The sequence below is a fragment of the Arthroderma uncinatum genome, assembly GCF_011692745.1.
Source record: "Arthroderma uncinatum strain CBS 119779 chromosome Unknown scaffold3, whole genome shotgun sequence".
Classification (NCBI taxonomy): Eukaryota; Fungi; Ascomycota; class Eurotiomycetes; order Onygenales; family Arthrodermataceae; genus Arthroderma; species Arthroderma uncinatum.
Genome location: NW_022983865.1, coordinates 1,768,412 through 1,872,793, shown reverse-complemented (window position 1 = coordinate 1,872,793; position 104,382 = coordinate 1,768,412). Strand labels below are relative to the sequence as shown.

Genomic DNA, 104,382 nt, shown 5'->3' with positions numbered 1-104,382 from the left:
TTAGACCGACCAGTTTTGGGCAGTCCACCAGGACATGCACGACCGTCTCCTTTGCACCGCATTCACATTTGTCGTCTTCACGGAACCGATATGCTTTGGCGTGTGAGGCCAGCCACGAGTGGCCGGTCCGGAGCTGCGTTAGTAGGTAGGCCCTGTTTCGCGGTAGGGTGCCGTACAGGTGCCTGGTGTGGTTCGCCGGCAGCGAGGCGTCGATGCGTTTGAGATGCCCCCCTTTGCTTGACGACTTCCATTCGCTGTCCCATTCGGCCAGGACTCTGTCTTGAATAAATGCTTTCTCTCGCGAGAGCAGATTCTTAAACGGGTGTGATGGTTGTGTTCCGACTGCTTCTTTCGCTAGACGGTCTGCTGTATCATTCCCGAGGTTGTCGCAGTGGCTGGGGATCCATTGAAGGCGGATGCTGACACCGTGCGCCTTTAGATCTTGGGCCGACTTGGTGATGGCTCGTACGATTTGTTGTCCAGACCCGTTACGTTGGTTCGCCAGTGTTTGCAGGGCGGACTTGCTGTCGCTAAGGATGGTTACCGTTTTTTGGTTCCGAGATTGTTCCTCTCGTCTTTCTTCGGGGTCGATTAGCTCGATGGCCTGGTGTATCCCGATGAGCTCGGCCGCATGGATCGACCAGTGAGTGGCTGACCCGACGCAGACCTTGCGCGATACCTCGACATTTCCCTGCCGATCCAGGATCACCGCTGCCGCTCCGATCTTGTCTTTCTGTGCCGATGCGTCGGAGTATATTAGCTCGGCTGCCTCTGTCCTGAGGCGATCGGCTTCCTCCATTGCCTTAACCTGGTCTGATTCAATAGTTATCGTTTCAAATATCGGTGGATCCCACGGCGCTGGCGGGTTTGGGTCAATTGTTTCGAGTAATTCCAGTCGCTCCAGGTCCATGGTCTTCATCGTTTCGGCCATGGGGAGCCGAGGGCCCGTGCCCACGTGGCGGCTTCGTCTTCGGCTTCGCGCTAGCACATCTTGAACAGGGTGATTGCTTGGAAGCGTGTAGAGGCGCGCGACGACGTTCTGAGCCCGTTGCTTGAGCCGCAGCCGCGTCGGTAATACATGCGCCTCGACCTCCAGGGTCTTCGTCGCTACTGTCCTGAACGCTGAGAGGGCCCGGATCAGCGCCGCTCTCTGTACCGTTTCGAGCATTCTCAGGTGCGTCTTGTCCTTCAGTGGATTGTGCCACACTGTCGATGCGTAGTCCATGGCAGGAGCCACGCAGGCTTGATACAGCTGCCTCGTCTGGGCCGGCCGGAGGTGCCTCAAGCCTCCCAGCGCGACGTTCACCTTGGTGGCTCGTTTGACCGCCTGTTGCACGTGTTGCTTCCAACGCAGCTCCCTGTCGAACACCACTCCCAGGAGTTTGGCTGTGGGGGACGGTTGGATGGTGGACCCGTTCATCACGAGCTGTCCCTTTTCGTGTTCACTCTTCTTCCGCGTGATGTGGATCAGTTCGGTCTTCTCTACCGCGAAGCAGGACCCGGTGCGTCTGGCCCACTCTTCGATCCGTGGGATGTCTTCGTCTTGGATCTTCTTGATATTCTCCTCTGCTGACCGTCCGGCCCGCCACCAGAAGTAATCGTCGATGTACGCCGACGCGCCTCCGTGGTAGTCGACCGGTTGGTCCACCAGTTCCGAGTTGAAGAATGTAAAGAGAATCGGGGAGAGCGGGGACCCTTGGGCCAGGCCCGCGTTTTCCAGCGGCGCCACCGTCTTTCCGTGTCGTTGATCAGGGCCTCCATGCCCGCTCTCGATCTGTAGATGTTCAGTTGCAGCAAGCGAAGGTTTGGTTCTGTCATTGCATGTGGGGTGGTCCAGCAGGGTTCTGGCAGTTTTTGTCTCCTGTTGGGTGGTCTCCGTCACAGTCCAAGCACCTCGCTCTTACTCCTGGAGGGCAGTTTCGTTGTTCATGTTCCCTTGCGTAGTGTCCACACCTTGCCTTTTCTTTGCATGACCACGCCAGATGGCCGAAACCCTGACATCGGTGGCACCTCTTCCTCTTGACCTGATAGGGCTCGACGCTGCCGGTGTATCGTTGTCCAACGATGAGGCCGTTGTTGACCATCCACTCCGCTGCCTCCGGCGAGTCGAACCAGATCCCCAGCGAGCCGTGGGTGCCTGGCAGTTTGTCTCTCCGCCGGAGCCATGCGATCTCCGTGATCCGATGACCTTTGGCGGTCAAATCGTTGTCTTCCGCGATCTTGGCGATACTCTCCTTCTCCTCCTCCGGCAGTCTGAAGGCATCTGTCGGCGTTCTGTGCACCACGACCCCGAATCTAGGCTTGACGAGTTTGGTATCGTTGCCTAGCTCATCGAGCCAGTCGGAGTTGGACCGCGCTGCATCCGCGGACCGTTGGTCTTTGAATCTGATCACATATCCCGTTTTCGTTGTTCCGATGCCTGCAACCTGCGCGTCTTTGGTAGCGTCGGCGCTGAGGAGCGCGGATCTGATGTGCGTGTTTGCGCTGTCCGTGGGGAGATACCTTCCGAAGCTGTTGATGTCATCACCTCCGTCTTCCGGTGCACGACGCGTGCTGATCCGGACGCAGTTTGGTTCTTTTCTGGCCTGGGTGCTCCTGGGTTGCTGGACAACGCGACTGGGTTCCGGGTTGCCCGCACTCGCTGCGACTTCTGCCCATGTTCTCGCTGGTGGATTCGACGATAGAGCCTCGATTTGTGCCCTAAGGGCATGAATTTCTTCTTGAAGGCTCGAATTTTGGTTCTTCAACGCCTCTTGCTCAACCTTGAGCTCTAGAATGCCCGCTTTGGTGGCTTCGATGACGTTGGTCTGGTGGCCTATTATATTTTTCAGGTCGTCGATGAGCCGTCTGATCTCCTGGTTTGTGACCCTCCCGCTGCCGTCTCCGGCAACCACGGGTTCGGGGTTTGAGTTCGGTGCGTTCGTAGCATAAGAGTTATTCCTCCGGCGTTTCTCTCGCCTCGCAGGCTGGCTGGATTGGGTTATTGGTTGAAAGTTTTCGAATGAAAAGATTGAGGTTGTTGTTCCTTGCGTGTTTGGTGGTTCACGATCTCCCGTCGGTTCCGCCATCGGGCCGACGTTAGCTCCCGCTCGGCACACAACACCAACTTCCCAACACCAGTTTCCTCGTCAAAAATAGAGTATTTTCCACGCAAAACCAGCAACAATCGATCGATTATGAAAAGTCCTTCCGTTTAATACAGCTGCGCTCGAAATCGGCTTCCATGTTCAGAACGTACAAATTGCTTCTCAAACCCTAAGTGCCAAGACGGTTGTTGTGGAGCTTAACCAGATGGGTTAAGTGTAATTTGGCCTTGAACGATATAGTACGGAACCAAACCGTTATTAACCACTGTTGTATTAGGATCGTATCAACTTAATACAGGCCACGTTGCCCTTTGCATCAGTACAGCCAGAATTTGCTGCTAGATGACATTGTACTGCACGACAGACCAACCCGCAGAGATATGGCACGGAATCGTCAGCCATGGAAGCGTGAATTCATTTGCCATATGATTCTTAGTAAATCATTAACTACATCACAGAATGGCCAGTGCGGCTAGATGTAGCGAGCGTACTATCACACATATCCGAAGAAACCTACGGTTGTTTGGCAGCGCCAGTCCGCCTCTAATTCGTGCTGGCCGGCCAAGGAGCATTACGCCTCCGATGCTTGATGCGCTTTGTGATTATCTTACCGAGAAACCCGGCCTTGATGTTGATGAGATAGTCGTCTTTCTTCAGGACACATTTGATATGCTAACATCAACAGCCAGCGTCAAACGGGCGCTTTATCGCGCGAGCTGGACCAAAAAGAAAGCTCAGCAAAGGGCAAAAGAGCAGAACCCCGAGCTAAGAGATTTCTATCTGTATAAACTGTCCGAGTTAGTTCATATCATCTGGTCTACGTTGATGAATCTAGATGTGATAAACGGATAGGGTTTAGGGGAGTGGTTGTGTGGCTGGGCGAATTAAACACAAGAAGGTAGCTGTAACTCTTCTTTTAAGCGCTCTACAGTTATTTTTAGCACTTAGCACTCGGCATGGAGGGAGTTCGGCTGGGATCATTGACTGTCCTTTGTGGTACGTAATACAGCCCCATTGCATTATTGCCACGTTGACAACACTCTCTACCTGGCCTCTTCCATTCGACAATAATCCACCCGACGCACAAGTCGTTTGGCCCCCAACCCATGTACCCTATCTAACCAGTGTAAAACCTTTGTGTTTGGTGTCCATTAGAGTTAGCTCAATCGGTTGGAAGAACCGAAGCGCCCACTGTTTGTGTCTGTGCGCCGACTTGCAAGTAAGATGATTGGATGTGGAGCCACCGCCAGCCAATAACTACAAGAAAAGAAAGGCGCGATCGATCCACCAGACCTTATATAACACACTGATGGAACCCCGCTCAAACCTGCTTGCCAAAACCTAGCGTCACCAGCACTATGGCTTTTTTTTGGAGGAAACAGAGAGAGCGTAAAATTGTGAGAATTAAAGCTGCCTTTACCTTCCTAGCCCAACAACATGTCTGACGTTTGGCACAGAGCAACGAGCCGTACCACGGCCTAAAAGTGCTAGTTCCTAGACCAGAGAGTTCAGGCCCAGAGCCCGTGGTAGAGTAAGACATTATATCTTCACTCTATATCAAGTGGCTACTAAGATATGCTATGCTAGTGTCGTCTTTGTCCATGGGTTGAACGGTGACTGTATCAAGACATGGAAGCATGCAGATGCCGAAGTACCTTGGATTATGGACAAGCGCTTCTTGGGAGACCTCTACGATCGGGCTCGCATCATGACCTTTGGCTATAACGCCAACGTACTTGAAAATGTCACCACAAGTCGGGTCCTTGATCATGCGAATGACCTACTAGAAGCAATCTATGCTCGCCGTGTCAGATGCGAGGGGAGGCCGATAGTTTTTGTCGCACATAGCTTAGGCGGCCTCGTGGTGAAACAGGTACTAAGTTTAACTCTAGCTAAACTCTCACCAAACTCTCAGTGTTCAAGTGTGTTAACTGTTCTAGGCCATGATCCTATGCCATGACGACGATCGCTATGCAGATATTAATACCGCAGCAGGCGGTTTGATATTCATGGGAACACCTCACGAGGGCTCTAGTCAGGCCTCGCTGCTAGGAACGATCCAGAATATTGCATCGTTTGCCACGATGGGACAGAACAAGACGGCCTTGACACAGGAGCTTCAAACCTATTCAGCCACGACAATGAGTATCAACAAGTCCTTTATGCGAAATGCATCACGATCCCGGGAAATTGTGTGTTTTCACGAGACTTTACCTACCAGACTTCCACAGGGAGAGCGGATGGTGAGTATAATATATCCATCCACTACCTTATTATTAACAAGAGACTAATTTGATAAATAGATCGTGGAGCCAGGATCGGCAGTAATTAACGGCAACAACGCCAGAAACATCGGCATGGCATGTAACCACCAGGAACTATGCAAGTTCAAATCTTCCGAAGAAGGTCGCTTCGAGTCGATCTTCTGGCCCCAGTTTGAGATGGTGGTGGAGAATGCAACTCAGTATCAAAGTAAGCAGATCTCAGAGCAGGACAGGGAGACAGAGGAGAGGCTGCGGGCCTTGCCTCATCCTAGCAAATCTTTGTGTAACTAACCGAGGCTTGTCTACCTGTTTTGCTTTGTTCTCCATTCTGCACTGCCAATTAAATTAATTCAATTCAATGAGCATAGGTGTTACCTGACTCATTTCCTTCGATATGCCGTAATCCGCTAACAACCGTGCGCTCATGTAGGCAAGATTTTGACAAAAAAGCTACGAGAGCTGCTTCCATATGCTGATCAAGCTCAATACGACTCGCGCGACCACGAAAATGAGGATCTCTGCCTTTTAGGCACCAGGACCGAACTTTGTTCTCAAGTTTCGGAGTGGGCCGAGTCACCAGGCAGCAAGAATATATTCTGGTTGAATGGGATCGCGGGAACAGGGAAATCCACCATCGCCCGGACAGTTGCAACGTCGTTCAAAGACAAGGGGCAGCTTGGTGCCACGTTCTTTTTTAAGAGAGGCAGAGCTGATTGCGGTAACGCGAAATACTTGATATCAACCATCACACGACAGGTGGTAGCCAAACATCAACGGCTGGCCCGCGATGTTTTGAACGCAATCGACGATGACCCGGATATTTTATCGAAATTTCTGAGCGTACAATTCGACAAGCTTCTTCTTCAGCCTCTGCGCAAGTTGGATTCGTCAATTCGACCTACAACAATTGTGATAGTAATTGACGCATTAGATGAATGTGATGGCGAGAGAGATATCCAAACAGTGCTTCAACTATTGTTTAAACTGGACGGATTTCGATCTCTGCGTTTTCGAGTTTTTTTGACCAGCAGACCTGAACTTCCAATTCTTTCCGGCTTTGGGCAAAAAGATGTCATAAATCACCATCAAGATTTAATTCTTCATGAGATCCCCAAACCAGTGATAGAGGAGGATATATCCCTGTTTCTGAAGCACAAACTTTCGCAAATTAGAAAGAATCGATCATTGCCCGATGACTGGCCTGGAGACACCAATTTTAGAACCCTAGTTACGATGTCGGTTCCATTATTTATCTTCGCTGCCACTGTGTGCCGAACATTCGAGAATGAAAATTTTGACCCGGAAGAAAGTATCACCGAAATACTTCAGTACCAAGATGAAGAATCTAAGCTAGACACAACATATCGTCCGGTCCTAGATCGACTTAACAAATATGATGGGAAAAGAAAAGAATCCTTGGCTAAAAGTTTCCGGGAAGTAGTTGGTGTTATTATTATTCTTGAGAGTCCACTTTCAATCACTTCACTCTCAGAGCTTACCGGCATTTCTAAGGGGTCAATTAACACTAGACTTAAATCTTTACAGTCAGTTCTGAGTGTACCGGAAAATGAGACGAAACCAGTGAGGCTCTTTCATCTATCATTTCGAGATTTTCTCCTTAGCACAGAGCCTCCATTCCGGATTGATGAGACGCAGGTACACCGAACACTCACTATACAATGCATAAACGTCATGCAACGCAATTTAAGGAAGAATATTTGCAACTTACCCGATGATGGTGCGCAACGCAGAGATATCGTCATACACACCAATAATCACCTGCCACCAGAATTGCGATACGCTTGTCGCTATTGGACAAGACATCTAATGCAAAGTCAGAACCCAGTAACCGAGATGGTTCGAGCTTTTGCATTTCTTAAAGTGCATTTACTTCACTGGATAGAAACGATGAGCATTCTCGGTATTATGTCTGAAGTTGTGGGGGCGATTACGGAATTACAGTCGGTTATACAGGTGAGTGCTATTAAAATCTCTATATGTATAAATACTAATAAATCTAGGATGGTGACTCTGAAATATCAGAATTCCTCCATGACGCGAGAAGATTTGTCCTAAAGAATAGACATATATCTGATATTGCGCCTCTTCAGCTCTACTGTTCAGGCCTCGTGTTTGCTCCAAGGAGATCGATAATCAAAGAAAGCTTTAAGAAAGAGGCATCTAGCTGGATACATCGATCACTCAAACGTGAGGAGTCCTGGGGCGCGGAACTACAGACGCTGGAGGGTCACACAGAATGGGTTATGTCTGTGGCCTTCTCGCGGGACGGCCGGGTGCTGGCGTCGGGCTCATATGACAACACGGTCAGGCTCTGGGATCCCGCCACGGGCGCGCAACTGCAGACGCTGGAGGGCCACTCAGGCGGGGTTAACTCTGTGGCCTTCTCGCGGGACGGCCGGGTCCTGGCGTCGGGCTCCTGCGACAACACGGTCAGGCTCTGGGATCCCGCCACGGGCGCGCAACTGCAGACGCTGGAGGGCCACTCAGGCTGGGTTAGCTCTGTGGCCTTCTCGCGGGACGGCCGGGTGCTGGCGTCGGGCTCATATGACAAGACGGTCAGGCTCTGGGATCCCGCCACGGGCGCGCAACTGCAGACCTTCACCGTTAATGGCTACGTTCATGAACTAAGCTTTTCAAACAATAGTCACTACCTAACAACAAATCTAGGTTCCCTTGATATTCAACCCTGGTATTGCAATGGTTCGTCTCAATTGCCAGAAACTAACATTCCACTACCTACACTGGAAAGTCAGTGGGTGGCTATCCAGGGTAGAAAGATGTTGTGGCTCCCTGTAACGTATCGGCCTACCTGCTCGTCAGTCGAGGCTGGTGGTACCCTTGCGTTGGGCCATGCGTCTGGGGGGGTTTCTTTTATTCGTCGCAGTTAGATTATATATCTCATTGCATATCTTCTATATTCTAATCTCTTTTCAAAAGAAGGGTCTGGGAGGGCTGAGAAATTTATAAACCGATGATTTGCCACTAGATCTTTCTATCAGCTTCTCTCAGGTGGCAATGTAGCTGTCGCCACGGTACACCACCTAACCGCGTCTATTTAGCGCGATAATCACTTCGGAAAATGGTAACACCCGTGGCAAAATCTGTGACTGGCTGTATATCGTCCATCGAATCTTCCGGCAACCTCCGTAAAGGATATACATGTAATTGATTAGAAACAATACGTTTACCTGTTCGATACTGTACCATTTGCTTCTAGAAACAAGCCAAGGTATAAAAACTAGCCATATCTGGTTAGACTATTTACATTAGGGTCTGGAAACCAAACTCGTTACATGTTGATATGGAAGCCAATTTCGAGCCCAGCTGTATCACATCAACTGTAGCATAAGGGCAACTGTAGCATTCGGGAGAGAGACAAGAAGAGGAACTCATTGTTGCTGGTTTTGCGTGGAAAATACTCTATTTTGACGAAGAAACTGGTGTTGGGAAGTTGGTGTTGTGTGCCGAGCGGGAGCTAACGTCGGCCCGATGGCGGAACCGACGGGAGATCGTGAACCACCAAACACGCAGGGAACAACAGCCTCAATCTTTTCATTCGAAAACTTTCAACCAATAACCCAATCCAGCCAGCCTGCGAGGCGAGAGAAACGCCGGAGGAATAACTCTTATGCTACGAACGCACCGAACTCAAACCCCGAACCCGTGGTTGCCGGAGACGGCAGCGGGAGGGTCACAAACCAGGAGATCAGACGGCTCATCGACGACCTGAAAAATATAATAGGCCACCAGACCAACGTCATCGAAGCCACCAAAGCGGGCATTCTAGAGCTCAAGGTTGAGCAAGAGGCGTTGAAGAACCAAAATTCGAGCCTTCAAGAAGAAATCCATGCCCTTAGGGCACAAATCGAGGCCCTATCCTCGAATCCACCAGCTAGAACCTGGGCAGAAGTCGCAGCGAGTGCGGGCAACCCGGAACCCAGTCGCGCTGTCCAGCAACCCAGGAGCACCCAGGCCAGAAAAGAACCAAACTGCGTCCGAATCAGCACGCGTCGTGCACCGGAAGACGGAGGTGATGACATCAACAGCTTCGGAAGGTATCTCCCCACGGACAGCGCAAACACGCACATCAGATCCGCGCTCCTCAGCGCCGACGCTACCAAAGACGCGCAGGTTGCAGGCATCGGAACAACGAAAACGGGATATGTGATCAGATTCAAAGACCAACGGTCCGCGGATGCAGCGCGGTCCAACTCCGACTGGCTCGATGAGCTAGGCAACGATACCAAACTCGTCAAGCCTAGATTCGGGGTCGTGGTGCACAGAACGCCGACAGATGCCTTCAGACTGCCGGAGGAGGAGAAGGAGAGTATCGCCAAGATCGCGGAAGACAACGATTTGACCGCCAAAGGTCATCGGATCACGGAGATCGCATGGCTCCGGCGGAGAGACAAACTGCCAGGCACCCACGGCTCGCTGGGGATCTGGTTCGACTCGCCGGAGGCAGCGGAGTGGATGGTCAACAACGGCCTCATCGTTGGACAACGATACACCGGCAGCGTCGAGCCCTATCAGGTCAAGAGGAAGAGGTGCCACCGATGTCAGGGTTTCGGCCATCTGGCGTGGTCATGCAAAGAAAAGGCAAGGTGTGGACACTACGCAAGGGAACATGAACAACGAAACTGCCCTCCAGGAGTAAGAGCGAGGTGCTTGGACTGTGACGGAGACCACCCAACAGGAGACAAAAACTGCCAGAACCCTGCTGGACCACCCCACATGCAATGACAGAACCAAACCTTCGCTTGCTGCAACTGAACATCTACAGATCGAGAGCGGGCATGGAGGCCCTGATCAACGACACGGAAAGACGGTGGCGCCGCTGGAAAACGCGGGCCTGGCCCAAGGGTCCCCGCTCTCCCCGATTCTCTTTACATTCTTCAACTCGGAACTGGTGGACCAACCGGTCGACTACCACGGAGGCGCGTCGGCGTACATCGACGATTACTTCTGGTGGCGGGCCGGACGGTCAGCAGAGGAGAATATCAAGAAGATCCAAGACGAAGACATCCCACGGATCGAAGAGTGGGCCAGACGCACCGGGTCCTGCTTCGCGGTAGAGAAGACCGAACTGATCCACATCACGCGGAAGAAGAGTGAACACGAAAAGGGACAGCTCGTGATGAACGGGTCCACCATCCAACCGTCCCCCACAGCCAAACTCCTGGGAGTGGTGTTCGACAGGGAGCTGCGTTGGAAGCAACACGTGCAACAGGCGGTCAAACGAGCCACCAAGGTGAACGTCGCGCTGGGAGGCTTGAGGCACCTCCGGCCGGCCCAGACGAGGCAGCTGTATCAAGCCTGCGTGGCTCCTGCCATGGACTACGCATCGACAGTGTGGCACAATCCACTGAAGGACAAGACGCACCTGAGAATGCTCGAAACGGTACAGAGAGCGGCGCTGATCCGGGCCCTCTCAGCGTTCAGGACAGTAGCGACGAAGACCCTGGAGGTCGAGGCGCATGTATTACCGACGCGGCTGCGGCTCAAGCAACGGGCTCAGAACGTCGTCGCGCGCCTCTACACGCTTCCAAGCAATCACCCTGTTCAAGATGTGCTAGCGCGAAGCCGAAGACGAAGCCGCCACGTGGGCACGGGCCCTCGGCTCCCCATGGCCGAAACGATGAAGACCATGGACCTGGAGCGACTGGAATTACTCGAAACAATTGACCCAAACCCGCCAGCGCCGTGGGATCCACCGATATTTGAAACGATAACTATTGAATCAGACCAGGTTAAGGCAATGGAGGAAGCCGATCGCCTCAGGACAGAGGCAGCCGAGCTAATATACTCCGACGCATCGGCACAGAAAGACAAGATCGGAGCGGCAGCGGTGATCCTGGATCGGCAGGGAAATGTCGAGGTATCGCGCAAGGTCTGCGTCGGGTCAGCCACTCACTGGTCGATCCATGCGGCCGAGCTCATCGGGATACACCAGGCCATCGAGCTAATCGACCCCGAAGAAAGACGAGAGGAACAATCTCGGAACCAAAAAACGGTAACCATCCTTAGCGACAGCAAGTCCGCCCTGCAAACACTGGCGAACCAACGTAACGGGTCTGGACAACAAATCGTACGAGCCATCACCAAGTCGGCCCAAGATCTAAAGGCGCACGGTGTCAGCATCCGCCTTCAATGGATCCCCAGCCACTGCGACAACCTCGGGAATGATACAGCAGACCGTCTAGCGAAAGAAGCAGTCGGAACACAACCATCACACCCGTTTAAGAATCTGCTCTCGCGAGAGAAAGCATTTATTCAAGACAGAGTCCTGGCCGAATGGGACAGCGAATGGAAGTCGTCAAGCAAAGGGGGGCATCTCAAACGCATCGACGCCTCGCTGCCGGCGAACCACACCAGGCACCTGTACGGCACCCTACCGCGAAACAGGGCCTACCTACTAACGCAGCTCCGGACCGGCCACTCGTGGCTGGCCTCACACGCCAAAGCATATCGGTTCCGTGAAGACGACAAATGTGAATGCGGTGCAAAGGAGACGGTCGTGCATGTCCTGGTGGACTGCCCAAAACTGGTCGGTCTAAGGCGGAAACTACGTCAAGAGATAGGAACTAGCTTTAATAATACATCACTCATGCTGGGAGGAAGGGAAGGACACGGACGGAAGAAGGTAAGTGGCTCTGCCCAGCGCAGCACTGTCAACGCAGTGCTGGACTTTGCAGAAGCATCCCAGAGGTTCCAAAGCCGCGTCCAACAGCAAGGATAACGTCATAGGCCGTGACGAGGCTCCAAATTCGTCTGCATGTAATTGGCCAATGTAGATTAGACAAGGATAGGTACAGTAGTTGTAGCCTGCATATCCCCCAGGGGAGAGGTCAGGGTAAATGAGACACACACACACACACACACAGCTGTAGCAGTGGGAGCTCAACTGTAGTACTCATACGGGGTAAAAGACGGGCACCCATTAATCACCATTCTGTCCAAGACGGGCGATGAAAAGAAGGAGCCTGTGGGTACAATAAGGCGAGAGATCGAGATGAGAATGGGAACCCCTCGCGACCCAAACCCGTTCGCGATACTGAGCACACCTACTCCGAGTCGAATCGAGCCACCAGCATCCCAGCAACCGAAGCTATCTTCACGACGACACAACATCAAACCACTCTTCCGCATCTCAACCACGTACTCCACAATTCAGTCCAGAGAGCTCTCATTTCAGGAACAGCCATGCATGAGCAACACACCCCAGCAACTAGCGCAGTCTGGATTCTACTACGAGCCCCGTTGGGGACGCAGCCCGACCGCCTGTTGCTTCGCCTGCGAATCCGAGATAAAATTGGACACGGCACAGCCATACACTACGAACGAGTTACTGGGATCACACCAAGATGACTGCTTATGGATAGTCGTACTCCGTGACATGCAATACCTGACGAACAACGCAGCCACGCAGACAGCGATACCGACATTGGCAGAGCTCACACCAGCACCCGCACCAGCACCCGCACCAGCACTCGCACCAGCACCGAACCCAGCTTCCCCTCCCACCACAGAATCGGCGGCGGAACCGGCAGCGGAACCGGCAGCAGAGCCCCGTCCAACCATCCCAACAGAGGAACCCAATCCCAGACCGAAGACCTACGCGCAAGCAGCCTCAGCTTCAGGCCCGACCCCCTTGAAGCAACCAAAGCGAGAAACCTACACGCGAGCACCCAAGGGAAACGCCCTTCCAGCATCCACACGCTTTATCCTCGAGATGGAGACACCAGTGGACGGAAAATTCAACCCAGCAGCCATACGGGATGGCCTCAATCAGCACCTACCCTATCCAGAGGTCATTGGTGTTGCACGATCGAAGCAAGGGAACCTGATAGTGACCTGTCGGAGCACAGTGGAGGCAGTTCTTAAATGCCAGCATCTTTGAATACCAGAGCTGCCACCAGTCAAAAAGGTCCGGGATGAGGATAGATGGGCCCGGCGAGTCCTATATCTCAAGCAGGCAATGGATGCCAGCGTGCTGGAGCAGGAAATCAGGAACTACAACTCGGCCAGGCTTGCAGCTTCTCCCTGCTTTGCAGGAACGTCCACAGTCATCTTGTTCTTTTCAGAGGACAGGGAAGCTCCAAGAGAGCTTTACCTACTGGGCACCCGCTATGGCCTAGCTAAGTACAAACCCAAGCCCAAGTCACGCCAACGCACAACCAGAAGCAGCTCTGAGGAGAGCCTACCGGTGAATGTTAGAAGGTAGGGACAGACGGGAACCCTAGAAGTTATGCAGCTCTGGATTTTGCAGAGGGATCTTTAAGACTCCAAAGCCGGGTGGCAAGAAGGCCACAAAGACAAGATCAAAGCCAAGGCATATCATAGGCTCTTAAGGCGAGGCACAAATTTCGCCCGCATGTAATTGGTAATTTAATCTAGTCATAGAGGTTTAGATAGTCGTGGTAGCCTGCATATCCCCCAGGGGAGAGGTCAGGGTAAATGAAACACACACACACACACACACACACACACACAGGCTGTATCCATGAGGTGTCGGAGGCGGCGTATTTGGAGTTTGGGATGTGTGGACTTGTGAGGAGTTTGGAGGATGCCGGAGAGCGGTTTAGGGACTGGGAAGAGGTGCAGAGGATGAGGGCGAGAGTTCCCTTTACGGAGCCGGCGCCGTTCTAGTAAATGGCAGGACTTTGTGATGGAGTTCATTTTTTTGACGATTGCTGATACGACTTCTCTGAGACTCATGGAATTACGTCGGATCGACATAATCTCATCACGACGGGAGGGGCCCCTGGTTGGGAGTGTGCCCGCCGGACGATAGGGAGGGGATCGTTGGGGGTGTCCTACTCTTAGGGGGGCGTTTGCCCTACAAGCGCATTCGCGCTAAGCCATGGGGCACTGGGAGGAGTAGATGCATTAAGGGGTTCCCTATGCTTAGGGGGTTTCGCGCTACTACAGGCGGTTGGTGTTACCGTTTTAGGGGGTTTGATAACCTCTACCGGCGCGCAACTCCCTACATTAAGCGCATATTTAACGCTCCAGATGATTGCAAAGCGATGGAATGGCTTCAAGCCAACGAGGCAATCGGAAGACATGCTGAAAAAGGCAGAAGCCATATGCCGTTACGATTCTCGGCGGCCCATGTACGATGTTGCAACGTACTGCCTGCACAGTCACCCCAGGCATGTCTTCCGACTCCACAGTCAGGAACATCTACCCCGGCCCTGAATCCATCTTCTCGTTTTGAAATACCAGGTCTTCGGGATGTTGCGGTGCATAGATACAGTGACTGGCAGCAGTCGAAAGTCGGTGATGAACTGCTCAAAGCTGAGTTTAGGAAAGCTCGCGATATAGTATTGGCGGATGGCCTAGACCTCGAACAGGTCCATGAGGATCAGACCCCAACTTTTTGATTGAGAGCGGTGTGAAAAAGGGGGTTTCTCGGCGTTTCGTGCGGGACATTGAAGACTGGGTTGAATAATATAAAGAAACTGTAACGGAGGAGTACTCTATCGGGGCTTCACGGTATTTATTTTCTTGATTTCTTGTATTGTATGAGGGAGACTTTCCGATTGGGTGCTCATTCTTAGACTCGACATATTACGGCAGGCCCGAATGTCAGTTTGGTTCCAACTCTTCGATAATCAAGCCTGCATGTCTGAAATGGCCTTTTGCACTACGTTCTCTCCCACCCACAATACTGTACTAGCACACCATTCGAGATATGTATCAAAGCCTTGCCCTGGGTTGTCTTCGTAAGCTTTCCACTTCGTTTGATGAACGCTTTTAGCTCTGCAAAGAATTCCTCGATAGGATTCAGATCAGGTGAGTAGGGGGGAGATAAACTAGCTTGACGCCCGCATCAAAACACATTTGCTCAATTCGTTCAGTATGATGGAATGAAGCATTATCCATCACAATTACTGACCTTGGCTCCGGCCACTTTCCGCAGAATGGAAGGAGCTGCTCAATAAATTCTTCAAAGACAGTCCCATCCGTAGAGCCCTGGAAGATTCGTGATAACACTACGCCATCCTGCGAATATGCGGGCAGGATCTGGTATCGTTGCTCTCGCTGAAAGCGCGCAATCTGAACGGGAGCCACACCGAAAGGAGACCATCCTTTCCGTCTGAAGCCGATCCGCTTGTCGCAGCCAGATTCATCCACATACACGAGGTGAAAGGAGCGAAAAGCCGACCGATTTTGCAGATATATGTCTCTTAAGTCCTGGCTCTGTTCCTTCGCTACACGACGTGCGGTTTTCCTTGACCATCCAATTCTAGCCAAAGCCCTGCTAATGCAGGATGTGCTTATAAGGGCCTCAAACTCGTCCCAGAGGAACACAGCCATTTCATCCAAATACTGGTCAGGCCTTTCAAGATGTTCTCGCAGAGCGTCCAGCATAGCCGGCTGATGGATCGAGGACGTCCACCCCCGTTAGGCGGAGTTCTGGTCTGGCCAAAGTGACGGAGGTTAGAGCGAATGTTTTGAACTGAACGGATGCTGCAGCCAGCAACAGCGCCGATTTGGCGGTTAGTGAGTGAGTTGCTGAGAATCATATCACGAATGAGGTCATGCTGGGAAGCCGCGAGGTTTGGTGGCATGGAGGGCATTGATCAATAGGGTCCTGTGGTTGATGGTACATACACAATATGGGGCTGCCTTTCGGATTCAACATATGGGTGCGAGATTACTGTACAGCACCTGGTCATCACTCAGTAACAAGAAGGATTGTTACGACATAGCTCAGGTACCACGCCAAGATTACTTTAAACTTTCTAGGTAAGGCTAGACCTTAGGATGCATATGACGGAATAAACAATTCACAAGCGGCAACTTAAGGGTGAATCCGATATTGCAAGCTACCGTAACTTGAAGCCGTAGCTTGGAGTTGTCAGATTGTCAGACCCGACAGTCTGGTCAGTCACCCCGGCCTTGGCACCCTTGAGGAACACACCTTAAAGGGCCGGTCATCTCTAGCCTTGGGCGTCTGGGGAAAGAACTCCGGAGTTAGTTTTGGGTGAAGGCGCGACGTAGACTAGCGAATCTCCAGTTGTCGGGGTAAGAGGATAACAACAACGCACCGAGGTTTAGTTACATACACTGTAGTTAAACTGTGGCGTCGCTGATTGTGTTACCCTTCGGGGCACGGATATGTCAACCTCATCGGCTAACGTATTCCACCAGTCAACGATCATCACCACTTAATGAACACACCCCAAAAACTCTGCATCCACCAAAACAACCACCTTCCAACAGCCACAAAATGGTCAATGAGGCAGCAATTGCTGCTGCGATTGAAGATTTAAAATCGCAAAAGACTCCTAATTACTCACAAACCGCTAAAAAGTTCAAAATTAACCGAATAACGCTGGCGCGGCGGTATCAAGGTGCTGCAGTCTCAAGAGCTGAAGCAACATCTATCCATCGCAAAAAGTTGACAAATGCACAAGAAGAAGTGCTCCTACAGCATATAAATCGATTATCAGAGAGAGGCCTATCACCTACGCCCCAGGTACTGCGAAATCTCGTATACGAGCTCACTAAACAGGCTGTTGGCATCAACTGGGTGGCTCGGTTCTGTAGCCGGCACAAGGATCGCATTAAGAGTCTCTATCTCCGCACCATTGATCAATCCAGGCATGTTGCTGATAATTCCAAGCATTTTGAACACTTTTATGAGCTTGCAAGTACTTGTTTATTAGTAGTTAGCTATTAAATATTGATATTAACCTCTTCTTTAGCTTAGGGAAGCAATAAATAAGTATAATATTACTCCAGATAATATTTACAACTTTGATGAGAAAGGCTTCCTTATTGGCCTAGGACATGCTGTTAAACGGGTGGTTCCTGTTCATGCGCTTAAAAATAGAAGGATAACAGCTGTACAAGATGGAAGTCGCGAGTTTATCTCTCTACTCGCTGCTGTCTCTGCAGATGGAGAATGGATTCCTCCTACACTTATTTATAAGGGAGAAGGTGATCTACAAGACACCTGGGTGGACGAATTTGACCCTCAGAGAGAAATAGCATATTTTGCAGCATCTCCGAATGGCTGGAGCAATGATAACTTTGGCAAGGAATGGCTTCAAATATTCGATAAGCATACAAAGGCAAAGGCTGGCCGGGGAAGAAGGCTTCTTATTCTAGATGGCCACTCATCTCATATCAATATGGGATTCATCGAATATGCAGATAAAAACCGTATCTTGCTAGTTATCTTACCTCCACATTCAACACACCGTCTGCAGCCATTGGATGTTGGGATATTTGGGCCATTAGCCAGTGCATATTCCCAGGAAGTTGATAATCTCTTACGCAGCGGATATGGGTATCTATCAATGTCAAAGCGAGACTTTTGGAGACTCTTCTACGCTGCATGGAAAAGAGCTCTTACACCAGCAAATATTATACGCTGCATGGAAAAGAGCTCTTACACCAGCAAATATTAAGTCTGGATTTGCAAGTACAGGGATATATCCTATTATGCCTCAACGTCAAATGAAATACTTCGATAAGAGACCTCTGACACCTCCGAATATCGATATCGAGCCTCCTACCCCTATTACTGTACGGGGTCTCCGCCGCGCGGTTAAGAAAGTGCAGCTCCGGCAGTCATTAACCAGCCTTCATATATCAAAGATCATCCGCGCCAGTGAGAGGCTGGTCTTCGATAAAGAGATCTTACTACATGAAAACAAGTCTCTTACAGCTGCACTTATACAAGAGAAGAAGAAAAGGAAGCGAGGCAAGGGCTTAGGCCTATTTGAAAAGGATAAAGCAGGCCAAGCGCAGATATTCTCTCCATCTAAGGTTGAAGCAGCAAGGCAGCGAGCTATCGAGGTAGAGACTAAAAAACAAGATAAGATAGCTCAGGCAGAGGAAATAAAGCTTCAGCGATCGATTTACCGCGATAATAAGACTCAAGAGGCTGCAGAGAAGAAGGCTCAAAGGCTTGCAGATCAACAGCAACGTAAGGAGGCTCTTAAGAAGGCCCGCGAGGAGACTGCAGCACGGCGCGCAGAGGCAGCGATTGAACGGAAGCGTAAAGCTGGTGGATTGGAAGCTGAGCGAATGGCTAAGAAGGCCAAAAAGGCTCAAAACAACGTCTCAAGCCCTATCTCACCTTCCCGATTAGGAAAGAAGAAGACTTCACCTTCTAAGGTTGCTCCTATCGATCCTATTGCTCTAATACCCAATTTCCTATCCCAACCGCGGGGAACCCGTTCCGGGCGAGTTATCAAGCCCAACACTCGTTTCTTTTCTTAATCTATCTAATTTGTATGTAAACTAGAACCCTACTATCGTTATTTAATAGTCAATTTTATTTGTTATTTACGTTGTGTTGAGATATCTCGATATTTACACGCATGTTTGGACGTAAGGAGCGTTTGGAGGTGGTGATCGTTGACTGGTGGTGATCGTTGACTGGTGAGATACGTTAGTCTTCTCAAGAATCCTTTGTGAGGGGCGTCGCCTCTTAATCACGCATGGCCCTCGTGATGTTTCTACCAACAAACTTGTTGAACGGAGATTCGGTGTAATACTGCCTGATCGTACGAAACACGTTAGTCAACTACGCCGTTTCATTAAATATCAGTGTCAGCTCTCCATCATCGAACAAATGCTACGCCCGGCGTTTTAACGCCTGTTTCAGCTGTAGCTGGCATCTCCGCGATGGCAAGATACATGGCCGTATGAGGAACATAAATAGGAGCTCAATATCGTGTATTTAGATGATCAGTGCTTGATAGATTGAAATCTCATAGATTGCTCCAGACCCACCTGACCAATCAAATCAATCAAATATCTCGTATCTCAGACTTATCTATGTATAAGAATACTACGAACTATGAGACTCGCCAAAAGCCTCAGTTAGAACCCTCGCCTGCCATGCGTCCTCCAGGTCCATCCACCGTTGTGCCAGGAAACGGTCAACGTCTCCGTCCGTCCTGCTGCTCGCCCATCCGTCTCTTGTCTGTATAACCACATGCGCGAGGGCGTTCCTCTGCTGCAGATGCCAGGACATGGCCGGATCCAGCTCCGTGATGGCCCTCTCGATGAGCAGAGCCCGGGCTGCGAGAGTCTGCGCCTCTGCTTCGCTGGCTGCCTGCTCGGCCTCGCTCGTAGAAAAGGTAGCCCGGATACGGCATACGCTGATGGTAGTGTATATAAAGAGGGCGCGGAGCCTCACTCTATCCGGTGACTCGGCTGAGACGGGGAGGTCGACGAGAGACGCAAGATGGGGAGCTCGCTGTTGGAAGCGGCTGTGGCTGTCGTGCAGAGCTGTGTGGACTCTGTTCGCTCGCTCGAGTATGTCCAGACTGCGTGTCTTGTACTGGGGGCAGGTCGGATCTTTGAACAGGGCGGTTATATCCTTTAGAATCCCAGGAACAAAGGCGCAGGCTCTGCCAAAGAACTCCCACCAGAAGCCAGAATGCGTGTCAGAGTCTACTTCACCGGCATGGTCGAAGAAACGCTGCCAGTCCGGGGATGCGAAGATCGAGCTCTGCTTTCTATACTGCTCGTCCACCAGCTGGAGAAGTCAGTCGCTGCAGGTAGATATAGGAACAGGGTACGGACAACTGATGGAGCATGGATCTTGAGAATCATACGCTCAAACTCGGACCTGTGGTTGTCTGGTCCCCTGAGGGCAACCAGCTTGATGCCTCCCCTGGTATGCTGTATCCAGCGATTCTCGTCGGCAGGTCCAAGTAAGAAAAAGCCGACGACCTCCTCGATCTGATAGCAGAATACGACCTGAAACTCTTGCTACCAGTAGGCACGAAGACAAGACAAGAACAAGGGGAACCAAGCACCATCGATCTGGTATTCAGCACGACTCTCCTGGCAGATAGCCTGATATGCTGTTCACTCTCTGGGATGGAGCTGGACCACGACTCCGATCACCTGCCGGTGACCACTCTAATCGGTGTACACACAAGAGTTAAAGGAGACAAAGAGCGAAAGGCATGGCACAGGCTACGGGAAAAAGAATTCATGGAGGAGGTCCAGACAAATCTTCAAGGAACCCACACCCCACGAGACATCCTAGAAATTGAGGACCTGGTACGCAAGGTTATACGGGTGATAGACGAAGCAATCCAAAACCACTGCCCAAAGTCGAGGGCGGGCCCAAGGTCTGTACCGGGATGGACCCCTGAAATCAAAGAAGCTCAAATGAACGCTCGGAGGCTTAGGAGAGAATATCAGAGGCTCCGCACGGATGAAGCGTGGGAAGATTATAGGCAGGCACGCAACCACAAAGGTAGACTGATCAAGAAGCTTCTGAGAAACAACCACCGTGCGAAAGTCCAGGAGGCAACCTCCTCGACTCAGGGTCTCTGGAAACTGGCCAAATGGGCGAGGAACAGGGAACACAGGCAAGCGTATACCCCGCCGATTAGGGAAGGGGAAGGACCACTGGAAGAAGGATTACACCAGAAATTTGATCTTTTTAAAAAGGCTTTCTTCCCGCCAGCAAGGGCTGCGGAGACAACGGATATAGTGGGATTCGTGTACCCAACACCGGTGGATTGGCCACCGATAGCAGCCGTCGAGATTAGGAGAGCCATCGAAGCAGTATCCCCAAACAAGGCGCCGGGACCAGATGGAATTCCCAACCACATCATCAAGAGATTGGCAAACATACTGACACCAATTCTGACGGCCTTGACAAATGCCTGCCTGGATCTGGGCTACTGCCCCAAACACTTTAAGCAATCAGAAACAGTTGTTCTGAAGAAGCCGGGGAAAGAAGATTATACCCAAGTAAAATCTTACAGGCCAGTCGCTTTGTTGAACACATTAGGGAAGATTATTGAAAAAGTCGTGGCAAACAGGATCTCGGACGCGGTAGAAAGATACTCACTTCTTCCAGAAACACATCTGGGTGGGAGGAAAGGCGTGTCAACCGAACATGCGTTACACTGGCTGCTAGAAAAGATCCATGCAGCATGGCGCAGCGGACCAAACCAGAAGGTGGTATCAATTCTTTCCCTAGACGGTTCAGGAGCATTCGACAACGTCTCACATCCACGGCTGCTTCACAACCTTAGGAAACGCCGAATCGAACCAAAGCTAGTAAACTGGATAGCAAGCTTCCTTGAGGGACGCCAAACGAGAATCCGACTACAAGAAGGAACGTCTGAGATGATGGACACACAATCAGGGATCCCCCAGGGATCCCCCCTCTCGCCGATACTCTACCTTTTCTTCAACGCCGATCTGATGGAAGAATGCCACGACCCAGAAACCAGGACTACAGCGATAGGCTGGATTGATGACGTGAACATACTCACATCTAGTGAGTCAGCAACCGAAAACTGTCTCAATCTCGAGAGGATACACCAGAAGTGTAGAAGATGGGAGCAAACACACGCGTCGAAGTTCAATCCATCCAAGTACAGCCTCATACACCTGGCGTGCGGGAAAAGAAGAACAGACTGGGAGAGCTCTCTACAGCTAGGGACTACCTTGATAAAACCGGCCACAAAGACCAAGGTGCTAGGCCTCATTCTGGATAGGAGACTGAACTGGAACGACCACATCGAACACGTCAAGATACGAGCCACGAAATCCCTCGGCGCTTTGAACAGTCTCGCGGGCTCCACATGGGGCACCGGGTATAAAGGGCTGAGACAGATATACACAGCCGTGATCCTACCGCAGATAAGCTATGCAGCGTCGGTATGGTACACTCCCGCGGGGACAGAGGAAAGGTACCGAAATAAGATAATCGCAACACTGGAATCGATCCAGATGAAGGCGGCCAAGGCTATCACGGGAGCATTCAAGACCGTCTCAGGGCCTGCACTTAACGTCGAAGCCTACCTCTTGCCAATAAGACAATACCTCGACCAGAAAACGGCGAATACATACTTGCGGCTCAGGACAACGCAACAGTTTCAGATCATGGGACAGATCGAGCAACAGGAAGTATGGACCGAACATAGAAGGGAATGGCACCTACTGCACACATGGTGGGCCCCACTGAGAAAACACGAACACCGATGTAAGGCCTTGCTAGGGGAGGCGGCGGTGAGCAAGATCGAACTCAGGAAACCACATCTAGTACCGCCGTGGCAAACGACAATCCAAATCAGCATCGCGGACAGCAAAGAGGAAGCCATCCAAAGACACGACAACTACCTCGACTCCGGTGCCCTGGCCATATACACGGATGGAAGCGTGATAAACGGTAAGGTAGGAGCCTCAGCGGTGACAATAACCCCTGGAGATATACGTCAAACATATCTGGGAGAGGATACCAAAGCAACTATATTTATGGCAGAACTTCAAGGTATACGGATGGCATTAGATCTAGTGCTAGAGACAAACAGAACGGCCGTCATATTCACGGATAGCCAAGCGGCCATCAAGACAGTAGGAAAGCTAAGATCCATGGGGCAGCAACTCCTCACAGAGATCCTCCGGACGTGGGAACAAATCAAGAAGAACGGTCAGGATGTCGAGATTGCCTGGATACCCTCGCACGAGGGAGTCGACGGGAACGAGCTCGCGGACCAAAAAGCCAAGGAGGCCACAGGCTGGAGGCTGGTGCGAAATAGACGAGGCAGAACAACTCAGGTGGACACCGACAACACAGCCAGGAGACTGACGGACCTCAAGGTACCACTGACATGCCTAAAAAAAAGAATCCGCTCCCATGTGCACGCAAGGTGGGAGAAGGAATGGCGAGAGGAGTCCAGAGGACGCGATCTCTACAAGCTGGCGGAAACACCGTTCAGAGGGATCGTAAGCCTGCACGCGAAACTCTCCCGGCCCCTATCCTCCATCTTAACCCAGATGCGGACGGGAAAGATAGGGCTGCGAGACTACCTACTCAATATCAGAGTGCCCCAAGTGGAAGACGACGTCTGCCAGTGCCTGAAAGGGAGGGAGTCGACATCACATCTCCTGAGAGCATGCCCAATTTTCAGGGACCTGAGGAGGGACATATTGTGGCAAGGCGAGTGGACGACCGACCTGAAGAAAATTCTCTCACACAAGAACTATGCGCCAAAGGCAGCAAGACTCATGCTGCATACAAAGTTTCTTGGACAATTTCGAAGCGTAGAAACGGAGACTTAGCGGAGCAATGAGACCCATAAGCGTATCATGGCACCACCTGACGCTGTAGCAGAAATGCGTAGTATCCAAGACCACACCAGCGAAATACATTACAGGATAAGTTTTTCTTTCTTTATGCACATTCCCTATAAATTTCATTTGTTCAAATTGTCTGTACCTTTACCACTGTTTAGTTATTTTCTTCATGTATTTTAGTGCAAGTGACCGAAGCTGGAGGCCACGTGACAGGGCACATGCATAGCTGCTGACAAAGCGGCTGGGACGGCCGATGAATCATCAATCAATCAATCAATCAACAACCCAATTTCCAGCCTTGTTCCACGAGCTCGTCGCTAGCAACTTGCCAACGCCAACACCCTTCCTGCTGCACTTGGAGTGGATTAACTGAATCCACTTTAACAACACCCGACCTAAAGAACTAGGAATGCAACAAGAAACGTGCAGCAGACATGGCGGGGAACCGAACCCTCTTGATCGAGAAGGGCTTTGCCTTTTATCTCTGGATGGTGGTGGGGTGCGAGGACTATCCTCGCTTTACATCTTGAAAGCTATCATGGATTGGCTAAATGATGGGAAAAATGACAAAGATCGAAGGAAACCATGTGAAATTTTTGATCTTATCGGCGGAACCAGCACCGGCGGGTAAGATAGTCTATTTCTAGAGTAAGAACATAGCTGATTTGATATCATAGACTTATCGCTATTATGCTTGGGCGGCTCGAGATGGATATAGATGAATGTATTGAGGCATATAGCAATCTTGCAGAGACCGTATTTAGTGAAAGGCTTCACCGACTTCCAACAGATCTCATAGGCCATACTCAAGCGCGATTCGATTCAGCCAAACTTGAGGATGCCATTAAGGCAGTGATTTCCAGAAAAGCTATTTCTGAGACAGCATTACTCAATGACGGGACAAAGCGAGGGTGCCATGTGTAAGTACCTAATCAATACTCTGAGCGACGGCCTCCTAACTAGCCTAGCTTTGTATGTGCGGCCGATCGCTTCACAAAAAAGATCGTACGACTTCGGAGCTATAAACTTCTCGGTCAGCCGAGCATCCCTGCGACGATATTGCAAGCCGCACTTGCGACCTCTGCGGCAACGACATTTTTCAATCCAGTTTCTATCGATGACCGTACCTTCGCTGATGGCGCTTTCGGAGCGAACAATCCGGTCAACGAAGTAGAAGGAGAAGCCTCGAACATCTGGTGCCCTGACACCGCAAATCTTCAACCCCTAGTGAAATGTTTTATCTCGATTGGAACTGGAAATCCCGGTATAAAGCCATTTGAGGAGAGTCTCCTGGGGTTCCTAAGCAAGACCCTTACACAGATCGCTACCGAGACAGAAAACACCGAAGCAGAGTTTATAGATCGGTGGCGAGGCCATTACGATAAAAAGCGCTATTTCCGCTTCAATGTGGAGCAAGGTCTACAGGACATTGGTATGGACGAGTACAACAGGAAGGGGGCGATCAAATCGGCCACGGAAGGGTATCTCACGCACAGGGATCGAATATCCCGGATAAGGGACTGCATTCAAAATTTGGGATTGAAAGAGAGTGTGTATATCGAGAATTTTTCCTAGGCCAGACATGGAGCTCTAGCTGATCTTTTTATACAGAGATGGGGGGGGATGATATCAAATATATAATGGCCGTAAGAGCAGAAAAATAATTTTGTTCGAAGTTATAATAACCCAACTTAGGAATATGAGGAGAGGTTGGTAATAGAACGTCGCATCGGTATGTCTACGTGTGGCTCTACAGAATTACTAAGTTAACTATAACTACTAATGATGAGGTAGTTTTAAACCCACAAGTTCACGACCCAAAAATTGATCTGGCTAAATTACGGATCGCAAAAGGGGCAGCATTTGATTCCTACGAGAGCCAGCATATTGAATGTCTCCCAGGAACTCGAATTGAACTTCTTCGCGAGGTTAAGGAGTGGGCGGAATCAGCACAGGCAAAATGTATATTCTGGCTAAATGGCATGGCAGGAACTGGAAAGTCGACAATTTCCCAAACAGTCGCACGCCGTCTCAAAGAGAGAAACCTACTCGGGGCGAGTTTCTTCTTTAAAAGGGGCGAAGAGGACCGAGATAACGCAAAGAGACTATTCCCAACGCTTATTGAGCAACTAGTGAAGGGTCTACCCCAGCTGATCCCCGGTATCCGGAAAGCGATCGAGGATGACTCCAATATTTCGGAAAAGGTGCTTAGGGAACAGTTTGAGAAGCTTCTTCTACGGCCACTACTTGGGACACAACAGGCCCCGACTGCAACCTTGGTTATTGTAATCGACGCGTTGGATGAATGCAAGCAGGAAGATGTACAAGCTATTCTCCAACTCTTGCCACAAGTCCAAAAGTCAAAGTCAATACAACTACGGTTTCTATTAACAAGCAGACCCGACCTGTTAATCAGACTAGGTTTCAAGGAAATCGACGGTGATTACCAGAATCTAATCCTCCACAAGATCCCCATGCCAGTGATCGAGCACGACATAGAATTATATTTTAAGGATAAGTTCTCGAAACTCAGACAGGAGCGCTCATTTCCAGCAGACTGGCCTGGAGATGAGACTATCCAGATTCTAGTTGAGAGGGCAGTGCCGTTATTCATTTCTGCCACCACCCTATGTCGATTTATCAGTGATACCCGATGGAACCCCAAAAACCGTCTTAGAGCAGTGCTTACGGATCAGACTACTTATGTGTCGAAAATGGATAGCACATATATGTCGGTGTTGAATCAGCTTCTCACCGGTCAAGATGAATGGGAATCGCAGCAGCTGGTTCAAATATTCAAAGAAATAGTCGGTGTTATCATCATTCTTGCTACCCCGCTCTCAGTTAAAGCCCTCACTCAGCTTCTGGACATGGAAATAGACGATGTCAATAGTTTATTGGACTTGCTCCACTCTGTTCTTAGTATACCTGATAATTTTGACAACTCCGATACACCAGTCAGGCCGTTGCATCTATCGTTTAGGGATTTCCTTCTAGATCCGAAGAAAAAGGATAGGAGTCGATTCTGGATTGATGAGAAGGAGGTACACCGAACGCTCACCATACAATGTCTGAACATTATGCAACACAGTTTGAGGAAGAACATTTGCAATTTACCGTATGATGGTGCGCAACGCAGAGATATCGTCATACACACCAATGACCACCTGCCACCAGAATTGCAATACGCTTGTCGCTATTGGACAAGACACCTAATACAAAGTCAGAACCCAGCAACCGAGATGGTTCGAGCTTTTGCATTTCTCAAAGTGCATTTTCTCCATTGGGTAGAAACGATGAGTATCCTCGGTATCGTGTCTGAAGTCGTGGCGGCAATCAGGGAATTACAGTCAGTTATACTGGTGAGTGCCAGTAAAGTCTTTCTATATATGAATACTAAAGAATATAGGATGGTGGCCCTGAGATATCAGACTTTCTTCATGACGCGAGAAGATTTATCCTAAAGAATAGACAGATAGCTGATATTGCGCCTCTTCAGCTCTATTGTTCAGGCCTCGTATTTGCTCCAAGGAGATCAATAATCAAAGAGATCTTTAGGGAAGAGGCACCTAGCTGGATATATCGATCACTCAAAGGTGAGGAATCCTGGGGCGCGGAACTGCAGACGCTGGAGGGACACTCAGACTTGGTTCAGTCTGTGGCCTTCTCGCCGGACGGCCGGGTCCTGGCGTCGAGCTCTGCTGACAACACGGTCAGGCTCTGGAATCCCACCACGGGCGCGCAACTGCAGACGCTGGAGGGCCACTCACACTGGGTTCAGTCTGTGGCCTTCTCGCCGGACGGCCGGGTCCTGGCGTCGGGCTCTGCTGACAAGACGGTCAGGCTCTGGGATCCCACCACGGGCGCGCAACTGCAGACGCTGGAGGGCCACTCAGACTCGGTTCAGTCTGTGGCCTTCTCGCCGGACGGCCGGGTCCTGGCGTCGGGCTCTACTGACAAGACGGTCAGGCTCTGGGATCCCACCACGGGCGCGCAACTGCAGACGCTGGAGGGCCACTCACACTCGGTTAACTCTGTGGCCTTCTCGCCGGACGGCCGGGTCCTGGCGTCGGGCTCTACTGACACGACGGTCAGGCTCTGGGATCCCACCACGGGCGCGCAACTGCAGACGCTGGAGGGCCACTCATACTCGGTTAACTCTGTGGCCTTCTCGCCGGACGGCCGGGTCCTGGCGTCGGGCTCTGATGACAACACGGTCAGGCTCTGGGATCCCACCACGGGCGCGCAACTGCAGGCCCTGGAGGGCCACTCAGACTCGGTTAACTCTGTGGCCTTCTCGCCGGACGGCCGGGTCCTGGCGTCGGGCTCTGATGACAACACGGTCAGGCTCTGGGATCCCACCACGGGCGCGCAACTGCAGGCCCTGGAGGGCCACTCATACTCGGTTCACTCTGTGGCCTTCTCGCCGGACGGCCGGGTCCTGGCGTCGGGCTCTTATGACGAGACGGTCAGGCTCTGGGATCCCACCACGGGCGCGCAACTGCAGACGCTGGAGGGCCACTCACACTCGGTTAACTCTGTGGCCTTCTCGCCGGACGGCCGGGTCCTGGCGTCGGGCTCTACTGACAACACGGTCAGGCTCTGGAATCCCACCACGGGCGCGCAACTGCAGGCCCTGGAGGGCCACTCATACGCGGTTAACTCTGTGGCCTTCTCGCCGGACGGCCGGGTCCTGGCGTCGGGCTCTGATGACGACACGGTCAGGCTCTGGGATCCCACCACGGGCGCGCAACTGCAGACGCTGGAGGGCCACTCACACTCGGTTAACTCTGTGGTCTTCTCGCCGGACGGCCGGGTCCTGGCGTCGGGCTCTGATGACAACACGGTCAGGCTCTGGGATCCCGCCACGGGCGCGCAACTGCAGGCCCTGGAGGGCCACTCAGACTCGGTTAACTCTGTGGCCTTCTCGCCGGACGGCCGGGTCCTGGCGTCGGGCTCTTATGACAACACGGTCAGGCTCTGGGATCCCACCACGGGCGCGCAACTGCAGGCCCTGGAGGGCCACTCAGACTCGGTTCACTCTGTGGCCTTCTCGCCGGACGGCCGGGTCCTGGCGTCGGGCTCTTATGACGAGACGGTCAGGCTCTGGGATCCCACCACGGGCGCGCAACTGCAGACCTTCACTGTTAAAGGCGACGTTTATAAACTAAACTTTTCAAACAATAATCCCTGCCTGATAACAAATCTAGGTTCCCTTGATATTCAACCCTGGTATTGCAATGGTTTTTCTAAATCGCCGGAAACTAACATTCAATCACTTACATTGGAAAGTCAGTGGGTAGGCCTCCAGGGTAGAAAGATGTTATGGCTCCCTGTAGAGTATCGGCCTACCTGCTCGACAGTTGAGGCTGGTGGTACCCTTGCGCTAGGCCATGCATCTGGGAGGGTTTCTTTTTACCACATTTCGTCACAGTTGAATTATACTATCCCATTACCTCCTATATTCTAATCTCTTTTCAAAAGAAGGGTTGGGGAGGGCTGGGAAATTTATAAGTTAGTGATTTGTCACTAGATCTTTCTATCAGCTTCTATTCTCAGGTAGCAATATAGCTGGTTGCCATAGTACATCACCTGACCGCTTCTTATTTAGCGTGAAAATCGCTTCGGAAAATACAGCTGATACTTGCGGGAAAGTACTAATTACTACATCAGCCACCTCCCGTCGTGAATTACTATATCTCCCCGATGTATAAAAATTCCTACATACTCCAACCAGGGTAATATACGGCCAGCCATACTTAGTTTAATCGTCTTCGATGATACCCTGACAACATTCCTCATGCGGCATATTTCTACCCACGTGTATGGCCCATTCGCGGATGTCACGAATAAAACGCCGGGCGGTTCCCCTTTTCACCCCTTGTTGAATGAAGAAATCGGGGTCCTGATCCTCCAAAACCAGCTCAAGGTCAAGGTGATGTGCCAGAGTCACTTCACTTGCTTTCCTGAAATCAGCTTTGTATGTTTTGTCAGTCACCTTCGATTCCAGCCATTTACAGTAATCCCGCACAGCCGCATCTCGGGGCCCCGGTATTACCAGGCGCTCGTTGGAAGCTGAAAGTTTGAGTGTCGCAGAAACCACGGACGCATTCGAGGTCTGGGCTGGTAAAACGTTGATGCTGATTGGAGGGTAGGGCAATCCCGTCTCAGGTAAGCTATTGGCTTTTGTTGACGTCTTCCCGGCCCGGTGTTGACATTCCAAGTACAGGTCTCGACGGATGTCAGTGGGGACGTCATCATGACCCTCAAGGACACCGCCACCTTCAACATGCTCAACAAGTCGTGTCAGATAAGAGGACCTTAGTTTATAATGCCGTTTGTCGCTGGGGTCCTCCCAGCACCAAGAAGACTAACATGAGCGCGCCTCACATCGCATACGCTCATAGACAAACCTCTAGTCCGATGACCGTTCGGTGCTATGCTCTTCAGCGTCAATTTGTGCGTCTCGTTCAGCTAGCATTCCTCTCGACGCTAACACCCGGCCTCTTTTGTCGACCCGTCTTGTCGTAGCCATATCGTCACTGTCATCACGCTCGTAGTTAAAAAAAAATGACAACTCTGAGTTTCTTGCCCATGCGGAGCAGATTGCTCCATCTACGCAGCTGCCTTTCCACCGGTGTCCAGTCAATGTTAGTAGAGTTATAGTGCTTTTCAAGGTTATTCTGAGAACGATCGTTTACAGAGACCACAATGGCCGTGCCGTCCGATCGAACCCGCTGATTACGTCTTTTAACGTGTAACGAAGTTTCCAGCTTTGGCTTCAGAATTTCTGTCCAGTAATCACTGGGTGTAACAATCAAGTCCTGCTCGGTATCTCTGCACACGGTTTTACGGTTGAGTACGATTTTCCACGCGATTGTGTAGCAAATATATATTGGTGGTTTCTCTTCGTATTCGCCTTCCTCGTCCCATAAAGCCAACGGGAGAAAGCCGAGCTGACCCGGTTCCTGCACGGTACGGTGCGGGGAGGGGCTGAGGGAAAGAAGGGTTGAAGGCGTTCCAAAATGGCCCGGAGTGGGGGCATAATCCAAGCCTTCATCCCATGGAACAAACGCTTGGGCCTCAGAGGTAGTTTCAACGACAAAGTCGCTGCTAGTCATTTTCTCCGAAGGATGTGGCACCGACGAACCTAGCATGAACGTTAACATATTAGCCTGCAGCCCACAGAATCTAACATCTATCGAACCAAAACCGCAAGATGGGGTGGAGTTTGTTTGGGCAGACAAGTACCGTGGCACCTCTCTATCTATTATTTCTGGATACGATAGGCTCATGAGAGTGTTTTGCGCCTACGAACTTCAGTGAGAAACTGGAACTTGTTAGCAGGTTGATAGATGATGTTTTACATATTTGCATCGAATCTTCCAGCAACCTCCGTAAAGGAGATACATATACTTGAATGGATACAATACAATTTACTGTCCAATATTGTACAATTTACTTCAAGAAACAAGCCAAGGTATAAGAACTAGCCATATGTGGTTAGACTCTTTACATTAGGGTCTGGGAATTAAACTCGTTATATGTTGATATGGAAGGCGATTTCGAGCGCAGCTGTACCAAACAATCGAGTCGGAAGCTACTGTAAGAATCGATTGTTGCTGGTTTTGCGTGGAAAATACTCTATTTTGACGAGGAAACTGGTGTTGGGAAGTTGGTGTTGTGTGCCGAGCGGGAGCTAACGTCGGCCCGATGGCGGAACCGACGGGAGATCGTGAACCACCAAACACGCAGGGAACAACAACCTCAATCTTTTCATTCGAAAACTTTCAACCAATAACCCAATCCAGCCAGCCTGCGAGACGAGAGAAACGCCGGAGGAATAACTCTTATGTTACGAACGCACCAAACTCAAACCCCGAACCCGTGGCCGCCGGAGACGGCAGCGGGAGGGTCACAAACCAGGAGATCAGACGGCTCATCGACGACCTGAAAAACATAATAGGCTACCAGACCAACGTTATCGAATCCACCAAAGCGGGCCTTCTAGAGCTCAAGGTTGAGCAGGAGGCGTTGAAGAGCCAAAACTCGAGCCTTCAAGAAGAAATCCATGCCCTTAGGGCACAAATCGAGGCCCTATCGTCGAATCCACCAGCGAGAACATGGGCAGAAGTCGCAGCGAGCGCAGGCAACCCGGGACCCAACAACGCTGTCCAGCAACCCAGGAGCACCCAGGCCAGAAAAGAACCAAACTGCGTCCGGATCAGCACGCGTCGTGCACCGGAAGACGGAATTGATGACATCAACAGCTTCGGAAGGTATCTTCCCACGGACAGCGCAAACACACACATCAGATCCGCGCTCCTCAGCGCCGACGCCACCAAAGACGCACAGGTTGCAGGCATCGGAACAACGAAGACGGGATATGTGATCAGATTCAAGGACCAACAGTCCGCGGATGCAGCGCGGTCCAACTCCGACTGGCTCGATGAGCTGGGCAACGATACCAAACTCGTCAAGCCGAGATTCGGAGTTGTGGTGCACAGAACGCCGACAGATGCCTTCAGACTGCCGGAGGAGGAGAAGGAGAGTATCGCCAAGATCGCGGAAGACAACGATTTGACCGCCAAAGGCTATCGGATCACAGAGATCGCATGGCTCCGGCGGAGGGACAAAGTGCCAGGCACCCATGGCTCGCTGGGGATCTGGTTCGACTCGCCGGAGGCAGCGGAGTGGATGGTCAACAACGGCCTCATCGTTGGACAACGATACATCGGCAGCGTCGAGCCCTATTAGGTCAGGAGGAAGAGGTGCCACCGATGTCAGGGTTTCGGCCATCTGGCGTGGTCATGCAAAGAAAAGGCAAGGTGTGGACACTGCGCAAGGGAACATGAACAACGAAACTGCCCTCCAGGAGTAAGCCATCCAAGTGATACGAAACCCCAAACACTCCTGGGGTCAGCATATCCTCGTCGAAGCGATACGGGAGCTCGACAGACTCCGAGACCTCGGGACGGACCTGCAGCTCCGATGGATCCCAGCACATGTCGGAGTGCTAGGCAACGAAGAAGCAGATCGATTGGCAAAGGAGGCCGCGAGTGTCGCCCTAAACCTAGGAATAGACACCGGACAGCCTCCAGAGTCAGACCATCTGCGGATCCTGATGGCAACCACGAAATCCACCATCTGTCAAACGATGAAGCGCGAGTGGGAGGAAGCTTGGGAAAAGACCAGGTGCGACAGAGAACTATTCAAAATCGGAGCCCGGCCAGGAAAAGCGACACTCGATACTCACAGAGGAACACACAGAGCGATCAGTTCGGCGATCACACAGATGCGCACAGGAAAGATCGGCCTGCGTGCCTACCTCCACGCCATCAACAAAGCCGACACCGATGAGTGCCAGTGTGGCTACGGACCGCAGACCGCGCGACACATCCTCCTGGAATGTCGAAACTGGGCGGAGGAAAGACAGCGGATGTGGGCAGGCAAGCTTCCATGCGTGGACATCAAGCGCATTCTCTGTAGCTCGTCAATGGCGGTACAAGCAGCAAAGAGTTGAATCCCGTATCACGTGATATACACTCTACTACAGTGGCTGCCTATTAGGCAGCCACCTGTCTAAAAAGTATAAATAGTTGTATCTTCTCCCGATAGTTAGTAAAAAATATCATCACACTTGTATATCAGTTCAGGGTTCCAACTCAAAGATGATCTTGAGGACGGGACTCCTGGGACAGTTCCAGGCAGTCCCGCCCACAGTACTCCAATACAATTAGCGTTAATGAGTGAATATCAGTAGACAGAAGGAGAGGAGGGCCAGGAGAGGCCTAACAAGTGCAGAGATACGGAACAGATAGGGAGGCTATCGGTAAAGGAATTTCTCAGACCAAGTGACCCCGTACATGAATGACCTTCCTACGGGGAATAATTCCTGTGGGAAAGCTTGATTTCTGGCATGAGAACCTGTATCTATAGCTACAAGCTGCATAGCTGCCATTATGTTGAATCCCATGTCACGCGATATATACTCCAATAAGAAGTGGCTGCCTATTAGGCTGCCACTCTTCTAGAAAGGATATTGATGAGTCACTGTAAGTATAAATAGCCGTATCTACTCCCATAGTAAATAAGACTATCACACTTGTATATCAGTTCAGGGTTCCAACTCATTAGGGCGGCTGGGACAGTCTATGAATAAATAAATAAATAAGATAAATAAATAAGTAAAGCAACCGCAGGCGAATGACCAGGGGGCTCTGGAGACCACCGGGGAAGCGACCACAGGTCGAGTGAACAAATTCTGAGGGCATTGGCAAGGGAGCTGGGAGAAGGTATACAAATACTTACTAATACCTTTCTTTCAATTCAAGGCCAAAAGCACCCGAAGGGACGGTCCTGAAGGGGCGGATCTGGAGGGGCGGATCTGGAGGGGCAGGCACCACTCCCCATGTTATAGATGATGGACTACTACAGGTTCATCATCGTAATCGGAGCAAGAGTGTGTATGGGTTGGCTGATGGCGGACGAAAGCTACCAACAATAAGTGGGTGCAGTTTGTTGGTAGAAACATCAGTGGAGCAACGCGCGACCAACAAGAGGCGGCGTTTAGCATGTAACTCTGGCCCTCATTCCTCTCATTTTCTGTCCCTCGTCCTCTAGTCCACTGGCGGCCGCCGAGCGCTTCGCCGATTTTCTATTTCTTACAGGTGTAATTAGCCTGGAGCGGTGGAAGTCAATTATTAAGGCCCGCCCTAACTCTTCATTCCACAGTATGTTATTAGGCCGTAAGTCCAGATGATCTACCCCCATGGCGCGGATCTGCTTCTTCGACCGCTCAACCTCATCGCATATTTCTCGAGACCGCTCCATTCTACTGGTGTCCTCTCCACCCCATCCCATGAGCAGCATGTGCTGGATGGATCCCGCGCCATGGAGGTGGTATATCATCTTCAGGTCGATGTACCCGAGGAACACAGGAACCGCGGAGCCCTGGACCCCCTGAAGGACGCGATAGACCTCCGCTTCACGTCGCACCTCATCCCAGCGGAGGCGCGTCGTACCCTTCCCGACTACCGTGTAGCCATACTGGCGACAGGTGATTCTGAACGGCGCCCCATACGAGCCACAGGTGCCAAACGGCGTGCAGTCCCGGTCCAGGTCCTCATCCAGCTGTTGCTTGATCAGGCCCACCAGCCGCTCCGCATCGACAGGGTGCTTGTCGCCGCCATCCGTTGATCTATGCTTCTCCACATTTGGGCATCCTCTATCCAGGTTATCTCCCCGCCGAAGGCCTAGTAAGCATCTTTGCGTGCAAAATGCCGTGGTGTGCTTATAGCCTCCCTGGCTCCCTCTACCTTCCCTCTGGCGCCACAGCCGTTGGCCGGGTGGCGACGCTGTTAGCTCGCTCAAGTTTCGTTTCCGCCCGGGAGCCGCCTGCTGGGAGTCGGAGTCGGAGTCCGTGGGCTCTGAACGGTGTGCGGTTGTGCTTCGAGGCGCGCAGCCAGCCTGGGATCGAGTGACGGGCCGGTGGTCGTCCGCGGTCGGAGAGCTCGGGGGAGGAGAGGATGGCACATGCTCCGAGCCGGGAGGGGTTTTTTGGAGCTCCTCCTCTGGTATGCGCGCCCTCTCGTAGTCAAGACTTGTTTCCCATATATGTAGCTGTTGCCTTGCATCGTTTCTCCAGCATTGACCCCGGGGTGGCGAGCAGCAGCTCATCAGGCAGAGACAGAGTACCCGAGTAATAGCGGTCTTTGGTTGCAAGATCCGTGCGTCTCCCGGATCAACGTCCATGTTGGGTTCGCAGAGGTGGTAGTAAAGCGTGCTTGGATCATCGCGCTGCACGCAAAGCAGAACATAGGCCAATCCATTCGTAACGTATGAAAACTCGAGTCCTTCATTGATCATCACATGGTATTCCTGAACCAGAGTAGATGCTGTGATCTGTTCCGCGTTATATTTTAACTTTGCATTTTCCTCCGTTGGAATCGTGTCCCGCTGGACCACCTCCTCCCAGAGGTTCATCTCCCGGAGACCGACACGGAGATGCTCTACTGCTAGCTTGTGAGGCGGTTTGTACTCGACGGTGGTGAGTAGTGTATTCATGCCATTGTCTACACGATGGATACAGAACTGATCTGGTATAGAGCGTCGCGTGTTTTGTCGGTTTGACGCGCTTGTATCGTTATCCTCATCGACAGTATTCGCGTGATTTTCGAACGTGACTCCCTCTCCGAGAGCAAAGTCGTTTCGAGCCTCCGGGTTCTTGCACAGCTCTGTAATCACATCCTGGACGTGTTGTTCAACCGCGAGCCGCTCATAAAACTCCACATCCTTCTCACTGCCTAATGGCCGACATCTGCGTGCAATGCCCCTGAGTTCGATTAGGGGAGGAAAGAGCTTGTCGGTTGGCTGGAAATAGTCGCAGACACGGCGATAGAATTCATCCTGAATCCCGGAACAGGCTAGCCAGGGGCGGAGGTAGGTCGGGCACAACTTGCCAGTTGGCTTTCCGATTGACCCTCTTGTGGAGAGAGCGCTCTCTTGGACCTTTGTGGGCAGAGAGAGCAGGTTATGGCAGGCTCGGATGAACTCCTCAAACGATGTAGGCTGGTTGCGCTCTTCCGCCCTTGTTGCTCTCTCGTCTGCCTGTCGCTGCTGCTCTTCCGCCTGTCGCTGCTGCTCTTCCGCCTTTAGTCGTTGCTCTTTTTCCTGTGTTGCTCGCTCATCCGCCTGTCGTCGTTGCTCCTCCGCTTGTAGAAAGAGAGCCTTATAATCTAGCGCATTATCGGACGCCATCGATCTCGCACATCAATGGGCTTTCACTTACGCTGTATGACGCTGGAGCAATGAGGGTGCTGGCACAATAAAGGCGCTGACTCAACACCCAGTTGCGTGTAGTCACGTGTTGCCGTTGCCATTGCCTCCTTGGAAATTTCCAGCGAGGGGTTGGCTGAGATCTATTGGCTAAAAGCCACAACCCCACGAGCAGGTAAAACGCCAACGGAGTCACCGATTTCTAGCTAACGAACTGTTCTGATCGCCCGCAGGTGAGCTGATAAGTTTCGTAGGAGTTCGGTCTGACATCAGACCGGTATAATGTCCGGACGTGGCTAATGTGAACAAAGGAGCGGCTAAAAATAAAGTTTAGCCTGCCAAAGAAATATGAAACTTTAAGTTCAAGTTAATTCTAGATCGTGGCACCTATTTAATATAGGAAACATCGCCCGCTAGCCTCTCCAGGACCAAGCAAGTCGCCCATTCACCCATGCAACTGACGTAGGCAGGGAATGACTTCCTGGCGTTCCTGCTCTCTGGCTTCCCGCGAAGCAGCGTATTCCAGGCCAGCGAGCTACCGATTACTACCCCGCAATTGAAATTTGAAATCCGAGTGTCTCTGGGCCTTAGGGTAACACTATCTGAACTGTAGCAAAGCCGTACACTGCACAGCTCTCCTTAGGGCGGCTGGGGCGGTTTATATGAATAAATAACTAATGCTAGGACCAGCTAGGGCCTATCCACCACCCATCTTATTCAGTTACCTGTCTTCTTTGCTCACATTATTTAGTTACCTACCTTAATTTGATGCCTACCTTATTCGGTCGCCCACCTTATTCAGTCCCACCTTAGCCGGATGCGATACCCAGGATAAGGAGTAGAAAGATGCCTGCGGCGGCAATAGCAAAGGTTACTGTATAGGCCATGAAATCACAAGTGGGGAAGAATGAAAAAGGAATATTTTGGGTATGTACAAAATCGAAATGAGTGTGCAGGTTTTATAGTGCGTCCAACTAGCCCAGGAAAGGAGGTTGGACGATATTGCCTGGTCCCAGCATGGTTCCCAGTACAGGCTTGACAGGCGTGCATTGCCTCGTGGGCGAGCTATAAGGACCAAGAGGCCTGGGGCGCCGTGGCAGATCTGGACGAGAGGGGAGCGTCGTGCTAGAGGGTTATGGGGTAAAGAGGAACGAGATGACCATCGTTTGCGATACAGAGATTGCAAAGTCGTGTGATTGTCTTTCCAATAATCGGAAGATGGCCATTATCTGGTTGTCCGTCCCCTAGTTCTTCAAACTTGCATTCGAGGAGGATACTGAGAATCCCGCCTATGGTGTGTTAGTCTGTTTTCAAGACAGCAGGGGAAGCTAGGCGTCGGTGGTACTTACATATTCCGTGGCATCTGGTGATTTCAAGATCAGAAGTTAGTCTAAACTGGACATATGTGGCTTCAATGGAGGATGTATTGGCGGTAGAATGGAAGACTTACGCTCCAACATAGTATTTACCACGGCACGGCCACATGAGCGGCAGTGCCTCGTTCTCTCCATACTCTTCCACGTATTCCTCCGCGCCAACTTTACCCGCCTCTATCATGCAGTCAACGAGATAAGGTACGCTTTCAAACACCAGCTCGTAGGATGCAGCTGATTCCTTGTTGAGACGAAATTGGCGAAAGGCAAGTATAGCGCGAAGAAGACCAGCACGTCCACTCAGCGCATCGTCATATCCAAGTCCGTAACTCTCGTCGCATGCGTGGTCAAACGCCTCACAGACACATGTAACGTCTCGTGTATGGACTCTGCAAACGCCGGTCCGAGAAGACATGTTTGCAGCGGCAGCAAAGGTACGAGCGAATGCAGCACCAAGGTGAACTGATCCGGTGGGCGAAACCATTCCATGCTGCGGATGTATTTCCACTAGATGCGGACTCAGACGCTCTTTGGCGAGGTCATGGGCGCTGGCGATTAAAGCATCCGTCTCTGCCTTGCTACCACCGAGACATCTGGCTTGAATCGCAATGCGAGTAGCCATGACCACATTTCCTATCATTTGAAGGTCCGCTGGTTAGCCAATTGTTTCCTTTAATCGCCCAAGATCAACGGAGACGGGTGTGAGCGTACCATTGGAGCCATTGTACAAAGAGCCAAACGCCTTGGTATCGTTTATATCTGGCGTCGGGCTGTTTGCCTTGATCATTGCGAAGCCTCGGACTATGGCCTCTCTGAGCTCACCGAGTGTGTTCTGGAGGGACGTCTTGTCGATGGGGACCAAATAGAGGTCGTTCTTGAAGTATTGGGGCATTATCGCTCTTCACAGGTGAACCCCTTGCAGTGAACCCTGGACTTCACTCTAGAGTACACAGCTCATGTTGGAGAGTGTGATTGTCTGTCGAGCGTCATCCAGAGCTTCCGTGGCAAGGCTGGTGATGTCATCCCGTTGACCAGACCGACTCGCCGGTTCGAGGTAGAGAGGTAGAGAGTGAAGACTTTTAGCCAGACAGATGAGTAACTAGTCTCCTCTCACTGTCCAGATCGCATCTTTCGTCTTCTAGCATGATAGCCCTGGTATAAGAAGGAGTTCGCAGACATCGCCACTTGTGAGAACGTATAATATATAGGCTCTATATATAGTGAGGGCTCGCTATTATAACAGCTCGCTATAAGTCCCCATAAATTAATAGATCTTTCTCCAGAAAGCTATAAAAAAGATCCTAGTTATCGCCCAAGTTATAAAACCTGCTTGGTCACTCAACCTATTTTCTCCCCACTAAAAGAGGCCCAACGGTTTAGTTATATATCCGGGGAAAGAAGTACCAGTATCACATATAGGATCACCATCCGCCCTTTGCTGATGTCTGCTGCCAACTTGTCTGCTCTGCAAACACATCGTTGAAGACACCATGATTGGAACATCTTGCGCCGAGTATGTCTTTATTCGAGCATGCATTCTATTCCTCCACAACATCACACCCATATGTATCTTGTTACTTGCTGGACGGTTTTTACTTCAGCCAGCCTATCCTCTCTACATACCCTTTCCTATCGAAGCCTGGCTTGCTGCAGAAGTGGCATTTTTTGTGGTTGTCATTATACCACTCCAGTATGCCTCCCGCAATTCTGCCATCTCCCATGGATCTCTATCCGCGGAAAGCAGAGAGCAGCTGTTTCAGCTTTGCCATGAAAATGTGCCCGACCTGGAGAAGTACTTCAGTCAGTGGCTTATGCTCCCTGAGGCCGAACAAGTCAAGCGTGACGACGTGAAATCTTTCCTTATATGGGCTTTCTTCGGCCCTGAACACCTGCCCGAGCAGTACCAGCGGAATGAGGATGAAATTGAGACCTATACACGGGAAATCGAGAAGCTCATGGGACGGGAACTGCCACCAGGCCAGATGAGCGTGAAAGGACTGGGACAGCTCCTACATGAGTTTAGTGGCTCACATCGTAGCCTACTATGGTACACTGTCAGCTCTTTCTTCCTCCCTCTCCCTCTCCCTCTCCCTCTCGCTGTATAGAGCCCTGCCGGACTAACATTTCGGTTCTCTCAGTGTGTCTTCGTGGTGGACACCATAACGCATTATAGAATGTTATATCACGGATTCCACTTCCATTCCACCTCCCTTTTGCAGTTCTTTACTGTCTTTCCATTTCGTCCGCTCACATTGTTCACGGCGTACCAATCACCTGCAAAAAACCTCACGTACTGGCACCGCCGGCATACATCCAAAACACGGCTACCTGTACTCTTTATACACGGCATCGGCATCGGGCTTTACCCCTACACAAATTTCCTCCGAGAGCTTAATGTGGAACTGGAGATGGGAGCTGCCAATGATGATGATGAGGTTGGAATCATCGCACTTGAGATTATGCCTATAAGCTCCCGGATAACTCACCCAGCCCTGGAGAAGGATGTGATGGTTAGTGAGATTATGGATATCTTGCGGTATCATGGATGGAGTAAGGTTGTGCTTGTGTCTCATTCCTATGGTTCCGCAATTGCCACTCACCTCCTGAAGTCTGCTTTGTCTGCCTCGCTCGTTGGACCTAACGTCTTTATTGATCCAATCTCATTCCTCCTCCATCTGCCTGACGTGGCATACAACTTCATCGCCCGCCGGCCAGCACAGGCTAATGAATACCAGCTATGGTATTTTGGGAGTAAAGATATAGGAGTTGCGCATACATTGTCAAGGAGGTTTTCCTGGATTGACAACATCATCTGGAAGGAGGATATTGGGATAAAAGGTGAAAAAGATCAACAGGATGGTCGAAATGTTACGGTCGTTTTAGGTGGTAAGGACATCATTGTGAATACTGAAACAGTGGGACAGTACTTGATGGGTTCATGGTCATCAGACGCCTGGACAGATACTGGCAAAGAAGCAGCAAAAGAATGGAAAAACAGGCCCTGGGTTGGACACGGGCTTGATCTGCTATGGTATGAGCACTTGGATCATGCTCAGGTTTTTGATAAGGAGAAGACTAGACGCCCTATCGTTAGAGCGATCTCTATATACTCTAAGACAGGTTGATCAGTATTTCCTGTCTTAAGATGTCTCTTCACTCGCATATTCCTGTATACACTTGACTGCCTCCTTTTAGAGCTTCATCCCTGGTGGAATGGCTGCTCTTATTATGACTAGCCTTAGCTCAACGTAACTTCTATAATATTGGCTTATCAACGCGTTCATTTATTGTTATTTCGCCGCAAAATATGCCTAATTCCTATCAGGACATCGAATTAAGAATCCAGCAGGCAATCGCATATATCAAGTTGTGGAAATCCATAATATGAACGCTTTATCGCACGAGTTCAACGTTCCGTACGCCAGGTTGCGCGGTCGCAAATCTCGATCTGAACGACTAACCAACAAATATGAAGCTCTCTCCAGTACAGGAATTAGCTGCCTGTAACTATATTGATACTCTTGATGAGCTTGGAGTCCCCCCAAAGCGCTGTATGATATCTTCCTGAGCGAATTCAGTCCTCGAGATGCCTCATACCGATCTAAATACCCCTCCCCCAAAGATTGGCCACCACTGGCTCAAACGGTTCCTAAAACGGCATCCTGAGTTCCATAGTCGAAGGCAGAGGACGATAGACATGGCGCGGAAGCAATCGCATGACCTAGAACTTTTGATGGAGTGGTATAAGAAGTTTAGAGACAGGTTGATAAATATGCCATTCAAGCAACAGACATATACAACTTTTATGAGACTGGGTTCCCTATCGTGGTAGGAAGAGACTAGCGGGTTATTACCAGAGACTCCAGGCCTCCCACACCCGTTCCTAATAATAGGTTAGAGTGAGTCAGATGGAAACCGATAGAAGATGGTGTCAGCAGAAACGTACTCATTCATCTGTTCCTACATTGCTCTGTGATGTAATGTCTTGCTCCATATCTGGGCTCCAATCGTCCAGAATCTTCCGGAGCTCATTGAAACGGACCGGTTTTGTTAAAAAAAGGTTCATTCCGCTGGAGAACGCCTCCTGTCGAATGTCGGCGGACGCCAGTCCGGTCAAAGCAATAATTGTTGCAGGTTTCTGCCCTCTCGCACGCTCTAATTTTCTAATGCCTCGCGTAGAGTCCATTCCGTTCATGACTGGCATCGAGATGTCTATTTTTTTTCCCGTTAGGATGGCAACATCGCTGAATATGCTAGTTTGCTTACCCATGAACACAATGTCATAGAAGTACTGCGCATTTTGAAAGGCCTCCAGCGCTAACTGGCCATTCACCGCGGTGTCATACTCGTAGCCGTTCTTCCTTGTAAAGGTTTCGAGAAGCTTTGCCGGAATCAGTCATGGCATACAATTAGAAATGATTTTGATTTTATTCTCATGATTTAGACATACCTTCATATTGATTTCGTTATCCTCAACTAAGAGGAGCACGGGGTTTCGTCTCCTAGCTTTGATAACATCGGTGGTAGGTGACAAAGGCTCGCTTTCTACAGAAGGCTCTCTACGAGAAACATTAGCATTGATTGGAGTATACCCGTCTTGTAAATGGTGCTCCCCCAGATTCTTCGATAAACGCGAGGAAACCCCGAGCCCTGAAGAAGCTAGACTTTGATCGGGAGCAGGTCTAGAGGGAAATAATTGAGATCCATGATCAACGGATGAGTGTGGCGTGTTGCTTAAACAAAATGCGAAAGCTTTTGCAAGCTTATGAGGGTCACATCTACCCATAATGGATTGTTAGCTTTGTCGACTAAAGTTACATTCCGGTCTTGAAATGAAGACCTGACTGATGGGCTTGCGGTAACTTACGGCTTAGATATAAAGTAGACAAGTCGCTTGTCATCATGTTGGGAGCCCTGAGCGTACGCGTGATACACGGATGCATTGGAACATAGTACAATAACTGGAGCTCCAAAATCCGTACAATATGGCTCGGGTTTTCTACATTGTAAATTAGTAGAAAATAAGAGTCTCGAGGGAAGGAGAATTCTGACTCATTTGCAATGTAAATATCTGGTGGCGAGGCCTGCCATGATTGCGGCGCCGTAACTTTCATATTGAACCACATAGTGCACATGTCCTCGAGTGACGCTTTGAGGGATGATGCCCCCGGCTTGATGTTAGGCATGCTAGATGTTTCTGAAACATCTGACAAGACATTAAACCCAATAAGGCCTCAAATCAATCCGGTGGTCTTTTTGTTTGCCAATACAGCGGGGTCTTCATCTCTAGGGCCTAGAGGGAGATGCCGAGGATTATTTGGCGCTTGGTTCAAGGTGAGAGTCACCTTGACTTCGGTCCCAATGCCCAACTCACTCGTAATGTCGATTGTACCCCCGAGCGAGCGCACAATTTGCAGCACTATGCTGAGTCCAAGCCCAGTTCCTGAATTCAGGGGGTTCTCCTGCGTGAAGGGCGTAAATATATGACTGTGCATAAACTCTTGAGATATTCCCCTGCCAGAATCGCTGACTATGATCGTAATGATGGACACTAGAGGTTGAGGGTGAGGGTGAGATGGTGATGTTGGCTTGATGTCTTCAGATCGAAGGGATATCTTGACCCACCCTGCATCTGTGTATTTCAATGCATTACCGAAGAGGTTCATCACAACTCTTCTCAAAGCTCCGGATTGTGTGTTGAAAGCCCAATTCGATCGCCAGTCAATGTCCAAAATAGTTTCAAGCTGCTTTTTCTCGAATGCGGGCGGACCGGGTACCGCAGTGTTGTCGCTGCTCCCAGTTCTCCTTAAGCCTTCAGAAGGAAAACCGCTCACTTCGTCGTCTACTAGGAGCGAGGAATTGCCTTGAAATACATGGCCTGCATGCACAGAATAGATGACATCCTCGGTAATCATGCTAAGATCGATGTCGACGCTTAACCCTATCCTTTTTGAAGGGGGGTTTTTGCTAGATGACCCTTCATCAGTTTGCTTATTCGTTTTGGGCCTAGTGAAATTATTGATCTTTGCAAAGTCTAGCACGTGTTGGATTGTGTCCAGAAGAGTCCTTCCACATCTTTCGATGGTGTCAATCATGCTGTTCTGGAACAAATCTACCGTTGTATTCTGTAGAAACTCTACAGAGGCAAGGATGCCATGAAGGGGGGAGCGGAGTTCATGGCTGATGGACGAGATAAAGTCCGACTTGGCTCGATCTGAAGCCATTGTGTCTAGTTGAGCAACATCCGCCATGATGCTGTTTCCAAAAGCAGCGAGATAGCTTAAGTCTTCAGGATGTGTGAGTGTCCGTGTTGATCGAGTAGTCCAGACAAAACTTGCCGCGAACCATCGTCCTCGATGAGAATCCCATAACGGAAATAACACGACACTGAGAGCACCAGGAAGCATCTGAAGAAGAGCTTTCGCTTCCGCCTGTTTGGTGGATTTTCTGGATTTTCGGCTTCGTGGTTGCGAAACCTGGTCGTTCTTCCTGGGGTCTCCCTCGTCGAGGTTGAATACATGTCCATGGGGGTACTTGTGAAGAAGCTTCTGGAGAAATGCTTCGGCGACTGGATTATATCCTTCAGAAGCCTCATCCCCCCGCAAGCTGGATTTTCCTCCTATCGAAAATCCTAGTACCCCACAGGTCTTTTGTTGGTAGTCATCGTCGTCATCGTCCCCATCATGCAATGTTTTCTTTGGTCGTTGACTGCCATTCCTATCGGCAAGGCTTCCTTCCAATGACTCTGAATTACCAGCATTTTCCGCGCTTGATGCATTATACTCTTGGTTTTGCCCTCCCATGAGTTCTGATGGACCATGTGTCGTATGCGACTCGTCTATGTCTCCTCCAAACACACCGATACTAGCATCTAGAAAGATTGTCCCATCAACCTCGATGCAATCCCGGATAATGTTACTGGCACGCGAGAACATCTCTTTGATGTTTTTAGAAAGCTGAGCTTCCTGCCAATCTACCTTCAGTGTCCTCGGGCTTTGTTTTAAGTTGCCTGGATGCTGGTCCTCTCCTCTGTTTGGTGTAGGGAACACGTTATGTGCACCGTCAAGCGTCGCGGAGGTATTTGGCATGAGCGGTTGAACTGAAGGTAATCCCTTGCTTCCTGGCCTTGAGTCTGTGGATACTCACCACCCCCTCTCTGCTTTGACAAGACTGGTCGCGATCCAACTGTGGCATCAGCTTGGCCTTTGGAAGGAGCTTCTACCGCAGGTTTGGGATGAGACGAGCATAAAGAGCTGTCTAGGGATCCGAACTGATCTGCGACTTTAGGTTCCATCATGACTTCAGGCTCTATGGCTCCCTGGGCAGATATCCGCTCTTTGGGTGCTGACGCTGGTTCCAAATCCGGGTTCAGTTCGCCCTTCTTATTGTGCTGCGCTTCTTCATCTTTTAAACTGTCTTTTGAATCCTCCTGTTGACCTGCCTCGGTAGTTCCTATGTCGAGCCACCATTCGCGCAGAGTGGCCCTCCCCTCCAAGAAATCCCCAAGGCCTTTGACCATTTTCTCGCTACGTCTGTGTGCCTCCCTAACCCCAGCCATCTCCAGATACGCCATGATGGTAATCGCCAAGTCATCCAAGATACCTATTCCATATCGCTCAGCCCCTCTCTTGGCTTATCATCCATAACGGACAGAGTTCCAATGTTGAAACGTGATTTAGTACTGATCGAAATCGCAGCATAGAATCGCAAGGATGGGCGGTTCCTAACGAATGGTAGATCCTTAGAATGTCCATCTTGGGCGAGATCATTGATAATCAGGGGTGACCTCGATGGCTTGGGATAAACCTTGTGCTCTATGGGCGGTGATGGCGGTAATATCTCCAGAGTCTTCTCGCAAAGCCCTAGCGACCTAGGCAGCGTCGTACATCCAATCAACAGTTCGTCCTGATCGTTGTGCACCGAGTCAGACTGGAGAGATAATGTCTGAGTAGCCTCGGCTAGAATATATTCATTTGTTCGATCAATGACAGATATTAGCGCGCGCTTTGTGTTTAAGCGTAGAGTAGCAAGCTGAGCGAAGGCCGTTAGTGCTGTATCGTTCGAGGATCTGGGAAGATGGCCCGGCGTGAAGGGCTGCAAAAGTGAAGAAGGTTGGTAGTATCTGATCTGGACTGTTAGCAAACCGACTCTATTTAGCCGGCTGTGGTGAGAAGAAAAGACATGAAGGCGTACTGGTAAAGATCTCTCTCTCTCGCCGTCTCAAATGGCACTTCTCGACTCTTATGGCTAGGCATCGCTGCGCATGGAGAAATAGCTCCCGTTGAATATCAGCGATCGGAAGCTAGGCACATTCTCACACACACACTGTACCCTTCGAAGCACGGATATGTCAACCTCATCGGCTACGTAGACAAAACAATGCCCTCGACCAGATGGTTGCGATACTTTAGTTATCCTGTCCGTGCGCGATGCGCCTCTCCAAACTTCTGCTATGGCTTTAGGAGCGTTATGTGTTATCGGCCGGAGGATTCAAGTTTGGAGGTGCGCGTATATAAACTGGACATTCCCGCTGGCTAGACATGGCCTTTTATCTTCAGCATTAATCGTGTGCAGCCGGATATGCAAGATCTAAACCAGGAACGTGTCGCCAAGCCATGGACTGAGCGCAAGAGCCTTACCCAAAAGCGCTATCGGCGAAAGGGAACAATGATAGACATGCTAGAAGACTATCACCGTGCGTGTCGAGCAGACGTTCATCTGGTAATTCAAGAAGGCGGCAAGACTTATATCGCGCAGTTTATAAATGGAAACCTCGTCGAAAGCCCCTTCCTAGACGTTGAGCTGGTACGTTCGGGAGAATTCATGCATAGGTACGGGTCTAACGGATTAACAGAAGAAATGCTATCCGCCTCCTGTATGGATAACGTCTGAGAACTACAAACCACGACGGAGAAGGCCTAGGCAGAAGAGGCAGCCGGGAAAGCAAGCAGACAACAAGGGGAGTATCGGGTAGATAGAAATATCAATATTACACACATATGGCATACCTTAAGATCTTGCTAGCATATTCGGGGACCAAGGGGCACGGCAAAGATGTATTTGTGTGGAAACCATTGAATCGCAGCATGACGGCTCCTTCATCGCGAATACCCGCGAGTGTTTCTAGTCGAACCTACCCGGTTGAAATTCAAGCTCTGACAGCCTCACTTTCTCATCCAAGTAGCCGTGGACGATGGTTCTAAGCCTATCGCGTAAACTGTCGGAAACCGAAGCTATATACCATTTAGCACGATATCAACATAAACTGCGGATAGAGCCCCTACCCATGACTAGCGTGTCGCCACGCTCGTCTTCAAAGTTAGGAAGTCGTTGGATGTGCTGGCCAGATACCTCCTTCTGGACGATTGCCGGTAAATCCGCCGGGCCCGTGTATACAATGATACGCTCATGACTCCCAAACGGCAGCTTCTCCGACAACATCTTTTCGGTCTCCAGGTAGATGGAAATGGAAAGAATCTAGCACACAAGTCAGCGCTGCCAACACGTTGGACGAAGCTCGCATACATAACTGTTATTCGAGACGTCCTCCTCTAGCAGCTGTCCGAGCCACTCATGCATCACCATCGCAGTGTCTAATAGTTATGTGTTAGGAGCAAGGCACAAGTGGCGAGGGGAGCTCTCCCTACACGAAGTGCGAAGCTGCCATACGAAATGTACCCGGCAGGCCCGACAGGTTCTGGCATTAAAGCCGTGGATCAGCCGTTTGATATACGGGATCATGGCTGCTATGCCGGGACCGCTTGCCACCATCAGCACCGTCGTGTAGCGCTCCACCGACTCGCTGACGCCGTGCGGCCCGCTGACATACGCCGGAAGCGTGAACGACGAACCGGGTTCTGTGTCGGTCAGGCGAAGCAGATCCGCCGTCAGCCCGCGACGAGGCTGTATGACGAGCTCCACGGCATCTTGCTTCCCCTTCGACCAGGATACCACCGTGAAGGGGTGGCTCTGCGCCCAAGACCACCAGCTTACAGCAAAAATCCGCAGGGCGACGTACAAGTATAGCATGTATAATCGATCAGATGGCCAATCTGGCGGCAAATGACTCCAGATTGCATAGACACATAGACACGCGGTCGCCTGGTGCGCGCGAAGAGAGGCCTCATAGGCGAACTTGCGAAAGGCCGGGATAAAGAGCAGCGGCAAACCCCCAAGGGATATAGCACCCTGCCGAGCCGTTAGATTCACAGATAGACACAGGAGACATACGCAAACCCACTATGACCGCCCAAAGATTTGCGGGAATGCCCAGCGGAAAGTCCGCCCGGTCTGTCAGAGAGCAAGCGTGGACGACCGAGAGAGCGGCCACGGCCCACCCCGCCGCGCGGTGGAACCCCCGACGCGTCCGCAGCGTAATTCCAAGGAGATCCGGATAGAAGGCCGGGTGCATACCGGTGAAGAGAAACACCATGTTCACCACCGACAGCGTTCCGGCCCGCTGGCTAACGCTCGGGGCAGAGGGACTCGGCACGCCGAGAAGGACGGCGTTTGCCGCTACATAGAGAAGATGCAGAAGGAATTCGCACCGCGTCCAGGGTCCGATAGCGTGGTGACGACCAAGGAAGTACGGGTATGTAAGGCACTTAGCAAATTTCACGGAAACCGTTTCCCTCCGAGCAAGGCACGACGCAATCTTCACCAGGGCGAAGAGCAGGAAAATGCCGCTGGCGGCGATAGCAAATATAAGCGTGTGATCCATCCGATTAAAAGAGTGATTGGCCGAACGCGAATAACGAGCGTTGAACGCGAGTATTGCTGCAATGGACTGTTGATACACCGTTGATACGCCCTACAATCGGCCACGCGGGACATTGGGGCGTGGGCGGTGTCCGGGATCGGCTTTTAAAGGCTTCGACCATTCGCAAGGCGATCCCAAAGTGGAGCCCACCCCCCCAGATTCCGGTCGACAAAGGGCCACGGATTATGTACAGCTGCTTGCCGTAAGCCGTAAGGTAAACGTCTAAACCGGAACGATGCGCATCGCCGGAGAAGGGGCTCGTGAATTGATGCCTTGTCAGCCAAGGGGTGAGTCTTGTCTGTACGACGTGGAAAGGGTATAAATCAGCGCTGCCTCCTGGCCTCCCTCCCATCAGGTCTTCTCCCCCTAGGTTCCCTCTACCAATTCTCGCGATGTCCACCGTCAGACCATCCAACTCGCCTCGCTCTATACCACATATCGGGCCTCCGCTTGCCGCCAGCCCGTCTCCAGAACCGGCAAAAGAATGTCCCCGCGTACCTTCCTTTGCAGCGTCGGGCTCGAGGAGTGCAGAGTCTCCTATAGGACAAGCCGACGACATGGATGCTTTCTCACGTAAGAGTCATCAGAGTCGTCTTTTAGACGGCATTTCCTTCCCTAGTAACCAGCCTTTCTTTACCCAAATACTCATCGCATGCTAACGTGGCCTTGACCTTCGTTGAAGTCGATTACTCTGATGCTGAAAGCGAGACTTCCACCGTCGTACAATCACCTCCACGTGAGTACATTGAAAGGATCGCCGATGGTTTCTCGCTCCATCCAAGGAGAATAAACGAAGGTAGCCAAGGCATGTCGGTCTCCTCAGGTATCTATTTTGAGCTCATCAACATATCTAATCCTAGTTCTAGGCCCGCCCGCACAAGGCAGAGGAAAGACGAACGTTGCACAGATCTCAAGGAACGGCGCTTTGGGGCTAAATGAGAGGCCGAGGCCCCTAGAGACTATCCCGGAGCAGAGCTACGGGGAGGTAGAAACGAGGCGGAGTCGGGTTTTAAAGTGGGCGGCTTTAAGTACAGCTGCTACCACCAGCAACATAGATGCGGACAAGACAGGGTCACGCTCCGTCTCTAGAGAGAGGATTGAGTGCGGATGCGGCATAATCGAGGGTATATCCAACAGCACTGGTCACCCCAGCCACGGCACGGATGAGGTAAAACGCCATCACACCAGAGCCTCAAAACGCCGGCGGGTGAATAAATACACGCATATAGAGGTGTAAACCACTTATCCTTCTTCACGATCACTACCCTGAGGACGACTCCTGGTATTTGCTTTGGCGTGTACTCCTATCAGCCCAGGCGTCGTACAGCCACGTAGTAAACTATCCCCAAGCTGTACGGAGTTATGCTCTTAGCATCCCCAAGCTCGGGCAGCCACCCTTTGATATGCACAGTGATGTTTGCCATGATGGATGCGGCTAGTCCACGGTTTTAGCAGTAATAGGTAACCGTCGGTTGGGCGAAGGGAGCTGTGGGGAGCTGTAGTCGAGATTGCCTTTGATCTAAACACAGCCAAGCCTTGGCGAAGAAGTGAAAGTGAACGTTTGTACTCCGTAGGAAAATAAGGTTATCCAAACGAAACGGCGGGGATATATGCGAGCGTGGTGACGCTATAACCGGGAGCGGCGGTGATACGTACGGTGCAGTCACGGTGCCTACTACGTAGGAAGCCGCTATTCCTAGGGGAAACAGGCACGCCCATTCGAAGTATATATTCACCTTCCGGAGCCATCCTGGCAATACAGCTCTCCGTTCTACAAACGGAAACTAGCAAGCTATGGGGAAATCCAACACAAAGCCCAAGAGCCGCACGGCGCCCCAATCGAGCGAGTCACCGCTTCACCCCGAGTTCAAGCTCGGTAGCTGGGTCTACATCATTCCCCCGCGTCGGGGCCGCGGAGCATCGAACCGGCAGGCCGGTCCGTACAAGATCGTCGAAAGAGCGGGAAACGACTTTGGGCTTGAGATGTGGACCGAGCCGCGCGGTAAACGGTCTGGTGTACACCCCGTCCGTGTATTCAACGCTAGCCGCCTGCGAAAAGCGCGAAATGGCACCTTCATGGGCCAGATCGTCGACGAGCCAGCTCCGGTGATCATCGATGGAAAAGAGGAATGGGAGGTCGAAAGGATCCTCGACTCGAGGGTCGACAAGCGCACCAGTCGGCTCATGTACCAGGCAGAGTGGACGGGGTATGACGCTGACCCGGAATGGTACCCCGCGGGCTGCTTCAGGCACGCCACCCAGAAACTACTAGATTTCCACAGCAAGTTTCCAGCAAAACCAGGCCCGCCTAGAAATCTGGGCGGCTGGGTGGCGCGTAACAGTCTCGAGCAGGATATCGTCAGCAGCGACGGGGACGACTTCCCGCGGGAGGGACGATTGGCGCGGCCAGCACGCTCACGCCGAAGCGGGGGAAAGTTGCGGTCTTAGATAGCGCTCAATTGTCCTTGCCAGCCCACCAACATGTAACTAGAAAGTCAGCTCTGGCCGACAGGCCATCTCCCAAAATGTATGTACAGTAACTGCGTTGACGACGGAGCATGTCCACGCCAGCAGGGACCGATCAAAACGTCTTCTCGTCACACACGTGTACGGTACCGGCGGCCGGGATCGTCCTGTAACTCGAGACTTTGGAATCCAATGGGCAGGTGAAACTGCCGACAGAGAAGGTGCGAACGCAACTCGCCCTCCATACTTGCAGGAAGCTTCGGGGCAAGTCTATTTAAGCCGTCCGTCTGGCCTCGTTGTAGTTACGGTAGGTAGTCAATCGATATCCCGCGCCAAAATGAGAATCTCACGTAGAAGCGGAAACCCCTTAGGCGGTATCCCGGGAGACAGCCGAGGTAAGCCTCTTTCGCAGCCGCCGTACCTTGTAGTCCTGTGGTGTCTGACGGCGAACAGAGAACCCGATCATCCTTGACGACGACGGCTTTTACGCCTCGGCGGGACGGTCAGACCAGCGCAGCTCGCCGGCCTCTGGAGATGGTAGCGAGTACAGGTGCATATGCCAAATCTGTTATGAGATTCAGGAAATGGTCTTCTTCTGCGGTCACGGGCTGTGTATGATCTGTCTCGCCAAGTATGTGAAAGAGAGTGCAATATTTATAACACGGCTTTGTCGCTTTACCACCAGCTGCCCAGTTTGCCGAGTCGAGGTGTCGGGGAGAGATTGGGAGCATTTGCCTGGCGATCCGCGTGGCTTCGTGCCGGTGGACGCAGGAGCCGAAGGGAGTGACTATAGGATAGAAGGCGTTCGTCTGTACGGGTGACATGCGTACATGTATCGTATTAATTCGCACGTCTACGGCTGGAGCCAATATAATAGGCGGTGGAAACGTCGTTTAGGGAGATAAGATTCTTCAGCGTTGCGATGGCATACACAGCTATCATGGACGGGTTCTGGTGCACGGCTGTAAACTAGCAAACATACGCGTGCGGCATGGCCCACGGCTGAAACAACCGCTAGCTTCGGCAAAAACACCTCGCACTCGGTTTATTCCAACCCATCGTCAGGAGGCCGGTTTCGGTTTATCTGTTGCCGTCCATTCTCTCGAAACAGAAGTAACTATAACAGGAGGCGCGTCTCTACGCGAGACTAGGGGCTCGTATGAGCTCCACCAAGGCTTCAATATAAATTCCGACCTAGACACTGAGTTAGAGCCAGGGCCTCTCTTGACTCTGCGACTTTTACTATCCTCGAACCGCGTTTCCGCGAATATGCCTACTCGATGCCGGGACCTCAAGAACAAGCGCGCAAGGTTCAAGCGGAGGAAGGACAAACTGTTCGCCCGCGGGAACGAGCTGCACCTTATCCACCGCGTAGAGGTATATATCTTGGTCTTGGCAGACGGAAAATGCGCGGAGTATGCCAGTTCCAGCCTCGGGGATTGGCCTCCATGCAAAGCCAGGCTGGTCAGTTGCGCCGTCGTGGGAAGGCAAAGCCCCTGCCCCTGGAGCCGCGTCTCTAACTTCTCGTTGCAGAACGGCGCCCTGGAGCACCAGCAGTATTATTTTTCGCAAGACGTCAAGCAGCAGAAGGGAGTCGAGCTGTGTCTTGCGAGGCTCTTCCAGTACGCAAGGGAGCTCCATCGCAGCTGTGGCGCGAAGGCGTACGTCCTGGTGAAGAGGGACGACAGGCACCTCAGCTACGGCAGCCATGGGGGCAAGCACTGGCCCCCGACCAAGGCCACACTGGTAGGTTTCGGACTCCTGGTGCGGGAAGTGGTAATGAACGGTTGGTGTAGAAAAACCTGTTTCCGACGATGGAGAGAAAGACTCCTCAAAGTTTTGTCGACAAGTCAGACGGGCCATTCCGGCTCGATCACCCTCCGAATCAGGGCCAACAGTCGCAGACTGCCATAGCCGCCGAGAGCGTGGCCCTCCTGCAAGGGCTTGACAGCGAGTGTATGATGGGATTGCAGGCGGGCGGCGATGGTTACGGAGATCTTGCACTGCTTAAAGAATTCCTGGGCTAGCTATGTAATCACTTGAATTGCTGCACAGGCAATCTAGAGATCATGTAAGAGAACGAGGTCGATCGATATTTAGAGAAGTTGTCACGAAAGCGAGCGGCGGCCGTAACTAACTAGTTACCCTAGGCGCGGATTATGTTTGATCCGAAATTATCAAGGGAATGGGTTAGCCTGGTTATTGCCCACCCCAACAAAATATCTGTTACTTAATTATTGACTAACCGGTTAACTCGCACAACTTCAGGTACATTTCCCTTGCTAACTATAACCAGCGGCAACCTTGCCTGCCATTCCCACAGCTGGGCCCGCTCTCTCGGGAGCCAAATGCCGTGACGCCGCATTCGGGGAAGGCATGCACAGCTTTCTGCCCGCTCCCCGCTGGCGTACGTTTATCGACGAAGCTCCATCGGTTTCCACCACCCTGGATCTACCTCCCAGGGTCTTCGAGCTCCCATGAGCGCCGAGCCCGTGCGCAGCAGATTGGGTGATCTGGGCGAGCTCAGCCCATCCGTTGGGCGAGCAACCAGCCTCCCCGGGGGGCGTAAGGCAGCCTGAGTCTGAGGCTAGGTGGCCGCTCCGCCGGTTCAAGAGTCGTCGGCCACGGTACCGTCTAAAGACTCGGAGAAGAGCTCCCCGAACATCCCGGGGGACAAAGCCCCTCAGCCTCAACGCCTGCGGCTCAAGTCGTTTCGCATTCAGCCGGAAATTTTCCAGAGACACTCGCTTCACCGTGCTCCATCGCTTTTTCCGGCCGAGCACCAGGGCAAGCAGCCTTCCTGCCTGCAGCATGGTCCTGGTGTACTTCCTGTCGACGGTCAACAATGGCGGGAAATACCCAAAAACCTCCATCCCGCGGGGGACAAGGCTCGCTGCGTCGGCCGTGTCAAACCTCTCCGGCCACCCTTTTACAATGTCAAAGAGAGCGGCAGCAAGCGCCGGCAGCGGTCCAGGCATCTTTGAAGACAGCGGGTGCAGGGTGTCGGTGACGACATCGACGAGCCCAGGGCTGCATATTGCCATCATGCGACATGCGCCGGCAAAGAGCCTGACCACCGACGAGCTGTAAAGCTGCGCCAACTCGTCGGGTATTCCCCAAGAGACGGCATACCGTTTCATATCTCGGCACATCGTCCTTGACGGCGGAGACTGCAGCTCGCCCGTATCCGAGCTCCCGGCGGGATCTGCAAGACCTACCAACGGACACCTGGTCAGCGAACCTCCCGGATCTGGCGCGGAATTAGTTGTCCGGTACGTACGCATATTCCAGTTGACACATGGGCTCCTCTCGCCCCCGTGGTACAAGGCGACAGGCCGCGAGTTGCCTCCGACAGGGTTGTCGGCGCGGAACTCCCTCGCTGCATTTGGTGGACGGCGGCCTCTGGTCAAAATAAAGTGCTCGCTATCTCCAGGGCTGCGAGACTGCAGACCTGCGAGATTCGATTCTGACACGGCAGACTCCGACAACTCCACGATGCCAGAGAGTTTCGCGAAGAGAATCAAAGCCATGGCATATCTATGAGGGTCCATCTGGCTATGCGGCTGGGGGCTCTCAAGCAGCTGCACATCACTGCCGCTCTCTCGACGAGCGTTGTCGCAGTCACCGGGACGACGGAGGCTGCTTGCAACTGCGATCGGGGGGGGCCCTGTGCCCCTAATGTCTGTGGCCATTTCCTTGGCCATTGCAATCCATCCATGAGGACGCCATGGATAGAACCAACCGAGCCTGGGGATATATATGGACAAATAAAAACAGAATGCGGTCCGGGAAGCAGCAAATATAATATCCACCGTCTCATCCGTCAGGGGGCATACCCAATCTATCCAGTGAGGCTGTGGGCTATATCTTTCTTTCAAAACCTACCTTTGCCTACGTAGATGCAGCATGGATGTATGCGGATTTCTGGCATGCGAACCCGTGAAAATAATTTGGCCTGCAAACCCATTCCGATACTCCAGCCGGGAGCCTTCCACACAATGCTATGCTATAGAGCTGACAAACTAGGATGGTTGGCGACCAAGTAATTTGCATGTTTCCGTGCGGACTATAAATCCACCATCCACTCTCCCTCAGCTACATACCCGATGCTGCCAGGTGAAGGCCTGTGCCAACGGCAGACCCCTGCTTCCAACCCGTATCAATGGTACCTGGCTCAGACGTACATACTACTTGCTATGCTACTTGCTTTGCAGAAGGCCGGGGACTGTTTTCTCGGACAGCGCCTTCCTGGCAAACTTGTACATATTAAGAATAAAAAGGAACAGGGTCATCGCCTGCCCGACAATCAACCGGCTTCTCCACGTCGCCATTTCCGCTCCCCCAAAGCGGCAGGCGAGACCGAACAGCGTCTGTAGCGCCGAGACGACCAGAAGGTCCTGCGGAACGCAGTTCAGACCGATTACGCGCTCGGAGAGAAAAGGGAGGCCGGCGTAGACGGATGCCTGCAAGGCCGTCGTTACGGCCGAAGCGATACCCGCAAGAACAGAGCTGCAGAAGAGCATATGGGCAACCTCAGCCGCAATTCCGGGCGTCTCCCGGTCCAGCGAAAGCACGACGGCGACGGCACTGATGAACGCCCCCGAGAAGAAGCATATCTGATTGCATTGGATGAGGTCTCGCGCGACGATTCCGCCTGCGGCCATTGGAAGACGGTTAAAACGGCTTGACGATGGTGAGATATGAAACTGGAACTTACGGATGTTCTTGGAGCGCGTCGAATCCATCTCTGAGGCGCTTCTGGTTGAGCCTAGCTGGTTGTTTGCGGGAGCTGCGAAGTGTGCTTGAGAATAACAGTAAGTGGGAGTTGACGGACTTCCGGAACCCTATGCGCGGGCCATCTTTCTTATACATTAGCGATTCGGCCTAGGTGCTCGCCTTTTAGTGGGTGTCATGTCACCACCAAAAGGAAATTCTCGCTTTTCAGTGCGACTGGTGCTCGATCGGGGTTTCTAAGGCCCCCATTCCCAGTGGGCCAAGCTCTGTTGGCGGCAACGCGCAACCCGCATCGTCCTATGTATAACGACCGATCTACACTCCAAGTGCCGTAAGCCACCCTTTCAATCGTTTAAGATTGTGGACCATCGTCCGGGGGTACGTATCTGGAGTCAGTACTTAACTCACAATGGCCACAGAAGGACGACAGCCTGTTGAGTTTGCTTGGACGGAGTGTCACGCTTATTTTGCTGAAGGAGAAGCTACATCCGCCAGCCTCACTGTTTCCTTCACCTCGGGAGTCAACAGCTACTTCAATCGTAGGCCATGAAATAATGGTCGTCGAGGATATACGTTATCCACTACAGCCAGCGTTGCTGGAGTAAAAACTCTCTCAGGAGTCATCGTATTTGGTGGACGAATTGAGATTGTTGCCAGTTCGGACGATTGGCGATTTCTGCCATAACTGTGGCTTTCTACTGAGGTACTCGAGTTTTGGGATGTGAACAGAAGGATATGTGGCTTGGGTAACTGTATATTTAGTACATGCTAGAAGACCACAAGATGGATGAACTGAGTAAACCCGAAACGTTAGGTACCAGCCCTAACGAGCTATTGGATGGCCCGATCGTGACAACGAAATAGTATCCTATTACCCTGCGACACCATACCCGAGACGACGTAGTAGTTGCAGGGCTTGGATTACCTCGTTATCCATACCCTTGGCTGGCGCCGATGTCGACTTACCCTTACCTTTGGACGCCGCCGAACCTTGGGAGTATTTCTCATCCCTGGTGGTGGATGATGTCCGCTCTGTAGACTTTCCAACGATCATACCTTCACATGGGTCCCGTGCGGATTCGGCCCGATATATAGCCTTGATCAATTCGGTAGCGCGTTTCCTGTTGCCGGTAACACGACACAACTCGCTATAACCGATCCAGCCTCCATATTCCTCTCCGTTAGGCTTTTCAAAGACCGCATCAACTCTCCTCTCGGGCGCTATTTTCACTGGCCCTCTGGGGACTCGGCAAGCAACCATCCTAATCCCTTTAAAGTTCTCCCAGTCCTTTGGGCCGAGCTCCGGTGCATTTTTCTCGTAGTCAAGTTTCTTATCCCAGGCGCAGTAAGCTTCTGACGCGTCAAGTCCAATCTGTAGATCAGACTCGAGGGTGCAGATCCGGCTATGCGGCTTGCTCTGGACAATAAACGTTGACGGGCCTTTCACGTATCTTTTCTCCTTTCTATTCCAGCGCGTCACATCCCTGTAGGCTAAGATTTTCCGCCCGTCCCCAGTTTTGCCAGCCTTCACTGTTCGATAATCCTTTAATGGAGGTAGGTCTTCCTCCGACAACTCCTCCTCCTCCGACAACTCCTCCTCCTCCGACAACTCCTCCTCCTCCGACAACTCCTCCTCCTCCGACAACTCCTCCTCTGACCCCTTCTCCTCCTCTTCTTCCTTAGCCTTCTTCTTCTTGTTCTTCTTTTTCGTGTCCTTCTTTTTCTTGGAGACCTCTTCCTCCTCCTCCTCCTCCTCAGAGTCCGAGAAGGAGTCCGAGGGGTCTGACTCTGACTCCGACTCCTCTTCTTCCCCAGCCTTCTTCCTCTTGTTCTTCTTTTTCTTCTTTTTCTTGTCCTTCTGTTTTTTGGCGACCTCTTCCTCCTCCTCCTCTGACTCCGACTCCTCTTCTTCCCCAGCCTTCTTCTTCTTCTTCTTCTTCTTCTTTTTCTTGGTGGCCTCTTCCTCCGTTTCCTCCTCAGACTTAACTGCCGGGGAGAAACTGATGTGCAGCTTAGCTTTTTGAAGCGAAAACTCCGGCGCCCAGAAATCAGGGTAGGAATGCTTCCGAACGTAGTCTTTGATAAATGCGTTAAACGTGTGGATAGCGGCACCTATTTCATTCTGGGCGTTCTTGGCTTTGGAGGCCCTTTTCATAGCGTAATCGGTATATAAAACATCAAGTTTCTTGCGGATGGGACCAAAGCCGACGGTATAGGATTCGCTATGCACACCATTGCGCTTGTTCAAGTCTCTTATCTGCTTGTTTAAGGCGGCAAGTTTCCCTAGGGCCGCCGTGTTGTAGTTGTTTTTGTAGAGCTGCATCAGCGGCGTGGTAGCTTGCTCATAAATCTTTTGGTGTTCTTCTGTCAAGCCACCCTTTTCCGCACCATCCTTTGGTGTATTGTTTGTATTCTCGTGCCACTCTCCTGGCGTGATCTTTCCACCCTTGGCAGAAAACGTCGCAAGCCAAGTTTTTGGATAATGGTGGGCGCGAACCCATCTTTCAATCGTTTCGTTCAGTTTCCAGATATCAACTTCCACTTTATCCGGATCCTGCTGGGCTTTGGCAACGGTGGTCACCTCTTTAAGGGTATCAGAGATATGGTCGAGCGAGATTAGGTAGCTTGTTCCATTGGAGACACCTTTTTCTAAAGTCAGCTTGGTGATCTCCCCGTTGAGATCAAGAAGCTCCTTTGGGTCGTAGGTGTGTTCCTTGTAAAGCTTCCAGACAACGTCTGTTGCTTTTTCATACTGCTTGTCAAGGTACGGTTTCCGCGTGATTTGCTTGAGACCGAGGTACTCCGGCGGAAGCTGAACCTCACTGTCTTTGCTGCTTTCCGACATGGTGGTCGTGTGCGTTGCATAGGTAGCAAACGTGTCCGGACGGCTATGTAGAGCTGCTTTATACCTCCGTGCCGAATGCGGTTCTCATATTCCCAAAGGAAGATGTCTCGATTTCTCCCAGCATTAGGACCGCAGGTCCTTCAACGATTGTGGCGCGGCTCTGAAGCTCCCATCCGCCGTCTCCCGGCCGTAGCTTGAGAGCGCGTTCACCGGCATTCCGGGGACATACCGCAGCTTTTAGGCGGCCAAATCGACAAGACGGCCTTTGCATATGGGTTAGCAAACAACGGCTGGGGGACAGCTGACGTGGTCAACAAGTTAGTTAGCGCCGGCCTGGAAACGCTTGCTGGGCCGGAGAGCTGTCACGTAGTGGGTGAGCAGGTATGGGAGGTGGCTGCCAGCTCTCTCTTGCATCACATAAGAATTCCGCGAGGAATGGCGTGGATTGAGCTTCTACCGCTAGCAGCTAGTTATCTACGTATGTATGAAACACTCGAGGTGGATCAAGGGGCCGACCGGGAAAATAATTATATATCCGCACCGACACCCGCGCGATTCAAAGGCCACACCGCGCCAGGTGCCGCCTGCATCCTCACCCGTTGGGAAACCCGGCATTCAGGTTCGCGTACCGACTCTCGGGGAATTCCAGCACGTTGTTAACGTTCTCGAGCCCCTTAGATTGTCTTGACAGGACGTATTCTACATATGTTGCGATTAGGCTCCCGTCGGCCGCCGTGCCGTTACGCCCGCCCCTATCACCGCTCGCCTCCCACCACATCGCGCCGCCGAGCCCCGCGTCCACGATGTACCGGGCCTTCTCCGCCACCATCGGCGCCGTGTCGTAGGAAACCATCAGACGCCGGCCGGCGTCGTAGCTCCAGGACGCGCCCGCCCCTCCGCTGGACGCTGATTCCATGTACTCTCTGGCCCCCGGTCGCGGGAGGACCTTGTAGTCCCAAACCCCCTTCTCCCAGCTGTATCCGTCGCCGCTGCCGCGGAACCGGGAGCCCGGTCCGTCCGTGTTGGCGAATGCCCTGCCGTACAGCGGCATACCGAGGACTATCTTGGACGGCGGAACCCCGCCCTGGCGGATGTAGTAGTCTACCGCGGCGGACGACGAGAACGGCGTCGACCCTGGCCTGCCCGCCGAGCGTTTCAGGTTAGCCTGGTGGCCAGCCACCGCCGATCCGGGCCAGTTCCCCGCGTAGTCGTACGCCATCAGGTTAAAAAAGTCGAGGAGCGGAGCCATCTCCGACAGCAGAAGCTTCTTGAAGTTCTCCGGGCCTAGACGGTTGGAGCGTAGGGCCGATGGTATTAGCCTACCGCAATCCTGTGGCTTTGGGGTTTTCCACTACTTATCTTACCGGCGGGAACTGCTGCCGTAAGAAGGAATCGACGACCACGGGATCCGGCGCCGTCGAGGGCCTGCATCCGGTCAGAAATCACCGTCTTTCGTTATCTAGGAACCTTACCTTCCTAACTGCGCCGAGCAGCCGCACAAGGTCCCTGGCCTGGTTGTCGTCTGACGTTTGCTTTCAGCATCCGAGGCACAATCAACACATACGGTGGGGACACCTACCCTCCGGGTATTCCCAGTCGATGTCCACGCCTGGAGGGGAGAGTCAGCGCCGCATATCACGGAGGGAGGGTGGGGGGACCTGCCGTCGAAGCCGAGGTCAAGGACCAGCGCGGCCACGCTCTTTGCAAACCTGGCTCTGCCCGCGTCCGAGCTAGCTGGGCAGACGAAGTTGCGGGAGTCGGCCCATCCCCCGACGGAGAGGAGTACCTTGAGATTCCGGTTCTTCTGCTTAAGGAGGAACAGCTGCTTGACGCAGCCGTACACGTTGTTTCCGCTACTGGCATCGTCCCACGAGTCGCCCGGGAAATGCTTCTCGACGTCTGACCAGCTGTCCGTGAGGCTCCTGGGAGTATATACCGTCAGCCGTGGATGAACATGCGCTGGACAATACTTACACCTCCCCGCTCGACGGATTGACCCCCGCAAACGCGTAGAGGACGTGCGTCAGTTTATCCACAGGCAGATCCTGTGGCGAGTACTTGCGGGCGTAGATTGCCTGCGTGTGGTTAGAATAACCAGTGCTGCGCTGGGCGGTTGCGGGATGATCGGAGAGCGGATACCCAGTTGACAAAATATACGGCGGAGCGGAAACCACCAGCGGCCTCCGCGCCCTTTCGCGGGGCCGCATCGCCATGCGTACGCCGAGCGAAAGGGATGCTACGGCCGTGAGGACTGAATCTGTATTCTGGCCCTACAGGCGCTGCCTTGGGTCCGAGAGAGGATAGCGTGAGGGCCGTCAGCACAATTACGCCGAGGGCCACGATGGCACACCTGTTGGCCCAAGATGTCCGGCGTCTCGGCCAACCTCGCTTCCCCCTCCTCGAATACATTGCGTAGGTGTTGGGCCGTCGGGGGTTGAGGCGCAGATCCTGTACTAAGTATGATGACACCAGCACATGTAACTAGCTAACTAAAAAAGGTGGGCGAGGCCAACTATATGTCCCAGCCTCCCCCTCGATCCGTGAGCCAGCCGCCGCACACAGCGATGCTCCACCGATAGCATGGCGTTTAGTTTTCCTGGACTCTACTTCCAGCAGCGCGGCGGATTACATGCATGTCCGTTTCTCGAGCGAACTCTACTCGATCGCGGTAATGTACAAGGCGGAACGGCGGTTCGCCGGTAACAGAATAGCATTTGCATGCGACAGCGTGTTTGGATTCAGCGTAGTAGAAGAAGACACGGTCAAAAGCCATTGAGCTTTCGCCCCATTCTACCTATTTATCTATTTATACAAGGTGGCAATGGAGACAAGCCCGGAACAAGCAGTCCTCCCCCACGCCGCGACTCACGGCCAGCCGCGATCGTCGCTAGGCCGGTTCAGCAGCTCCATCCACCCACTCGAAAGCTCGTAGGAACATGTCGGAGTCCAGGGGCATGTCGCGGATTTCCTGGTCGCTCCAGAGTTCGATGTTGAAACGTTGCCGGGGAATCTCGGCGCGAGCAAACATTCCGTAGACCTCTTTCGGGATCGACTGCCTGAAGTTCGGCCTGGCGAACCTAACGATCTTCCCCAGCTCTGGGCATTCGCCCGCCCTAAGGTCCCGGTATTCGTTGGACATGATCCCTTTGCTGTCCGGGACTATATTCATATCCCGCGGCAGGAGGCAGAGTACGTTTACGTCGTCGAAACTGCACACCAGCCGCGACCACTCAAGGCCGCGCCGATACCAATTCGCGATCCGCTGTTTGACGTCTAGCTTGCTTGGCGGCGACGGCAGCCCCTCGTAGATAGATGTCCCGAGCCTATCAATCATCTTCCTGACTATTCCCTTCCGCTTACTTTGCCCTTCACACATCCTGGTAACTTCGTCGTGGATATACCAGCTGATCAGCCTCATGGCCACGAGCGAGTTTTCCTCATTCTTGGTGTGCCAGACGCCCGAGCTGTAGATGCCACATATATCTTCGCCGAACGGCGCTTGGCGGCCCCTCTGCCTCAGGTGGACTATGCTGCGCTTCAGCCCCACGAAGACCTCCGGCGACGCGATGTTGAAGGCAAGCTGCATCAGCCGGCGTGCACGGTTCAGGCCTAGTGCTTGGCCGTTGACCTGGACAGTGGAGAGCCGTCTCCACTCGTCAAGCAGGCTCCCGTGGGGCCACCCCACCAGGTACGCTTCCCAGCCGGCGTCCAGCAATGTGTCCTGGCCCTCCTGGCTGCCGGGCGTCAGGCACTCTAGATACTCGAAGCTGCGCTTCGAGCCGCCTATAACCCCGCGCAGGGCTTGCTTCTTGCCGCATGTCCTCAGGTCACGCACGACCTCGTCGGCAAGCTCGAAGCGGACGTTTTTTGGGGGTGGCTGAGGCACGAGCTTGCCTTCCGCGCAGCACTTCATGAACCAAAGCATGAAGACCCCACAGTCGTCGGCTCCGCTCTGCCACTGGCAGCTGGCGGCGTTAAACTGCCATGCCGGTATCGTCCAACCCTGGCGCTGCAACGACTCCGCGAGCGCGGAGGTGGCCTTCGTGCAGTGACAACAGCCGCCGCCCACCGCAGTGTGGCCGCCGTTGCCCACCGCTAGGGAGTCGTAGTGCGTGACCTGGCCGCCGGCGGGGTCGACGTGGATCAAAGACCAGTGCGCCAAGTGAAAGCAAGGGATAAGAACAGGGGCCACCGACGCCGGCTTGATGTCCGGTAGCGACTCGCCGTCCAATGAGTACCAGTCGCTATCCAGAACTCGGACGTTTTCCCTGCTGGAAAGCTTTCTGCTGAAGTAGTTTACTAGGGCGCCGCTCACCCACTCCTCTGGCCGGAGGCAATTCAGCATGGCAACGATATCACCGCTCGTGTACACTCCCCAGTCGAGCTCAAACGCCGCCTTCGAATAGAGCTCTCGAACAACGGCCAGCAGGCCCTCAACGTCATTGGTGAGGGGAAAGTTAACGTCCTGCACGGAGCCGTCTTCGCGGCCTCCATGCGAAGACACGCGGGAAGAGGCGACTGAGAACGGGCTCTCGCCACGGCTGGCGCCGACACCATCCCACACGTCATCAGCCACGGGCCCGGGGCCGTCGAGGTCGCAGAATGCGTTGATATCAAATTCGTTGATCTCGCCGGGAAACGATGGCCACTGGGGGTCGGATGGCGGCGGTGTCATGGCGATAGTTCCCGCGGCTAAGCTAAGCGCATAGTCCGCCGGGCCCTGGGGGACGAAGAGCGGGTCAATCTCGACGGGGGGGCCGCCGCCTGCGCCGAGGCTGACACCTTGCCATGGGGACGTTGTAATCGGTGACCCCGCCGTGTTTAGGTGGTCGCCCCTGCGGGCGTCCGAAGCCCTGCTATCGCCAGTCAACTCTAGCTCGCGACAGCAGTCAGCCGACAGGAACGGTGGCAGAGTGTTCGGATGGCTCCAGGGATCCTCCGCCGTGACTTCGCTGCCGCTATCGTCGCGGGCGTCTTCGCTGCCGTCATCGGCTTCGTCGCCTGATCCAGAATCGCCATCCCCCCCAGCGTTTACATCGCCATCGCCACGTTCGGCGGTTCTGGCTTCCGAAATGTCCCCAGCGTGCCCACTGGACAAGCGGCGACTGGGCTTCGGACGACGGCCGTTGGTCCACTTACTTTCCGCCGCTGTTCACCGCAGTTAACACATATCATTCCTCGCCGCAGCGGGCGTCTGGTTAAACGTACACGCCTCAAGCGCCAGGCTTTCATCTATTTCGGCAATAAGCGCTTGCGAAGACTCTGCAGCGCGCGGAGGGTTTTTACCCGGCAAAATACGGCCATACACAAGCTGCAAGATGCCCAGCTGCTATTTGGGTAAGCTGGAGTTTGGGGATATAGAGAAGAGAAGAGACGGGGAGGGGCGCAGGCATACTATGATTTCGTCGGAAAGAATAGCGTCAAGCTTTCGAATGTATATTCTCTGGCGCCATGCGGTTAGCGCTTGAAAAAGTTGATGCTCGCTCTGAATGCGTCCTACCGTTGCTCTCCAGATCTGCAACTCTGCCGTATTCCGGGCCATCATCTCAGTCCTGGCACGGTCACTTCCATTCTATGTAGGTAATAGGACGTGAGCATCCAGGGGATGGTAGGCTAATTATCTCCTAGCTCTCTCATGCAACGCTTAGTGTAGACGCCAGCTGGCTTGCAATGTTTCACGCCGCGCTCCGAACGTAGACGTGCCCGGGGTGTTACGCGATCGGCGGAGCCACCAACAACATATTCTCCGCGACCCCAGACTGTTACAAAAAATGTTGTTTGCGGCCCCCATCGCGCGGCCATCGGTTTAACTACGGGTCAGCAACATCGAAGACAAAGAAACGGAAACGGATCCCCACTGGAGCCGTCGCGACTCATACAATGGCTATCTCGCCCTGGAGCCTGGAGATCCCAACCCTCAAGCAGCACAGACAGGCACGTACAGGCTGACCAATGCCTGTCGTTGTCCCTTGCACATAGCTGCTCGGCGTCGCCACAAAAGCTCGCAAGCGCGCTTCGGTGCTGTCAAGAAGTTGTGCTGCCCCCGTCGCGGGACGTTTCCCGCCCGCCTGTCTATTCGTTCATCTGGCCTGGGCGGATGCATGATGAAACGAGACTCGGGGGGCTTTTTCTGGCCACCAGATATCGAGCCCGTACCGCGGGGTATAAATCCGCCATGAACACCCGGGCTAAAAGGGCGCAATCCGGACGCAGCTGAAACGGAAAATCATATGTCATGCAACGCCAACACGCAATGGAAGAGACGCGCTCCCCCATCACCCCTGAGCCGATGCGACCTCCACCCTTACAGCCGCCGATGCGGCCAGCCAACCCTTCGGGCGGCTATCTACCTAAATCGGTAAGCGTCCGTCCCTTCTAAACGCTTGCCCGTCCGCTGTGTCGGAGACTTGGCGGCTAACCCCCGAATCAAGGAAAATCAGCTCAGGCATGGCTGGGTCGAGCAGCAGCGCAGGCTCAACCAAACCACATATGAACTCCACAGAGCCCGGATGGACAATAATAACCTGCGATCGGACCTCTCTGACCAAATTCAACTTTGCCGGGCTATGGGAGGCGAGAACCAGCAGCTTCGTATAAGGCTACAGAAAGCGGACGCCGAGCTGGAAGAACTTCGCAGGGAGAGCCACAAGTTTTGGATAGAGATCTCTCGCCTGCGCCAGGACCGGAAAACAAGCCAGGCGGGTTGGCAGGACCACCGCGCGGCTGTGAGCTGCCCCGCAGGTGGAGATGTCGGGGTGTCACTAACGAGCCTAGCTAGCACGTTGAAGGAGCTGGAGCGGAGGGCAGAGTACATAAACTCGGCTCTGGAGGTGGCCTTGAAGGGTTCTGGCAAGGAAGAAGGTCACTCAAGATGAGGTTGACAAGTAGACAAAGATCCTCTTTTTTTTAGTGTTGTATTAAAGGTCACATGATCAAACTCTGCAGCTTAACTCTAACTTAACTACTCCGTAGTCTTCGCGGTTTTGACGCTCAAAAAAAACGGGTCAGCTTTAACTTAACCAACCTCATGGTTCGTCAAAGCTACGCCGTGCCGCGGAGATAGCTCAAGGTAGCCAGTCACAAAACATGAAATGTACGGCTGCCGTCGAGCCTCTTAGATCGGCAAAACCCCATTCGTTCTTTTTGTGGCATAAATCTTCCTGCTAGTTGGCGCAACTAATAGCTATACAAGCGTGTTTTGACGTCTTTGTTCCGAACTTTAGCTTTCAAGGCTCTCCAGACTCTCCAGACACCCTCTAATCTGTACGGAGTACGGAGTACTTCCTCGACGAACCTCAGTCTGAGAACCGCACTCTCTTGCCGGTACCTGGCCGTGACAGCGACAACGCGCGCTTCCCCGAAATCTTCAGCTGGCAAGCTTCGCAGTCCGTCGCCGTCCGCGAATGGTGGCCCGTCGCCCCAAAAGCGCTGCCGATCTCCTGCCTTTCGCGGTACCAGCTGGCGGACCGCGGAGGGCCGAGCCTTACAAACTGCTCTTCGGGTGCCCCCGCCACCCCCAGCGCCGGCCTCAGAGGCTCGCCCAGGTCTCTTACCGTGAAGCGGACCGGCAGGCAGTATCTCCGACAGAGGCAGCACGCTGCATTTTCCGATGTCGGGAACCCGACCCTCTCGCCCCCAATGATCAACTCCACGCTCGGCCCGTACAGCCTGGTGATGGCGTCCACCCCGACGCGGACGTTGTCTAGGCGGCACCTTACCACCGCTACACAGCGGAAATACGTGTCCTCCCTCCGCGGGGGCTCAGAGAGCCTGAGGTAGAAGGAAGCCGCTAGCAGCGCCTTGAGCGCCTTCAGGCCCACCATGCCGAGCTCCTGCTCATCAGCCAGCTTCATCAGGCCGTCCACGCTCTCGACCGAATCCAAAGGCGGCACCTCCCCGGGTATCAAGGTATCCAGCCTGAAGCAGTATTCCCGCGTCTCCCTGTCTAGCTGACTCATTAGCTCTAACCACGCGGCCCCGCCGTCCATGGAGGACATGAGACGGCGAAACAGGCGGAAGGGAAACTTATCCTTCGCCCGTCTTGCGGGCGATCCGTCGCTGGTGTCCTCTGCACCTTGGCCATCCTGCGAGGGTGGAGCCGCGCCGCCAGTCGAGGCGGACACGCCAACTCCGGTCCCAATCGACAGAAGGACCCCAAGCTCCGGCTCCCATGGCCACATTCGCGGCGTCTCGCTCCGGCAGAGGGCCGCCGGGTTGGGACACTTAAGTGCCCCGTCCTGGCAGTCGCCAACCCCCGGGAGATTGATGGGTGGGAAGAATCTACGCATCACCCTGTTTAGCCGCATATCCCGAGAAGGGCGGGGTGGAGCTGATACTTACCCTGGTGCCGCGCTGGTCGCGCGTGCGCTGGCGGAAGCTGGTTAGCCGGGGAAAATATCTTCCGCTCAGGCGTAACTTACCACTGCCACAGTAGTGGCGCGGGTCTTGAGGGATCGAGATGCAGGTACCCTGCGCAGGTCTCACGTAAGCCACCACTCAGCCAAGTGTCGCCCTCCTTCCCCCTTACCGTTGTCAGCCTGCGCGTGCTCTCCCGCCTTACGGTTGGAGAGTACCACCAGCTGGTCCGATGTCGTCAGGGCCGTCACCAGCAGTCTTATGCTGGAAAACGCCGTTCTGCCGAAGATAGATCTCTCCTCGTAATGGCGCTGGAGGACGCTATCCAACACCGCGGGTCCGTACACCCCGTCCTTGACCCAGCACCCCACCACGCGCGAAGGCAGAGAGACGAGCCACCACCTGGATTTGGGCGACTTCTCGAATACCTGTTTGAGGAGGCCGATCGAATTTTTCGTGCACTCTGTGACCGGAAGCCCCAAGACGATGAGGTCAATGCCGTTGATGCCGCCTGCCGGCAATCGTGAGAAGGCTGCAGATTCCACAAGTATGGGGAGAGCTTACCCGCCCGGGAAGAGCGGGAAGGAAGAGGGGTACCGTTTACCTATACTGCTGCCGGAGACTACATCGACGAGCCACTGGATCGGCAGTCCTCCCCCCAGGGCCTCCTCGAGCTGCATCAACTTCCTGAGCTGAAGAACGCCTCGCACGCCGCCTCCGTCCAGGGCGAGGCCTCTGATCGTGGCCGTCCTGGGAACAAGGTCGACCCGAAGCCTTTCCGGGGCCTTACATATGAGGCAGGAGCCGAGCTCGTATTGCAGCTCTTTACGCTTGACCGGCTCGCCGAACGCCTCTACGCACACGTCACAGACCGAGTGGCAGGGCGTGGAATGATGCGGGAACCGAGACAGGCAGCAGAGGCAGACCGCCTCGGTTCGTATATCCGACAGCCATCGGCGATGACGACTCAGGTTCCGGAGATGGATCTTTCGGGCTGGGCCGCCTCCGGCCGCGAGCTGTCCGAAGAAACCGACGAAACAAGCTTCGATCTGGCGGCAACGATCGTCGGCGCCCAGGCTGTGGTGGACTTCGCGTAGCGCCTTCGTGCACGGTCCTCGATACAGCGTCCGGAAAGCCGTCTGCGGCTCGAACCCTAGTTCTGTCGTCAGCGCAGGCCTGTGTCTGGGGAGGTCAGCGGGACGGGATGTCTGCGAGGATATGAGTAGGCAACAGGGGCGTGAGCCATGGGGTTTCGGGCATACAGTGCGCCCTGGACGGATACGCGTCCATCAGCATGCTGGAGGCGATTAGACTGCCCTGGATGGCAGTGTCGCTCTCGGCTCCCAACGACAGGAATGTCGTCAGGTGCCTGGGGTAACGGCCGTCGGTCTCCCTTCCTTTCTGGGAGGCATCGATGAAGTCGAACCCGAGGTAGCGACTACGGCACCTTTGGTCCATCGCCTCCTCGAAGAGGGCACCGAAGTGGATAGCAGAGAAGAGGGAGCGGTGTTCCCGGCGGTGGCGCCGGGCCAGATCCAGACGCTTCAGCATCTCGTCCCTCAACCCCTGATAGGGTTCGACCGTGGAAGCCCCCGCCGGCGGAAGGTAGACTATGTCCACGGACATGAACGTGTCCGCGACTCCGGCATGCTGCGCCAGGTCGGCGAGGAACTGGCCCTCCTCCAGCATGTCATGCGTGACGCTTGCTCCGTCGGAGACGGCGACCACGATAACTCCAGGCCTAGGGGTCAGACTGGACGCCGATCCGAAAGTTGCCCAGGCGGTCAGCAGGGTCTTGACCCCGTCCATGCCGCCAACGTCTTCGGCGAAGAGGAATACCACGTCCGTAAAGAGGAAGGCCAGGCGGGTGAGGAAGATGTCCTGGACGTCCGTGTCCCTGGCCGTCGCCCACGGTATCGGGCGGAGGGCCGGGCTTGAATTCTCGGCGCCCAGGTGGCATACGTGAGGGTCGCAGTCGGCGAACAGCACCGGATAGCTGGAGGACTCCGTCCTGCTGTCGACCCGGAGGTTGGTGTGTGGGCCCTGTGCGGAGATATACTGTTGGAAGATCTGCCTCAGCGCCCTGTCCTTGGCCCCACGGCCCATGAACATCGCCAGGCTTGGGAACTTGATGTGAGGGCTGTCCAGGCGTTCAAATATGCTCCGGAGACGCCCATCGTACCGGAGACGGGGGTGGTTGCCGCTCCGAACCAGTTTAAACCACGCACAGTCCTCCGAGGAACGCATCGTTGCAAGGGGCTGAGAAGTGAAGCACGTTAGATAGTTTGCGTATCCTGCCCGGCTGGCAGAGGCCATATATACTCCGGTATCAGCTCCCGGCTCGATGTTCTCTCCGGGGAAAAGGCATCAGGGTTACTGTGGCCGTGACTCGCATAAAATTGCAGGTCCGGTATTCTGTGGTGTCCTTCCGGGAGTGGCATGCGGACTTTGGACCGGGAGTCTTGAAGTCAGATATATACGAAAAGTGACCCTTGAAGGCCATGAAGGCGCGTTATCGCTGCCTGCTATAACCCTAACTTCGAGCATCATACAGCGCGAGGATTAGTCTACATGTGATAGTTCTTGCGAGTCAAGGCCAGCCAGGTAATTTCAGTGCAAATATATTCTCCTCCGCCTCCTCCTCCCGCCGCGTCTTTTCGTGGCCTGAGTTGACTGTTCTACATAGCAGTTACCAACGTTTGGTTTAATCAAAGTACTCGTCGTCTTCCGTGTCGTCGCTCGTGCTCCCCTCCGGTTGCTCATCGTAGTTCCGACTACCGTCAACCATCAGAGCGACCCTTTCCTCCGCCATCTGCTCCAGTGCCACCACCTTCTGCGCTAGTGTTACTACCTCCCGCTCCAGTGCCACCATCCTCTCCTCCTGTGCTTGGCGCTCCTGTGCTTGGCGCTGATCGCGTTCCTCGCTCACTCGATCCCTGAGGCCTGCCTCTTTTTCATAGACTGCTCCTCTAACTGCGTTGCCCTGCACGGCGAGTCGAAGCGCCTCGATGAGGCACTGGGCTTGTCCCTTGTAGCAGCATTCCATTTCGCAGGAAGGGCAACCCTGAGCATGTTAGTCTTCTGATTCCGACGGGCACAGCGATGTTCTTACTTTTGACGGCTCGGGCGATTTCGACATGAGGAATAAGGTGGAAAGAAGAGGTCTAAAACCAATGTTCATGAAAATCGATGTGGTATCGGCGAGTAGGATAGGCTGCCGATGGCTCAATATATAACTTCCAGCTCCTAAGATGGCCAGCCCCAAGCCTGTGTACAGATGCGATCCGGAGCCAAGAGAAACAAGAATTCAGTCCCTGGAGGTTGCCCGGAAGTCAATGGACCTTGCGCGTTTACCCCTGAAGTCGTACATAGTACATACTGTACGCCGGAAATGTCAAATCCGACGGTCCGGTCAGTCACCCCAGGCCTTGGCACCCTTGAGGGCCGCACCTTGAAGGGGCGTCAGAACGGAGAACCCCGCCGGTCGTCCCTAGCCCTAGGCCTCTGAAAGAATTCCTGAGTTGGTGGAGCCGCGACGTGGACTAGACAGAGCACCTTTCTCCGTTGTTGAAGAGGCGCCCGAAACCCCTGTACAACGCACCGAGGGTTACACCGTACCTGGCGTCGCTGATTGTGTTATGTCAGATGCTGTGTGTTGTGGTACGACTCGCCAATGGCCCAACATGTCACCCGTCGGGGCATAGATGTGCCAACCTCATCGGCCATGTAAACAAACAACGCCCTCGACGAAGATACCTTATCCTTTCCATGCGGGACGCGCCTCCCCAAATTCCTGCTATACAGTCGCACCTGAAATCCCCTGCGATGTTTTCGTATAGACTGTTCTTTCCAAACTAAAACCAAGTCATTGAGCTGCCTAGCAACGATATCCGTATACCCGGGAGGCCATACACATCCGCCGGTGGGGGTGGTATGGTAAGTTGATCATTGCCCCGGTTGGTCGGTGCATATCTGCGAATGCCTCCGAGCCGACATTCAGTCTACAAACCCGGTCCACCTCCCGCTTTCATGGAGCGGATAACTGCAGCGTTATGTACGGATAGAATTGTGTGACTCGGCTGGATAACCTCTCTTCTCTTTGTTCTTTCCCTGCAGCCAACGGCCCTTTCTATCTACTCTCGACCCCTGCGTAACTGCGCGGATGGCTGCAGGCGACAGACCTCCCTCACCGTAGATTGGCCAGGTCCGTTTGCTTGATACCATCTGCGTGCTCGCCTTCATATATCGTCTTATAGCCATTCTGCACCCGGTTAGTTACGTGTCTTTCGCAAAGAGCTCGGCTCTCGCCCAACAGCGAGCACCTCGTTTAGTTGCTTGGATTTGCAGAAATTACAAGAAGGCGCCAGTTCGCAAAGTGATAAAGCGCCCCAGGGTCTCTGGCATATGCCTTGCGGAGGGGTCCTCAAGTGTCAGCGCTGTAGACGCGATCACAAGAAGGTGAGGGTTTCATAGCACATATCAACTCGTGGAAGGGTCAGCGCTGACGGGCCCCAGTGCACGCCCAGGAGCAGAGAGTGGCCCGGGAGAAGGTGTGACCGTTGTGAGACTTACGACCACAAGTGCTCTGAAAACTCGACAGCGTGGAGCTGGTGTGAAGTTGACATGGACCCCCGACAGCCCACAGGCGATCCAGCGGGTATATTTCGCTTCTCAGGCCAGGGCCAGGGCCTCCCGCCACATCCGGAGCCAGGGCCTACCCCGACCACAGGCATTCCTTCCTCGGGATTATTTGACTACCTTAGGAATGTCGACTGGTCCAACGTAACATGCTGCCCCCGGCCTTCGTTTGCCTCTAGCCCCTGTGCAGTGTTTCAAATCCCCGTATTTCCTTCGGACTCTCCCCTCGGACAGCGGCTGACGTTCCTCGAGGCTTTCACTCAGAGCCAGGGTTTTATACAGGGCCCTTCATCGGCCTTTCCAGCTACCGATCTTCTGGATCTCTCGATAAACCTCCTGGCCCGCCGAGTGCTGAGTGACCCTCGCATCGCACAGACATTCACATTCGAGAAGGTCATCGATATTTATGCGCCGTATGTCCGCTACTGATATTACTGGAACGTGTTCAAGAACTTGCTCCAGACGGACGAGGTGCTGCTTATCAACCCCTCATATTCTTTCGATGCGGGCGACTCCGGCGTCACGTTCGAGAGCGCCCTGCGGGTTTGGTTGTGCCCCGTAGTCGGTCTAGACCAGATTTGCCAAAGGCTCTCGGGCCTCACCCGGATGATACTCGACCTGGCGCGAACGGAAGCGCGGTCGGAGGAGCGGAAGTTCCTCGCAGCCGCGATAAGCCTCCGTGTCAGGCAGGTTCTCGGCGCTCCGCTGGCTCCGGGCACGCCTGACGACGATACCCAGGCATTCCCGTCCAGTGCCAGACCCTTGTTTTCTATGATGCTGGCCGACGGTGAAAAGACACCCCGGGCGCGCTCGTCCGTCGCCCGCGATGTGCCTGACAATAGACTTTGCCCGACGCGGGTCGAACATGGCAAAGGAAGCTTAGACGGCGAGAAAGACCTTCGCCCCCTCTGGGCTCGGCGGGTGAGGCACGGCCGTTTTCTACTAGGTTCAAGAAAGACTGCTAATCGCCGCTGCAGATGCTTTCTCCAATCACTATTTCCACCGGCATCGTAAACGACGAAGAACCCGGAGCTATCCTAGCTTAACAGACTCACATACAGAACATCTCGATAGGAAGACGGAAATCAGCTGGGCCACCATACCTCCGCTTTATCTGGGACGCCTGGGGAGCCATATCATCTTAGTACATGTAAACGAGATGGGTATAGCCACCATAACTCTAAGCCAAAACGAACATTTCCGCTATATATTCTGTTGGGCGGCCTGTGTAAGATAGATAGATCAAGCCCGCCAGGCCACGATCAGGCGGGCCTGGGCTTTGAACTCCGGTTTATTACCGGCGGAGTATAACGCTCGTCCACAGAGATGTCCTTCCCCGCACCTAAGCCCGGCCCAGCTCCTCTGGTCGACGTGTCCGGGAGCTCGACAGGGGGGGTACTTGTAGCGCCGTTTATCCCGGCGGCTGTCGTACACATACTGTGAAAGTGATGGTGGTGATCTACGCGAATCGTGACGGGCTGACCGGGCGCCACCGGGCAACACCTCGAGCATATATTGTTGCGATATTTGGGCAGCGATTTCGGGTCTGTAGCCAGCTGCTTGCGGTATCGAGGGGACCTGTTCCTCTTGCACAGGCTACATCTGGGACATCTCGCCGACGGAGCCAGTGGCTGGTATGGCGCATCGCGATACATAAGCGCCCAGTGTCGCGGGGTATATCTTTACTCGTCAGCGTCATTCATATCACGCTGCTGAAGACTAACCTTTTCAACAAGCTAGAGAAGAAATCTGTCAGGCGCATAGTCGAGATGTCAGGGCCTTTCCCTGCCTTGAGCGGAGGTGCTACGGGTATGGGAGCCAGTGCTTAAATAGCCGCCCAGACGGACCCATACTCGGAATATCAGAGCCCTTTGCTTTTCCCAACTGCGTTCCCCCCTCCCCAGGCGACGTGGGCCACGGTGGTCGTTGTGGATGGTGCTACCACACGATTCCTGCTGACTCGGATTTCTTCGATTATTGAAGAAGATACGGAGCAGCTATTGTGCTAGCCGAATGTATACTGCCATCAGTGCCAGTCTAGAGCTGTATACACAAGTGTACCCCATGCTAGGCACTATAGTACATCTCGGTGTGCCTCCAACCAGAACCTCCGGTACATCGAGAGAAAAAAAGGCGGCCGCGGCCATGGTTACCTATAGCCACTGCACTGGACGTTAGGGGGCTTTAACTAACGCCCTGGGAACGATGCCGAAGGGCTGGCTTGGCACGACCATCCAGTTTAAGGTTAACTAACAAACTCCGTTTCCCCAGAGTACAGCCTTGCGGGAATACTGTTTTGCCCGCCGAGGGGCCGCCATGTGTCCTGGGTTCGCCAGATTCCACCAATGCAAGCGCGGAAACCTCGAAATATTCTGATCGCAGGTGATCGTAAGTATGTATAGCCCCGTATAGACTTACATACTCCGTACGCCGTTGCCTAGTCATGGAAACGCGCTGCATGCCGCACGGTGGAGCGGGCCGGCGTGGCAGCACATGGCGAGTTAAAGTTCCCCTGGGTCGTTGCTCAGCATACTTCTAATATTGTTTTCGCCAGCCATCAAGCCCTGTTGCATAGTGCACGCCGGCCCGTCTTCCAGGAACAACCCCTCCCCGTCGCCCGGTTCAACCTCGCAAATATGGAACATACCAGCCAAAGTACTCTCGGGAATCCGCCCTCGCGTCCCCTCCAAGGGGCCGGCGGAACCGTCGCCGGAGATTCTGGGCTCGAGTTTAAGACGGCCAGAGAAATGTAGTCTCCCCAGATGCCTTGGCAGCGAACTCGCTAATCCGTGAAATCTGAAGCTGGGAAAAACACACGTCGAGATACGAGATTGTGGACTTCTTCGATGGAGCCCAAGAGGACCGCAGGCTTGATGAGTACTGTAACATGTTTGTTTGAAAATGATGAGATTGTTGGTATTGCAAACATAAATACATAGCAATTCTAAGCACAGCCTAAACCCGCCGCCTCTTGCGCCTGTGTCCCGGAGATAGCTCCCTACGCCGCTTTGAGGCGCGGACGGGCAACCGGGGTTGATTGTAGGAGTCCTCGATCTCAAGGTTTGACTTTTTCTTTAGATATAAATCCAACGGCGTAATATCCCCTCCGATAACTAAACCTCTCTCCGAGCCTCACAACTGGATGATTGATAACCCCCGAAATTCTCAGGATACATGGAAAGTGGGTAATATGCTAAAGGACAAGAACGAATTGACGGGAGAGCACGGTTTTCATGATCCGAATTCGACCCAAGCATGCCTCCATCCCTTCCTGATTCCAGGTCGGCATTAAAGCCAATTAGCAGAGAGGGATAGTTCCTGTGACAATTTAGCTGAGCTCTAAGGCGTTCTATCCGGTAAAGAATTGGGTGTAGACTAACCGGACCAGCTCACGTAGTAATCAGAAACATAGCAATTATCGCTCGTTTTAACCCAGAACCTATGATGTTTAGTTAGCTAAGAGAATACTTGACAGTGATTGAGAAAGATATCGTCTACTTACGGATTACCGCTCACGGTTGTCGTGTCTTTCGCAGTAAGGCATCGCAAGGTAACACGGGCTCCCTTGGAATACTGTCTGACGGCTGTGCAGGAGGTACGAGGGCATGTTCGACATAGGAGCGCAGAGGCAGTGATGATCCCAGTAAGAGACCTTTTCTCAATAGTGCCAGGCTGCGTAGTAGGAGCCTCATCTCCACGAGTGACAACATACTTCCCGGGAGCGTCATCCGCTGGAGCTGGAGCAGAAAGTGCCATAAAAGGCAAAAGGGCTGCAACGGCGAAAGCAGTGAACTTCATATTGAGAAGAATCGTGGATTTGATTGCAATTAAAGCAATAGGAGTTTAAATTGTGGTCCTGAAGATGGTTGACTGTCGAGTTTGATGGTTAACTGTCGAGGTTGATGGGCGAGAGCGCTGGCTTTATACCTCCCATCTGTCCATACTATGGAGTCAAGAGGAGGAACCTGCTTGGATATCTGAGCTGAATTCCAAGAATAGTAGTGCTTGTAAGCAGAGGCCCTGGCTGTAAGCAGAGCCCTTGGCTTGTTGAATTGATCCGAGTTTGCTCATGAATTAAGTTTTGCTTTTGGCAAACTTGGCTATCAAATGACCAGAGAAAGGCGAGAGAACATCAGCTCGCTTCAAAATGCAACCCACATGGTATCGCTGCTCTGTAAGTAATATCAGCTTGATGCGGCGAAATGAGGCGGATGTAATTTTGTCTTCTTGTCTACTCCACAGTCAGAATGTCCGCGGGCAAGGTCTCCGAGCCTCGTGTCAGCGCTCAGCAGCTTTCACCAACGGCCCGTACTTGCCTATACATATTAGAAAACATGGGTTGTCCCATCTCCAGTCGCAACGTTAAGGCAGTCCATGGGCGAAGAGTTGAATATCAGACTCTTGGTATAGAGAACTAACTTCGTCAGTTTCGCGCCTCATCCTTGGCTCCGCGTCCCGGATAGGCGGATCGACTGTTCCCGTTCCCTCGTGGACCGCCATGTAACCGCAACTCACATGAGTCAAGTCTCCTTACCTTAACTAACTAGTTAACTGGAGAGAACCAGCACGTTAATTTTAGCTGGATTGAAGTCGATTTTACCTAACCAGACGAGCCTCACAGTGCTAGAGGCAACACAGTAGAGTTCCAGCTAACCCAAGAAGATACTAACGCAGTCATCAGAAGCATGAAGGTGATATCCGGAGTATATTTTTATTATATACAAGGATTCGTTGGGCAGCCACCAGAAGTAAATAGTTACCTAGGTACCTCTCTATCAAGTAGCTAGATCGTTAGCTTATAGGACTTACTATTTCTGTCTTTCGCGCAGAGTCCGCCATTGCTCTAGATTAACAGAATCCCTTGCCTACATCGCTAGCCGTAAGAATGGGGCGCTTCGCTCGACAAGTTTTCTCGCACCAGTGGGAGCGGGGGAGAGTAATTCTCTCGATAAATATCGCCCCAAATACGAGAAGGTCAGACCAGGCGCAGCATCTGATACTTTGGGGCTTGTAGATTGATTAAATCAAGGACTCCGCGGAGGCGACGGAATGTTCTAGATAGCTGATGCGTTGGTAATGCTCCGATACGATCCTGGTTCTAGCTTGGTTCCAACGGCCTAGTCAGTCAAGATGTAACGAATATGTCCCGGGTGTATCTATTGACTCCAAAGCCTCATTGTTCCCAACGAAAGCATTATCTTGTGATTCACTCGCGGCAGTTAATGGTACGCTGCGCCAGTCGCTCCAACTAGAAACTTATGAGTTCCTTAAGGTTGATGTTCTCGAGACACAATCTATAAATGAAATCTTTAGGGATTTAAAACTTGGTAGAACCGAATACGAAGTCGACTACAAAATTAGTTAAGCTATCGAGGGCAATAAATTAAAGGCGTGTGATATGGCATACAAGCTCGTATACCTGATATTATTAGGCCATTTCAAAAATGAAGTGGAGGATAGTAATAAGGTTTACAATGCAGTACTTTTCGTTATGTCTCTGGTACTTTTAAATGGAGAACGAGGATTTTGGTACGAGCAGCATTCGAGGACGACGTAATGGTAGCTACCGTGGTGGACGCTGATAGGATGCTATTTCCCCGTTCCAAATGCATCCGGCGTACATTGTCTTGTGCTATGGTAGACCACAATGCTTGCCAATTCTACTATTCCCGGGGGAATCCTGCTTGCCGCTCTCTCGACACAATGAGCAGATTATGAACTTTGGGCACCTCTTCGGACCGTGCCGTAAACCTTGATAGTTTACCCGCAGGAGAAATCCCGTTTTATGATTACTTTTTTTTCGGCCACATTAACCTTACGCATCAAAAGACACACACACTTGCCGTTTAGGGGATTCTTGTTACCTCGCTCGTCTCTGAGTAATCATTGACTAGTAAGGAGCGGACCAGTTTGTAGCACCCTCACTTAAATGTCCAGGGTTGCCACCATCCAGTTACCCCGGTCCAAAGCAACGACATGGACCGGCTGGAGGCGGGATTGCGAAGGAAAATGTGGAAGGCACCCACGCAATGATTCCGATACGATTCCGTTGGCCAGAGCAAGCCAAGCGGCTTATTCTGTTACGTCAACGTCAAGGCTGGAGAATGGTTCTTGGCCAGTGTGAAGTTTGATAGTGTCAACGACAAAAGGGTGAAGGGTTGGATCAAATCTGAGAGCCTTATTTATATAGATATTTCCGGCTGTAGAGGCCTGAGAGATATAATAATAACGGCGTGACTTTTTCTGGGCTGAACCATTTCAACTTATTTTGAATGCGTCTCTTCATTTTATCACGTATCGTATTTGAGTTTTGACTTTGGAGTCCATCATTTTTGGATCGCTGCGTCGTTTCGGGGTTGCACCGTTTTTTGGAATTATCGCTGACTGTCCGCTTCCTGGGCAAGGCAGGTTTCCCATGCAACCAACTACGCTATAGCGAATTTATGGCTCCCTGGCTTCCTATATGTACCAACGAAATACATATAAACTCTTTTCCCGCAATTGGCAACTGAAACCTGAGTTCTTTTGAGCCATGCGAAGAACAACCCAGTTTGATTTCGGCAGCTGTGGGAATGTCCTCAATACTAACGATTTGATACCTACACATGGGATCTTTTACCAGTTCGATTAATAATTGGCAGGGAGATGATTGACCAAAATCGAATTGGAGAGTCAGATTATCCAGCCTCAGATGTAGTGGAGGCGTTGCAGCCGTGATGTATTCACTGTAAGGTAAATCCTCATGCCCAATGACTACTTTGCCAGCTGGACTTGGCTTGCGATCCATGATACTGCATGGACTTATCTCCCCACGAGAATTATTAGATTTCTCTGACGGGATCTTCGGCGGTGTCAAACGCATCTCACTCCGTGAGGGCACTAATGGATTCGCTTCTTGTAAATGAGCTGACCGAGGCCGAACTGTCGATCGTGAAGCAGGAGAAAGATCCCCTGAGGCGAAACCACTGGCTAAAAGTGTGGGATCGTGGCCTTCGCGCATGAAGTTCTCGCTCCTGAACTACTTGTGGCGTTGGTCAAAGATGATCTTCAATTAGAGGATTGATCAACGGGGTCGAGGACGATAAGGTGTGAACCAGATGTGATTATTAAATTGATTTGGACATTGGTATGCAATATACAGGCGATTCTCTAAGATGAGAAATAAAGAACGCAAAGATAGAAAATGTCATTCATAGCAACACGTGTGCATCCTGAGGATTGTACCCCTAACGTCTCAGAGTTCCCACGGCCGCTTACTCACTTTGTGCTGAGTTGTTGCTTGATGAGTTGCTTGATGAGTTGCTTGATGAGTTGCTTGATGAGTTGCTTGATGAGTCGCTTCGTCTTGCGTTGTCCCACTATAAACCCCAATGGTATGCTGCTGACGCCTCTTTATAGCGGGAAAGCTCTCGATATCCTGCCGATGCGCTTTTTCGGTGTGAAAGCCCTTATCACACTGATTATATTCGAACGCCTTCTCGCTACCTCGGAGTTCGGTGTGAAAGCTCTTATCGCAGTCGAACCACTTGCCGTGGAACCTTGTAATATGCCGGCGTAGTCCGTCTTTAGAGCAATAGCTCCGATCGCAGTGCGAGCAGTCGAACCTCTTGCTGTGGGATCTTTTGATATGCTGGCGAAGTCCGTATTTGGAGCTATAGCTCCGATTGCAGTGGTCGCATCTGGATATCTTGTTGCCGTGGACCCATCGCATATGCGATTGTAGCCCATATTCGGTAAAACTCTTATTACACTGATTGCAGCCGGATTTCTTGCCGTGGGACCTTTTGATATGACGGTGAAGCCCGTGTTCAGAGCAATAACTCCGATCGCAGTGGTCGCATCTGAATGCATTCTCTCCGTGGAACTGTTGCATATGCAATTGAAACCTATCTTCGGGAAAAATCTTATCACACTGGACGCATTTGAACATGTTGTGGGCTTGATTAATATGCTGTCGAAGGTCACATCTGACGGAAAATTTTAGAGGACATTGGTCACATTTGAACATCTTCTCTCTGTGGGCCCGAATAATATGCTGTCGAAGCCTTATTTGGGTGAAAAAATTCTTGTTACATGAGCCACATTTGAAGGTAGGAAGGATAGTACGCTCGTACGTACTCGAAGCCATATTGGTATTGAAGGCGAATAAACTTTTAGAAGGGAAAGGGGAGGCTTGGTTTAGAAGGGGCAATTAATTCTTATAATGCTTACACTACAACACCAGGCCCCAGTTCGTTCAAGGCCAAGGCGGCCCGTATGGCGGGTGCCGAGTTGTCTGCACAAGGATGGAAACATGTGCAGCTTCAAATTGATTTGAATTACACCTGCTTATAACGCCACAAACCAAATAACGTAAGGCCTAGCATGCTCGTGTTCGAGCTTCCGACTGTGATTCGGATAACGCGCGGGCTGGCCGTGAGCTGGGACAAACCTCAAAGTCAAAATTTTTGGATACAGTCTGTTGCAAAATCAGCTTAACACTCTTACACTCTTTGCTCTTTGTTGAATGCCATTCTGAAACAATGCTAGTATGCATGCGGTTAGTGTTGAATAATCCCTGCCCATGAATGGTACTGTATCCAGAAATCACATGACCGAGCTCTGTACTTTTCCCAGTTGTTATATTCTCTTCAAACTCGCTCTCGGTTGAAGCCAAGTTCTGTGCTCTGTAGATAGGATGGCTCCAAGGCTGGCACTATCAAAAATTCAGTTCATCTGTGATATGTTAAAAAGCGATGAAGCTCTATCTATATCCCAAATTGCAAATGCTGCTGAATGTAGCCGGCAGTCAGTCTACTATGTTCGCTCGAACCTGCTGCAGTTTGATAGCCCGAGGGCGCCGCCAATTCGCGCTGGACGACAGCGAACTATCACGCCTCCTATGCTCCGCGCCCTTTGCGATCACCTTCTGGAGAAACCTGGTCTATATTTGGATGAGATGGCTATCTTCCTATGGGATGAGTTCCACATATGTGTGACAAACTGCTGTATTAGCAGGGCTCTAACGTCAATTTGTTGGTCGAAAAAGGCCATACGGCAAAAGGCAAAAGAGCGTAACTATGAGCTGCGGGATGCATATGTCCATTACCTTTCGGACTTCCGTTCCTATCACCTAGTCTATGTTGACGAGTCCGGATGTGATAAGCGGATAGGATTCAGGCGGACTGGCTGGTCCCCGCTTGGGGTGACACCTGTTCAAGTGTCTAAATTTCACCGCGACCAGCGCTATCAGATACTGCCTGCATACGCTCAAGATGGCATTGTTCTCTCTCGTGTCTTTCAAGGTTCGACTGATGCTGCCGTCTTTGAAGACTTTATTGAGCAGCTTCTCGAGCATTGTGGGAGATGGCCAGAACCGAAGTCTGTGCTTGTGATGGATAACGCGTCTTTTCATCACTCTGAGCAAATCGAGCGTATGTGTTCTAGGGCAGGAGTGAAGTTGGTTTATCTGCCTCCGTATTCACCGGATCTTAACCCGATTGAAGAATTTTTTGCTGAACTGAAGGCTTTCATCAAGCGAAACTGGCAAGTATACGAGAAAGATCCTGCTCAAGGTTTTGATAACTTCCTTGAATGGTGCGTTGATGTTATAGGTACAAGAGAAAAAAGCGCGCAGGGTCATTTTCGGCACGCAGGGCTGACGGTTGACGAAATCTAATTAAGAGATATTATTGCTGCATTTCATAAAACTGTGTCATAAAGTCCCGATCTACTCTCGCCTCTTAATTACATACATACAGTATAATTTTTGCTCTAAAAAAATCAATGGGTTCTAAAAGATTTGTTACAAACGGCTGAATATTGGCCACCCGCAAATCACGTGAAGTTCTTCCCCCTCTTTCTCTGGCTAACTAGGCATCAACAGCCTCATCCACGTTAGGTCCAAGATCTGATCTCCTAAACTAAAGCCAGGTGCTTCCACTCGATGCTAAATGATAGTCTGGAGAGCTCACCTAACTCATCAATCTATAATAAATAGCCAACAAGTGGCATCCTCAAACTTGCCGTTGCACACAAAATACATTCAAAATTCTTTTGAATCCATTCTAGTGCGACTCCATCAACAATACTGAATTCCTGAAAGCTGAGTGCCAAAATGGGCATATTCACCGCCCAAGCCTCTAAAGGGAGCGAAGAAAAGCATAAAGCAGGAGAAAAATATGGTCTTTATCAGAGGCCGACTGAAGGAGAATGCTTTGTTGGCATTGAAGATATCAAGCCTTTGACTAAAGAAGACGAACAGTGGAATCGAGAGGCTGATCAACTCTGCATATCACGAAAGAGACTCTCTAACATCCTTGACGATAAAATTTTTGTTGCTCATAGTATGGGTTTTATTTCTGCAAGGATCACCGGCGAGAAGTTTCAAACTTCACATTGTCAACGTGCATATGGAGCAACAGATGAGAGACTTGGATTAGCTGAAAGGATTGAGTGTATTAGGTTCAGAGAGGCGGATGCCAGATTGACCTATAACGTTGACCTGCTTACGCTTCGGACACTTAATCGAGCTCTCTTGACCCGGGATATCGAGCAACCGAGAAATTTTCCAGAACCAGACACTCCAGACATTTTGTTCCGTGCTTTCAAAGAGAGTTGTCATGGCCGACATGATAAGAGCATAGGCTTTCGCTCTTCTAGGCAGCCCTTAACTTTGCCTGTTCAGCATGAAGGCACCCTCGTAAGCAGTCAATTGGTTAACGAGGAAGCCCTGGAAAACCATTGCACGGGGAGCCATCCATCGGACCTTATCGCATTAACCGATAGTCCATCAAGGATATTTAACATCACTCAATGTTGGAAATGGTCTGAACAACGCTGCGCCATGATAGCGGTTATCAACATTTCAAAACTTCTCGCAATGGGTGTTCTGTTTAACCGCACTACAACTCTTGCCCATTCACTGGATATGAAGCTTTGGAGAGGAGATCAGGGGGATGGGCTACAGTATGCAAATAGAAACTACTGGGTTGCATACCGATGGATTCCAGCGGAGTGCATAAAATGCTATGTGTCGATATCCTCTCTACGGGAGGTCTGTGAAAGTCGAGGCATTGGTATGTGATTATTCCTATTAGATTGGTCTCCCAAAACCCCCACGTAACTGTTAACACGAGATAGAGGAAAACAATTACATCAAACGGCTCACATTCGATGACCTGCCAGAACCATTACCAGTTGCACGATTGGGGGGGTTAACGCTCAATCAATAAGGGATATGGATGGCTAAACGGATTGAGCGTTTTGGCTAATCATGTTTCTCCTCCAAGAGTGAGTTGAATCTACTTAAAAAAAATATTGATTAGCAAGTAGAAATACAGTCTGTGTGTGTGTGTGTGTGTCTGTCATTTACCCTGACCTCTCCCCTGAGGGATATGCAGGCTACAACTACTGTACCTATCCTTGTCTATCCTACATTGGCCAATTACATGCAGACGAATTTGGAGCCTCGTCACGGCCTATGACGTCCTTGCTGTTGCGCGCGGCTTTGGAACCTCTGGGATGCTTCTGCAAAGTCCAGCACTGCGTTGACAGTGCTGCCCTGAGCAGAGCCACTTACCTTCTTCCGTCCGTTTCCTTCCCTTCCTCCCAGCATAAGTGATGTATTGTTAAAATTAGTCCCTATCTCTTGACGTAGTTTCCGCCTTAGATCAGCCAGTTTCGGGCAGTCCACCAGGACATGCACGACCGTCTCCTTTGCACCGCATTCACATTTGTCGTCTTCACGGAACCGATATGCTTTGGCGTGTGAGGCCAGCCACGAGTGGCCGGTCCGGAGCTGTGTTAGTAGGTACGCCCGGCCTCGCGGCATAGCGCCGTACAGGTGTCTCGTGTGGTTCGCCGGCAGCGAAGGGTCGATGCGTCTGAGATGCGCCCCTTTACCTGACGACTTCCATTCGTTGTCCCATTCGGCCAAGATTCTGTCTCGAATGAATGCTTTCTCTCGCGAGAGCAGGTTCTGAAACGGATGTGATGGCTGTGTTCCAACTGCTTCTTTGGCCAGACGGTCTGCTGTATCGTTTCCGGGGTTGTTGCAGTGGCTGGGGATCCATTGAAGGCGGATGCTGACACCGTGCGCCTTTAAATCTCGGGCCGACTTGGTGATGGCCCGTACGATGTGTTGTCCGGACCCGTTACGTTGGTTCGCCAGTGTTTGCAGGGCGGACTTGCTGTCGCTAAGGATGGTTACCGTTCTCTTGTCTTGGGTTTGTTCCTCTCGTCTCTCTTCCGGGTTGATTAGCTCCACGGCCTGCTGTATCCCGATGAGCTCGGCCGCATGGATCGACCAGTGAGTGGCTGACCCGACGCAGACCTTGCGCGATACCTCGACATTTCCCTGCCGATCCAGGATCACCGCTGCCGCTCCGATCTTACCTTTTTGTGCCGATGCGTCGGAGTATATTAGCTCAGCTGCCTCTGTCCTGAGGCGAGCGGCTTCCTTCATTGCCTTAACCTGGTCTGAATCAATGGTTATCGTTTCAAATACCGGCGGATCCCACGGCGCTGGCGGGCTTGGGTCGATTGTTTCGAGTAGGTCAAGCCGGTCTAGGTCCATCGTCTTCATCGTCTCCGCGAGCGGGAATCGAGCGCCGTTACCCACATTGCGACTCCGTCTCCTGCTTCGAGTTAGCACTTCGTGGATAGGGTGGTTGCTTGGGAGCGTGCACAGGCGGGCGACGGCGTCTTGAGCCCGTTGCTTGAGCCGCAGCCGCGTCGGTATTACGTGCGCCTCGACCTCCAGGGTCTTCGTCGCTACTGTCCTGAACGCTGAGAGGGCCCGGATCAGCGCCGCTCTCTGTACCGTTTCGAGCATTCTCAGGTGCGTCTTGTCCTTCAGTGGATTGTGCCACACTGTCGATGCGTAGTCCATGGCAGGAGCCACGCAGGCTTGATACAGCTGCCTCGTCTGGGCCGGCCGGAGGTGCCTCAAGCCTCCCAGCGCGACGTTCACCTTGGTGGCTCGTTTGACCGCCTGTTGCACGTGTTGCTTCCAACGCAGCTCCCTGTCGAACACCACTCCCAGGAGTTTGGCTGTGGGGGACGGTTGGATGGTGGACCCGTTCATCACGAGCTGTCCCTTTTCGTGTTCACTCTTCTTCCGCGTGATGTGGATCAGTTCGGTCTTCTCTACCGCGAAGCAGGACCCGGTGCGTCTGGCCCACTCTTCGATCCGTGGGATGTCTTCCTCTTGGATCTTCTTGATATTCTCCTCCGCTGACCGTCCGGCTCGCCACCGGAAGTAGTCGTCAATGTACGCTGACGCGCCTCCGTGGTAGTCGACCGGCTGGTCCACCAGTTCCGAGTTGAAGAATGTAAAGAGAATCGGGGATAGCGGCGACCCTTGGGCCAGGCCCGCGTTTTCCAGCGGCGCCACCGTCGACTCAAAGTCGTCGAACGAGATGTTCGCCTGGCGGTCTTCCATGAAGCTCCGGATCCAGTGTCTGGCTTTGGTGGGGATCCCTTTCGTCTTGAGCCGAGCGTCCAGGCTTCTCTTGTTCACTCCGTTGAAGGCTCCTTTCAGGTCGAATGCCACCAGGGTGACCACCTTCATTTTCAACCATGCTCGGTCTATCGCGTTAGCCAGCACAAGCAGTGCCTGTTCGGTTGTCCGGCCGGGCCGGCCTCCGAACTGTGTGTCTGGGAGTAGGCCATGTGTTTCTGCATAGTAGGTGAGCCGTCTGGCCACTACTGCCTCGAGGAGCTTTCCAAGCGTGTTCAGGAGCGAGATGGGTCGGTATGCTCCGGGGACCGAGTAGTCCGGTTTACCAGGCTTGCGCAACACCACGATCCTCGCGCGTTTCCATTGTCGAGGGTAGTGGCCCAGTTCGATTGAGGCAGCGAAGATGCGCGTGACCACCTTGCCGATGTACTGCCAGAGATGTTTCCACACCAGGGTCGGAATCCCGTCCTCCCCCGGTGCGGTAGTCCCTTTCGCCGCTTTGAGGGCCCTGTGGATCTCCAGCTCCGTGACGGGTTCCCATGGGATCTCCTCTCTCTCAGGCGTGATCGTTCCCTCGTCGGGTTCTGCCATCTCCGGAAAGAAGGTCTTCATGAAGAGCCTTGCCTTGTCCTCGTTGTCCGAGATTTCCTCAGTTCCCACCCTCAGAGATGGGATGTTGCCGTACGACTCCCGGGGGCCCATGTACGATGCCGCTTTCCACAGGTGTCCTTCGCCAGCGCTGTCTAAGAATTCTTTCCAGTGCGTTGCTTTTGCTTTCTCTATCGCTCTGGTCCATGCTCGGCGTTTCTCGCGCATCTCCTTGAACAGGAGCATGGTCTGTGGGTCTCGGGAACCTCTGGCGGCACAGCTTCCTTGCCATCTGCGTCGGGCTCGGTTCGCCTCGCCTTGTTGTGCCTTCAGCTCCGGTGTGAACCATCGTTTAGAGTACGGCGACGGCTTCGCTGTTGGAACGTGTCGGTCGATGGCGTCCGTAGTAAATGCGACCAGCTTCTCGACAGCCTGTTCCAGCTCCTCTCTTGATCTTATCTCGGGTAGCGGGTCTAGTGCCGCCTGTACCGCCTGTCCGATCTTCTCCCAGTTGGCGCGTTCATACGCTCTTCTGGGCTTGGCGTCGGCCGCACGGTGTGGCCGGAGCGACCATTCTGAGTACGTCGCGCGGTGGTCAGATCCATAGTTGTCGTGGTACAGGTGGCATTTGATCAGTCTCTCACGGGAGTCGGTCACCGTCAGGTCGATGGTGGACGTCTTCCCTGGCCTGCTTAAAGACCAATAGGTCGGTGCTCCCCGGGGGAGGCACCATTGGAGTCTGTTTGCCTGGAAGAAGCTGACCAGTTCCTCTGCGTGTTCTATGAAAGCGTGGTAAACCTCTCTATTGCCCCAGGCTGGGTGGTGTCGATTGAAGTCTCCCGCGAGGATGAGTACAGTTGGTTTATCAGAGCTCTGTCTTGCCTGCCGGATGGTCGACTGGATCTCGTCCAACATTGGCTGTATGGAGACCTCCTCGGCGGATTGATAGAGTCCGAACGGCGGAATGTACACCGAGAAGAGCAGGATCTGGGTGGCGGTAGTCCACATTCTGACGGCTGTGACGTCTGGGTGATTGCATTTCATTTGGCGGTGCACAGACGTGGAGATCCTCCTATTGACATACAATAGGCTTCGTTTCCGCGTGTTCTCCTCTTGGATGGTTGGTTGGTAGAGGCGCCAGGCGCTGTGGTTGACGTGCGTCTTGTACGCCGTAAGTGGCGGTTCCTGGACGAGCAAAACATCAAGATTCCGTGTTTCCGTGTCGTTGATCAGGGCCTCCATGCCCGCTCTCGATCTGTAGATGTTCAGTTGCAGCAAGCGAAGGTTTGGTTCTGTCATTGCATGTGGGGTGGTTCGGCAGGGTTCTGGCAGTTTTTGTCTCCTGTTGGGTGGTCTCCGTTACAGTCCAAGCACTTCGGCCTCACACCCGGGGGACAATTTTGTCTCTCGTGGGTGCCCGCACAGTGTCCGCACCTTGCCTTTTCTTTGCATGACCACGCTAGATGGCCGAAACCCTGACATCGGTGGCACCTCTTCCTCCTGACCTGATAGGGCTCGACACTGCCGATGTATCGTTGTCCAACGATGAGGCCGTTGTTGACCATCCACTCCGCTGCCTCCGGCGAGTCGAACCAAATCCCCAGCGAGCCATGGGTGCCTGGCACTTTGTCTCTCCGCCGGAGCCATACGATCTCCGTGATTCGATAACCTTTGGCGGTCAAATCGTTGTCTTCCGTGATCTTGGCGATACTCTCCTTCTCCTCCTCTAGTAGTCTGAAGGCATCTGTTGGCGTTCTGTGCACCACAACTCCGAATCTAGGCTTGACGAGTTTGGTATCGTTGCCTAGCTTATCGAGCCAGTCGGAGTTGGACTGCGCTGCATCCGCGGACCGTTGGTCTTTGAATCTGATCACATATCCCGTTTTCGTTGTTCCGATGCCTGCAACCTGCGCGTCTTTGGTAGCGTCGGCGCTGAGGAGCGCGGATCTGATGTGTGTGTTTGCGCTGTCTGTGGGGAGATACCTTCCAAAGCTATTGATGTCATTACCTCCGTCTTCCGGTGCACAACGCGTGCTGATCCAGACACAGTTTGGTTCTTTTCTAGCCTGGGTACTCCTGGGTTACTAGACAGCGCGACTGGGTTCCAGGTTGCCTACACTCGCTGCGACTTCTGCCCAGGTTCTAGCTAGTAGATTTAAGGATAGGGCCTCGATTTATGCCCTAAGGGCATAGATTTCTTCTTAAAGGCTCGAGTTTTGGCTCTTCAACGCCTCTTACTCAACCTTGAGCTCTAGAATGCCCGCTTTGGTGGCTTCGATAACGTTGGTCTGGTGGCCTATTATATTTTTCAGGTCGTCGATAAGCCTTCTGATCTCCTGGTTTATGACCCTCCTGCTGCCGTCTCCAGCGGCCACGGGTTTGGGTTTGAGTTCAGTGCGTTCGTAGCATAGGAGTTATTCCTCCGGCGTTTCTCTCGTCTCGCAGGCTGGCTGGATTGGGTTATTGGTTGAGAGTTTTCGAATGAAAAGATTGAGGTTGTTGTTCCTTGCGTGTTTGGTGGTTCACGATCTCCCGTCGGTTCCGCCATCGGGCCGACGTGCCTTGCGGAGAGCGGCCTCCAGATGACGCCGTGACACAGTAGCGGTAACATGGTGCTGGAGGTCTAGTCGTCGACAACCATCCTTATTGAAGATTTTGCACAGTCGATCCACCTTTCGAGCGTCGAACTCGCGGACGAGAGACGGATGTAAGGCGATCTGGTTTAAGGTGATTTTGGCGGTTCCTTGATATTTAGCATTTCGCTCGGAGGCCAACTGCAGTTCTATCTTGGTGAACATGGAACGCTCCATGGTTCGAGTGAATAAGGGCTACAGTCTAATGAAAACATTGAAGCGGGAGGAGTAACTGTGCCCTTCCTGCCGGGCCTGTGACGGACCATTATATACCGACTCATCTACGCGGGACATGCCAGAAAAAGCGCGGCCTTACCGACAGAATGGGCGCGCGAATGCCCGTGGCCTATGTTGTCACTGAAAGGCCGTTTCAGGCTGTTCACCCGCATATTTCCTGAGCCTCTCCCCGCACCGTACCCTGCCACAACAGCCGCCAGAAAGACTCGGGTTTCTCCCATTGGCTGAATGGAAGGATGGGGACGAATTTGACGCGCAGCCACCGCAGTATGTTTGCTATACCATAGAGTGGAAACTTGCACTTAACCACAAAAAGGTGGGTAGTGCAACTGAAAAGGATTTGGTTGTAGCTCCTAGTGAATATTGGGAAGACTTTCTGAGAGAAGCGCTTGAGAATATGTTGCAAACAAAAAGAAAGCGTAATTCGGCCTGAGAGCACAGCTATTAAAGTTTCAGTCAATGACAGGACGCAGGGCAACCTCGAGAAGTTTTACAGCTCTACTGATATCAATTGGATACCAGTGGAGGCACAGTTGCGTAAATGGAGCAACCTGCTTCGTATTGGAAAGAGGCTTACCGTCACAATTACCTTCAATTATAGGCAGGATGACGATGGAGACGATCCCAGTAGGCACCTGTCCACTGCGTCGCCTCCGTCTCCAAGCTAGCAATTTGACATCTTTCTCCCTCCCCTCTCCCTTGATTTGTCCATCACGCAACGCTCGAATCGCTTTATGGAGTTCCCGATAGACCGCCACATCAGTTATCCCTTCGTCGCGAATCAAGAAACTCCGGCTTTATATATCTATTAACGCCAACTACGTATATAGAGGACAACAACCCTACTTTCTTGAAAGGTGACAAAAAAAGAGTCTTCATCTGTTACTTAGAAAATGCTTGCTGAACAACATACTTCGGGGTAACCATCAGCATAGCGGGACATATATAAGATACTGCGCTGCTCGGGTCACCTTGTCACCTGGGCAATACTGCTGACAGGATCCCGTGGGGAAAAGCACCATAGGCTCAGGACGCTTCACCTAAAGAGCCTAGTTAAACATGTGGAGAAGGGCGGTATTATAGAAACGCATGATGATATTCCCGATATGGTCTGTGAACGGCTACTGTAAAGGGGTTTAAGAGAAAGGCAGTTTAAGAGAGCTAGGTAGGGTAAATAACTGCGGTTTATATACATGCTGAAATCTACCCCGTCCTGTAAGCCGCCAGATCCAAACACCGGATAGCTATGTCCAGAAATATGAGAGACTCCGTCCCATAACGCAACTTATGCAAAGCACCTATGAGCAGATCCGGAATAATACTTCAGACAATGGTCCGTACTTCAGATGAACATTGGTATTATTTTTTCTTCTTGCCACCCTGGGCGGCCTTTGCTTGGGCGGCTGCCCTTGCACGGGCTTCACGGATGCTTGCGCACGTGACGCACTCTTGACCAGGCAAGGAATAACGGTTCGGGTGGATTGGGCAGGGGACCATATGCCCATTTTTAACGCAAGTGGACGAAAAGGATTTTCGGCAATAACCACTGAATTTGTCAGATCTCAAACCAATATGGATACACCTTAGAGCACTTACCAGTGATGACCAGCCATGTTAAGATAAAGCAGGAGCAACGCTATTGGGCCGAAATATAATTTGTTCGGTCTTGGTGGCCTGGAGCTAGTTACCACAATATTTGAGTTTGGGTTTGGTATATATGAGTCGATTTGTTTCTTTAGAGGTATATTCTGGAATGTAGCAAGTGGGAGTATCCGAATGGTGGAAGGACTGTAAAATCGAAGCTAACAGAGAAATATGGGTTTAGAAGTTGGTGCTGATGGACTAGCCATATTAAATCAACCGGGAAAGTTCTTATCTTAAATAGTTCTCACACTTAACTTATATGAAAGTGTTCCCTTCTGGGAGGGATATGGATTGGCGCCCGTCTAATGCAACGGGGGGGGTGTTGGCGGCGTAGTGCATACCCCCAAATATCCAGACTTACTAAGTATTCGGGGTATTTTCTATAAAAAGGTGACTTATGAGCGCGCATATATGTGGTGAGCTATATAATTATTGAAAATGCAGATCTGGTTGGCTGAGGCAATCAGTCGTACGTGGGTTGTCATTGTTGCGGTTATAAATATCCATTTTAACTAAGTTTTACTATTAATTGCGGGAAAGCATTGCGACTAATGCACTACCCACGTTAATGGAGCCAACTGGAGCCAACGTCATGAATACCGCTGTAATCTTGATTGGTTGGAAAATCCCCTTGTTGCCATGTTATGGGAGTGATTTTTGTTGGATGGGATATTTGTGATCAGCTATTGATTACTCTTTTGGGTTGATGTCGGGATCCCTGTATAGCGCTATGGGGTGGGAGGTATAGATCCTAGGTGTGCTACAAGTACCTCTTATAGTTAAGGGGGGATTTGCACTAACTGATCCACAGTAAGTATCAGCAACGGACCATTATGTTGGAAAACAGCCGCTCTGATTAAATCATCATTTATGAGAGTGCACCTCTGTGATACAATATAACTATCGGAGCCGCCGGTGGTGGCGTCTCTATGTACGTGTACACACAGCCGAACAGCAACGGAATGCTGAACGCCCCAAGATACTATAGTGAAGGGATGATATCGGCCAGGAATGGGTGATAATCTCTAGGGCTGGTCTATTTATATACGTGTGGATGCGGCAAGGTGCCTAAGCGCCAGGGGTGGCATACGCCGTACGCCGGGTGGCCAAGCATGTGCCTTGCTTACGTAGGCCCAATTAGTCTGATTTGAGGCTATGGCCAGAAAGCCTTCTTAAAGCCCTCGTCTCCCCACATAACAACCAGCTTGTTTACTACTGTATCCAAAAAGTTGTTGGATTTTTTTTTTTGACTTGCAATATGTTGGATTCCGTTTGTGACACCCTTTCTCATGATGAGAACGATGAGCGTTCTGCTGTGTTTAATACGGTACTTGCCACTGTAAAATTGCACCATGTGCCACAACTTGCAATCCGTATACGCAATGAGAGGGAGCTCACCCAAGTTGATGCACTCACTCCTATCTACAACTGTCGCATTCTCCCTCAACCACTCTTCGGGTCTCATCACATACTCTTTCGGCTCGAATTCAACGATGGAGTTGGCTGGCTTCTCAAAGTCCCAGCCAATGGCTACCCCAATGCGTTCGACGAAATGTCTGCCCTTTCGCTGAGATCGGAAGCGTTAACGATGCGTTTACTCAAGCAAGAGACGGCGGTTCCCATTCCAGAAGTTTATCACTTTGAGGACTCCTGTGATAATAAGCTTTCTTGTCCATTTATTCTTATGGAATATATCGTCGGGCTCCCTTTATACGAAGTTTGGTTCAACCAACGTCTTACCCCGGATGATCTCAAGCGACACCGGCTTCAAACCCTTCGCGATATTGCACAAGCCATGGTACAACTAAACAAATATGTATTCTCTCAAGGCGGTGCGATACATTTTGATCAGGATGGCAAGCCGTCAGATATCGGGTCGTTTAGAAAAGTACATACAGAAGCAATGCTTGACGCTCCTCACACAAATGACGAATACGATGGTGCTATTATCTTTGAAACCGCTGGTCCTTTTACTTGCCCAAAATCATATTTCACATATATGCTCGAGAAACGAAAACCCCCCGCGAACGAAGACAAATATGGCCTAGGACTCTACAAATTACTACGACTGTTCATTGACTTGGCCTTTGTGGATATCGACGCTCAACAACAAGAGAAAGGATTTGTCCTGTCTCATCCTGATTTTGATATACAAAATATCATAGTCTCTGAGGATGGGAGGCTACATGGGTTGATTGACTGGGATGGTGTGGTTACTGTACCTAGATGCTTGGGAAATGAACGATACCCAAGCTGGTTAACCCGGGACTGGGACCCGATGAAGTACGCATACCAGGAAAACGCAACACCGGGGCCAGATAACCCTAATAACCATGAAAACTCGCCTAACGAACTCAACCATTACCGAGAAATATATCAAGGGATCATGGAGAATGTTTTGCAAGATAAATCGGTTAAGCGAAAAACGTCTAGATCACTGCTATTGGAAAATCTAGCTATCGCTGCTGACGACCCTGTTTCCTTTCACTCCATCGTTGAGAAAATTTTTGAGGAAGCTAAGGCGAAGACAGCTAAAGACGGCGATGACGATGACGACGATGACGACGATGACGATACATTCTATATCTATGAAGTGGCTACCGCATACGCAACCGGGGAACTAAGTGAATCTCATCGGAAGCGAGTCATTCGCGGATTTCAAGCTCTCTTATCATGAAATTCATTCTCTCGCTCGCTTATTTACTAGAATTATAGACCTTTGGCAATATTCACCCTGGTTCTTTTACATCGCTTTAGCTGAAAACTATCTGATCTAAATACGTAGGCATGGTCTCGAATAACGCACTTTTCCACTTTGAAAAGTTCAGGGAATGACCCCAGCTAGGCTTCGTATGGTCGCTTTTTGAAGGTAGCTTGCCTAACGTAATTTACTAAAACAGAATATGATCTTGCCGCCGGATGATGGCCATCGGGAGGTTTAATATATTGCCAAGAGAGTTGCTCGTTCAAGGACGCCATCAGGACCTTCCCGAAATCCCAACGCGCATGACCCGTTTGATGCCCAGTTAGTCTACGAATCAGCCTCTCGTTTGATGCAAGTTCCTGGTTCTGCACAGCATTATGTGACGGTTGATATGTCAATCGCTGCCGATATGCTGCGTTTGCACATGCTCAAGGAAAGAATCTCTTCAAAGCGAGCGTTAGTCTCGGCTAGAGTAAATACTGTACACTGAGTGGAGGTGAGGTGAAAACATGCCCAAAATCACCGGAAACGAGAGCGCAGAAGCTAGTGGAACCCTATCGACGGTGCTTCAAACGCTGGGATTTGCTTTCACGATACCGATGCAGATTCAGTTGTCCAACTCTGGCCATAGCCTCAAATCAGACTAATTGGGCCTACGTAAGCAAGGCACATGCTTGGTCTGAGATACGAGATATTTGATTGATTTGATTGGTCAGGTGGGTCTGGAGCAATCTATGAGATTTCAATCTATCAAGCACTGATCATCTAAATACACGATATTGAGCTCCTATTTATGTTCCTCATACGGCCATGTATCTTGCCATCGCGGAGATGCCAGCTACAGCTGAAACAGGCGTTAAAACGCCGGGCGTAGCATTTGTTCGATGATGGAGAGCTGACACTGATATTTAATGAAACGGCGTAGTTGACTAACGTGTTTCGTACGATCAGGCAGTATTACACCGAATCTCCGTTCAACATTTACCCAGCTCTCAATGGCAGGTGAAGCTCCACTCCCCTCTCTGATAGTTTTGGATATAACACCCATGTTGGGCCTGGGACAAGTTGGCTGGAATGATATTGACAAAATAGACACGAATATCTCTGCTCAATATTCGCCGGGCGTTTTCTAAGGAAACATGCACGGTGAGTATCCATAAGAGATAGTTTGTGGGTAGGATGTTGCCGCATTATATAGGCCAACCTTCTAGATTAGTAGATCGACTGAAGGCCGTTTTGTGGCAGTTTGACGCGAACTCTTGCACCACGTAGATCCAGAGGAGTTGATTCAGCGGATATTCACGCCTTCCAGCGAAGGATGCCGTTTTACCGCGTACATGTGCCTTACGATGTGTTATTTCCTGTCTCAGAGACGGAAAAAATTTCATTTCTATGTATATGTTGTTTTATTGGGACTCTAACTATAACTGATGAGCTGGTTTTGCTACCTTGTGAGTCCATGATCCAGCGGATGATTGACTGGCCAAAGAGGTGGATTCTTATAGAAAGGAGATTAAACTAAACATTTGTCTATCTCTATGTCTAGATTACCTCTTTGCAGGCCTCTCGTCACACGCCGGGCAGGGGCTTGGCCTCTTCTCCCCACGAACACGTCCACCTTCTTGTGTATCAGGATCCCCATTCAACCGCAGCCTCTCTTCGTCTGGCTCCAGAAACAAGAGAAGGCTATCAAGATGTTCTTCGGCCGACCCTTTAACACCTTTATATAGAGGTGACTTATAAGCTGCCTGGATGGTACTATTCTTCACCATTAATCGAAGAGCCCCCGTTGCCTCTGGTAGAGCCGCGAACCACCCAATCCCAGCGCAAAGCATTATGAGGTTTTGTAAGGCAGAAAAACGTTCGTCTTTCGGATTAGCCGGCTGTATCACTGCATTCGCTGACATGCGTTGGATCCCGGCGGCCAGGCTTCTGTGCTGTTTTCCCACCTCACCCTCCTGAAGGCTGTCATCTTTGAACTGGGGGATGCTTTGGAGATAGCTGTGCATAGCTAGATAATAATCGGTCGAGTTCTCTATGCGCTGGAGCTCCAGTCCCCAATCTTCCTCCCCCCACGATAGCATCTCCCCGAGGACTAGCCGCTGGTTCTCGATAACCGGGCTTTCCACGCACGAGAAAAGGAGTATAGCACATAGAAGGTAGAGCTATAGCACATAGAAGGTAGAGCTATAGCACATAGAAGGTAGAGCTGCTGGACATGAGGCCTCGACACCTACAACCTAGTAAGTACGCAAGCAAAATAGGAGATTCGGAGGGAACTTCTTACCGTAAGCAGCTTAGGACCTTGCTGAAGAGACTGCTCGATCTTAGAGGAGGTTGATTTCCCATCAGAGGTTTGGTGTGCTTGAAAGGAAGTCGCCATTACCGCGACAATTGTAAGTAGATGGCGGTTCCGGCTCAATTGGTCTAGTATTCATCATTTTTAGGGGAGTTGAGGCTATATATATATATACATACTTGAGGGTTATTTTATCTATACAGGTTGATGAAGCCAGCCATAGATCAGTAGGCACTACGGCCGATTTGGAACCGCAAGTGAAATGTAAGCCCCGAGCTAGCAAACTACCGATCCATTTATGCACTCTACATAGTTATACATCCCTGTCATGCTTGCAAGCGTTGCAAATGGAGCCCGACCCACTATCATATGCTTGCTGCAAGTCCCTGCACTAGCAGCTAAAAACCTTATCTTCGAGGATTCGCTTCCGCGGTCTCAAATCTATAGCGTGGGACGAGAGTTTCAATACAGGGCTTGACATCCACAAAGACAAATGGAACGATAAAATGTTCTTTTAGTAATTAAGTTCTTTGATCCGCCCCGATAAACAAATTGCATACATGTCCCTCTCATGGCCACACCACCCTAGTCATGACCCTATCCTCGGATAAGGTATATTCTTCAGCACCCTCAAAGTACCTCTCACAGCTGTATTCGAAAGGTAGGTCACCTAGACCGAGTCGACAGAGTAACCGTAGCTCGCCCTCGTTACCCATAGGTATTTTGACTTTTCTGTGCCGTCTTAGTAATAATTTGATATACAGGGAAGCGCCGACATTCATGTTCTGGAAATAGTCCAGTCGCCTTTCCAACACAAGACAGAAACTGTGTGATTCTTAGCAACCAATCTCGAAGGTCAGGTCCCCTCTAAACATACCAGAGAAAAACCAATTTATCATCCCTTTGCCAATTGGTTAACATATGTTATCTCGTCAACTTCGGTATTCGACACACACTTACCGGTGTAATTGGACAAGAGTAACCACTCCCAAACCTACTTGTTTGAAGAAATTTCGGTCCCTCCCATGAAGGCCCATAAAGGAATCGATACCCGACCTCAATTTGGCCCCATCGCTCCCGAAAACACCCCACATTACTTGGCAAGGCTCTATGGCTAACTTGCTCAAATATCTATACTTGTATAGGAAACGAGTCTACCCCACATACACCTTAGCGACGGCATAGACGATGCATTGTGAGAACACTCACCACAGAACCGGAAGCCAGATATTCCAGTATTCCTCCCTGAAATGGGGGTGGGCTGACCACCTGATAGGCCCGAGGATCGGTGGTTGGTCTATCGAAATGCCACTCTAGGGGAGGCAGCGTTGGATAACCGGGGAGCAAACGTTGGCCGTTGGCGCCGGAGGAATCGCCGCATTCTGTCATCATCTGTGTCATTCCGCCAGCAGCCTTTATGGTGGTAAAGAAAAGTGAGCTTTTTGCGAGTTCTCGGTGAGTAACCACAGGCATTATATAACCACATAGGCAAGACTCCCCGGAGCAGCCCCCGAGACGAGATTCCGCAACCCAATATTAAACGGCATCAGTGTACCCCTGGCCGCCGTAATCCTGAAAATCCACCTTAGCATAGTATTTTTACAACAACCAGGGGTTACCCCTACTAGATCTCAAAGCTAGGAGATCCATAATGTATTTCGTTCTGCACTGGGGTAAACATAGACCGATTTGCAGGGCTGTCCGGCGGGAGTTGGAGTCTGAATTAGCAAGTGAACTTCACGGGCTCTATCAAAAGGATCTTCATATCGAGCCACCTGCAGAAGCAAGGAACTATATCACGGTGTGATCCCGAGCACGATGTGCCTTTGGCGTATTTGCATTTTGCCGTGGCTTTTTATGCAGCCCTGGGCCGTTCACTCCATCATATTGCACACGGAGGGGCCTAGACCAGGGGAGTACCCCGGAATCCCCTCTCCCAGGAGGCTGGAGCTTGCTGTTGCAGTCCCTAGTTGCCTGCTGGTATCCTTTGATGGTAGATGTGGTCTAGCAGAGACTATCATGTCTCGATACTCTAGAATGGGATATAAAGACCGTAAAGAGACCGTGCTGTTCCTAGCCGTTGCCGTTCTTCACCCAACCCACCACCGTCTTGATCAAGCTAACTTAACTTATGATCCAAAAACCCACTCCTTTGGGGGACTCCCGCGGAGCGTACGATACCACCGGTGTACCCAAGCCTCAACCACCGCCGAACGATGAGCCAGCCAAAGACCGTGCGGATTCATGTCCATAATTACGACCACCCATCCTCCCCGCCTTGCAGGCTCCTAGACCGCGACAGTTCTCCGTTCAGAGATTCAGACAATACAGACGGTGGGCTCAGCCAATTATTTAATGGTGTAGCCGTGAAAAAGCCGCTAGACCCAAGAGACGTGCGCAAAGCCTTCGTCAATCGTGAAATGGTTAAGGAGGTGCGTCGAGCTTTGTGCAATGAGCGGCAGTTCAACAGCAGGTGTATTTGTCGAAAACCAGGGTGTAAGAGAAGGAGTATCAGGCCTTCAAGGTGCCCAGGGGACTCGGATGTTTGTGTCGAAGATGATTGCTTGTTTGACCTGGGGTTCTCAGTGTGGTAGTGGCTGGAGGACTAGCAGGACGTTTGGAATATGTGGATTTGTTACATGTTGCGATATTGAATTGCAGCCGCTTCGCAAGATTTGGGTGAGGCGCTTGAAAGACAAAACTACAATACGTGAGGATAGTTGAGCGGAGAAACGGGGAGCTGGTGGTCTTAATATAGACAAATGTATGATAGCAGTGCTATGAAAGAAATGTTAAGGGGCTACTGGATTAACGGAGTATTTAACCGCCATAAGTTAAAGAGCAAGGCAGATGGATGCCTTCCGTATTATATAATACAGAATAAGGTTATTGTGCAACTCAATGTCCCGAAATAGAACTGACGTAACTGTAACATTCGTTAACTATCGTGCGTCACGGCCTTTTCCAAAATAAGATTTACCCAGCCATTTATCCAACCAATTCTCCTGAGTGCTCTCAAAGTCCATGAAAGAACCGACGGGATGAAACGAGTGTACCTCGCTGCTTCTGGTCTTTTCATCATATTCGACCGGGGGGCTATTCCGTCCGTCGGCAACTGCATTTGGTAGGTTCGCTCCACGATGTCTATCTTGGGTGGAGGTTCCCACTTCCATGGATCGACGTGGGTAGCCAAAGTATGCTTCGTCCATTGCTGGTGTGGTTTCGCCATTGGGTCTTGGTGTGGGGTCAACAGCCTTTGCCAAGACGTGATTGTGCGGCCCGGGCCAGGTGGGCTTAGCGCGTCTAGCGTGGATCGATGGGGCGTATGGGCAACTGCCCACCACCCATGCAGGGGAAGGACGTGCAACTTGTGGGTGAGCAAGTGTAAGATTGTGGGAGCCGGTCGAAGGGTGTGGCTGGGGGTGGATTATGGCAGCCATGGGCCCTGGGGAGCTGTATGGCTGCGTAGGAAGGGGCTGCTTTCCCTGCCAGATCTCGTCCGGCTCAGGAAGGGGGCGCCAGCATCGAGCTATCCAGGGGGGAAGAGCGAATACGACCATGATGTGGAGAAAGCTGAGAGAGTTGCAAACCATCAGGCTGAGCATGGGTGTGAAATAAGGCAGAAAAGGCGTCCAAGACACAGGAGCGGTGAGCTTTCTTTATAGACACCTGTCTCCGAAATCATTCAAATTATGGGGTATGCACAATCCAGGCCCCTTCTCTGCACGTTCCGAATATGGAGTAGTGGGAAGAGCGGATTGGAAGTTGGAGCGCGAACGTCGCATTGGCAGTCGGCGGGTCAAGGACGGGCCCTTCCGACGCTAACCAAAAATCGAGAACTTCTTTCCTCGAGGAAAGAAGTTCTCGATTTTTGGTTAGCGTCGCGCCGATCTGCAGAAAGTCGTTGCCCACAGCTAATTTTATCATGTTCACTCATCCTCACCACGCCAACCCCATACACCAACCCATACAATGGGTGCCATGGAGAGCAAGCAGCTTGCGGAGCGAGTAATCATAGCCTGCGAACAGGTTGATGGAAATGGTCATATTGACAGACTTCTTCTTGAGGATGAGACTGTGAGTTTGCACCAGAGCTTCAAGTTTCTGATTCTAATTCCCCCTAGTTTTCAGAGCGGCTTGGGAGCCTTTCTATTCCGGTGTCGCTACGGCAGCTTATTACAGGCCATACGGCGCGGAAACGTAAAGACTATGGTGGAAAGGATATTACAGAGCATCCAGCTTTTGGGAGATTGTGGGAAACCCCTCCGCGGCGGCTTCATCCAACGGTTCAACGTGCTCTTTACGATGGGCAAAGGGACCCATCAACGTTCTTCAAAGGCAGTTCAAACGCCCTTACTCAACGGAGCTCGGCCGCTTACCTTGATTATGTGTACGAACTCGACCGAAACCGCCAAATCGACAGCGTTCGATGGAGACTTTCCCTAATACCCATATTGGATTTGTTTCGAAGATTCAATCGTACGAATGTGGACGCGGCGACCTGCGATGACCTTATCACCATTATCACCCAGTCCGGTCTCGCCTTTCAACACGAAGACAAAATACGTGAGCGACTGCCGGATTGGGTTCGGAAATCCAGGAGGTACAACACCTTGGCAACGGCAGTAGGACTGGGTGGTATTTGTGTTCTTCCCGAGGAACCGGGTGATACAATGTAAGTGGCAATCGCCTTAAGATATCAACGACATTCCTCTAATCAAGGCAGGTGGGAGAAAACCCTCCCGTTGAAAGGACCTGTGCACGATGCTTGTTTGAACCTCTTGTTAGACTGTGGTATTAAGGACTTTGCGTCCGAGAGCTTGACCGAGGACGACGGGGACGTCACTACTAACACGGCCGCGGAGACAATAGTAAATCATTTGCGTACGACTTTTTGCAGAACCGCGTATCTCGAGACGGACAAGCGACCCTGTCCGGCGAATAACGGCGGCCAGCGTCGAGTTTCGCAGCGAAGGAGATTGAGTGGAAATGGGGGAGGTAACGAACACGCCGGCCATGGCGCAGTACATGCCGAAGGGAACTCTGTGAATGATCCTCGTGCTTCTTCGGCTACGGAAACGAGCACCTCCACGCAGGGAGGAGAACCGAACGATGCAGGCCGAGAGCTGCAGGCAGATTCACGGTTGGGACCTACGCATCAAGGTAGTGTAACACTCTTGCCCAGAGACAGAGCTATGCTGAGTGTGTAAAGAAGTTGAAGGGGCAGGCGGACAGACGAGCAGCGTGTCCAGATCGATGCAAGACCAGGCGCCGAGAGATAGATACAGGGGCGGAGGTCCTGGTAGGCCAAGGTCGGTCAACGGACACCATCCAAACAACCCATCTCCGTGGACGAACTCCGAGCAGCCTAACCAGGCAATGGTTGAGCCCGGGTGTTCACCTGACCTTGCCACAAACAACGGCATCAGGCTCCATCAATCGAGCAGTGACATGCCGAGAGGTCATGAAATGGCTTCCGAATGGTTTCAGGAGCACGACATTCGGGATGCGGATGCAACCGTTGCCCTCTCTCGACGCCAGAGCGTCTGTGTGCGACCAGATGCCTCATCTCGCACGACAGAACCTGCCGTCTTTCCAGACGAACTGAGACCTGGTATGACCCAAGCCTATTGCAGTCGTCGCGGACTAACTAGTGGTAGATAATGAGACGAGGGACGAATCGTTCGGTCAGCGAGGGGCGAAACGTCGGCGCCCAAATAACGTGATGGGCGATCACAGTGGGACACCAAGTCAACATGGGCCGATACATCAGGTACAAGGTCAGGCGGAGGACGCTATGGCTGCAAATAATTTGGCAGCAGTTCAGACATACGGGACGACTTACAATGAGTATCCTAGCACCGGCCACGATAACAATCAACTCGCTGTGGACTCCAGAAAAAGTTTACCAAGCTCAACAGAGCCGGGCAGACGAGCCAGCCATGATCTCAATGGGCAACATTCATATAATCCCGCGGAAGTCTTCAACCAAGGGATAGTCGCACCTAGTGGTAAGTCCTTATATCAATTGTTCGTTGTCGTTCGCTTATAGTTCATAGTTCGGCGAACCGTAACCGCCCGTCAAATAGCGCCGAGACGTACAGTCGCCATCGAAGCTCTCCTAAATACAAATGAAGAAGTAGCCGCATTTTTAAGCAATACTCTGGAGAACACGGGTAGCTCGGCCACCCCTGCTTCCCAGCCCCGCCCGCATCCGGATGATAATACTAATGGAACCGATCTGCACGTAGAGGACGGCATTATCCAGAACGGTGAGCACCTCCCCTAGAAAGATTCTGTTAAATAGCTAACAATTTCTTATGCAAATAGGTACGGCCGGACATCCGGCGGGCACCGGAGGTTCCCTAGCTCACCTATCTACAGGTAGTTACATGTGGGAAAGACTTCACCCGTCTTTTAACCCGTCAAATTACTATGGGCAAGTCCCACAGACAATTTCACCGGCCGCTTCTTTTGATCCGTCTGGCTTCTATGAGGCATTGCAAACATTTCAATATGATAATTTACCACTTCACTTCAATCCATCGGGGTATTATGAGCAGAACATGGAAGGCGAGGTTCCTGCGATGTCATTCAATCCATCAAGCGTGGGTTTAGAACACCACCCTTCTGATCATCAGGCACTGCTGTAAGTAGCAATCCCGCGTTAGATAGCTAAGAATCTTATATTACAAAAAAACATGTTTCACGTGAAGAATGAAATTTACCTGTTGGGTAACTTTCCCACGAAAAGACACGCTAAAGTCGGAATGATGTCCACTGGCTCTTCATGGAAGATGTACGTTCCATCTGTGGGACTACCTCCAGGAACCAAACAAGCTGTCTCTGAAATGACTATAGGAATGATATATTCTGGGCCTGTCTTATTATGGACAGTTATTCGTGTGCAGATCTTCCAGGCTGTATATCCTAGACCCTAAAACTATTATGTTAGAACGTTCACTCGTGCAAGGGCGGCTTTACATACACCCATTTCAAGGTGTTTAAGAAGCGGCGCAACATAGGCGTTGAGACTCTGATTTGAATATTTCACGTTGCCGTTGCTCTCCGTCGGTCCCGCGTCAATCACACCATCCAAAAACGCTTGCTGCAGAATCTTCATCAGCCCTCTGCCGACCTCATCAAGATGATGGGTAGTGGGAGCCATTGTCTCGATAATAAACTGAATAAGTCTGACGCCAGAGAAAGAGTGTTACTTCCTAATTTATAAGAATGAAGAGGAAGAAGAATTCTCCCTTACCCCACTGCTCATCTATCGAACAGAGGGGCCACCTGTGTCATGTGAAAAAATATTTACGTCACAGAAAAATTCTCGACAGGCAGTGGGCGGGGAAGGGAAACAAGCGGTTCTAATCAATCAACCCATTTGTTTCCTCGGCCTCTTGGCAGAATGTTGGTTAGCTAATAATAGTTTTGGCATGTCGCCTATAGTCCACCCCCGGCTGCTTCATATTATTCCAATCGTTCTCTTTTAACCGCTTTAACGACATACCCTGCACTGGCTTTGACGCCACATCAACTGGAGTCTCTATATGAATGCGGTTATAGCATCAAAGATGTAACTTCACACTTCCCCTGAATCAGCCCCTTTGCTGTGAGTGTGAGCTATGCACTGGCGCAGTGGCATTCCAATAGGAAGTATAAATGCCGCTGCAGGTTCCCAAGATGGATCCTCTGCTCTATACTCGTCTCAACGGCACTTTCAATCTATGTACAATGTGGCCCCAATCGCCAGACCACGTTTCTTTTCCCTCTGACCGCCATGAATCGGACATGGATGATATTCTCTCCACGGCATCCGGCGAATCTACACTCGTTGAAAATACTGAGGTTATTCGAATTCTTCTAGCGGACCAACCATTTGTCTTGTATGATGATCCTTTGGACACGCAAGATATAGTAGTGATCCGATCCGCCCAATTTCGAAACTTTCTCGCGAAAGAAGAACAGCACTAGCAATTAACTGTGAACGTTCCGTGGCTAGTTGCAGTTTTAGTAAAGCACAAGGAACTCTGGCCGGGTGCCTATGTCCCACTACAGCTGCTTAGCCTGCGCAGAGTTATGACGATGGGCGATATGGGCCGTGAATCAGACAAAAACTGGCGGAGGCGCTACGGCGAGTGCCTCATCGCTGGTAGCCTGACGAAGGACGGAGAGATCCAGCTAGACGACAAAAAAAGGTTCACTAGCCACGGGACCTTCTACAAGAGCCGGCTTGATCATGCAGATATGCCTTCAGCCGGTGAGCCCGGGATATATAAGCTCAATTTTACGGTCTTCGCAGCCGTTGGTGCGTTCAAAAGGGTGGCATATCTATCCAGTGAGGAAATACATCATCCGGAGGAACAGGGAATCCATCTATATGCCTCTCAGGTTAAAAATCGGGTAGGATTTGCGGGACACACTGGCAGAACATGCAACCATTGCGGGTGTGGCTGGGGATGTGGAAAAGAAAATGTTCGACTATGGTCGGAACACTCACTCCTTGATAGGGCGCTAAGGCCAAGTGAATCGAGTGATCCGGTTCTAGGAGATGTTTCCAAACAAATTCGCCCACACGGAAGAAAGAGGGCAGGAACAAGCCAGGGCGGTGTAAAGGAGAAGTGCCAGAGACTGTAGATATGGCCTATTTGTAAATACCGGTCAATAGATCCACATTTAGCTGCAAATTTATGTACCTTGATTGTTGATACAGAATATTACACCTAGGCAGCGAGGCCAACCGATGATTCTGCTTCCGTATATTGCTGTTTGTTAACTGTAAGGAACAGCGGGCAGGAGTGGTCCGCGAAATCAGCCAGAGTGAAGACGCAAGGCAGCACTTAGTCCAAGTATAAATAAATAGCTTGCGGATGCCTCACCTTTACGCGCTAATTAACGCAAGCAATGCCGTCGGGGTACTCGTATCCATCAGGGTAAACGCCATGGTCAACCATATTCTTGCTCAAAGTTCCGGTTATAGGCTGTAGTGCTTGTAGTCTTCGTGGTCTTATTGTTGCTACTGTCTGTATGAGACCCTGCACGTCGCTTCCGGCTGCGTGAACGTGAAGTGTTTGTACTCATTGGTTGATGAAATGAAATATGAGGATCTGGAAACTGAGCTAAGGTGTTAGCATAGAACCACCATGTCGCATGAATTACATACATTCCGAAGGTCAGACAGGTCAGGCCCGCCCTGTCTAGAGAGCCTTTTGATCTTACTCAGGCTCTCAGGCCTGTAATTGATTAGGGGGTCGGGGGCAAGTGTCTGGTAACGACGCTTAAGACTCGCGTGTAACTGTCGAGTGAGCGCCTAGTGGGGGGTAAATGTTGACTCTAGTGCACTGCCAGAAGGCCTGTTTCGTCGATCCAACTCCTCGAGAGCGTCCCTCGTTAACCAAATCATCGACAAATTATCCCAATATGCTGAAGTTGGC

At 51.8% G+C, this 104,382-nt stretch overlaps 23 protein-coding genes across 23 annotated transcripts; 10 read left to right on the top strand and 13 right to left on the bottom strand.

The window, feature by feature from the left end:
• Nucleotides 1-4,444: 4,444 nt before the first annotated feature.
• Nucleotides 4,445-6,546, top strand: GIQ15_04324 (peptidase C14; the record flags this gene model as incomplete). Its single annotated transcript, XM_033551741.1, has 7 exons — nucleotides 4,445-4,483; nucleotides 4,544-4,617; nucleotides 4,674-4,959; nucleotides 5,027-5,329; nucleotides 5,390-5,558; nucleotides 5,781-6,265; nucleotides 6,523-6,546. The coding sequence occupies 7 exons, from the start codon at nucleotides 4,445-4,447 to the stop codon at nucleotides 6,544-6,546; spliced, it is 1,380 nt and encodes a 459-aa protein (XP_033405471.1).
• Nucleotides 6,547-12,383: 5,837 nt separating this feature from the next.
• On the top strand, nucleotides 12,384-13,271 carry GIQ15_04323 (uncharacterized protein; the record flags this gene model as incomplete). The annotated part of the gene is made up of 1 exon (XM_033551740.1): nucleotides 12,384-13,271. The coding sequence occupies one exon, from the start codon at nucleotides 12,384-12,386 to the stop codon at nucleotides 13,269-13,271; it is 888 nt and encodes a 295-aa protein (XP_033405470.1).
• Nucleotides 13,272-19,187: 5,916 nt separating this feature from the next.
• Nucleotides 19,188-19,957, bottom strand: GIQ15_04322 (uncharacterized protein; the record flags this gene model as incomplete). Its single annotated transcript, XM_033551739.1, has 2 exons — nucleotides 19,188-19,880; nucleotides 19,928-19,957. The coding sequence occupies 2 exons, from the start codon at nucleotides 19,955-19,957 to the stop codon at nucleotides 19,188-19,190; spliced, it is 723 nt and encodes a 240-aa protein (XP_033405469.1).
• Nucleotides 19,958-22,105: 2,148 nt separating this feature from the next.
• GIQ15_04321 (uncharacterized protein) lies at nucleotides 22,106-23,437 on the top strand (the record flags this gene model as incomplete). The annotated part of the gene is made up of 1 exon (XM_033551738.1): nucleotides 22,106-23,437. One exon carries the CDS (start codon nucleotides 22,106-22,108, stop codon nucleotides 23,435-23,437), a length of 1,332 nt encoding a protein of 443 aa, XP_033405468.1.
• A 9,172-nt stretch (nucleotides 23,438-32,609) lies between these two features.
• Nucleotides 32,610-32,975, top strand: GIQ15_04320 (uncharacterized protein; the record flags this gene model as incomplete). Its single annotated transcript, XM_033551737.1, has 1 exon — nucleotides 32,610-32,975. One exon carries the CDS (start codon nucleotides 32,610-32,612, stop codon nucleotides 32,973-32,975), a length of 366 nt encoding a protein of 121 aa, XP_033405467.1.
• Nucleotides 32,976-41,548: 8,573 nt separating this feature from the next.
• GIQ15_04319 (uncharacterized protein) lies at nucleotides 41,549-45,121 on the bottom strand (the record flags this gene model as incomplete). Its single annotated transcript, XM_033551736.1, has 6 exons — nucleotides 41,549-41,983; nucleotides 42,053-42,161; nucleotides 42,470-42,601; nucleotides 42,655-42,808; nucleotides 42,977-44,701; nucleotides 44,749-45,121. The coding sequence occupies 6 exons, from the start codon at nucleotides 45,119-45,121 to the stop codon at nucleotides 41,549-41,551; spliced, it is 2,928 nt and encodes a 975-aa protein (XP_033405466.1).
• A 1,061-nt stretch (nucleotides 45,122-46,182) lies between these two features.
• Nucleotides 46,183-46,576, top strand: GIQ15_04318 (uncharacterized protein; the record flags this gene model as incomplete). The annotated part of the gene is made up of 2 exons (XM_033551735.1): nucleotides 46,183-46,407; nucleotides 46,457-46,576. 2 exons carry the CDS (start codon nucleotides 46,183-46,185, stop codon nucleotides 46,574-46,576), a joined length of 345 nt encoding a protein of 114 aa, XP_033405465.1.
• Nucleotides 46,577-46,725: 149 nt separating this feature from the next.
• On the bottom strand, nucleotides 46,726-48,322 carry GIQ15_04317 (uncharacterized protein; the record flags this gene model as incomplete). Its single annotated transcript, XM_033551734.1, has 5 exons — nucleotides 46,726-46,835; nucleotides 46,887-47,079; nucleotides 47,128-47,195; nucleotides 47,250-47,790; nucleotides 47,843-48,322. 5 exons carry the CDS (start codon nucleotides 48,320-48,322, stop codon nucleotides 46,726-46,728), a joined length of 1,392 nt encoding a protein of 463 aa, XP_033405464.1.
• Nucleotides 48,323-50,155: 1,833 nt separating this feature from the next.
• Nucleotides 50,156-52,854, top strand: GIQ15_04316 (uncharacterized protein; the record flags this gene model as incomplete). Its single annotated transcript, XM_033551733.1, has 6 exons — nucleotides 50,156-50,386; nucleotides 50,853-51,222; nucleotides 51,281-51,439; nucleotides 51,846-52,204; nucleotides 52,361-52,573; nucleotides 52,624-52,854. The coding sequence occupies 6 exons, from the start codon at nucleotides 50,156-50,158 to the stop codon at nucleotides 52,852-52,854; spliced, it is 1,563 nt and encodes a 520-aa protein (XP_033405463.1).
• Nucleotides 52,855-53,109: 255 nt separating this feature from the next.
• GIQ15_04315 (uncharacterized protein) lies at nucleotides 53,110-54,531 on the bottom strand (the record flags this gene model as incomplete). The annotated part of the gene is made up of 1 exon (XM_033551732.1): nucleotides 53,110-54,531. The coding sequence occupies one exon, from the start codon at nucleotides 54,529-54,531 to the stop codon at nucleotides 53,110-53,112; it is 1,422 nt and encodes a 473-aa protein (XP_033405462.1).
• Nucleotides 54,532-55,026: 495 nt separating this feature from the next.
• Nucleotides 55,027-55,572, bottom strand: GIQ15_04314 (uncharacterized protein; the record flags this gene model as incomplete). The annotated part of the gene is made up of 1 exon (XM_033551731.1): nucleotides 55,027-55,572. The coding sequence occupies one exon, from the start codon at nucleotides 55,570-55,572 to the stop codon at nucleotides 55,027-55,029; it is 546 nt and encodes a 181-aa protein (XP_033405461.1).
• Nucleotides 55,573-56,432: 860 nt separating this feature from the next.
• Nucleotides 56,433-58,406, bottom strand: GIQ15_04313 (uncharacterized protein; the record flags this gene model as incomplete). The annotated part of the gene is made up of 1 exon (XM_033551730.1): nucleotides 56,433-58,406. One exon carries the CDS (start codon nucleotides 58,404-58,406, stop codon nucleotides 56,433-56,435), a length of 1,974 nt encoding a protein of 657 aa, XP_033405460.1.
• A 592-nt stretch (nucleotides 58,407-58,998) lies between these two features.
• On the bottom strand, nucleotides 58,999-60,815 carry GIQ15_04312 (endochitinase; the record flags this gene model as incomplete). Its single annotated transcript, XM_033551729.1, has 6 exons — nucleotides 58,999-59,690; nucleotides 59,771-59,831; nucleotides 59,879-59,917; nucleotides 59,971-60,328; nucleotides 60,381-60,481; nucleotides 60,546-60,815. 6 exons carry the CDS (start codon nucleotides 60,813-60,815, stop codon nucleotides 58,999-59,001), a joined length of 1,521 nt encoding a protein of 506 aa, XP_033405459.1.
• A 478-nt stretch (nucleotides 60,816-61,293) lies between these two features.
• GIQ15_04311 (uncharacterized protein) lies at nucleotides 61,294-63,951 on the bottom strand (the record flags this gene model as incomplete). The annotated part of the gene is made up of 4 exons (XM_033551728.1): nucleotides 61,294-63,554; nucleotides 63,615-63,735; nucleotides 63,802-63,849; nucleotides 63,907-63,951. The coding sequence occupies 4 exons, from the start codon at nucleotides 63,949-63,951 to the stop codon at nucleotides 61,294-61,296; spliced, it is 2,475 nt and encodes an 824-aa protein (XP_033405458.1).
• Nucleotides 63,952-64,659: 708 nt separating this feature from the next.
• Nucleotides 64,660-65,281, top strand: GIQ15_04310 (uncharacterized protein; the record flags this gene model as incomplete). The annotated part of the gene is made up of 2 exons (XM_033551727.1): nucleotides 64,660-64,764; nucleotides 64,838-65,281. 2 exons carry the CDS (start codon nucleotides 64,660-64,662, stop codon nucleotides 65,279-65,281), a joined length of 549 nt encoding a protein of 182 aa, XP_033405457.1.
• Nucleotides 65,282-65,701: 420 nt separating this feature from the next.
• Nucleotides 65,702-69,008, bottom strand: GIQ15_04309 (uncharacterized protein; the record flags this gene model as incomplete). Its single annotated transcript, XM_033551726.1, has 6 exons — nucleotides 65,702-66,686; nucleotides 66,747-66,773; nucleotides 66,827-66,875; nucleotides 66,934-67,293; nucleotides 67,366-67,914; nucleotides 68,024-69,008. 6 exons carry the CDS (start codon nucleotides 69,006-69,008, stop codon nucleotides 65,702-65,704), a joined length of 2,955 nt encoding a protein of 984 aa, XP_033405456.1.
• A 457-nt stretch (nucleotides 69,009-69,465) lies between these two features.
• GIQ15_04308 (uncharacterized protein) lies at nucleotides 69,466-69,900 on the bottom strand (the record flags this gene model as incomplete). The annotated part of the gene is made up of 2 exons (XM_033551725.1): nucleotides 69,466-69,825; nucleotides 69,874-69,900. The coding sequence occupies 2 exons, from the start codon at nucleotides 69,898-69,900 to the stop codon at nucleotides 69,466-69,468; spliced, it is 387 nt and encodes a 128-aa protein (XP_033405455.1).
• Nucleotides 69,901-71,384: 1,484 nt separating this feature from the next.
• On the top strand, nucleotides 71,385-72,445 carry GIQ15_04307 (uncharacterized protein; the record flags this gene model as incomplete). Its single annotated transcript, XM_033551724.1, has 3 exons — nucleotides 71,385-71,792; nucleotides 71,850-72,320; nucleotides 72,377-72,445. 3 exons carry the CDS (start codon nucleotides 71,385-71,387, stop codon nucleotides 72,443-72,445), a joined length of 948 nt encoding a protein of 315 aa, XP_033405454.1.
• A 2,252-nt stretch (nucleotides 72,446-74,697) lies between these two features.
• On the bottom strand, nucleotides 74,698-75,197 carry GIQ15_04306 (uncharacterized protein; the record flags this gene model as incomplete). The annotated part of the gene is made up of 3 exons (XM_033551723.1): nucleotides 74,698-74,717; nucleotides 74,780-74,838; nucleotides 74,902-75,197. The coding sequence occupies 3 exons, from the start codon at nucleotides 75,195-75,197 to the stop codon at nucleotides 74,698-74,700; spliced, it is 375 nt and encodes a 124-aa protein (XP_033405453.1).
• Nucleotides 75,198-91,200: 16,003 nt separating this feature from the next.
• GIQ15_04305 (uncharacterized protein) lies at nucleotides 91,201-92,619 on the top strand (the record flags this gene model as incomplete). Its single annotated transcript, XM_033551722.1, has 1 exon — nucleotides 91,201-92,619. The coding sequence occupies one exon, from the start codon at nucleotides 91,201-91,203 to the stop codon at nucleotides 92,617-92,619; it is 1,419 nt and encodes a 472-aa protein (XP_033405452.1).
• A 1,574-nt stretch (nucleotides 92,620-94,193) lies between these two features.
• GIQ15_04304 (uncharacterized protein) lies at nucleotides 94,194-95,029 on the bottom strand (the record flags this gene model as incomplete). Its single annotated transcript, XM_033551721.1, has 2 exons — nucleotides 94,194-94,811; nucleotides 94,934-95,029. The coding sequence occupies 2 exons, from the start codon at nucleotides 95,027-95,029 to the stop codon at nucleotides 94,194-94,196; spliced, it is 714 nt and encodes a 237-aa protein (XP_033405451.1).
• A 2,858-nt stretch (nucleotides 95,030-97,887) lies between these two features.
• Nucleotides 97,888-98,505, bottom strand: GIQ15_04303 (uncharacterized protein; the record flags this gene model as incomplete). The annotated part of the gene is made up of 1 exon (XM_033551720.1): nucleotides 97,888-98,505. One exon carries the CDS (start codon nucleotides 98,503-98,505, stop codon nucleotides 97,888-97,890), a length of 618 nt encoding a protein of 205 aa, XP_033405450.1.
• A 412-nt stretch (nucleotides 98,506-98,917) lies between these two features.
• On the top strand, nucleotides 98,918-101,598 carry GIQ15_04302 (uncharacterized protein; the record flags this gene model as incomplete). The annotated part of the gene is made up of 7 exons (XM_033551719.1): nucleotides 98,918-99,022; nucleotides 99,070-99,620; nucleotides 99,672-100,108; nucleotides 100,158-100,559; nucleotides 100,606-100,956; nucleotides 101,005-101,217; nucleotides 101,276-101,598. The coding sequence occupies 7 exons, from the start codon at nucleotides 98,918-98,920 to the stop codon at nucleotides 101,596-101,598; spliced, it is 2,382 nt and encodes a 793-aa protein (XP_033405449.1).
• Nucleotides 101,599-104,382: the final 2,784 nt, after the last annotated feature.